The sequence below is a fragment of the Aquarana catesbeiana genome, linkage group LG09 (assembly GCF_042186555.1).
Source record: "Aquarana catesbeiana isolate 2022-GZ linkage group LG09, ASM4218655v1, whole genome shotgun sequence".
NCBI classification, from domain to species: domain Eukaryota; kingdom Metazoa; phylum Chordata; class Amphibia; order Anura; family Ranidae; genus Aquarana; species Aquarana catesbeiana.
Window position 1 is genome coordinate 15,449,468 of NC_133332.1, and position 144,179 is coordinate 15,593,646.

The 144,179-nt window shown below is 48.4% G+C and overlaps 1 protein-coding gene and 2 long non-coding RNA genes across 21 annotated transcripts in view; 2 read left to right on the forward strand and 1 right to left on the reverse strand.

The window, feature by feature from the left end:
• Positions 1-16,401: 16,401 nt before the first annotated feature.
• Positions 16,402-58,067, reverse strand: LOC141107411 (uncharacterized). Of its 3 annotated transcripts, none has more exons than XR_012235891.1 (3): positions 57,961-58,067; positions 54,637-54,736; positions 16,402-16,424 (listed from the first exon to the last, which is right to left on the reverse strand). It is a non-coding gene; the product is annotated as an uncharacterized lncRNA (long non-coding RNA). The 3 variants fall into 3 exon arrangements; XR_012235890.1 differs by lacking the exon at positions 16,402-16,424 and adding an exon at positions 17,407-17,698; XR_012235889.1 differs by lacking the exon at positions 16,402-16,424 and adding an exon at positions 32,072-36,161.
• A 329-nt stretch (positions 58,068-58,396) lies between these two features.
• Positions 58,397-72,838, forward strand: LOC141107410 (uncharacterized). Of its 17 annotated transcripts, XR_012235877.1 has the most exons (9): positions 58,414-58,522; positions 60,244-60,310; positions 62,154-62,220; positions 64,882-64,949; positions 65,919-65,985; positions 68,524-68,591; positions 70,202-70,269; positions 71,639-71,706; positions 72,589-72,838. It is a non-coding gene; the product is annotated as an uncharacterized lncRNA (long non-coding RNA). The 17 variants fall into 17 exon arrangements; XR_012235881.1 differs by lacking the exon at positions 62,154-62,220 and having other exon boundaries at positions 58,417-58,522; XR_012235879.1 differs by lacking the exon at positions 60,244-60,310 and having other exon boundaries at positions 58,466-58,522.
• A 59,653-nt stretch (positions 72,839-132,491) lies between these two features.
• Positions 132,492-144,179, forward strand: part of POF1B (POF1B actin binding protein) — a gene marked incomplete in the record, with an annotated part of 138,138 nt that continues 126,450 nt past the window's right edge. The window contains 2 exon segments of the mRNA XM_073598127.1: positions 132,492-132,589; positions 140,550-140,787. Coding sequence (XP_073454228.1) covers positions 140,590-140,787 — 198 coding nt within the window.

Sequence of the window (144,179 nt, forward strand, 5' to 3'; positions counted from 1 at the left end):
CAATATACAATGTATTATCTTAGTGACATTGAATGTATTTTATCCCAATATACAACATATCATCTCCCAATATACAACGTATCATCCCCCAATATACAACGTATCATCCCCCAATATACAACGTATCATCCCCCAATATACAGCGTATCATCTCCCAATATACAACTTATCATCTCCCTACATACAACATATAGTCTCCCAATATACAATGTATCATCTTAGTGATATTGAATGTATCATATCCCAATATACAACGTATCATCCCCCAATATACAACTTCTCATAATAGTGATATTCAATGTATTATCTCCCAATTTACAATGGATCATCTACCAATATACCACGTATCATCCCCCAATATACAACATATCATCTTAATGATATGTACCATCTCCCAATATACAGTGTGGAAAATAATTATTTGATCCCCTGCAGATTGTGTGAGTTTGCCCACTTACAAAAAAATGAAGGGTCTATCATTTTTATCATAAGCGTATTTTAAATGATGGAGACAGAATATCAACCAAAAATCCAGAAAAAAACACACAGTACAAATGTTATAAATTGAGTAGCAGTTCAGTGAGTAAAATAAGTATTTGATCCCCAAGCAAAACATGACTTAGTACTTGGTGGAGAAACCCTTGTTGGCAAGTACAGAGGTAAGGCAGAGGTTTCTTGTAGTTGGTGACCAGGTTTGCACATATCTCAGGAGGGATTTTGGTCCACTCTTCTTTACAGATCTTCTCTGAATCCTTAAGTTTTCTTGGCTGTCTCTTGGCAACTCGATGTTTCAGCTCCCTCCATACATTTTATATAGAATTAAGGTCTGGAGACTGGCTAGGCCACTCCATGACCTTAATGTGATACTTCTTGAACCACTCCTTTGTTGCCTTGATGGTATGTTTTGGGTCATTGTCATGCTGGAAGATCCATCCACGACCCATCTTCAGTGTTCTGGTTGAGGGAAGATTTTACAATACATGGCCCCATCCATTGGCCCCTCAATGCGGCAAAGTTGGCCTGTACCTTTAGCAGAGAAAAAGCCCCAAAGCATAATGTTTCCAGCTCCATCCTCGACTGTGGGGATGGTGTTCTTGGGGTCATAGTCAGCATTCCTCCTCCTCCAAACATGGCGAGTCGAGTTAATGCCAAAGAGCTCAATTTTGGTCTCATCTGACCACAGCACTTTCTCCCAATCCTTCTCTGAATCATTTAGATGTTCATTGGCAAACTTCAGACGGGCCTGTACCTGTGCCTTCTTGAGAAGGGGGACCTTCCGGGCGCTGCAGGATTTCAATCTATGACGGCGTATTGTGTTACCAATGGTTTGTTTGGTGACTGTGGTCCCAACTACTTTGAGATCATTCACAAGCTCCTCCCTTGTAGTTCTGGGCTGATCCCTCACTTTTTCTTATGGTCATCCTCACCCCATGAGGCGAAACCTTGCATGGAGCTCCAGACTGAGTGCAATTGATGGTTATTTTGTATTTTCCATTTGCGAATAATCGCTCCAACAGTTGTCTCCTCACCAAGCTTCTTGCTGATGGTCGTGTAGCCCATTCCAACCTTGTGCAGGTCTACAATCTTGTCCCTAAAGCCCTTTGACAGCACTTTGGTCTTGCCCATGATGGTGAGGTTGGAATGGAAGAAAGATTCTATGGACAGGTGTCTTTTTTACACATAACAAGTTGTCGTTAGGAGAACCTTCTTACATTGACAGGACTAATCTGTGTACCACATGAGCACCTACTGTAGCCAGTCTGTGAGAGACAGAATTATTGTTGTTTGGTAGGGGATCAAATATGATAAAAAATTATAGACCCTTAATTTCTTTGTAAGTGGGAAAGCATACAAAATCTGCAAGGGATCAAACCATTAATTTCCCCACTGTACAATGTATTATCTCCCAATATACTACGTGTCATTTCCAAATATAGAATGTATCATCAGATCGAGCCTACCTCATTTCCTGGCTGGAGGGCATCCAACATCGTCTAGTCCACATGTGTCAAACACAAGGCCCATGGGCCAAATCCGGCCCGCCAGGCTACTTCATGTGGCCCTCATCTCTAATTCGCCCCCCTCCCCCATCTCTGCAGCCGGCAGCAGAGAGGAACACAGAACTCCTCCTACAGATCCTGCACCTCTCTGCACAGCTGCAGCACCCCCTCATCTCAGCATTCAGCAGGCTCCGGCATCTGACTCCAGCCCTCCTCTGGTCCACCTCCAAGCCCTGCACTTTCTGTTTCCCGCCTCCACCCCCCAGCTTCTTCTTGATGGCAGCCCATTCTTACATAATCAATGCTTGGAGTTTGTCAGAATTTGTGGGGTTTTTCTGTTCACCTGCCTCTTGAGGATTGACCACAAGTTCTCAATGGGATTAAGGTCTGGGGAGTTTCCTGGCCATGGACCCAAAATTTTGATGTTTTGTTCCCCAAGCCACTTAGTTATCACTTTTGCCTTATGGCAAGGTGCTCCATCATGCTGGATCATTCAACACACCAAAGTGTTCTTGGATGGTTAGGAGAAGTTGCTTTTGGAGAAAGTTTTTGTACCATTCTTTATTCATGGCTGTGTTCTTAGGCTAAATTGTGAGTGAGCCCACTTCCTTGGCAACCCCACACATGAATGGTCTCAGGATGCGTTACTGTTGGCATGACACAGGACTGATGGTAACGATCACCTTTTCTTCTACGGACAAGGTTTTTTCCGGATGCCCCAAACAATCGGATAGGGGATTCATCAGAGAAAATGACTTTCCCCCAGTCCTCAGCAGTCCAATCTCTGTACCTTTTGCAGAATATTAGTCTGTCCCTTATGTTTTTCCTGGAGAGAAGTGGCTTCTTTGCTGCCCTTCTTGACACCAGGCCATCCTCCAAAGGTCTTCTACTCACTGTGTGTGCCGATGTCCTCACACCTGCCTGCTGCCATTCCTGAGCAAGCTCTGCACTAGTGGCGCCCCCCGATCCCGCAGCTGAATCAACTATAGAAGATGGTCCTGGCACAAGCTGGACTCGGGCGCCCTGAAGCCTTCTTCACAACAATTGAATCTCTTTCCTTGAAGTTCTTGATGATCCGATAAATGGTTGATTTAGGTGCAATCTTAGCAACAATATCCTTAGCTGTGATTCCCTTTTTGTGCAAAGCAATGATGATTGCTCGTGTTTCCTTGCAGGTAACCATGGTTAACAGAGGAAGAACAATGATTTCAAGCACCACCCTCCTTTTAAAGCTTCTAGTCTGTTATTCTAACTCAATCAGTATTACAAAGTGATTTCCAGCCTTGTCCTCGTCAACACTGACACCTGTGTTAACAAGAGAATCACTGACCTGATGTCAGCTGGTCCTTTTGTGGCAGGGCTGAAAAGCAGCGGAAATAATTTTTTGGGGATTAGGTTCATTTTCATGAAAGAGAGGGACTTTGCAATGAATTGCAATTCATCTGATCACTCTTCATAACATTCTGAGGAAAATTCAAATTGCCATCAAAAAAGCTGAGGCAGCAGACTTTGTGAAAATTAATATTTGTGCCATTCCCAAAACTTTTGGCCATGGCTGTATACTGACCCCCCCCCCAGAAATTCAGCTTCCAGCTCATTCAATTGGCTCTTACTTTTTGTCCAATTACAATCCTGGAGCTGATCATGTGATCATTGTAGGCATGCCCTCCTACTTAGCTAGGTTGTTGTTGAGGTGGCCTTGTTCGGTATTTGCAGAACAGAAGCAGGTAAGTATCTGCGACAAAATGCTTAAACCTATGCTGTGTTTACAGATGACCTGGAGAGGAATTTTTCGTTTCCTCAACAGAAGCGGAGTTTCACTTTAAATGGGTCTTTCTTCCCTATCCATGTGGAGATAACGCAGCACATTGCGGAGTCAATAGAACATTTAATTCTCCATCAGCTATGGTAACAGTGCATAAATCACCAGTGTGGCATTGTGGGGGGGGGGGCTACGCAGCAGCCTCGCGGTGGGTCGCTCTCCGTGCGATTCATCATGTGAAGACTCTTCGCGGTTATTCATCTTAATTTGCATGCCATTTCTGACATTACGGAAAATCCAAGAATACTTTAATTTCTGAATTCCTGTATTCTTCAATCCTCCCCGCTGCTCGCGCCAGATGCTCCCCGCGTTTGATTTCACCTGCACAGCCCGAACGCCATCTGTCGTGGTGGCACATCGACGAATGCAGCGAGAGAAAATATTCTGAAGGGAAGATGAAAAGTTTTGGGCGCTGAAACGATTTCGGATTTCTCAGCTGCTGGAAGGAAAACATCTTTCAGTAATTGTAGATGAGTGACTGTGGAGAGGAGGAATACTTCTAGTAATCATCTGAAACGTCGTCCAATCGCAGTTCAAACAGCCGAGGCTCGCACACACTTCGGCGCTGAAGGACACAAAGTCGAATGTAACCGCAGTCTTAAAATTTAAGTCCTGATTTTTATGCCACCCTATCACAGCACTCCCTCCATCCCGCCCCACCCCCCCTTCACTTCGTGTATACAGACTGGTACCCATATCTTTATTAAGCCAGGTTCTTGTATGCAAAGCTCTTCCTGGATCCCCCCCTAGAAAATTAGCTTAATGGTAGGGAAGCCAGCAGGTGGAACTGTAGGGCATGTCTACCTGTCTATTCTTAGCTGCTCTGCTGGCCAAAGCGCATTGTTCGTGGGTCCTCCTTCTGTGACAGGTCTCACCCAGAAAATCGACTTAATCGTAGGGAATTCAGCAGGTGGAGCTGTAGGGCAGGTCTACCTGTCTATTCTTAGCTGCTCCGCTGAACAAAGTCTATGGTTCCCGGAGCTTTCCTCTTTGATGGCTTTCACCTAGAAAATAGGCTTAATGGTGGAGAAGCCAGCGGGTGGAGCTATAGGGCATGTTTACCTGTCTATTCTTAGCTGCTCTACTGGACAAAGCCTATTGTTCCTGGATCCTCCCTCCGTGACAAGTTTCATCCAGAAAATGAGCTTAATGGTAGAGTAGAGAGAAGCCAAAAAGTGGAACTGTTGGTCATGTCTACCTGTCTATTGTTAGCTGCTCTGCTGAACAAAGTCTATTGTTCCTGGATCCTACCTCTGTGATGGGTTTCACCTGGAAAATGGGCTTAATGGTAGAGAAGCCAGCAGGTGGAGCTGTAGGGCATGCCTGCCTCTCTATTCTTAGCCGCTCTGCTGAACAATGTCTATTGTTCCTGGAACCTTCCTCTATAATGGGTTTTACCCAGAAAATGAGCTTAATCATAGAGAAGCCAGCAGGTGGACCTGTCTGTTCTGGACTGCTATTCTGGACAAAGCCAAAGTGTTCCTGGATCCTCACTCTGTGATAAGTTCCACCCAGAAAATGAGCTTAATGGTAGAGAAGCCAGACGCTGGATCTGTAGTGCATGTCTACCTGTCTATTCTTAGCTGCTCTGCAGGCCAAAGCCTATTGTTCCTGGATCCTCCCTCTATGATGGGTTTTACCTAGAAAATGGGCTTAATGGTAGAGAAGCCAGCAGGTGGAGCTATAGGGCATGTCTACCTGACTATTCGTAGCTGCTCTGCTGAACAAAGCCTATTGTTCCTAGAACCTTCCTCTTTGATGGGTTTCACCAAGAAAATGGGCTTAATCATTGAGAAGCCAGCAGGTGGAGCTGTAGGACATGTTTACTGGTCTATTGTTAGCTGTTCCCCTGAATAAAGCCTATTGTTCCTGGATCCTAGGTTTCACCCAGAAAATGAGATTATCATAGAGAAGTCAACAGGTAAACCCAAAAAGAAAAATCACATTACAGCCTTCCCAATACATTTTTCTAATAATGCATTTTTTGATGAAAATGCCTGTTGATCCTGCCAAAAATTTCAAAATAATATATCAAATATCAAAATAATATGCAAACCACGCCCACTTCTTCAGGGCTAGAGTAAGCTGTGACACTCAGATACTGGCAATCAGGGGTCTTCACACAGATCCAAAGTCAACATGCAACTATGTAATAGACGGATATGTATATGTAAACAAGGATGAAGTCATGCTGTACCATCATGGTAGTTTATATATATCTCATGTATCAAAGAGCTTATTCCATTTTTTTGCTTGAGCCTGCAGTGCGGTGTGCAAAAACAAATCACAAAAAGTGAACCAAGAACATGCACAAAAAAAGTGCACAGAGAGTGTGGTATGTGGTCCTCTCCCAAAGAGGAAGCACCCCTCCCTGACCCCCCCTGGGGCACAAGACCTCTTTTACGGGGGAAAGGCACACTCGTGTCCACCTAGCCAATAGGCCCAGAGAACCCTGCTCCTCACAGTCAGCTGAAGCCAACCAATGAGTACTGGGAGAGGGGCTCTCCCGAAGAGAAATCCCTTCCAAGACAGGGAAGGAAGGAACATAAGAAACCCCCCTAGACTTCAGGGTAGGCCCTGGTAACAGAAATCGCTCTGGTCTTGGCCAAAAGGCCTAGCCTATGAGGGGACGTGTACAACATCAAATCAGTTGGTATTGTAGCCTAGTGTTCATTCTCACAATAGGGTCCCGAACCCATAGTAATACTAGGTGCACCCCTAAGGCACCGCTCCCAGGGGCCACCTAACAACATACCTCCCCAACCCCTGGCCAGCCAAGGCAGCACCATTCAAACTAGGAGGCACTGCGCCCCTCAGAACCCTCCACACTAGGGCAGTACTACCGACCCCCACCTTATCCTGTTGGCCTTTTATTTGGATTCCTTCCCACGAGGAATGGTGATAAATATCTGCAGTCCTAACGCTATAACTTTTGAGAGCCTCCAAAATAGGAGCACATACACTATATTACCAAAAGTATTGGGACGCCTGCCTTTACACGCACATGAACTTTAATGGCATCCCAGTCTTAGTCCATAGGGTTCAATATGGAGTTGGCCCACCCTTTGCAGCTAAAACAGCTTCAGCTCTTCTGGAAAGGCTGTTCACAAGGTTTGGGAGTGTGTCTATGGGAATGTTTGACCATTTTTCCAGAAGCGCATTTGTGAGGTCAGGCACTGATGTTGGAGGAGAAGGCCTGGCTCACAGTCTCCACTCTAATTCATCCCAAAGTTGTTCTATTGGGTTGAGGTCAGGACTCTGTGCAGGCCATTTAAGTTCCTCCACCCCAAACTCGCTCATCCATGTCTTTATGGACCTTGGTTTGTGCACTGGTGCGCAGTCATGTTGGAACAGGAAGGGGCCATCCCCAAACTGTTCCCACAAAGTTGGGAACCTGAAATTGTCCAAAATGTCTTGGTATGCTGACGCCTTAAGAGTTCCCTTCACTGGAACTAAGGAACCAAGCCCAACCCCTGAAAAACAACCCCCACACCATAACCCCCCCTCCACCCACATCATAATCCCCCCCTCCCCCCACACCATAACCCCCCCTCCACCAAATGATTTGGACCAGTGCACAAAGCACTGGTCCATAAAGACATGGATGAGCGAGTTTGGGGTGGAGGAATATAGTGTATATAATATTGGATAGATTGAGGCAGGTATGTCTGGAGGTAGCCCACCCCCTCCTCAAAGGCACAGGGGTGCACTAAACACCCAGCAAATAGCACAATGGCAGCAAATGTATACAGTGTGCCTCCTCACCAAATACCTGATGGTAAAAACGAGCAGCAACTTCCCCCACCTATAACTGGTCTTAACAGCATGGAGCACATGGAAGGGCGATGCATGTCAAACAACAACAAAGAAAAACTCCCAGCTCAACTTACTAACCAGCCTGCAACAAACCAAATTGTCCTGAGACTCTAGAGAGTAGGGTTCCTTCTCCCCAGGAGGGTTCCAGAGCAGGAAGGGCTGCTGCCCTCAGGCTACCCATGAACTGGACAGTTGCTCTTGAGGCCTCAGTGGTGCCAGGGATGGGAGCCTGGATGGACTTTTCTTGGAGCTGATTGAAGAACCTCACCACAGGGGTTCTGGTCTGGAGAGGTGCCATCTTACTCATTGGGCCGTGTCCGGAGGAAGCTGGAAAGTGACAGCTGTCCTGAGGACCTGTGAGTAAAGACCCTAAACTGATCTCTGTGACTGTGTAGGGTTCTGGAAGCTGTACTGGGTACCAGATGCATCAATGTAAAGTAACCAGATGTCTAATAGTCTTGCCCCATGGTCTTCAGCTGTGAGGCCCTAGATCGTTCCACTCGGACTATTGCTCTAGGAGAAAATTATCCTGTAATAAGTGCTGAGCATTTTGGAGTATCCCATGCCCCAGCCTCCCTTCCCTGTTAAAGTTCCTTAAGCAATAAACTTAAAAAAAAAAACATCCCTTAGACCAGGCGTCACTAAATGGCGGACCGTGGTCCAGACACGGATCAAGAGACAGTCCTATCAGGACAGCGGCTGCACCTCTGGCCAGCTTGGGTGGTCTCCTCTTGTGTGTGTACTCACCTGCCTGCCACTGCTACTGTTAAACTCACAGCAGGGCAGGAGGTACGGCAGGTGCCCAACTCTTCTTGCTAACAAGCGAGTAATTGGTTGCTAGGACCGCCTCACATCCTAGCAACACATCCTCCCCTTGTTAATTTGAAAAGTTGGGCAGCTCCTGACCGCAATGCAAACCCGTCGTGCCTCCCACCCTCTGCCCTGCTGTGTTAAGGTAGGACTGTGCATAGATGGAACTGCAATGGGGACTGTGGTTAAATGGGGGGCTGTGATAGCAAAAGGTGACTGCGTTTGGGGGGGGGGGGGGGGGGGGGAGCTGTGATTGCAAAAGAGGCTGTGATGTATGGGGGTGTCTATGATGTAATAGGAGGGGGCTGTGATGTGAGGAGGGTGGAAATGTGATGTGAGGAGTGGGGGGCTGTAATTGTAAAGGGGGGGGAGTGATGTAAAGACAGGGGGAGCTGTGATGTGAGGGGGTGCTGTGATTGCAAGGGGAGTTTCATTCAAGGTGGGGCTGTGATGTGAGGAGGGGGTGCTGTGATTGCAAGGGGGACTGTGGGTAAATGGGGGGCTGTGATAGCAAAAGAGGCTGTGATGTAAGGGGGTCTATGATGTAATAGGAGGGGGCTGTGATGTGAGGAGGGTGGAAATGTGATGTGAGGAGGGGGGCTGTAATTGCAAAGGGGGTTGTTATGTAAAGGGGGGGGGGGGGTGATGTAAAGACAGGGGGAGCTGTGATGTGAGGGGGACTGTGATTGCAAGGGGGTTTCATTTAAGGTGGGGCTGTGATGTGGGGGGGGGGGGTGCTGTGATTGCAAGGGGGACTGTGTTGCAAAGGTGACAGTGATGTGAAAGGGGGTTGTGATGTAAGGGGGGGGCGTGGCTGTGATGTGAAGGATCGGAGTGATAGAAATAAAAATTTTACTGACCAGACCGCCATGAATTTTATTTCAATACCCCAACCCTAGACTGTATTTTTGAAGCCGGTGTGAATGGACTGGTGATTGCAGCGACGGGCCTCCTCTGTACTTGTTGGGGAAGAACCAATTAAAACCAGCGGCCCCTACGGGGCGGGAGCCCTACACACCATATCTAAGAATTTTCTCTAAGAATCTGCGTACTTCCCCGATCTATCAGACTTTTTCCTTTATTGAGTTTGGTAATGAGAAGCCGATCGTTTTAATGGTTGACAAACTTTGACATTCAGAGGAAAACATTCTGTTATTTCCAGGCAGAGCTGTAGGCAAAACAAGGACTTAATGTATGCGGCGACCACCGTCCGCTGAAGCGTTCCCAAATAACTTCATAATGAGAATATGCTAAATAGTAACGGAGAGACACGTTCTTCTTATGGGGGGGGGGGGGCGCCTTTTACTGCCATATAGTTGGAGAAAATGACCATTATACCACTGAGAAGGGTTTTTTTTTATTGTATTAATATGAGACTTTTTTCAAAAAAGCTTAAAGTATCCCAATAATTTCTGAAGATAAATGAAAAAAAAACACTTTATTTCTTTTAAAAAAAAATATTCCTATTCTAGTATCCGAAATGGTACATTCAGCAAATAATATAGAACGATCTTCACCCATCACCTTGCAATATCAAGCCTAAATTGAACATGAATGCATTCTAGACGTCTGGCAACCGTAGACCATGGACCGAAATGTCGGGTGACTCCAGGGCTCCAGCACAATATGGGCACAGCATGTTTGAAGAGCCAGGAACTCAGCACAAGGATGGTGGGAACCCCTTATAATGGGCACAGGAGGTGTACAGACCCGGGAACTCAGCACAGGGATGGTGGGAACCCCTCATAATGGGCACAGCTGGTGTACAGACCTGGGAACTCAGCACAGGGATGGTGAGAACCCCTCATAATGGGCACAGTGGGTGTACAGACCTGGGAACTCAGCACAGGGATGGTGGGAACCCCTCATAATGGGCACAGTGGGTGTACAGACCTGGGAACTCAGCACAGGGATGGTGGGAACCCCTCATAATGGGCACAGCAGGTGTACAGACCTGGGAACTCAGCACAGGGATGGTGGGAACCCCTTAGCAGTAAAAGGGACTGTTAGGGGTTTTACCTCTCCAGAGTGACCCATAGCGCACACACTAACATTAAATATTCCATTACACACAATAATTATGAAGTGATGGGGTTGCTTTGGCCATTTTCTATGTACAGAGATCACTTTTTGGAAAGTTTGACGGATCCGGGTGGGAACGTCGCCGTTAATCACGGCCATTCTGAGGATTTATCCGGGACGCCATAACCCGGGGGACGGAGACACTCCGATGACAGGAACTCGTTTCAGAAGCAATCTGTGTGTGGCGGCGCTCAGCCTCTCCCCGGGGGGATGGGACAATTGAGCCCGGCCTGACGCCGCTGTTTGATGGCCATCTCCGGAGTCGGCGCCGTGTTACAATCGGCCCCCGCTAAGAATAACTGCGCCTCGATGGTGGAAAATAAATAAGGCTTCTCGGCGCGCGGAGAGGAGCGACTTCAATTCTGACTCTATCATTTCTCGCTGTCCGAAAAATGAATTCGGGTGATGTATGGAAAACAGCGAGACGACGGCAGGAAAGGAGCATCGGATATTACGGCGTGTGGATGAACATGACAGCGAGGTGCGCGGCTCTCCACTATTCCCGCAGATGGATTGCTTATGTGCCATCAAATGCAAAAAAAAAAGTTCCAACAAACTTTTTCAACTTCAACTTTCTGGAGAGCCGGAGACGCTTCTGTCTGGAAGATTCTCTATTAAGAAGATTGAAAAGCTGAGGTTTAATATGATTCTATTTCACCTTCCCTGGTCCCCCCTCCCCCAACAACATGATAATGTTATATAAAAACTTTCTGTTTCCATTACATATCTTGTCTTAGTCCCAGTGATGTCATCACTGGGTCTCTGTGCTTCTCTATGCCATGCAGGCTGGGGGATGTACATAGCTTCCTGAAAACATCCCAGCACCCGGCCTCAGGACTCCAGAGTCCTGATGTAAGCAGTGGGAGGAGTTATGCAAATAACAAAATGCTTTGATGGGTGGGTGACAGTTTGGAGGAGTGGGCGTTCCTAGACAGGCTGTATTTGCATGCAGACCGCCCTTGGTAACACCCACATGTGATGCTCAGCCTCCATGATTAAAAGAACTGAAATCCAATGAATGAAAGGGGCGGGGCCAGGGACAGTCAGGCTGGAGTGGTAAGTGCTAGTTGATGCTGGACGTCCTCCAGCCAGGAAATGAGCTGGGCTCTGTCTTACTTGCTGCAGCTTCTAATGCACACTGTGAGCGGTAAGGTTTTGGCTATGGAATTGCTGAGTACAGTGCATCCAGAAAGCAGGGCCGGTGCTTAAATATTTCGTGCCCTAGGCAAGACTAACACCCAAGCCCCCCCCCCCCCCCCGCCGCCCACCCGATGGGAGGTTGTGCAGGATGTCATTGATCTGCCTTGGGCCGTGCAGATGACTACAACAGGATCAGAGAGCGGACTCACCGGAGCAGCAGCTATGTCCAAAGACATGGTGCCGCCCACTCCGCTGTCCTCGTGCCCGCCGCCTCTTCTGCTGTCCTCGTGCCCACCTCCTCCGCCTCCCCAGCTGTCCTCGTGCCCGCCGCCTCTTCCGCTGTCCTCGTGCCCACCTCCTCCGGTTCCCCAGCTGTCCTCCTGCCTGCCGCCCCTTCCGCTGTCCTCGTGCCCACTTCCTCCACCCCCCAGCTGTCCTCGTGCCCGCCACCCCCTCCGCTGTCCTCATGCCCGCCGCCCCTTCGACTGTCCTCGTGACACCTCCTCCACCACCCCAGCTGTCCTCCTGCCCGCCGCCCCTTCCGCTGTCCTTGTGCCCACCACCTCCGCCTCCCCAGCTGTCCTCGTGCCCGCTGCCCCTTCCGCTGTCCTTGTGCCCACCTCCTCCGCCTCCCCAGCTGTCCTCGTGCCCGTCGCCCCTTCCGCTGTCCTCGTGCCCACCGCCTCCGCCCCCCCAGCTGTCCTCGTGCCCGCCACCCACTCGCTGTCCTCATGCCCGCCTCCCAAGCTGTCCTTGTGCCTGTTGCCCCTTCCGCTGTCCTCATGCCCGCCCCCTCCACCTCCCCAGCTGTCCTCGTGCCTAGGGCCGCACAGATGACTACAACAGGATCAGAGAGCGGACTCACCTGGGCAGCAGCTACGTTCAGAGACATGGCACCTGCCTCCTCTGCCTCCCCAGCTGTCTTCATTCTCGCCACCTCCTCCACTGTTCTTGTGCCCGCCTCCTCCGCTGTCCTCCTGCCCACTTCCTCCACCTCGTGCCCTCCGCCTTCTCAGCAGCTATGTCCAGAGACATGGTGCCCACCTACTCCACTGTCCCCATGCCGCCTCCTCTGCCTCTTCAGCTGTCCTTGTGCCCACCACCCCCTCTGCTGTCCTGGTGCCCACCTCCTCCGCTGTCCTGGTGCCCACCTCCGGCGCTGTCCTCGTGCCCGCCTCCTCCGCCGCCCCAGCTGTCCTCATGCCCACCTCCTCCGCCTCCCCAGCTGTCCACGTGCCCGCCGCCTTCTCCGCTGTCCTCATGCCCACCTCCTCCGCCTCCCCAGCTTTCTTCGTGGCCACCGCCCCCTCTGCTGCCCTCGTGCCCGCCTCCTCTGTCTCCCCAGCTGTCCTTGTGCCCGCCACCCCCCTCCGCTGTCCTTCATGGCTGTTGCTTTTTCTACAGAGTCAGTCAGCGCTCCAGCCCTGTGTAGGGCCCCCTCGTGTTCCCCGGCCAGGCTAATAGGGAAGTCAGTGGTCGCGGCTGCGCCCGCTAGGCAGCAGTGTGCCCTAGGCGGCTGTCTAGCGCCAGCCCTGCCAGAATGTATTTGCAGCGCTTCACTTTTCCACATTTTGTTATGTTACAGCCTTATTTCAAAATGAATTAAATTCACTATTTTCCTTCAAATTCTACAAACAATACCCCATAATGACAACATGAAAGAAGTTTGTTTGAAATCTTTGCACATTTATTAAAAATAAAAAAGCAAAAAAAAATCCCATCTACATAAGCATTCCCAGCCTTTGCCATGACACTCAGAATTGAGTCTCAGGTGCCTCCTGTTTCCACTGATCATCCTCGAGATGTTTCTACAACTTGATTGGAGTCCACCTGTGGTAAATGCTGTTGATTGGACGTGATTTGGAAAGGCGCACACCTATATATATATATATATATATATATATATATATATATATAGGCCCCACATCCTTTTTCCTAGATTTCTTTTGGCAGTCATTACTGGCACAGTACTTTGTCTCATCCTAAAACCCAGTTCCCCGGGCTTTGTGTGTGTGGGGAGTTCTGTGTACGCGCCCCTCCAGCACGCAGCTCCACTACCTCAGCTCCCGGTAAAGACTACCACTCTGGCCTTGGCTCCATAATTACCACACCTCTCTGCACCAATTCCATGTAAGTACTCGGGGGGGGGGGCATACTCACCTCTCCCTGTTATAATTAGTTACAAAACAGATTCATTTCTATTTTACTACATCTTATAGATATTTCTGAGCATCCTGCCCCTGATGAGTGGTTTACACAAAACGCGTCGGACAATTTGCGATGCAGACACATGCTCACTTCATACCATCAGCCTAGAACAGTGATGGTGAACCTTGGCACCCCAGATGTTTTGGAACTACATTTCCCATGATGATCATGCACTCTGCAGTGTAGTGGAGCATCATGGGAAATGTAGGTCCAAAACATCTGGGGTGCCAAGGTTCACCATCACTGACCTAGAACATCTTCCTTCAATCAATTATGGTTCCACTGTTTTACACAATTTTTATTTCCACCCCAAGTGCTGCTTTTATGTGTATATACATGTATTCATTGTATGTATTAACCAATCAGTTGAGACCACTACCTGGCGTCTAGTTGACATATTTGATGTACCCTTGACGCCTATATTGCATGCGCACATACATATGTGCATATAAATATTTATAATGACATTTATCACAATGTTCTTTTCTCACGTGGTCTCTGTTATTGATATGCTTGATACGGTTTTTTTTATGATTAATAAATATGTATTTTTATTCCTTCAACCTCCACGTTGTCCACAGACCTCATTTAAAGTCCCAAAACTCCCACTTATTTTTCATGGTGGTGGCAGCATCATGCTGTGGGGATGTTTTTCAGCGGCAGGAACTGGGAGACTAGTCAGGATCGAGGGAAAGATGAATGCAGCAATGGACAGAGATATCTTTGATGAAAACCTGCTCCAGAGAGCTCTGGACCTCAGACTGGGGTGAGGTTTAATCTTCCAACAGGACAAAGACCCTAAGCACACAGCCAAGATAACAAAGGAGTGGCTACGGGACAACTCTGTGAATATCCTTGAGTGGCCCAGCCAGAGCCCAGACTTGAACCCAATTGAACATCTCTGGAGAGATCTGAAAATGGCTGTGCACCGACGCTCCCCATCCAACCTGGTGGATCTTGAGAGGTCCTGCAAAGAAGAATGGGAGAAGCTGCCCAAAAAAAAGGTGTGCCAAGCTTGTAGCATCATTCTCAAAAAGACTTGAGGCTGTAATTGGTGTCAAAGGAGCTTCACCAAAGTATTGAGCCAAGGCTGTGATACTTATGTACATGGGATGTTTTTATTTTTAATAAATTTGCAAAAATTTCAAATTTCTTTCACGTTGTCATTATTGGGTATTGTTTGTAGAAATTTGAGGAAAATAATGAATTTAATCAATTTTGGAATAAGGCTGTAACAAAATGGGGAAAAAGTGAAGCGCTGTGAATACTTTCTGGATGCGCTGTATACGAGCCGCATTGTGGTCTCTTTTCAGGTGGCACAGACAGAGAGCGCCACCTGCTGAATACAAGTGATAGATTATGATACTTTATCCAGTTGCCGACCGCCGCACGCCGATATACGTCGGCACAATGGCAGCAGTGGGCAAATGGGCATACCTGTACCGCCGCCGGAGGCGCGCGCCCGCCGCGTACAATGTGTCCGGCGGACTCAATGTCCGCCGGTCTCCCGGCGATCGTGACACGGAGAATGGGGAGGTGCCTATGTAAACAAGGCATTTCCCTGTTTTGCCTTATGTCACGACAGAGATCACAGCTCCCTGTCATTGAAAGTGATGATCGCTGTCATGTGACTTGAAGCCCATCCTCCCCCACAGTTAGAATCACTCCCTAGGACACACTTAACCCCTTCATCGCCCGCTAGTGGTTAGCCCCTTTACTACCAATGTCTCTTACACAGTAATCAGTGCATTTTTGTAGCACTGATCGCTGTATAGATTGTCAATGGTCCCAAAATAGTGTCAAAAGTGTCCGATGTGTCCGCCATGATGTCGCAGTCCTGACAAAAATCGCAGATTGCCACTATTACTAATTTAAAAAAAAAAGAATAATAAAAATGCCATAAAACTATCCCCTATTTTGTAGACGCTATAACTTTTGCGCAAACCAATGAATATATGCTTATTGCGATTTTTTTTTTTTTTTACCAAAAATATGTAGAAGAATACATATCGGCCTAAACTAAGGTAAACATTTTTTTTTTTAATACATATATTTTTGGGGGATATTTATTATAGCAAAAAGTAAAAAATATTGAGTTTTTTTCAAAATAGTCGGTCTTTTTTTTTAAATTTTATAGCGCAAAAAATAAAAACCGCAGAGGTGATCAAATACCACCAAAAGAAAGCTCTATTTGTGGGGGAAAAAAAAGGACGTCAATTCTGATTGGGTACAATACGAGAAACAAACAAGAGGGACTTTTGGACTTTCTAGGCACAACTACAACAAACTGGTTATACAAAATAACATTTTATTTACTTAGAAAAATACATACCGCAACATGTGTATATATTAAAGTGCTCGCTATACAACACCATCTATAGTATACAGTTATTCGGACGTCTGGATAAACATTCCACATAGAAATCAATCCGAAATGATGGCTCGATAGCAAATCTGTAGTCAATTCATGTCACGTAAATCTTTGATGCTCGACATGTTTCGCGTATCATTACGCTTCTTCAAGAGCGATACAGGATATGTTGTAGCTATCAGAATATATAACATAGCAAAGCATAGTGATTAATATATATATCCATCGAGAACAGGCATCTATAATGACGCCACATACATTTGTATTTAGAAATATATACTGGTTCAAGCAGAGCAATGATGGGTGCGCAAACCATAGGGGTGATGAAAGGCTGCTATGGGGGCGTACACAACATAGTCTAATGTGATACTTCAAAGGTGTGTCACAGTAAAGAAGGTACATAGGGTAAATAAAGATTTTATTCCCAATGCCTAAAGGGGTGAAGAGAAGAAAAAAGGAAAGAAAGAAAGGGAGGGGGGAAAAAAGAAAAGAAAAGGGGGAAGAGAAAGAACAAGAGAAAGAAAGAGGAGAAGGAAAAGGGGGGGAAAAAAAAAACTGAAAAGGAGAAAAGGGAAAAAGAGTGCCGAATCGCAAAAAGTGCTCTGGTCAGGAAGGGGGTAAAATCTTCCGCGTCTGAAGCGGTTAATTTTATCTCTGTGATTGGAGGAGGGATGGGATGATAGCATGAAAGTCACAATTTCCCCTCCTCCAATCACAAAGCACTTCGATTCACTGAAAAGAATGAAAATGAAAGATGTTTACTGAATGGATGAGCTGGAGTGCGAGCGACCCGCTGTGATCTGAGGACCCCAGAGGGAACTGTGATTCTCAGCGCCGGACCTTGGTAGTGGACTGCGCTGTACTTTGGGGGGGGGGGGGTTATAAATGTATGTGTGAATTTTATTTTTCTAGTATTTTTGGCTGGAGTTCACCTTTAACAGATGAAAAGAAGGAAAACAGAAGACATTGGTTGTTAGGAAATATATTTACATATAAAATTAATTTGTTACAATTATTTGCTTGTACACGGCTGCAATACTTCCTTTTTTTTCTGGGACTAGAGCTGGTCATACACTGATCGAATGTCGGCACATTTGGATGAACCAGACAATAGTCGAGCAGCAGATGGTGTCAGAAACCATTAAATCAGACAAAAGTACAGTTAATCGCACTTGTTTAATAATAAAAGTAAAAAGAACAAACGTAGTCAAAACATAGCCAAAGTTCAGTAACCGGAACGGATAGTCAGCCAAGCCAGAAGTCAGGGATCAATGTAGTGCAACAGCAAGCAGGATCTGGAGCCAGAAGGGATGTCAGCAAAGCAAGTCTTGAACAGGATTGCAGGAGATAGTCTCTGTAATGTTGACCAAGGCGAAGGCAGAGATCATCTGGACTGGACGGCTTAAGTAGGCAGGACTGACAAGCAGGATATCATCAACAGCTGAGTACCTGTGGAGAGATAGGAGCTGGCAATTAACTGACAGTTGAGCGGCCAGCTCAGAGAAGGAAGGGCTGAGCCCAGACCTGGCAGATGGACCTGTTGGCATCCTACCACTCAACATTCTTCGATGTGAAAACTGAAGCAGCCAAGAGGGTAAATCTTGGCCGAACAGTGCCTGCAGCCAATCAACCGCAGACACTGATTGGCCCCGCCCACTTTGTTATGATATCTGCCAGCATTGGCTATTAAAATACAATAACTTCAGCGGTGTTCAGAGCGGATGGGATAGGACATGAATCTCAATGTATGGTTGGTATAGGTCAACTTCAACTGGAGTCTACTTTAACCACTTCAATACCGGGCACATATACACCTTCCTGCCCAGACCAATTTTCAGCTTTCAGCGCTGTCGCAGTGTGAATGACAATTGCGCGGTCATCCATCACTGTACCCAAACTAAATTTTTATCATTTTGTTCCCACAAATAGAGCTTTCTTTTGGTGGTATTTGATCACCCCTGCAGTTTTTATTTTTTGCGAAACAGATAAAAAAAGACCGAAAATTCTGAAAAAAATAAAAGTTTTGCTTTTGTTTTTGTTTAAAAATTTTGTAAATAAGTAAATTTTCTCTTTCACTGATGGGCACTGATAAGGCGGCACTGACGGGCACTGATAAGGCGGCAGCGATGAGGTGGCACCAATGAGCGGGCACTGACGATGGGCACTGATATGCGGCACTGATGGGCACTGGTAGGTGGCACTGATGGGTGGCACTGATATGCAGCACTGATGGGCATTGATAGGCGGCACTGATGGGCACTTATGGGTGGCACTGGGTGGCACTGATGGGCACTGTTAGGCAACGCTTATGGGCACTGAAAGGCTGCACAGATGGGTTCTTATGGGTGGCACTGATGGGCACTGATAGGCGGCACTGCTGGGCACTGATAGGCGGCACTGATGGGCACTGATACGTGGCACTGATGGGCACTGATATGCGGCACTGATGGGCATCCCTGGTGGCACTGGCAGTGGTAGGCATGAGAGTGGGCACTGATTGGCAGCTGCCTGGGCATTGATTGGCAGCTGCCTTTGTACAGATCAGTATTTCCCTGGGGGTCTAGGGGGCATAGCTGGTGGTCCAGTGTGTCTGGCTTCCCTGGTGGTCCTGGGCGGCTTCCCTGGTGGTCCAGTGTGGATGGCTTCCCTGGTGGTCCTGGGTAGGATCCGAGGGGGGGCTGTGCTGATAAACAATCAGCACAGACCCCCCCTGTCAGGAGAGCAGCCGATCGGCGCTCCTCTACTCGCGTCTGATGTAATGAGGGGACTTGACTATTTCAAGGGGATTTCTGATGTGATTGGGGGCTCACAAGTGGGAGCTCTCATGTTGGGGGCTCTCTTATATAGAGGGATTCTGATGTGATGGGGGGCTCATTATATATATATATGTTACACATACAGTATAATAATAATATAACATACAGTGTGTGGGGGCAACCAGATGCGGAGTACAAAGACAAGTGTGTCTTGTCTACAGTCAAGCATGGTGGTGGGAGTGTCATGGTCTGGGGCTGCATGAGTGCTGCCGGTGTTCTGACGAGAAGTGTCCTCGTATCGGATAGTGTCCGCCCCGTACTGCGCAGGCGCAGCGCTTGCGCAGTACGGAGGACAAAGCGACGCCGAAAGTGTCCGAAGTTGATCAGCTGTACACGGCACTTGGGCACTTAACAGTGAAGGCTTTGGAACAGGGCCCTCGCGGGCTCGCTTCACTCGCCACGCTTCGGGCACAGCCTCGCTGCGCTCGGCATCTTTTTATTCTAACTCTATGTCCACTTGGATAGTGGGGCATGAACCTGGACACAGGGCACAATAAGTGCGCAGGCCCCGTGTACAGCTGACGATCAGCTGTTGAACTTCGGAGACTTTCGGCGTCTCGTTTGTCCTCCATACTGCGCCTGCGCAGTACAGGGCGGACACTATCCGATGGGGGACAGTATTTGACAAGACACTGGCACTGGGGAGCTACAGTTCATTGAGGGAACCATGAATGCCAACATGTACTGTGACATACTGAAGCAGAGCATGATCCCCTCCCTTCAGAGACTGGACCGCAGGGCAGTATTCCAACATGATAACGACCCCAAACACACCTCCAAGATGACCACTGCCTTGCTAAAGAAGCTGAGGGTAAAAGTGATGGACTGGCCAAGCATGTCTCCAGACCTAAACCCTATTGATCATCTGTGGGACATCCTCAAACAGAAGGTGGAGGAGCGCAAGGTCTCTAACATCCACCAGCTCTGTGATGTCATCATGGAGGAGAGGAAGAGGACTCCAGTGACAACCTGTGAAGCTCTGGTGACCTCCATGCCCAAGAGGGTTAAGGCAGTGCTGGAAAATAATGGAGGCCACACAAAATATTGACACTTTGGGCCCAATTTGGACATTTTCACTTAGGGGTGTACTCACTTTTGTTGCCAGCGGTTTAGACATTAATGGCTGTGTGTTGAGTTATTTTGAGGGGACAGCAAATTTACACTGTTATACAAGCTGTACACTCACTACTTTACATTGTAGACAAGTGTCATTTCTTCAGTGTTGTCACATGAAAAGATGGAAGAAAATATTTACAAAAATGTGAGGGGTGTACTAACTTTTGTGAGATACTGTGTATCTCTCTCTCTCTATCTATCTGTGTGTAGGGGACTCTGATGTGATGGGGGGCTCTAATACATAGGGGGGCTCTGATGTGATGAGGGGGGCTCTCTCATATATAGGGGGACTCTGATGTGATGGGGGGACCCTGTGAAGGGGGGGTGTCACATGTATAATTATGACCTCTGTGTTGCAATGGGGGAAATGTTCATATATAATTAAATTTTCATATATAGGGAGGACTCTGGTGTGAATGTCACCAAGGTGGTTGTTTATCACCAGGTTTCCCATTGATAAGTGACATTTCAGACTGAGGGGGGAGGAAGGGGGGTCCTTCATACTTTTAAAGGGGGTCATAACTGGAAAAATGTTGCAAAGTCCTGCCATAGAAGGACCCCCTGTGATCCTGGCAGACTAGATGGTGGTCTTAGTGTGACACCTGCTGGTCAGATTTGGTATTTCTCTGTCTCCAGAGATAAAGCCAATCTCCTGTCTTCCTCTGATCACCCGCACAATGACAGCAGAGTTGTTTTTAAAGCCAGGAAAAGGGAATTTTCCCAGGAGCCCAGAAAACCTCATGGCAGGGCGGCGTCATGGTTTGCAAGCGCTCAGTCCTGGACAAATCGACAAAAGTTTGCCACCAAAGCCCCAGTTTTCACATCTGAGAAATCCTCGGAATATCGATAATCTGGACTCTTTGCTGTACGAATTCTTTTCACAGAAACGGCGATTCCATTACAGCGCGGTGAAATTAGCGCCACGCATCAGATGCACATCCTACATGACACCAGCCTGAGACTACATTATAGTCACCTAATCCATAAGCTCTCATAGGTCACGCCATTTTGAAATCTGCAGATCCCACCATTCAGCTCCTTTTCCAGGCACTTTCTATTATTGGGTGACAATGCTCTGTCACCGTCTCCTAACTGCGTTGTCACCCTGTCACATGTGCCTCCAACTGGGAGTAGAAGTGGCCGTTTCATCACAAATGACACAGACATTGGTCCCCTGCTGTCACCATCACAAAACCCGCCCCGAGAATTACCATGCAACCATCGCTGGAGTGAATGTAAATGGGAAGTAGCTGCAAAGAGGCTGTGGCAGATCAGCAGAAAAAAAGCTCCATGTCGTCTAGTTTATAGCTTACATCTTCTTCTTTAATCCTTCGCAATTTTTCATTGAATGGTCCCTAATAATGGTTTGTATTGGTAACCCCAACATTGCCCAGTTGGCCTTATTGATCCTCCAATGGACCTGCAGCTACACGCAGATAAGAAATGAAATGAGCACTTAAAGGCCGGCGCCATGTGGTGCCGGGAGATACTGCTAGATTTAGTCTATGACCCCCCCCCCCCCACTGTGCCCACTCTGAGTCTACATGGGGGACTCTGTAAATGACCGCCTGTGTCCCCTGAGGGTGCTGTGGCCCCAGAGGAGCTGAGTAATGTTCGGTCCTCAGTGTCAGCCCCTGAGGGGGGGTATGGGGTTTACTATACGGCCCCTTCCACTTTCCGCTGCTCAGACAACCATGTGAAGTGCCAAATCGACACCAACATTTATAGATCTGCAATACGGCTCAAGTAATCTGAACACTATGAATGCTCCGACCCCTAAAATAAACTACTCATCTACTACAACCCAAATATTATCAGAACATACATAAAACATATATATATATATATATATACATACATAGATAGATATATACACACACAACATTGTCAAAAGTATTGGGACGCCCACCTTTACACGCACATGAACTTTATCCACTTAAGGACCAGCCGCCACAGTTTTACTGCGGCAGGTTGGCTCCCCTGGGCGACGTCGCTGTCATGGAACGTTGGCCGCTTTACGAGCCCTAGGGGGCGCACACGCCGATGTGCGTGGCCGGCTGGTCGGGTCACGATGCCCGCCGGCCACCCGCGATCGCTCCTGACAGAGACAGAACGGAGATCTGTCAATGTAAAAACAGACAGATCTCCGTTCTGTCAGGGGAGGAGAGAGAGATCTGCTGCTCCTAAAGATCAGGAACAGCGATCTCTCTCCTCCTCCAGGCAATTCCCCCCCCCCCACACACAGTTAGAAACACATTTAACCCCTTCATCGCCCCCCCCCCTAGTGTTAACCCCTTCCCTGCCAGTGACATTTATTTAGTAATCAGTGGCTATTTTTGGCTCTGATCGCTGTATAAATGTCACTGGTCCCAAAAAAAGTGTCAAAAGTGTCCGATTTGTCCATTGCAATGTCACAGTCCTGCGAAAAATCGTTGATTGCCGCCATTACTAGTAAAAAAAAAAAAAAAAAATTATAATAAAAATGCCATAAAACTATCCCCTATTTTGCAGACGCTATAACTTTTGCGCAAACCAATCAATATACGCTTATTGCGATTTTTTTTTTTTTTTTTTTTTTTTTTTTTTACCAAAAATATGTAGAAGAATACATATCGGCCTAAACTGATGAAGACATTTGTTTTTTTTTTTTTTTTTTATTATTATTTTTTTAGATATTTATTATAACAAAAAGTAAAAAATACAGTTTTTTTTTTTTGTTTTTTTTATTTTAATTTTTTTTTTTTTTTTTTAATTGTCGGTCTTTTTTTATTTATAGAGCAAAACAAAAAAACCGCAGAGGTGATCAAATACCACCAAAAGAAAGCTCTATTTGTGGGAAAGAAAGCATGTCAATTTTGTTTGGGTACAACGTCGCACGACCGCGCAATTGTCAGTTAAAGGGACACAGTGCCGAATCGCAAAAAATGGCCTGGTCATTAAGAGAGCAAATCCTTCCAGTCCTTAACTGGTTAATGGCATCCCAGTCTTAGTCCGTAGGGTTCAATATTGAGTTGGCTCCACCCTTTGCAGCTATAACAGCTTCAACTCTTCTGGGAAGGCCGTCCACAAGGTTTAGGAGTGTGTCTATGGGAATGTTTGACCATTCTTCCAGAGGCGCATTTGTGAGGTCAGGCACTGATGTTGGACGAGAAGGCCTGGCTCTCAGCCTCCGCTCTAATTCATCCAAAAGATGTTCTATCAGGTTGCGGTCAGGACTCTGTGCAGGACAGTCAAGTTCCTCTACCCCAAACTCGCTCATCCATGTCTTTATGGAGGTCACGGCTGACTCCTTCCGACGCGTTTCCTCTAAGGAGGCGTCACATATGAGAACGCAGAGGCTCACAGCAGGATTTCCCCCCCTAATTTTTGTCTGAATTCGGACCTGAAACGGACCAAAAGACGCACAGCGTTTCTGTGCAAATCGCACTGGAGCCGCTGCGGAGATATGTGAACCGGCTCCATAGAGAGTCAGTCATAATCTATTGCTACGCAATTTACATGCGGGGAAATCCACATCCGATTCACACTAGTGTGAACCCAGCCTTACACATAGTCAGCGTATCTTCACACATTTAATCGCTCTATTTTCCTTGTGTTCAGGGAATTTCAGGTGCAGCAGACAATTGCAAATAGACTTGCCAGCGCTTCCCTTTACCACTTATACATATGACACTTTCCGCTGCCCTACTGACACCGTCCTCTGCCCCACTGACATCGCCCACTGCTCTACTGACACCGTCCTCTGCCCCACTGACATCGCCCACTGCTCTACTGACACCGTCCTCTGCTCTACTGACACCGCCCACTGCTCTACTGACACCATCCTCTGCCCTACTGACACCGTCCTCTGCCCCACTGACATCGCCCACTGCTCTACTGACACCGTTCTCTGCTCTACTGACACCATCCTCTGCTCTACTGACACCGTCCTCTGCTCTACTGACACCGCCCACTGCTCTACTGACACCATCCTCTGCCCTACTGACACCGTCCTCTGCCCCACTGACATCGCCCACTGCTCTACTGACACCGTTCTCTGCTCTACTGACACCATCCTCTGCTCTACTGACACCGTCCTCTGCTCTACTGACACCGCCCACTGCTCTACTGACACCATCCTCTGCTCTACTGACACCATCCTCTGCCCCACTGACATCGTCCTCTGCCCTACTGACACCGTTCTCTGCTCTACTGACACCATCCTCTGCTCTACTGACACCGTCCTCTGCCCCACTGACACCATCCACTGCTCTACTGACACCGTCCTCTGCCCCACTGACACCGTCCTCTGCCCCACTGACACCGTCCTCTGCCCCACTGACACCGTCCACTGCCCTACTGACACCATCCTCTGCCCTACTGACACCGTCCTCTGCCCTACTGACACCGTCCTCTGCTCTACTGACACCGTCCACTGCTCTACTGACACCGTCCACTGCTCTACTGACACCGTCCACTGCCCTACTGACACCATCCACTGCTCTACTGACACCGTCCTCTGCCCTACTGACACCGTCCACTGCTCTACTGACATCGTCCTCTGCCCTACTGACACCGTCCTCTGCCCTACTGACACCGTCCTCTGCTCTACTGACACCGTCCACTGCTCTACTGACACCGTCCACTGCTCTACTGACACCAGTCCTCTGCCCTACTGACACCGTCCTCTGCCCTACTGACACCATCCAATGCCATAAGGACACTTTCCACTGCCCCACTGACACCGTCCTCTGCTCTACTGACACCGTCCTCTGCCCTACTGACACCGTCCTCTGCCCTACTGACACCATCCAATGCCATACGGACACTTTCCACTGCCCTACTGACACCGTCCTCTGCCCCACTGACACCGTCCTCTGCTCTACTGACACCGTCCTCTGCTCTACTGACACCGTCCTCTGCTCTACTGACACCGTCCACTGCTCTACTGACACCGTCCTCTGCCCCACTGACACCATCCAATGCCATACGGACACTTTCCACTGCCCTACTGACACCGTCCTCTGCTCTACTGACACCGTCCTCTGCCCTACTGACACCGTCCTCTGCCCCACTGACACCGTCCTCTGCTCTACTGACACCGTCCTCTGCTCTACTGACACCGTCCTCTGTCCTACTGACACCGTCCTCTGCTCTACTGACACCGTCCTCTGCCCTACTGACACCGTCCACTGTCCTACTGACACCGTCCTCTGCTCTACTGACACCGTCCTCTGCTCTACTGACACCGTCCTCTGCTCTACTGACACCGTCCTCTGCCCTACTGACACAGTCCTCTGCCCTACTGACACCGTCCTCTGCTCTACTGACACCGTCCTCTGCTCTACTGACACCGTCCTCTGTCCTACTGACACCGTCCTCTGCTCTACTGACACCGTCCTCTGTCCTACTGACACCGTCCTCTGTCCTACTGACACCGTCCTCTGCCCTACTGACACCATCCACTGTCCTACTGACACCATCCACTGCTCTACTGACACCGTCCTCTGCCCCACTGACACCGTCCTCTGCCCTACTGACACCGTCCTCTGCTCTACTGACACCGTCCACTGCTCTACTGACACCGTCCACTGTCCTACTGACACCGTCCTCTGCTCTACTGACACCGTCCTCTGCTCTACTGACACCGTCCTCTGCTCTACTGACACCGTCCTCTGCTCTACTGACACCGTCCTCTGCCCTACTGACACCGTCCTCTGCTCTACTGACACCGTCCTCTGCTCTACTGACACCGTCCTCTGTCCTACTGACACCGTCCTCTGCTCTACTGACACCGTCCTCTGTCCTACTGACACCGTCCTCTGTCCTACTGACACCGTCCTCTGCTCTACTGACACCGTCCTCTGTCCTACTGACACCGTCCTCTGTCCTACTGACACCGTCCTCTGCTCTACTGACACCGTCCTCTGCCCTACTGACACCATCCACTGCTCTACTGACACCGTCCTCTGCCCCACTGACACCGTCCTCTGCCCCACTGACACCGTCCTCTGCCCTACTGACACCGTCCTCTGCTCTACTGACACTGTCCACTGCCCTACTGACACCGTCCTCTGCTCTACTGACACCGTCCTCTGCCCTACTGACACCGTCCTCTGCTCTTCTGACACCGGCCACTGCCCCGCTGACACCGGCCACTGTCCTGCTGATATTGTCCACTGTCCTGCTGACACTGTCCACAATCCATTCTCTGCCTTACTGACACTGTTTACTGCCCTACTGACACCCTCCATTGCTCTACTGACACCGTCCACTGAAACTGTCCACACATCATTCACTCCACTACTGACACTGTCCACTGCTCTTCTGACTAAAACCATCCACTTTTAAGGTAGGGTAAGTTACATTTTTACAGTGACATTTGTTTTATTATATTTTTCTTAGTTTTCTTTACTATTTAGTTAGGCCTTGGTGGGTAATTTCTTAAAAAAAATATGTAAATAAAGGCAGCTGAACCCTGGTGATCTTTGATCTCTTTCATGTTGTTCATGTAGATCGCCATCTCTCAAAGGTTGTCTACCCCCATTTTAGGGTATTCAAACGATTTTGGAGAAACTGTCCACATTTTGACATACTGTACCTCCCCAATTCTTTTGAATTACCCTTTCAATATGTAAATAAAGATAATAACTCTTTAGCCACTTTGAGTATATTGGCGCATTGTGGAAGCGGCGGGTGGTAGTGGGGCCCCAGGTCAACTTTTGCATCGGGGCCCACAAGCTTAAAGCTACACCTCAGCGGGGAATCCCGCTGACAGCTGATGACTCATCAGCTGTTAAGGATGCAGTGTCTGTTGGAAGGGAAGGCTCAATGATGGGGTTGGGAGGAGGGAAGGCTCATTGATGGGGGTGGGAGGAGGGAAGGCTCATTGATGGGGGTGGGGAGGGAAGGCTCATTGATGGGGGTGGGGAGGGAAGGCTCATTGATGGGGGTGGGGAGGGAAGGCTCATTGATGGGGGTGGGAGGAGGGAAGGCTCATTGATGGAGGTGGGGAGGGAAGGCTCATTGATGGGGGTGGGAGGAGGGAAGGCTCATTGATGGAGGTGGGGAGGGAAGGCTCATTGATGGAGGTGGGGAGGGAAGGCTCATTGATGGAGGTGGGGAGGGAAGGCTCATTTATGGAGGTGGGGAGGGAAGGCTCATTGATGGGGTGGGGGGGGGGCTCATTGGTCGGGGTGTGGAGGGAAGGCTCATTGATGGAGGTGGGAGGAGGGAAGGCAGGCTCATTTATGGGGGTGGGGAGGGAAAGCTCATTGATGGAGGTGGGGAGGAAAGGCTCATTGATGGAGGTGGGAGGAGGGAAGGCTTATTGATTGAGGTTGTGAGGGGAGGCTCGTTGTTGGGGGTGGGGAGGGAAGGCTCACTGATGGGGATGGGGAGGGAAAGCTCATTGATGGAGGGGGGGAGGGAAGGCTTATTGATAGAGGTAGGAAGGGAAGGCTCATTGATTGAGGTTGTGAGGGGAGGCTCGTTGTTGGGGGTGGGGAGGGAAGGCTCACTGATGGGGGTGGGGAGGGAAGGCTCACTGATGGGGGTGGGGAGGGAAGGCTCACTGATGGGGGTGGGGAGGGAAGGCTCATTGATGGAGAGGGAAAGCTCACTGATGGGGTGGGGAGGGAAAGCTCATTGATGGAGGTGGGGAGGGAAGGCTTATTGATGGAGGTTGTGAGGGGAGGTTCGTTGTTGGGGGTGGGGAGGGAAGGCTCACTGATGGGGGTGGGGAGGGAAGGCTCATTGATGGGGTGGGGAGGGAAGGCTTATTGATGGAGGTTGTGAGGGGAGGTTCGTTGTTGGGGGTGGGGAGGGAAGGCTCACTGATGGGGGTGGGGGGGGGGGAGGCTCACTGATGGGGATGGGGAGGGAGACTGGCCTGTGTATTCTGATTCAAGGGAAGAGCTACTGGAGCACAAATTGGTGAAAAAGTTGCTGGTTCTAATAATAAGGTGTCAGAAAACACGGAGCATTGCAGCTTGTTGTGTATGGGGCTGTGTTGCCGCAAACCAGTCAGGGTGCCCATGCTAACCCGTGTCCACAGCCAAAGTGGCTACAATGGGCACATAAGCATCAGAACTGGATCACGGAGCAATGGATGAAGGTGGCCCGGTCTGAGGAATTCAAGAATGGTTTGAGGAACACAACAATGAGTTTGAAGTGTTGACTCAGCCTTCAAATTCTCCAGATCTCAGTCCAATTGAGCATCTGTGGGATGTGCTGGAAAAAGTCTGATCCATGGAGGCCCCACCTCACAACTTATGCTGCGTACACACGACCGGTTTTGCCGTCTGAATAAACTCTGAAGGTTTCTCCGAGGAAATTCCATTCAAGTGGTCTTGCCTACACACGGTCAAACCAAAGTCCGACCGTCCAGAACGCAGTGACGTACAACACTTATGACGGGACTAGAAAAAGGAAGTTCAATAGCCAGTAGCCAATAGCTTCCGTCTTGTACTTGCTTCAGAGCATGCGTCATTTTTGGTCCCACGTTCCCGATGGGAATTGGTTCCGTCGGAAATATTTAGAATATGATCCATTTCTGGGTCCGTCAGAATTTTCAAAAAAAAAAGTCTGATGAGGCATACACATGCTCGGAACAGACGATAAAAAGCTTCCGTCTGACTTTTTCTGTCGGACTTTCTGCTTGTGTGTACGCGGCTTTTACAGGACTTAAAGCAGAGTTCCAGTCTTTTTTTACACTTTCAATGTTTCCAATGCCCCCCACCCCACCCCACCCGCCCGTGTAAAGTGCTAAATGGCATTTTCTTTTTGTTTGCTTCTAAATACCTTTTTGAATATCTTCAGGCGGCACTTCCTGTCCCCACCGCCCAGGCGATTATGTCATTAGGCGATTCCCATTGACTCCTGGGATACCGGCGTCATCTATCCCAGGAGTCTTTGGGAAGCCTAATAAAATCTTGCGGTATTTAAATAGATGACAGCCTGCAATCAACTGAGCTGCACGGTATCATTACTGCACAGGCGCGAGATCGGGAGGTGCATGCTGGGTAGCCAGCTGCACCAAAATCCCGGAAAAAGACAGAAGTGGGCTTCAGATGCCCACATCATAGATGGCCACTGAGATCAGGTACTTTTTTTAAAGATTTAGAAATAATCAGCATCAATACTGTTCTAACAGAATTCTAATTGAAATGTACAAGTAATAACAAAATCAGGACAGCCTTTTTTTAAAAATTGTTTATGGGGACTGGAGCTCCGCTTTAAAGGATCTGATATCTACTGTATATAATGGGTGGTAGGGGTGAGAAAAAAATAAAATAAACCAAAGCTAACGGATTTTACCGGTACTGGAGAAGGACTAAATCACATTCAAGTTAAAGTATAAAATATGTTATTACAAAACATCACAAAAAAACAGCAAATGAATTAACTCTTTTCCTTTTTTCCTGTAGCACCCTGGAGTTTAGTCAGGGAGCTCCTCACAAATTTACTTGCCAGGATTAGTTATCCTGGTTGATTGTTAGAGATCTATTGATTTCCCCCAAAGTTTGGCCTTGTTGCACTTTTCTCTTCTACCACTAGGTGGCTGGGTACTTGGTGGTGCTAGATATGAGAAGTGCAATGCAAGGTCAGGTTATGGGTATATGGGGTATCTCAGCCAATGGGCAGGGGTTTTCTTGGATCCCTTGGCCTGCTGGGAGAGCCTATTTATTCGGGTGGAGTCAGGTGATCAACAGTGCCTTGCAAAAGTATTCACCCCCCTTGGCTTTTTACCTATTTTGTTACATTACAGCCTTCAGTTCAATGTTTTTTTAATCTGAATTATATGTGATGGATCAGAACACAATAGTCTAAGTTGGTGAAGTAAAATTAGAAAAATATATACATAAAACTATTTTTCAGAAATTAAAAACGGATAATTGGCATATGCGTATGTATTCACCCCCCTTGTTATGAAGCCCATAAAAAGCTCTGGTACAACCAATTACCTTCAGAAGTCACATAATTAGTGAAATGATGTCCACCTGTGTGCAATCTAAGTGTCACATGATCTGTCATTACATAGACACACCTTTCTGAAAGGCCCCAGAGGCTGCAACACCTAAGCAAGAGGCACCACTAACCAAACACTGCCATGAAGACCAAGGAACTCTCCAAACAAGTAAGGGACAATGTTGTTAAGAAGTACAAGTCAGGGTTAGGTTATAAAATAATATCCAAATCTTTGATGATCCCTAGGAGCACCATCAAATCTATCATAACCAAATGGAAAGAACATGGCACAACAGCAAACCTGCCAAGAGACGGCCGCACACCAAAACTCACGGACCGGGCAAGGAGGGCATTAATCAGAGAGGAGCACAGAGACCTAAGGTAACCCTGGAGGAGCTGCAGAGTTCCACAGCAGAGACTGGAGTATCTGTACATAGGACGACAATAAGCCGTACGCTCCATAGAGTTGGGCTTTATGGCAGAGTGGCCAGAAGAAAGACATTACTTTCAGCAAAAAACAAAATGGCACGTTTTGAGTTTGCGAAAAGGCATGTGGGAGACTCCCAAAATGTATGGAGGAAGGTGCTCTGGTCTGATGAGACTAAAATTGAACCTTTTGGCCATCAAAGTGTCTGGTGCAAACCAAACACATCACATCACCCAAAGAACACCATCCCCACAGTGAAACATGGTGGTGGCAGCATCATGCTGTGGGGATGTTTTTCAGCAGTCAGGACTGGGAAACTGGTCAGAGTTGAGGGAAAGATGGATGGTGCTAAATACAGGGATATTCTTGAGCAAAACCTGTACCACTCTGTGTGTGATTTGAGGCTAGGACGGAGGTTCACCTTCCAGCAGGACAATGACCCCAAACACACTGCTAAAGCAACACTTGAGTGGTTTAAGGGCAAACATGTAAATGTGTTGAAATGGCCTAGTCAAAGCCCAGACCTCAATCCAATAGAAAATCTTTGGTCAGACGTAAAGATTGCTGTTCACAAGCGCAAACCATCCAACTTTTTTTTTTATCCAACAAAGTTTTATTTAGTTTGCAAAGGTACATTACAAGCATTTTTTCTCGAAGTACATTACAAATGTAGTCTTCAGTGCATTATAGGATTCAGTGCAGTTTGTCCAACCAGAAAAACAACTATTTACATAGCTACATCAATAACGTCACATTCTCCCCTTTATTATTTCGCTTGTGCAAACCATCCAACTTGAAGGAGCTGGAGCAGTTTTGCAAGGAGGAATGGGCAAAAATCCCAGTGGTAAGATGTGGCAAGATCATAGAGACTTATCCAAAGTGACTTGGAGCTGTGATAGCCGCAAAAGGTGGCTCTACAAAGTATTGACTTTAGGGGGGTGAATAGTTATGCACATTGACTTTTTCTGTTATTTTGCCCTATTTGTTGTTTGCTTCACAATAAAAAAAAATACACATCTTCAAAATTGTGGGCGTGTTCTGTAAATTAAATGATGCAAATCCTCAAACAATCCATGTTAATTCCAGGTTGTGAGGCAACAAAACACGAAAAATGCCAAGGAGGGTGAATACTTTTGCAAGGCATTCTGTGTTCTGTGCCACCTGGACGGCTGTCTAGGTGGATGTGTGTTGTATTGCCCGGGCTGCTAGGCTGGAGATTGGGCCTATCCCAGGCACATCTGGCTGCTAGGCTGTCTGAGGGCCTATCCAGAAGCAAAAGAGCAGCGCACGGTTGGGATTGAGGCTTGCAGTCCAACCAAAAGTGACGGTTCTGCCGGCCGGAGAACCTGTCGTGGTCGGGGGTAGAGGGGAAGCTGTCGCCAGGAAGGGACTATCCGCCTTATTACCAGGGACCACAGTGAGTACCTGAAACAAGTACTGGAGCAGCATTCTCACCAACCGGGGACGGTAAAGAATCGGGAAACTTCAGTGGGTATCAAGTCAGGGACCCAACCAGCGGAGGTGACGCTTGCAGAGCAGTCTTGTGTGTCAAGCCAGGGGACCGAGCAGGCCAGCGGGGTGAAGCTTGAGAAGTAAATAGAGTGCCAAGCTAGGGAGCCAGCAGAGAAACAGGGGTGACGCTTGAGGAAGATACCACCATGAAGATTAGAGAAGCTCAAGGGATTCAGTGGCCGTAAATCATAGGCTCTAGTGAGAGACCGGGAGCTCAGTGGGCTAAAGAACTACAAGGAGCGATTGTAGTCAAAGTGACAGAACTGTTACGTTTGTGTTATGAACTGTTAAGACTGTTGCCATAGGAGACAGAATTCCTGCACATGCAGATGTGGTGTCTTGCTGGATACTTTTCCCTGCATGGTTCTCCTCCTATTGAAGTTTTGGAGTCTGCCAATTGAACTTGCCACCACCTAAGGGTGTCCTGACCCTAGCCCTCTCTCTCGTCTAAGAAAAGGTTTGTTAAGAAAAATAAACTTTCTTTTGCATCCAAGAAGTGTCTGGCGCCCCAAAAACTTTAACTACTCTGCACCCACCATGGCTCACAACCCACCACATACAGAAGGATGTCAGCTATCTCTGGCCCTGGAGGTTCTCGTTAGACCGAAGGAGGCCTGGGACCTTGCTACATTCCTTTTGAATTTCAATCGTCCATAGAGTGGGCAACACAGGAATATGCCTATTGTTACAGATGGTTTGGTATATTGGGGCGGTTTAACACATGAGAAACCCGGAAATTCTGAACCCAGTGCTTTGTACTGTGTTATTTACAGGCGGACATCCTCTTAGGTGAGTGCTCACCATGTGGCTGGTTTGGCTATCTATTGTGGGGGATTCTAGCCCTCTACATAACAAATGAATGGTCAAGTCTGGTGTGGCTCCTTGTGGAAGTATTGACTTATCTGTGTTTGTTTGCCTTATATTCCCATAAGCTTAAATCCATCGGTCTTGATTGTGGGACACGGCTGAAGAAAGTTCCCTGTTGGGATACTTATTGATCCGCATGGATGTTGAATAATGTTATCTTGTATTAGGTATGGATGAAGAGAATTTCTTAATTTAGCTGCTGGGGCATATATGGGATGGATAGAATTGTGATGTTTGTGTTCTGATTTTGTTTTGTTGGGTGTCACAGGTTTTCTGATATACTCACCATACAAATCTTGGGGATTACTGATCCTTATGATTATCACTCTCTTGTTCATGTAGGAAAGCAACATCTTAAACTGGTAATTATAATTATATTACATCGTACAGTGGAACCTCGGTTTGCGAGCAACGTGGTTAACGAGCGTTTCGCAAACCGAGCACTGTATTTCTAAAAATCCTAACTCGGTTTGTGAGTGTTGTCTGGCAAAACGAGCAGGATTGAGGCCGAAAGCGGTGTGCAGTACCGCTTTTGGTCGGAGGTGGGGGGGGGCGCCGGGGCCGAGCAGAGCCGAAAGTCGCCGATCGTCGGAATTGTACGGAAATGCCCGAGGACAGTTCGGCTGACCTCGGCAAAGACTCGTGAACGGAGTCTTTCCGAGGTTTTCCGAGGTCCGCTGAAGTGTGCTAGGGCCTTTTCGGCCATTTCCGAGGCTCTCCGGCGCCCCCCCCCGCCTCTGGCCGCATGCGGTATTGCATCCCATTGAAGTCAATGCGGAACAAATTATTTTCATTTCCATTGACTTCAATGGGAAAACTCGCTTTGATATGTGAGTGCTTTAGATTACGAGCATTCTCCTGGAACGGATTATGCTCGTAATCCGAGGTTCCACTGTATTTGAGTAGCCTATTAGCTCCATTATATATGATCTACAACACTTCCAGAGGACTGACCAATAGCAGTGTGATTACGTGTGTTGAGGTGCACTGCGATGTTCTGGGGGAGGGGGATGTTTGGGGTTTACAGAGGACATCTGGCCTTTGCATTTTTACATCTTTGGAATCAATTTTTTCATTTATTTAAATTTATTTTAGTTGCATTTACACATTTGCATGCCATTATACAGTACATGTCTGCAGTGGGCTCTAGTGTGAAAAAATGCTGCACTTCTAATAAACACTGCAATGGTGTAAACTCGGCTCATTGGAATACATTTATTTCCTTTGAATATGCATTTTTTCTGCGTTTTTTTTTTTTTTTGCTGCATTTGAAAAACACACCTGACTGCATCTCCTGTAAACAAACCCCAGCGGAGGACTTGCTCTTGGCTTCAGTGGGTGACATCATTTATTTTTTTACTCCCTCTTAAAAAAATGAGAGATCCCCTTGGGGTGGCCAGTCTCCAGGAAGGGCTCATGTTGGGGTGATCGCTCTGTTCCCCCATTTTTAGTGGAGAATTTTTTTTTTTTTACCAGGAAGTCAGAGAAAGCGGAATGCTCAAAATATCAGAACTCTGACACAGAGTAAGTGACAGACACCGATTTTGTTTATTTCTTTGCCAAAGACACTCAGTGGAATACATTACATCTATAAAGATTATTTATTTCCAATATTTCATAATAGAAAAAATAGAATTTTTTTTTTTTAATTCAGTTTTCTCCCTTTTATATATAAAAAGAAATTATTAAAAAAAGTGCCTATGAAATCCCACCACAAGAGAGCTCTATCTATCTGCATAAAATGATATCGGATTTATTAGGTGTTGTATGGTGGAATGATTGTCAGTCCAACTATCAGAGCCCTGTATGGTGAGGAATGGACTGGTAATGTATTACAGTATTAAGTATTACAGGCTTGTACTGGACATATACTATGACTAGAAATAAGGACCCCCCTAAATAACTGATGTGTGTTTGTAAATTTTTTTTTTTAAAAAGCGTCAGTTATTTTTTTTGCAAACAGCCAGCAGATTTGAAAGGTCACTGAGCTAAAAATGCTGAGATGCTGATGTGAATTAAGTCTACAGACATGAATAAAATGATTTTATTATAGACTGGATTCATTAAACATGAAAGAAAGCATGTTTAAATAAAACCACGGATGTCCCAAATCTATATTTATTAGAAAAAAATACCAAAAAAATTGAAGTTGTTTACCAGTTGAGAATTGATCTCATTTCCATATTGTCATGGCTACACAGCTGCTGTGTGCCTTGTCTGGCGGCAGTTGAGTTGCCATGACAACATACCTCATTTGCATATGTGATGTCATAGAGGCAGAGCTTCAGATAAAACAAGCTCCCGGCAGTTGGAGGCTCAGACAGAGTTTTTCCTTTGAAGGAGAAGGAAGCGATTGCTCTTTGTCTTAAGCATTGCTCATTATTCAATAATGAACTGCGCTAAACTAACCAGATTTCCAGCGGGATTTTCAATGGAGAACCGCCAACAAGCCGCACAGCCCCAGATTACTACCCTTAAAAGGGGTGTATATGGGGTAATTAGGCGCCTGTTTAGGAAAAATAATAAAGTTGAACCTCTGAACAACATCCAAGAGGAAGCAACACAGGAGAGAGCGGGACCCTCAGCAGAGGACCGCCAACCAGCCACAATGCTCCAATCACCTGCCCCCAAAAGGGGTGTGCATGGGGCAGTTAAATGGCTATTTAGGAAAAATAATAAAGTTGGACCTCTGAATAACATCCAAGAGGAAGCAACACAGGGGAGAGCGGGACCCTCAGCAGAGGACCGCCAACCAGCCACAAAGCTCCAATCGCCTGCCCCCAAAAGGGGGCAGCATGGGGCAGTTAGGCATGGACCTATTCGTCAATCAAAAAATGCAAATTACACTACTGGTAAGTATTATATTAGAGAAAAATAATGCAAGCACTATACAGTAATATAATGTATGTCACCTACATATTTACTACATACACTGGGGTCACTGCTATATACACCTAAAAGGGTAACTATATAGAGTAGGGAATTGGTAGAACCCCTGGCAGGTCCCTATTAGGGAGAATCATTCTCTCCCTTAGTCCTGATCACCAATGTCACCAGGATGGAAAGTGATGGAAGATCTACCAGGACAGGAATAGAGGGGAAATCTTCTGATGGGGACACGGCTTCCGGTGACAACGGTTTAGGAGAGGACTGAGATATTTCTTCCCAAGTCTTGCTGTGTATACAGAACCGATAATGAAGGGAAATCTCTCCATTAGGAGCCTTCCTGTAGCAGATAAAGAGAGACGAGTGACACAAGATCATTTCAAGAACACCAACGGCATTCACTTACATATATAAAAGGAAACACATTTAACCACTTGCCGACCGCCGCACGACTATATACGTCGGCAGAATGGCACGGGCAGGCAAAAGGACTTACATGTACGTCCTTGCCTGCCCGCGGGTGGGGGGTCCGATCGGACCCCCCCCCGGTGCCAGCGGCGGTCGGCAAATCTCCCCCGGCGATCGGAGGTGAGGGGGAGGCCATCCATTCGTGGCCCCCCCCTCGCGATCGCTCTCAGCCAATGGGATCATTTCCCTGCCTCTGTATTGTACACAGAGGCAGAGGAAATGATGTCATCTCTCCTCGGCTCGGTATTTTCCGTTCCGGGCCGAGGAGAGAAGACTGCAATGTGAGTGCACAACACACACACACACAGTAGAACATGCCAGGCACACAAAACACCCCGATCCCCCCCCCGATCGCCCCCCGATCCCCCCCCAATCACCCCCCCCCCTGTCACAAACTGACACCAGCAGGTTTTTTTTTTTTTTTTTTTTTCTGATTACTGCATTGGTGTCAGTTTGTGACATTTACAGTGTTAGGACAGTTAGTATTACCCCCTGTAGGTCTAGGGTACCCCCCTAACCCCCCCTAATAAAGTTTTAACCCCTTGATCACCCCCCGTCACCAGTGTCGCTAAGCGATCATTTTTCTGATCGCTGTATTAGTGTCGCTGGTGACGCTAGTTAGTGAGGTAAATATTTAGGTTCGCCGTCAGCGTTTTATAGCGACAGGGACCCCCATATACTACCTAATAAATGTTTTAACCCCTTGATTGCCCCCTAGTTAACCCTTTCACCACTGATCACTGTATAACCGTTACGGGTGACGCTGGTTAGTTTGTTTATTTTTTATAGTGTCAGGGCACCCGCCGAATAAAGATTTAGCCCCCTGATCGCCCGGCGGTGATATGCGTCGCCCCAGGCAGCGTCAGATTAGCGCCAGTAACGCTAACACCCACGCACGCAGCATACGCCTCCCTTAGTGGTATAGTATCTGTACGGATCAATATCTGATCTGATCAGATCTATACTAGCGTCCCCAGCAGTTTAGGGTTCCCAAAAACACAGTGTTAGCAGGATCAGCCCAGATACCTGCTAGCACCTGCGTTTTGCCCCTCCGCCCGGCTCGGCCCAGCCCACCCAAGTGCAGTATCGATCGATCACGGTCACTTACAAAACACTAAACGCATAACTGCAGCGTTCGCAGAGTCAGGCCTGATCCCTGTGATCGCTAACAGTTTTTTTGGTAGCGTTTTGGTGAAATGGCAAGCACCAGCCCCAGGCAGCGTCAGGTTAGTGCCAGTACCGCTAACACCCACGCACGCACCGTACACCTCCCTTAGTGGTATAGTATCTGAACGCATCAATATCTGATCCGATCAGATCTATACTAGCGTCCCCAACAGTTTAGGATTCCCAAAAACGCAGTGTTAGCGGGATCAGCCCAGATACCTGCTAGCACCTGCGTTTTGCCCCTCCGCCCGGCCCAGCCCAGCCCACCCAAGTGCAGTATCGATCGATCACTGTCACTTACAAAACACTAAACGCATAACTGCAGCGTTCGCAGAGTCAGGCCTGATCCCTGCGATCGCTAACAGTTTTTTTGGTAGCGTTTTGGTGAACTGGCAAGCACCAACCCCAGGCAGCGTCAGGTTAGTGCCAGTAGCGCTAACACCCACGCACGCACCGTACACCTCCCTTAGTGGTATAGTATCTGAACTGATCAATATCTGATCTGATCCGATCAGATCTATACTGGCATCCCCAGCAGTTTAGGGTTCCCAAAAACGCAGTGTTAGTGGGATCAGCCCAGATACCTGCTAGCACCTGCGTTTTGCCCCTCCGCCCGGCCCAGCCCAGCCCACCCAAGTGCAGTATCGATCGATCACTGTCACTTACAAAACACTAAACGCATAACTGCAGCGTTCGCAGAGTCAGGCCTGATCCCTGCGATCGTTAACAGTTTTTTTGGTAGCGTTTTGGTGAACTGGCAAGCGCCAGCGGCCTAGTACACCCCGGTCGTAGTCAAACCAGCACTGCAGTAACACTTGGTGACGTGGCGAGTCCCATAAGTGCAGTTCAAGCTGGTGAGGTGGCAAGCACAAGTAGTGTCCCGCTGCCACCAAGAAGACAAACACAGGCCCGTCGTGCCCATAGTGCCCTTCCTGCTGCATTCGCCAATCCTAATTGGGAACCCACCGCTTCTGCAGCGCCCGTACTTCCCCCATTCACATCCCCAACCAAATGCAGTCGGCTGCATGAGAGGCATTTTCTTTATGTCCTCCCCCTAGTACCCCTACCCAACGAACTCCCCCAAAAAAGATGTCGTGTCTGCAGTAAGCGCGGATATAGGCGTGACACCCGCTATTATTGTCCCTCCTGTCCTGACAATCCTGGTCTTTGCATTGGTGAATGTTTTGAATGCTACCATTCACTAGCTGAGTATTAGCGTAGGGTACAGCATTGCACAGACTAGGACACACTTTCACAGGGTCTCCCAAGATGCCATCGCATTTTGAGAGACCCGAACCTGGAACCGGTTACAGTTATAAAAGTTACAGTTACAAAAAAAGTGTAAAAAAAAAAAAAAAAAACACAAACAAAAATATAAAATAAAAAGTAATAGTTGTCGTTTTATTGTTCTCTCTCTATTCTCTCTCTCTCTATTCTCTCTATTGTTCTGCTCTTTTTTACTGTATTCTATTCTGCAATGTTTTATTGTTATTATGTTTTATCATGTTTGCTTTTCAGGTATGCAATTTTTTATACTTTACCATTTACTGTGCTTTATTGTTAGCCATATTTTTGTCTTCAGGTACAGCATTCACGACTTTGAGTGGTTATACCAAAATGATGCTTGCAGGTTTAGGTATCATCTTGGTATCATTCTTTTCAGCCAGCGGTCGGCTTTCATGTAAAAGCAATCCTAGCGGCTAATTAGCCTCTAGACTGCTTTTACAAGCAGTGGGAGAGAATGCCCCCCCCCCCCATCGTCTTCCGTGTTTTTCTCTGGCTCTCCTGTCTCAACAGGGAACCTGAGAATGCAGCCGGTGATTCAGCCAGCTGACCATAGAGCTGATCAGAGACCAGAGTGGCTCCAAACATCTCTATGGCCTAAGAAACCGGAAGCTACGAGCATTTTATGACTTAGATTTCGCCGGATGTAAATAGCGCCATTGGGAAATTGGGGAAGCATTTTATCACACCGATCTTGGTGTGGTCAGATGCTTTGAGGGCAGAGGAGAAATCTAGGGTCTAATAGACCCCAATTTTTTCAAAAAAGAGTACCTGTCACTACCTATTGCTATCATAGGGGATATTTACATTCCCTGAGATAACAGTAAAAATGATTAAAAAAAAAAAAAAATGAAAGGAACAGTTTTAAAATAAGATAAAAAAGCAAAAAAATAATAAAGAAAAAAAAAAAAAAAAAAAAAAGCACCCCTGTCCCCCCTGCTCTCGCGCTAAGGCGAACGCAAGCGTCGGTCTGGCGTCAAATGTAAACAGCAATTGCACCATGCATGTGAGGTATCACCGCGACGGTTAGATCGAGGGCAGTAATTTTAGCAGTAGACCTCCTCTGTAAATCTAAAGTGGTAACCTGTAAAGGCTTTTAAAGGCTTTTAAAAATGTATTTATTTTGTTGCCACTGCACGTTTGTGCGCAATTGTAAAGCATGTCATGTTTGGTATCCATGTACTCGGCCTAAGATCATCTTTTTTATTTCATCAAACATTTGGGCAATATAGTGTGTTTTAGTGCATTAAAATGTAAAAAAGTGTGTTTTTTCCCCAAAAAATGCGTTTGAAAAATCGCTGCGCAAATACTGTGTGAAAAAAAAAAATTAAACACCCACCATTTTAATCTGTAGGGCATTTGCTTTAAAAAAATATATAATGTGTGGGGGTTCAAAGTAATTTTCTTGCAAAAAAAAATAATTTTTTCATGTAATCAAAAAGTGTCAGAAAGGGCATTGTCTTCAAGTGGTTAGAAGAGTGGGTGATGTGTGACATAAGCTTCTAAATGTTGTGCATAAAATGCCAGGACAGTTCAAACCCCCCCCCCAAATGACCCCATTTTGGAAAGTAGACACCCCAAGCTATTTGCTGAGAGGCATGTCGAGTCCATGGAATATTTTATATTGTGACACAAGTTGCGGGAAAGAGACAAATTTTTTTTTTTTTTTTTTTTTTTGCACAAAGTTGTCACTAAATTATATATTGCTCAAACATGCCATGGGAATATGTGAAATTACACCCCAAAATACATTCTGCTGCTTCTCCTGAGTACGGAGATACCACATGTGTGAGACTTTTTGGGAGCCTAGCCGCGTATGGGACCCCGAAAACCAAGCACCGCCTTCAGGCTTTCTAAGGGCGTAAATTTTTGATTTCACTCTTCACTGCCTATCACAGTTTCGGAGGCCATGGAATGCCCAGGTGGCACAAACCCCCCCCAAATGACCCCATTTTGGAAAGTAGACACCCAAAGCTATTTGCTGAGCGGTATAGTGAGTATTTTGCAGACCTCACTTTTTGTCACAAAGTTTTGAAAATTAAAAAAAGAAAAAAAAAATTTTTTTTTTTGTCTTTCTTCATTTTCAAAAACAAATGAGAGCTGCAAAATACTCACCATGCCTCTCAGCAAATAGCTTGGGGTGTCTACTTTCCAAAATGGGGTCATTTGGGGGGGTTTGTGCCACCTGGGCATTCCATGACCTCCGAAACTGTGATAGGCAGTGAAGAGTGAAATCAAAAATGTACACCCTTAGAAATCCTGAAGGCGGTGATTGGTTTTCGGGGTCCCGTACGCGGCTAGGCTCCTAAAAAGTCCCACACATGTGGTATCCCCATACTCAGGAGAAGCAGCAGAATGTATTTTGGGGTGCAATTCCACATATGCCCATGACCTGTGTGAGCAATATATCATTTAGTGACAACTTTGTGCAAAAAAAAAAAAATAAATAAATAAATTGTCACTTTCCCGCAACTTGTGTCAAAATATAAAATATTCCATGGACTCAACATGCCTCTCAGCAAATAGCTTGGGGTGTCTACTTTCCAAAATGGGGTCATTTGGGGGGGTTTGTGCCATCTGGGCATTTTATGGCCTTCAAAACTGTGATAGGTAGTGAGGAGTAAAATCAAAAATGTACGCCCTTAGAAATCCTGAAGGCGGTGATTGGTTTTCGGGGCCCCGTATGCGGCTAGGCTCCCAAAAAGTCCCACACATGTGGTATCCCCATACTCAGGAGAAGCAGCTAAATGTATTTTGGGGTGCAATTCCACATATGCCCATGGCCTGTGTGAGCAATATATCATTTAGTGACAACTTTTTGTAATTTTTTTTTTTTTTTTGTCATTATTCAATCACTTGGGACAAAAAAAATGAATATTCAATGGGCTCAACATGCCTCTCAGCAATTTCCTTGGGGTGTCTACTTTCCAAAATGGGGTCATTTGTGGGGGTTTTGTACTGCCCTGCCATTTTAGCACCTCAAGAAACGACATAGGCAGTCATAAATTAAAGGCTGTGTAAATTCCAGAAAATGTACCCTAGATTGTAGGCGCTATAACTTTTGCGCAAACCAATAAATATACACTTATTGACATTTTTTTTACCAAAGACATGTGGCCAAATACATTTTGGCCTAAATGTATGACTAAAATTGAGTTTATTGGATTTTTTTTAGAACAAAAAGTAGAAAATATCATTTTTTTTCAAAATTTTCGGTCTTTTTCCGTGTATAGCGCAAAAAATAAAAACGGCAGAGGTGATCAAATACCATCAAAAGAAAGCTCTATTTGTGGGAAGAAAAGGACGCAAATTTCGTTTGGTTACAGCATTGCATGACCGCGCAATTAGCAGTTAAAGCGACGCAGTGCCAATTTGTAAAAAGTGCTCTGGTCAGGAAGGGGGTAAATCCTTCCGGGGCTGAAGTGGTTAAAGTAATTGTACACCCTCCATATACCCAGTGAAGTGACTGGCCTTGGGTGATAGAGATTAAACAAATCCGTCTACATAAGTTGTACCTATTTATCTACAGCCATCTGTCCTCTACAGACTTGTAAACCTCAGAATTTACACAAAATCTATCGGCATTTCTCAGAATCACAAAGCAGGGGGTGGGGTCCTGAATTCACATAATGAATGGCTCAGGAAGAAGAACACTGAGTCCTGATTGGAGATAAGGGACCCAGGACCCCCCCTTCCACACACTACAAGGAGAACAAGCACAGCTATTGTTGTCAATCACAGGCTGTGTGCTGGAGCTCTCCTCTCTAGCCATCATATTTCTCTTGGTATCAGGAAAAGCTGTCAGAATTGAGTCCTGTAGATGAAAGAGGAACCAGACAGCAGAGAGAAATCACACAAACTGCTTTGGATAGAAACAAGTACACAGTATAGAAGGATGTACTTTGTTCATATTTCATGTCTGAGGTTTACAACCATTTTATATGTCCATAGATTCTGTATAACATCAATAAATGATATGTAAATAGCAGGAATAGAAATAATTGTTTAATCGTTTTTTTTTCTCCCCAGAAGCAAAAAATGACCCAACCACCGATGAAATAGAGCTGACTCTAGTGGTTTTATCCTTCAGTGAGAGCGAGGAAACCCCAGTGGCTTCAATCACCACACAGACTGGGCCAACTCCACAGGATGAAACCACAAAGGACAAGGAAACTGAAGTGATCCCATCCACCGAGGATGAGGACTCAGAAGTGATCCCATCCACCGAGGATGAGGACTCAGAAGAGATCCTAACCACCGAGGATGAGGACTCAGAAGAGATCCTAACCACCGAGGATGAGGACTCAGAAGAGATCCTAACCACCGAGGATGAGGACTCAGAAGTGATCCCATCCACCGAGGATGAGGACGCAGAAGTGATCCCATCCAGCAAGAACAGGATAATACATGTCCTGCCGATCACCGAGGATCAGCAATTACAGGCCATGCCGATCACCAAGGATCAGCAATTACAGGCCATGCCGATCACCGAGGATCAGCAATTACAGGTAATGCCGATCACCGAGGATCAGCAATTACAGGCCATGCCGATCACCAAGGATCAGCAATTACAGGCCATGCCGATCACCAAGGATCAGCAATTACAGGCCATGCCGATCACCAACGACCAGCAGTTACAGGCCATGCCGATCACCAAGGATCAGCAATTACAGGCCATGCCAATCACCAAGGATCAGCAATTACAGGCCATGCCGATCACCAAGGATCAGCAATTACAGGCCATGCCGATCACCGAGGATCAGCAATTACAGGCCATGCCGATCACCAAGGACCAACAAATACAGGTGACTCTATTCACCAAAGAGAGATGGATATATAGGTCTTCATCAGATGAAGCCTCTTTCAACAGGGACATTGAGAGTAAGAAATCTTTAGGTACTCCAATGCCCAGCAACACAGTCCATGGGACAATTTCATCGGTCCCATCCGGCGCAGAGGAGGAGACATTTTCACAGGTCTCATCCGGCGCAGAGGAGGAGACATTTTCACCGGTCCCATCCGGCGCAGAGGAGGAGACATTTTCACCGGTCCCATCCGGCGCAGAGGAGGAGACATTGTCACCGGTCCCATCCGGCGCAGAGGATAGGACATGTAGGGTTGCGTTGGAAGATTTTACCATCCATAAAAAACTTGGACAAGGGGCCTTTGGGAAGGTGATGTTGGCCTCCCATCCCTCCAATCAACAGAAGGTGGCGATGAAGATGATTGAACTGGGAAAATGTAATCGTGTCCATGAAAATGAAGAGTATAACATACTGGACAAATGCGATGACCAGCCATATATCACTCGTCTGTATTTAACATTCCAAACAGAGGTAAGTCTTTTTATCTCCCAGTTTTTTTTTATCCTATTCCTGTACTTTACCCCCAGCCTTCCTATATTCCTCCACAAAGTGAAATCTTACTTGTCTCTAATGTAACCTTTATCTCTTATTTTCAAACAGACTCATCTAGTCTTTGCCATGGAATTCCTGAGTGGCGGGACTCTACGGGAACTGATGGAGGCTTCAGCTCCATTTCCAGACAACATGATAAGGTAAGTCCAATGACCGGGTTGTGATGGCGTTGGGGGTGGCTGACCAATGAGAACAGGCAGTGACACAACCAGGCCACTCCCACTGAGCCCCGTCCATCTAAACCCCTATGTACTATAGGGGGAAGTCTCTTCATTTTTACCTTTTATTGGTCTGTGATGATTCTAAATGCTAATTCATATTTTTCTTTCTCCTTCAGATGTCTCACTGCCGAGATTATTTGCGGCATGCAATACCTCCATGATCGTGCGGTTGTCCATAGGTAAGTATTAAATTAGCTGACTAACAATCCCCCCTTGGCTTCTGGTTTTATTGAATCAGGAAGACTTCCCAGTTGCGCTGTCTCCTTCCATCGGCTGTAGAAGTCTCCCTGCTCATGCCATATTCTGCCTAATGGAGGATTTATATAAAATCCAGCAAGAGGAGTAAGACCTCCTCATGATGTATATAGCAGGTGGGCGGAGCTGGGAATTCTGGGACAGAGGTCTTCCTGTAGGCAGATATAGGAGAAGCCAATGTCCACCCTTTCTTTATTATAATGTGGGATATGCAGGGCTAACGGTTCACTTCTTTTCTTCACAGAGATCTCAAACCCGAGAACATTCTCCTGGACAGCGACGGTCACATCAGGATCGGTGATTTTGGTATCGCAGTGGCCGGAGTCATTGAGAACGTTAAGGTCGTAGGATATGCGGGTACACCCGGTTACATGGCCCCAGAGGTAAGATTCTTGATTTTAGACTGAATTGTAATATTTACTACGGAATATAGAGAAGAGATTAAGGGGCTCCGCTTTCATTAAGGCCACATTCACACATGGACATTTTGAAACTTGACTTCCAAATACCCAGGTGTGAATGACAAATCGCACAATGTACATTTCAGACGCCATTTTTTTGAATCCCACCTAAAAAATGCGGTGAGGTTCTGCCGCGATTGTCACGTGATCAACTGCGCTGCAATTGTGGTAAACGCATTGCGTGAAGCATGCTGCCTAAAAGAAGTTCCTGAACTTTTATTTGGGCGACAACCTTCACTTGATGTGCAGCTCAAAATGCCAATGTATGAATGCAGACTAAATGGATAGGGTTAGACCCTCTCTCAGGTTTTTATTGGTGTCCTCATTAGGGAAGTCACACTCTTTATGTGTACTGGTGACCATTGTTAGCGAGAAAGAAAATACAGCAGGATGCAAAATGTTACAGCTGTCCCCAGAACAGGAATAGAGGAAAGTCTTCCAATGGTGACACCTGTTTGGGGATAAGATCCTAAGAGTAGAGTTTCTCTCACTTTGGGAGAATTCCTTTGACTTCCTCTTGAATCCCGGGGACAGGAAGTGAAGGGAAATTCCCCCAATGGCACACAGACAGCAAAAAATAAACTGGCAGGGGTCTCAACCCTTCCGTACTCTATCCAAAATGTAGAAAACAAAAGTTTTGACTATATATAAATGTTAAGCCCCACCTCCAACATTCACAAGCTCCGCCTTAGTTTGATGTATTTTGAGCACAATTTTAGGACTCCTGGGAGGCTTCATACATCACATATGTCAGCATGGAGTCCCGTCTAGCCTTTGCCTGGCCTAGGAATGTTCTCATCCTTTTTTCTCTCCTTGTGTTTCTACAGATCATAAAAGGGGAACCATACGACGCCACAGCGGACTATTACTCCTTAGGAGAGATGGTGAATGAGATGTCTATTAGCGCGCATCAGATCAGACAGATCAAGAAACTCCAGGAGACTGCGCCAGGACGTCCCGAGAACCGAGTTCGTCCAAATGACAGGAATGTTCACCTCGAGGATCTCATAACTATGGTGAGTATACACAGCTTTACCTTCTCTTTACAGACAAAACCCTTTCCAGGTTATACAGACCTTGTTAGGAGTTCAGAACACACAACTCTACATTCTTCCCACCACACATTCATGTGGGTCATAGCAATACTTTTATCACACTGACTGCTTAGTGGAAGGATCTGCCTTCACTTATATTCACCCTGAGCATGTACTATACCAGGTACCATGCTACAACCCCATCCAATCATAACATAGTGGCGGGTTTACAAGCAAAATCAAGGAAGCTGAAATATGTCACTGTCAGAATCAAAGATTACAATGGGGAGTTCTATTGGTCACATATTGTTGTTGTTCTCACTGTGTTTCTTATCATATTTCTTTCTTTTTTACAGCTCTTATGGGAAGACCAGGAAACACGGGCATACATGGTACGTGACATCAGACGCCACCCATTTTTCAAGACAACTGACTGGGACGAGGTGGAGAAAGGAACGTCACCCGCAGCATTTACACCACAGCCGGTAAGTATATGAATAATGGAGGGTCCATGTATATTGGGGGAGGGGAGATTATTCAGCAGCATCTAAGATGTGTTTTTTGTACAGAATTCTCACATTTGTGATTTTGCAATCACCGCACAATCACATGGTCTGGGGACTTGTCTGAAGGAATTCTGTTTATTATTGGTGATAATTATTATGCATGTGTCAGGCACACAGCTTAATCCCACCAGAAACACACTTCCTGTCCTGGGGCGACAGCACAGAGTCACTGTATCTATATATACACACGTCAAGAATGTGTTAATGCAGTGCAGTGCTACTTCTGATCACTAGAGGGAGCTAGGGTTGAAGGATCCCTCTTGGGGTATTTGCTGCACCTCGGAGGGGTTGGGCTCACCAAGCTTTGTCACCATTTACTGTATCAATCTGGAACACTAACGAATGTTATTTTCTCCTTCCAGATTCTCGAACAAACAGAAGATTTAAATATGAATATGGAGGAATTTCTGGCCAATGAAGAACGAGAGATTGAGAATAAACGCAAAGACGTTTCCTGCATCAAAAAAGAAGTCCCTGAAAAATGGAGGAGCCTGGATTTTTTTCTCTGCACCGTGGACTCGGAAAGCTCCACCGAAAGCTCCAACGAAGACAGCGAATTTTGAAGAAGTCAGACTTGTAAGATCCACACACCCAGACAATACAGGGAGGAGTCTAAATGGCATGGCTTGAACCACTTAAAGTGGAACTATACTCCCCTCCCCTCACACCCCCGCCGCCCTCAAAATCTTCACCTCTCCGTCTTCTAGGTTCCAGATCTTCAGCCATCTTGATCGACTGACCATGAGTTTAGACTGAGCGCACCCTCTACGCCTGCAGCCGTCCGACAACATAGCTAGACAGGTACTCTCCTGAGACAAGCAGCGGCAAGAGGAATGCAGAAGGAATGGGGGGGCATTCCCTCTGCATTCCTCTTGTCACCATTTATCTCAGGAAAGTGCCTAGAGCTGAGAAAAGTGGACATCTCCTTCCTAGGCATGTTGTTTGGGGGAAGTGTGGGGGCACCAAGCCTGACTACATAGCTAGGAAGGAGACAGGAACTCTCCGGAGACAAGTGGTGGCAAGAGGAATGTCTCAGGAAAGTTCTGAGGCTGCGCTCAGTCTGACCTCATGACTAGTCAATCAAGTTGGCTGAAGATCTGGAACCTAGAAGACGGTGAAGATTTTGAGGGTGGCGGGGGTGTGAGGGGAGGCGAGTATAGGTCCATTTTAAGTGGTTCAAGGCATGCCATTTAAACTCCTCCCCCATAGCCCGCTCCTCCTCCACATTTCCTGCCAATTGTATGTGCAGCAGTGACACTGGCAGTGATTGGGATAGGTTGCTCCCTAGAGGGGTGGAGTCTGAGATTAAGACCTCTTTCTAAATGGCCTTCTGGATTGTGGGGCCTTCAGTTGGGGTCCCATCTCTACATTCTGAGCAATGTACAGGTGAATGGACATTCTAGACTGATGATTCAGGGATTATCCGATCGCCTTATGGGGTCAGGAAGGAATTTTACCCCTTTGGAGATAATATGACCAAAGGGGGTTTTCGCCTTCCTCTGAATCATCATAAGGTTTAGGGTTAGCTAGATAGATATAGGGGGGGTGGGGGGTGGGGGGGGGGGTGAGTGAGAGATGGAAAGATATTAGATGGATAAAAAATAAAATATATATAGATATTAGATACATAGACAGATAAAGTATAGATAGATATAGGGGGGGGGGTGAGTGATAGACAGACAGATAATAGATAGAGAGCAAAGCTCCAGTGGCCTAATGGTTAAGGCACTGGCCTCGGCCAGGGATTGTGGGTTCGAGTCCCACCTGGGGCGATATCTTTCTTATCTCTTATACCAGGATGAAGGGAGGATAAAAAATAAAACCATCAAGTAGGAGGAGATCTACCTCTCTGTGCTTTGTGTTTCAGTCCCAGAAGTTAATTTTCCTGACACCTTAACAATATATGTGTGCAATCACTATCTGACGCTGGGGCAGACTCCATGGATCACTTGGTCTTTTTCTGCCCTCACCTTGCTATGTTTCTTCCCCAGTGAACTCCACAAGAAAGGCCCCTCCTCCTCCCTACCTTAAAATGACATTTTTAATGCAGAAGAGACCTACTTTCTACTCTGTATTCAAGTTTCTTACCTGCCTGACCATAACCCCCAACATTGGTATTAGTGGGGACAGTAATTGCCCCAGCATGAGTGATCAATTGCAGCAATAATAACCCCCAACATTGTTGTCAGTGGCTGCAATCAGAGGAAGTTTGACTTACCTGTAATTTCCATATCTTAGAGCATTGTTTCTAAACCTTTTGCATGTCCTCTGCATTCCTCTTGTCACCATTTGTCTCAGGAAAGTGCCTAGAGCTGAGAAAAGTGGACATCCCCTTCCTAGGTATGTTGTTTGGGGGAAGTGTGGGGGCACCAAGCCTGACTACATAGCTAGGAAGGAGACAGGAACTCTCTGTAGACAAGCAGCGGCAAGAGGAATGCAGAAGGAGAGGGGGCATGTCTCCTGCATTCCTCTTATCATCGTTTGTCTCAGGAAAGTACAAAGGATGCGCTTAGTCTGGCTTCGTGACTAGTCAATCAAGATTGCTGAAGATCTGGAACCTAGAAGACGGTGAAATGAAGATTTCGAGGGTGGCAGGGGAGGCGAGTATAGTTCTACTTTAAGTGGTTCAAGGCATGCCATTTAGACTCCTCCCCCAGAGCCCGCTCCTCCTCCACATTTCCTGCCAATTGTATGTGCAGCAGTGACTCTGGCAGTGATTGGGGTAGGTTGCTCCCTGGAGGGGTGGAGTTTGAGATCAGACCTCTTTCTAAATGACCTTCTGGATTGTGGGCCCTTGATGTTGGGGTCCCGTCTCTACATTCTGAGCAATGTACAGGGAGATGAACTGGACACTCTAGACTGATGATTCAGGGATTATCCGATCGCCTTATGGGGTCAGGAAGGAATTTTTCCCCCTTTGGAGATAATATGACCGGGGGGGGGGGGGTAGCCTTCCTCTGAATTATCAGAAGGTTTAGGGTTCAGTAGAGAACACTGACTGACCTCTGGTGTCCATCAAAGCCCTAGAATAATTTCATTCTATGGATTTATCTCCGATAAAAATTGGTTGGATACTAATTTTGTACATTTCATAAAATAATAAACCCCGCCCCCCAAAACAAACAAAAAAAGCAAAACACAAGCAAAGCCCTGGTGGCCTAACGGATAAGGCACTGGCATCCTAAGTCAGGGATTGTGGGTTCGAGTCCCACCTGGGGTGCTTGTTTCTTTTCTGAACAAAGAATACAGACAGAGAACTGACACGCCGCCTGAGAACTTCATTAAATAATTAGAAACCATAAAGACAATTAACACCTTGGTCAGGAGTGTATTGTGTATATTATGTAGCGTGCAGAGGTCAGGAGTATATAATGTATAGAGTGCAGAGGTAAGGAGTATATAATGTATAGAGTGCAGAGGTAAGGAGTATATAATGTATAGAGTGCAGAGGTCAGGAATATATAATGTATAGAGTGCAGTGGTAAGGAGTATAGGATATGCAGAGTGCAGAGACCAGCAGTATACAATGTATAGAGTGCAGAGGTCAGCAGTATATAATGTATAGAGTGCAGAGGTCAGCAGTATATAATGTATAGAGTGCAGAGGTAAGGAGTATATAATGTATAGAGTGCAGAGGTCAGCAGTATATAATGTATAGAGTGCAGAGGTCAGCAGTATATAATGTATAGAGTGCAGAGGTCAGCAGTATATAATGTATAGAGTGCAGAGGTCAGGAGTATATAATGTATAGAGTGCAAAGGTCAGCAGTATACAATATATAGAGTGCAGAAGTAAGGAGTATATAATGTGCAGAGTGCAGGGATCAGGAGTACAGTTGTGCTCAAAAGTTTGCCCTCCCCTGGCAGAAATATTGAAATTTTGGCATTGATAATAAATTTTATATCATTATCCACTATTTTATATTTTATTTATGGATATTCATCATATAAAGCCATTTATTATCACATCCTTATTTGGCTCCTTTGTAACCACTTCAATATCGGGGCACCTTCACCTCATTCCTGCTCAGTGCTGTCGCACTTTGAATGACAATTGCGCGGTCATGCAACATGTAACGATATTACATTTTTCACAGAAATAGAGCTTTCTTTTGGTGGTATTTAAACACCACTGTTCTTTTTTTTTACTTTTTGCTAAATAAACAAATAATAAAAGACCAAAATTTTAGAAAAAAATGTGTTTTTCCTTGTTTCTCTTATAACATTTTGCAACCTTTCCTCATCAATTTAGGATAAAATGTATTCTTCTACATTTCTTTGGTGAAAATAACACAAATCAGTGTATATTATTTAGTCTGTAGGAAAGTCCACAAACTATGATATATATACTGTATATCTGAAAATCGATCATTCCTGAGGCCCGAAAACGCCAGGACCGTACAAATAACTCCTTTTTGGAAAGTAGACAGTCCAAGGTATTTAGTAGGATGCTTTGCGAGTTTATTGAAGCTGTAATTTTTTTGTCACAATTATTTGGAAAATAATGATGAATGAATGATGTTTTTTTCACAATTTTTTTTTTTACATACTGTGATCAGTGCAGTACAGCCTCATCATATAACTGGTGTGGCGGTGATCGGGGACACTGACTGGTGACAGTATGGAAATAAAAAAGTAATATATATTTTTTCCTTTGTTTTTTATTGCATTTTTTTTCTTTTGATTATGATTTTTTAACACACTGTGACCAGAGCAATACAGTGTTACCATAGTAACATAGTAACATAGTAACACTCTACTACTCTGAGGAAGTGATCAGTGATTATTATTTTTTGCGCATAAAAATTGCTTCTACCAATGAATTTCATTGGTATAAACAACCATTTTTACTGTATGAAAATTATTCATTCAGTGAGTATTGTGAGTAGCTGTGATTGACCACAGGTAATCACGTTGCACAGATGTGCTGTGATCAACCCTGTCTGTACCATGTGATCACTGTGACCAATCACAGCAAGCAACACAATTGTACAAAATGGATGGCATGAAAGGAAGCCATCCATTGTTTACAACTGTCATATGATCTGCTGTGATTGGTCACAGCGATCACATGGTACTGGCAGCGGGCCGGTACAGTGATCTGTCATTGGCAGTGTCCGGTATACACCATCGCTGACAGATCGCACCCGCAGCGTGGCAGCAAGCAAAACGCTTGCTGTGGGGACACTCAGGCGTGCTCGCTCCCACGCCGGCTCTATGTGTCCCCTCCCTTCTCACTGCCATGACTGACAGCAATGGCTTCCTCTGCTTTCTCTGAGCCAATGAGGAAGAAGAGAGCCAGGAGAGCCACTGCTCTCGTGCACATCGCTGGATGAAGATGTGGTTCAGGTAAGCATTGTCTCCATCAGGGTCCCCCTCCTACATCAATGTACCCATCAGGGTCCCCTCCTACATCAATGTACCCATCAGGGTCCCCTCTTACATCAATTTACCAATCAGAGTGCCTCCTTACATCAACTGTTCCTATCAGAGGGCCTCATAGATCAGTGGATGCACTCTTAAAGCCCTGGGGGGGCACAGCCCACGACAGCACCCCCCTAGACCCAGTCCTGAATCTCATGTTTATGCACAGTTTCCACCCATTCATGCCCGGGGTACTTTAATAAAGGAGTTTAAAGGCAGAAGGTTTTTTACCCTAATGCATTCTATGCATTAAGATAAAAAAACCTTCTGTGTGTAGCAGCCTCCCCAGCACCTCCCGATTACCTACCTGAGCTTCTTTTATCCCCAGAAAAGTCCACGACCCCCTCAGCCATCCAGTACATTCCTCCTGATTGGCTGAGACAGAGCAGCGGCGCTATTGGCTCCCGCGGCTGTCAAAGTCAGTCAGCCAATTAGGGGAGAGAGGGGGCGGGGTTCTGTGTCTAAATGGATACACGAAGCTCTGACTCGGCTTGGGTGACAACCTGTAGTAAGCTGCTGGCTGAGGGGCACTCAAAGGTGGGAGGGGCCAGGAGCAGCAAAGAGGGACCCGAGAAGAGGAGAATCGGGGCTGCTCTGTGCAAAACCAACTGCACAGAGGAGGCAAGTATAACATGTTTATTATTTTAAAATTTTTTTAAAAAGCGAGGCTTTACAATCAGTTTAACCTATTCCTATCTTGTTTTGTTTCCCCATTTTTTTTCTCTCTTCTTATGTTTAAAATTCAATTTTTGTTGGGTGGGGCTCCGGGGGGGGGGGGGTCCCAGTAGGAGGCCCAAGGTAAATTGGGCATAAGAGAACAGCCTGTTAAACTAAAGGACTTTAAATCTAAAAACTTACTGTTATTATTTGTTACAATGTTATTTGGTAGATCTGTATCATAAATAGAACAAAAAATTACAACCAACTCTATGGATTCAACGACCCCCCTATCCCCAAAGTTATGTCAAAGATTATATTCATAGGACCATGAATGATACTCCACAAACATCAAATATTAATGATAACACAGGAGGGGTGCCAAACTCAATTTCATTTTCACGCCACATCAGTAGTATGGTTGCCCTAAAAGGGGCATCTGGGGTGCGATACAGATTGAGTTCAGGGCTAACCATGAAGTGTCTCACCTGTGTCCATCATTGCAGCCTCACCCGTGTCCATCATTGCAGCCTCACCCGTGTCCATCATTGCAGCCTCACCCGTGTCCATCATTGCAGCCTCACCCGTGTCCATCATTGCAGCCTCACCCGTGTCCATCATTGCAGCCTCACCCGTGTCCATCATTGCAGCCTCACCCATGTCCATCATTGCAGCCTCACCCGTGTCCATCATTGCAGCCTCACCCGTGTCCATCATTGCAGCCTCACCCATGTCCATCATTGCAGCCTCACCTGTGTCCATCATTGCAGCCTCACCTGTGTCCATCATTGCAGCCTCACCTGTGTCCATCATTGCAGCCTCACCCGTGTCCATCATTGCAGCCTCACCCGTGTCCATCATTGCAGCCTCACCCGTGTCCATCATTGCAGCCTCACCTGTGCAGAGGGGGCGGCCGGACCATCATAGCGGAAGACGTGTGGAGGAAGAGGAGAGCCGGCTTGATCACAGAGCGGGGTTTGTCCGATGTAACAGCTTACATTAGAATTGCAGTCCGCGCGCCGTCACACACAGCCCCGCCCTCCTGACCCCTCACCTCTGACAGACAGAACGCCGGTCCAATGCCAGGGCGCGTTCTGTCTGTCACAGGTGAGGGGTCAGGAGGGCGGGGCTCTGTGTGATGGCGCGGACTGCAATTCTAATGTAAGCTGTTACATCAGGCAAACCCCGCTCTGTGATCAAGCCGGCTCTCCTCTTCCTCCACACGTCTTCCGCTATGATGATCCGGCCGCCCCCTCTCTTCCTCCACGCTCTCTTCCTCTGAGAGAACGGATCCCATTCATCCCAGCCTGTCGGCGGTGCTCGCACCCCTGCTCCTAGGCAGCCCAGCTCCTCGACAGCCCTCATTTTTTACTCGCAAAATGCGAGTAGGCGAGTAGAAAATTTGAGGGCTGGGTTTAGTACGGCTTTAGGCTGGGTTCATTACATCATATGTAATTCACACAGGAATCGCACCGCATTCCTGTGCCAATCACAAGTGATTATGTGCAGTGTGATTGGAGCCCATCATTTCATATGGCTCAAATCGCACTGCATCAGTACAAAAAAGGCGCTGGTACCTTTTTTTTTTTTTGCTGCACTGGAATCGGGTCGCATGGGAGTTCGTACCCAAGCGATACGATTTTAGCAAACGCACCGCTTTCTGCGACCTGCTTTTGGGGCATCGTTAAGTTTTAATTGCCACCCGCAGCAGATGCCATGAACAGAGTGCGATTGCTATGCGGAAAATGCAATGATTCCTCTGCGTTTCCCACATCACATCAGTGTAAACCCAGCATTAGGGTGGACTTTTCCCCCCATACAGCGCCACATACTGATATGATACATTGTTTTCTTTTACTTACAATTACTGGAATTTTGAGTGTTGTCACCCCGGGATCATGGATGTATCCTGGGAACTTCCTGTCACATGTTCCAGAAGTAAAAATGGCCGCTGTGATATGACTGAAGAGGAAAAGAAAAACAAACAATTACTAATCACTTCTACACAGGCCTTTTGTTATCTTACACTATATTACCAAAAGTATTGGGACGCCTGCCTTTACACACACATGAACTTTAATGACATCCCAGTCTTAGTCCGTAGGGTTCAATATTGAGTTGGCCCACCCTTTGCAGCTGCACAGAATTATGACCTCAACCCGATAGAACACCTTTGAGATGAATTAGAGCGGAGACTGCGAGCCGGGCCTTCTCGTCCAACATCAGTGCCTGACCTCACAAATGGGCTTCTGGAAGAATGGTCAAACATTCCCATAGACACACTCCTAAACCTTGTGGACGGCCTTCCCAGAAGAGTTGAAGCTGTTATAGTTGCAAAGGGTGGGCCAACTCAATATTGAACCCTCCGGACTAAGACTGGGATACCATTAAAGTTCATGTGTGTGTGAGAAGGCAGGCGTCCCAATACTTTTGGTAATATAGTGTATTTGTAATGAGGGAAGAGTTCCTCTTTAACCTCCTCCCGACGGGCGGACGTCCTGGACTTTCACTGGTTATATCGGGATGATGGGTGCAGCTAACAGGCATTATCCCGCTGTCTTTATTTTTCAGCCAGCGACTCTCTGTGTTGTAAAAGCCATCCTAGTAGCTAATTAGCCGCTGGATTGCTTTTAATGGGAAGCGGGGGGGGGGGGGGGGGGGAGTCCTCTCCTGCCGGAAACTATCCTGTGAAATCGGGGAGCCTGGAATCCTATCCAGCAGTGCCATTGGATTACCATAGAGCTGGCATTGGACCAAATGGTCCCCAGCCATCTCTATGCTCCTGGGAGGCCAGAAGGGACGCCGTGATGTCACTTCCGGTTCTGGCAGATGTAAACACTGACATTTATTTTTTTCTGGAAAGCAGAGATCAATGTATTTTCTTTTCTTTGATCTGATACTTTCCAGGGTAGAGGAGAGATGTGGGGGTCTTATAGACCCCAGATGTCTCTATAAAGAGGACCTGTCATGCCTTATTTCTATCACAATGGATATTTACATTTCTTGTGAAAGAAAATAAAGTGGTCAAAAAATAAAAAAAAAAATAAATAAAGGGACAATGTAAAAAAAAAAAAAAAAAAAAGTAAGGTGCCCCCATCCCCCCCGTGCTCACGCGCAGAAGCGAACGCATACGTAGGCCGGTGTTCGCACCACACATGTGAGGTATCGCTGCGACTGTAATAGTGAGAGCAATAATTCTAGTGATAGACCTCCTCTGTAACTCCAAACTGATAACCTGTAATAATTTTCTAGGTGTCGCCTATAGAGATTTCTAAGTAGCGTCTTTGTCGTCATTAGACGAACGTGCGCAATTTTAAAGTGCGACATGTTAGGTATCTTTTTACTCGGCATAACATCATCTTCTATATTTTACAAAAAAACTGGTATAAATAGTGTTTTTTTCATTAAATATTGATGCAACATAACATAAAAAAATTGCAACGCCCACCATTTTATTCCCTAGGGCCTCTGCTTTAAAAAAAAAATACACATAATGTTTCTAAGTAATTTTCTAGCAAAACAATGATGATTTGTGTCAATCAGTTGTGGCCCCGGAGCACCCAGCTGATGCTCAGTGATGTCCAAGCTACATATAAGATCTGAGCCCTGAAGGAGGAAAACGTTTAGCCCCCAAAACGCATTGGCCGTCCATCTTGTCTTGTTATGGGTGAACAATAACGTGAAAAGATTTGGGGCTCTTGGACCTTTGGTCCGGCGCCTCGATTAGACTTCTTATACGTGGATCTTAAACACTGGGTGACCTATTTATGGGGTGCTCGGTTCTTGCTGAGAGCGGTCCTCACCGGAGCCATGGTGTCCTGGATGGATCACGTCCATCAATCATCAGCTACTGATTGGTGGAATCTGGTGAACAGTAATCATAGGACAGGACTGAGGCGGCACTCACACCAAGACGATGGATGGCGATGTGTTATGTTGGCAACGCAGCACTAGAGACGGAAAATCAGACATGAGCAATTTCCAGTGACGCAGAACACGGCGGGTGTGATCCCTCATTGGGCTGCCACTGACAGCGACTGTCACTGCGAGACATAAATGTGTTCCTGCGATGTGTGAGAACCTCCCATAGAAGGGGCACCATGGGAAAGAACAACCGACACACCATGGATCCACCCAGTCAGCTTCACAACTGATAGAGACCCTCATAATAATAGAACCCGATAGAGACCCTCATAATAATAGAACCTAATAGAGACCCCCATAATAATAGAACCTGATAGAGACCCTCATAATAATAGAACCTGATAGAGACCCCCATAATAATAGAACCTAATAGAGACCCCCATAATAATAGAACCTGATAGAGACCCTCATAATAATAGAACCTGATAGAGACCCCCATAATAATAGAACCTGATAGAGACCCTCATAATAATAGAACCCGATAGAGACCCTCATAATAATAGAACCTGATAGAGACCCCCATAATAATAGAACCCGATAGAGACCCCCATAATAATAGAACATATAGAGACCCCCATAATAATAGAACCCGATAGAGACCCTCATAATAATAGAACCTGATAGAGACCCTCATAATAATAAAACCTGATAGAGACCCCCATAATAATAGAACCCGATAGAGACCCTCATAATAATAGAACCTGATAGAGACCCCCATAATAATAGAACCCGATAGAGACCCCTATAATAATAGAACCTGATAGAGACCCTCATAATAATAGAACCTGATAGAGACCCCCATAATAATAGAACCTGATAGAGACCCTCATAATAATAGAACCTGAGAAGAGACCCTCATAATAATAGAACCCGATAGAGACCCTCATAATAATAGAACCTGATAGAGACCCCCATAATAATAGAACCTGATAGAGACCCTCATAATAATAGAACCTGATAGAGACCCCCATAATAATGGACTCTGGTGGAGACCTCGGCCGTTCTATAGTATTGGTCTTGTTCTGTATGGATGGAGATGTCTTCTCCTCAGGAGGTGTCCCCAGGACAGGAAGTGAGGTGAAATCTCCTCAGAGGGGTACAGAATATAAACACAGGAATGTCCGGGGATGAGGACCACCATGACAAGTCCATACAGACCCCCCCCCCCTCCCTCCCCCCAGAATGAAGCCTGAGAGCCCCCCAAGGGCCCCTCACCGAGCACAGAGACTACAACACCCAGCATCCCGGAACGAGCCGTGCACCTGTACTCCGTCTCCATAGTGACCGAAATAATCCGTCGCGGAAAGAAGTTTGGTCGCGGCCATCTTGGTACACCCCGCACTCGGCCCCAATAAGCCTATAGTCAAAAGGAGGCAAGCGGACACATTTGTACACCCACCGATGTCTTACATTTCACAATTTTTATTACATATAATCTGATCTTATATAGTGATATACAGGACTTAGAAATCCGTGACATTGTTTTGAAGATATTTTTTATCAGCAGTGCCAAACCTGATCTGACAGAACACCGCTGCTTTTAACAATTAAAATCAAAACAATGTCACAGATATCTAAATTCTGTATATCACTATATAAAATCAGATTATTTGTAAAAAATAATGTGAAATATAAGACTTCGGTGGGTGTATAAAGATGTCCGCTCGCCGTCTTCTGACTGAAAGCTAACTGCATACGAGTGTGGGGTGTACGAAGATGGCCGAGACCGAACGTCACTTCCGGGTCCAGGGAGAGAGGTACTAATCTGCCCAGCGGTGATGTACCGGGAGGGGGAGGAGCTCCGGGGAAAGGAGCTCCGGGGAGGTATGAGAACATAACCGGGACCTTTATACACACCAACGTCAGCACCGGAGGACCCCTCCCCCATCACTGACACCGGATAATACCCCTCCCCCATCACCTCCAGATACACCCCACCCTTTTACTTCCTGTCCCGGTGACACCCCCGCCCTCTCGCCTCCGGTCCCGGTGACACCCCCGCCCTCTCGCCTCCTTGTCCCGGTGACACCCCCGCCCTCTCGCCTCCTGTCCCGGTGACACCCCCGCCCTCTCGCCTCCTGTCCCGGTGACACCCCCGCCCTCTCGCCTCCTGACCCGGTGACACCCCCGCCCTCTCGCCTCCTGTCCCGGTGACACCCCCGCCCTCTCGCCTCCTGTCCCGGTGACACCCCCGCCCTCTCGCCTCCTGTCCCGGTGACACCCCCGCCCTCTCGCCTCCTGTCCCGGTGACACCCCCGCCCTCTCGCTTCCTGTCCCGGTGACACCCCCGCCCTCTCGCTTCCTGTCCCGGTGACACCCCCGCCCTCTCGCTTCCTGTCCCGGTGACACCCCCGCCCTCTCGCCTCCGGTCCCGGTGACACCCCCGCCCTCTCGCCTCCGGTCCCGGTGACACCCCCGCCCTCTCGCCTCCGGTCCCGGTGACACCCCCGCCCTCTCGCCTCCGGTCCCGGTGACACCCCCGCCCTCTCGCCTCCGGTCCCGGTGACACCCCCGCCCTCTCGCCTCCGGTCCCGGTGACACCCCCGCCCTCTCGCCTCCGGTCCCGGTGACACCCCCGCCTTCTCGCCTCCGGTCCCGGTGACACCCCCGCCCTCTCGCCTCCGGTCCCGGTGACACCCCCGCCCTCTCGCCTCCTGTCCCGGTGACACCCCCGCCCTCTCGCCTCCTGTCCCGGTGACACCCCCGCCCTCTCGCCTCCTGTCCCGGTGACACCCCGCCCTCTCGCCTCCTGTCCCGGTGACACCCCCGCCCTCTCGCTTCCTGTCCCGGTGACACCCCCGCCCTCTCGCTTCCTGTCCCGGTGACACCCCCGCCCTCTCGCTTCCTGTCCCGGTGACACCCCCGCCCTCTCGCTTCCTGTCCCGGTGACACCCCCGCCCTCTCGCTTCCTGTCCCGGTGACACCCCCGCCCTCTCGCTTCCTGTCCCGGTGACACCCCCGCCCTCTCGCTTCCTGTCCCGGTGACACCCCCGCCCTCTCGCTTCCTGTCCCGGTGACACCCCCGCCCTCTCGCCTCCGGTCCCGGTGACACCCCCGCCCTCTCGCCTCCGGTCCCGGTGACACCCCCGCCCTCTCGCCTCTGGTCCCGGTGACACCCCCGCCCTCTCGCCTCCGGTCCCGGTGACACCCCCGCCCTCTCGCCTCCTGTCCCGGTGACACCCCCGCCCTCTCGCCTCCTGTCCCGTTGACACCCCCCGCCCTCTCGCCTCCTGTCCCGGTGACACCCCCGCCCTCTGGCTTCCTGTCCTGGTGACACCCCCGCCCTCTGGCTTCCTGTCCTGGTGACACCCCCGCCCTCTGGCCTCCTGTCCTGGTGACACCCCCGCCCTCTGGCCTCCTGTCCTGGTGACACCCCCGCCCTCTGGCTTCCGGTCCCGGTGACACCCCCGCCCTCTCACTTCTTGCCCTAGAAATTGGGACAGGTCCACCTTAAAGCTCCTCCTCCACACAGACTGACCTGCTCTTTTCCTTCTATGTGATTGGCTGTATATATTTGTAATTGGTGTCCTGTTTTGCCCCTGCAGTATGTGGAGAAGAACAAGAAGGGGGGCAATGATTGTTCAGGTTGGATTAGAATAAAGAAACCACCAGGTGAGATGTGGGTGGGGCTGCTGGCAGGAGGTCCGCCTCCTACAGTGTTTGACGGTGCGAGGATAAAACGGGCTCTTCTCTCCCGCCGTGTTGTAGATGGTTCATGCAATGGCTACATCACTTCCTGTCCCGGTGACAACCCCGCCCTCTCGCTTCCTGTCCCGGTGACACCCCCGCCCTCTCGCTGCCTGTCCCGGTGACACCCCCGCCCTCTCGCTGCCTGTCCCGGTGACACCCCCGCCCTCTCGCTTCCTGTCCCGGTGACACCCCCGCCCTCTCGCTTCCTGTCCCGGTGACACCCCCGCCCTCTCGCCTCCTGTCCGGTGACACCCCCGCCCTCTCGCCTCCTGTCCCGGTGACACCCCCGCCCTCTCGCCTCCTGTCCCGGTGACACCCTCGCCCTCTCGCCTCCTGTCCCGGTGACACCCCCGCCCTCTCGCCTCCTGTCTTGGTGACACCCCCGCCCTCTCGCCTCCTGTCTAGGTGACACCCCCCGCCCTCTCGCCGACCTGTCTCGGTGACACCCCCGCCCTCTCGCCTCCTGTCTCGGTGACACCCCCGCCCTCTCGCCTCCTGTCTCGGTGACACCCCCGCCCTCTCGCCTCCTGTCTCGGTGACACCCCCGCCCTCTCGCCTCCTGTCTCGGTGACACCCCCGCCCTCTCGCCTCCTGTCCCGGTGACACCCCCGCCCTCTCGCCTCCTGTCTCGGTGACACCCCCGCCCTCTCGCCTCCTGTCCCGGTGACACCCCCGCCCTCTCGCCTCCTGTCCCGGTGACACCCCCGCCCTCTCGCCTCCTGTCCCGGTGACACCCCCGCCCTCTCGCCTCCTGTCCCGGTGACACCCCCGCCCTCTCGCCTCCTGTCCCGGTGACACCCCCGCCCTCTCGCCTCCTGTCCCGGTGACACCCCCCGCCCTCTCGCCTCCTGTCCCCGGTGACACCCCCGCCCTCTCGCCTCCTGTCCCGGTGACACCCCCGCCCTCTCGCCTCCTGTCCCGGTGACACCCCCGCCCTCTCGCCTCCTGTCCCGGTGACACCCCCGCCCTCTCGCCTCCTGTCCCGGTGACACCCCCGCCCTCTCGCCTCCTGTCCCGGTGACACCCCCGCCCTCTCGCCTCCTGTCCCGGTGACACCCCCGCCCTCTCGCCTCCTGTCCCGGTGACACCCCCGCCCTCTCGCCTCCTGTCCCGGTGACACCCCCGCCCTCTCGCCTCCTGTCCCGGTGACACCCCCGCCCTCTCGCCTCCTGTCCCGGTGACACCCCCGCCCTCTCGCCTCCTGTCCCGGTGACACCCCCGCCCTCTCGCCTCCTGTCCCGGTGACACCCCCGCCCTCTCGCCTCCTGTCCCGGTGACACTCTCGCCTCCTGTCCCGGTGACACCCCCGCCCTCTCGCCTCCTGTCCCGGTGACACCCCCGCCCTCTCGCCTCCTGTCCCGTTGACTACCCCCGCCCTCTCGCCTCCTGTCCCGGTGACACCCCCGCCCTCTCGCCTCCTGTCCCGTTGACACCCCCGCCCTCATCGCCTCCTGTCCCGGTGACACCCCCGCCCTCTCGCCTCCTGTCCTGGTGACACCCCCGCCCTCTGGCTTCCTGTCCCGGTGACACCCCCGCCCTCTCGCCTCCTGTCCTGGTGACACCCCCGCCCTCTGGCTTCCTGTCCTGGTGACACCCCCGCCTCTGGCTTCCGGTCCCGGTGACACCCCCGCCCTCTCACTTCTTGCCCTAGAAATTGGGACAGGTCCACCTTAAAGCTCCTCCTCCACACAGACTGACCTGCTCTTTTCCTTCTATGTGATTGGCTGTATATATTTGTAATTGGTGTCCTGTTTTGCCCCTGCAGTATGTGGAGAAGAACAAGAAGGGGGCAATGATTGGTTCAGGTTGGATTAGAATAAAGAAACCACCAGGTGAGATGTGGGTGGGCTGCTGGCAGGAGGTCCGCCTCCTACAGTGTTTGACGGTGCGAGGATAAAACGGGCTCTTCTCTCCCGCCGTGTTGTAGATGGTTCATGCAATGGCTACATCACTCCTGGTGACACCCCCGCCCTCTCGCTTCCTGTCCTGGTGACACTCCCCGCCCTCTCGCTTCCTGTCCTGGTGACACCCCCGCCCTCTCGCTTCCTGTCCTGGTGACACCCCCGCCCTCTCGCTTCCTGTCCTGGTGACACCCCCGCCCTCTCGCCTCCTGTCCCGGTGACACCCCGCCGTCTCACCTCCTGTCCTGGTGACACCCTCGCCCTCTCGCTTCCGGTCCCGGTGACACCCTCGCCCTCTCGCTTCCTGTCCTGGTGACACCCCCGCCCTCTCGCTTCCTGTCCTGGTGACACCCCCGCCCTCTGGCTTCCTGTCCCGGTGACACCCCCGCCCTCTGGCTTCCTGTCCCGGTGACACCCCCGCCCTCTGGCTTCCTGTCCCGGTGACACCCCCGCCCTCTCGCCTCCTGTCCTGGTGACACCCTCGCCCTCTCGCCTCCTGTCCCGGTGACACCCTCGCCCTCTCCCCTCCTGTCCCGGTGACACCCTCGCCCTCTCCCCTCCTGTCCCGGTGACACCCTCGCCCTCTCCCCTCCTGTCCCGGTGACACCCTCGCCCTCTCCCCTCCTGTCCCGGTGACACCCTCGCCCTCTCCCCTCCTGTCCCGGTGACACCCTCGCCCTCTCGCCTCCTGTCCCGGTGACACCCTCGCCCTCTCGCCTCCTGTCCCGGTGACACCCTCGCCCTCTCGCCTCCTGTCCCGGTGACACCCTCGCCCTCTCGCCTCCTGTCCCGGTGACACCCTCGCCCTCTCCCTCCTGTCCCGGTGACACCCTCGCCTCCTGTCCCGGTGACACCCTCGCCTCCTGTCCCGGTGACACCCTCGCCTCCTGTCCCGGTGACACCCTCGCCTCCTGTCCCGGTGACACCCTCGCCTCCTGTCCCGGTGACACCCTCGCCCTCTCGCCTCCTGTCCCGGTGACACCCTTGCCCTCTTGCCTCCTGTCCCGGTGACACCCTTGCCCTCTTGCCTCCTGTCCCGGTGGCACCCTTGCCCTCTCGCCTCCTGTCCGGTGGCACCCTCGCCCTCTCGCTTCCTGTCCTGGTGACACCCCCGCCCTCTCGCTTCCTGTCCCGGTGACACCCCCGCCCTCTCGCTTCCTGTCCCGGTGACACCCTCGCCCTCTCGCTTCCTGCCCCGGTGACACCCTCGCCCTCTCGCCTCCTGTCCCGGTGACGCCCTCTCGCCTCCTGTCCCGGTGACGCCCTCTCGCCTCCTGTCCCGGTGACGCCCTCTCGCCTCCTGTCCCGGTGACGCCCTCTCCCCTCCTGTCCCGGTGACACCCTTGCCCTCTCCCCTCCTGTCCCGGTAAAACCCTCGCCTCCTGTCCCGGTGACACCCTCACCCTCTCGCCTCCTGTCCCGGTGACACCCTCGCCCTCTCGCCTCCTGTCCCGGTGACACCCCCGCCCTCTCGCCTCCTGTCCCGGTGACACCCTCGCCCTCTCGCCTCCTGTCCCGGTGACACCCCCGCCCTCTCGCCTCCTGTCCCGGTGACACCCCCGCCCTCTCGCCTCCTGTCCCGGTGACACCCCCGCCCTCTCGCTTCCGGTCCCGGTGACACCCCCGCCCTCTCGCTTCCGGTCCCGGTGACACCCCCGCCCTCTCGCTTCCGGTCCCGGTGACACCCCCGCCCTCTCGCTTCCGGTCCCGGTGACACCCCCGCCCTCTCGCCTCCTGTCCGGGTCACACCCCCGCCCTCTCGCCTCCTGTCCGGGTCACACCCCCGCCCTCTCGCCTCCTGTCCGGGTCACACCCCCGCCCTCTCGCCTCCTGTCCGGGTCACACCCCCGCCCTCTCGCCTCCTGTCCGGGTCACACCCCCGCCCTCTCGCCTCCTGTCCGGGTCACACCCCCGCCCTCTCGCCTCCTGTCCGGGTCACACCCCCGCCCTCTCGCCTCCTGTCCGGGTCACACCCCCGCCCTCTCGCCTCCTGTCCGGGTGACACCCCCGCCCTCTCGCCTCCTGTCCGGGTGACACCCCCCGCCCTCTCGCCTCCTGTCCGGGTGACACCCCCGCCCTCTCGCCTCCGGTTCCGGTGACACCCCCGCCCTCTCGCCTCCGGTTCCGGTGACACCCCCGCCCTCTCGCCTCCGGTTCCGGTGACACCCCCGCCCTCTCGCCTCCGGTCCCGGTGACACCCCCGCCCTCTCGCCTCCGGTCCCGGTGACACCCCCGCCCTCTCGCCTCCGGTTCCGGTGACACCCCCGCCCTCTCGCCTCCGGTCCCGGTGACACCCCCGCCCTCTCGCTTCCGGTCCCGGTGACACCCCGCCCTCTCGCTTCCGGTCCCGGTGACACCCCCGCCCTCTCGCTTCCGGTCCCGGTGACACCCCCGCCCTCTCGCTTCCGGTCCCGGTGACACCCCCGCCCTCTGCTTCCTGTCCCGGTGACACCCCCGCCCTCTCACTTCTTGCCCTAGAAATTGGGACAGGTCCACCTTAAAGCTCCTCCTCCACACAGACTGACCTGCTGTTTTCCTTCTATGTGATTGGCTGTATATATTTGTAATTGGTGTCCTGTTTTGCCCCCGCAGTATGTGGAGAAGAACAAGAAGGCGGGCCATGATTGGCTCAGGTTGGATTCTAATAAAGAAACCACCAGGTGAGATGTGGGTGGGGCTGCTGGCAGGAGATCCGCCTCCTACACTGTTTGATGGTGTAAGGATAAAACGGGCTCTCCTCTCCTGCTGTTTTGTAGATGGTTCGGGCAATGGCTACATCACTTCCTATCCTGCTGACACCCCCGCCCTCTCGCTTCCTGTCCTGGTGACACCCCCGCCCTCTCGCCTTCCTGTCCTGGTGACACCCCCGCCTCTCGCTTCCTGTCCTGGTGACACCCTCGCCCTCTCGCCTCCTGTCCCGGTGACGCCCCCGCCCTCTCCCCTCCTGTCCCGGTGACACCCTCGCCCTCTCCCCTCCTGTCCCGGTGACACCCCCGCCCTCTCGCCTCCTGTCCCGGTGACACCCCCGCCCTCTCGCCTCCTGTCCCGGTGACACCCTGGCCCTCTCGCCTCCTGTCCCGGTGACACCCTCGCCCTCTCGCCTCCTGTCCCGGTGACAGCCCCGCCCTCTCGCCTCCTGTCCCGGTGACACCCTCGCCCTCTCCCCTCCTGTCCCGGTGACACCCCCGCCCTCTCGCCTCCTGTCCCGGTGACACCCTGGCCCTCTCGCCTCCTGTCCCGGTGACACCCTGGCCCTCTCGCCTCCTGTCCCGGTGACACCCTGGCCCTCTCGCCTCCTGTCCCGGTGACGCCCTCTCGCCTCCTGTCCCGGTGACGCCCTCGCCCTCTCGCCTCCTGTCCCGGTGACGCCCTCGCCCTCTCGCCTCCTGTCCCGGTGACGCCCTCGCCCTCTCGCCTCCTGTCCCGGTGACGCCCTCATCGCCTCCTGTCCCGGTGACACCCCCGCCCTCTCGCCTCCTGTCCCGGTGACACCCCGCCCTCTCACTTCTTGCCCTAGAAATGGGACAGGTCCACCTTAAAGCTCCTCCTCCACACAGACTGACCTGCTGTTTTCCTTCTATGTGATTGGCTGTATATATTTGTAATTGGTGTCCTGTTTGCCCCCGCAGTATGTGGAGAAGAACAAGAAGGGGGGCCATGATTGGTTCAGGTGGAATCGAGTAAAGAAACCACCAGGTGAGATGTGGGTGGGCTGCTGGCAGGAGCTCCGCCTTCTATGCTGTTTGACAGTGTAATGATATAACGGGCTCTTCTCTCCCGCTGTGTTGTAGATGGTTTGGATAATGCTGCTACATCACTTCCTGTCCTGGTGACATCCCCCCTCCCTCTAGCTTCCTGTCCTGGTGACACCCGCTTCCTGTCCTGGTGACACCCGCTTCCTGTCCTGGTGACACCCGCTTCCTGTCCTGGTGACACCCGCTTCCTGTCCTGGTGACACCCCCACTCTCGCCCGCTTCCTGTCCCGGTGACACCCCCACTCTCTCGCTCGCTTCCTGTCCCGGTGACGCCCCAAACCCTCTCTCGCTTCCTGTCCTGGTGACGCCCCAAACCCTCTCTCGCTTCCTGTCCTGGTGACGCCCCCACCCTCTCTCGCTTCCTGTCCTGGTGACGCCCCCACCCTCTCTCGCTTCCTGTCCTGGTGACGCCCCCACCCTCGCTCTCTTCCTGTCCTGGTGACACCCCCGCTCTCTTCCTGTCCTGGTAAAACCCCCCCCACCCTCTCACTTCTTGCCCTAGAAATTGGGACAGGTCCACCTTAAAGGTCCTCCTCCACACAGACTGACCTGCTCTTTTCCTTCTATGTGATTGGCTGTATATATTTGTAATTGGTGTCCTGTTTTGCCCCGCAGTATGTGGGAGAAGAACAAGAAGGGGGGCCATGATTGGTTCAGGTTGGAATCGAATAAAGAAACCACCAGGTGAGATGTGGGTGGGGCTGCTGGCAGGAGCTCCGCCTCCTACAGTGTTTGACGGTGTGAGGATAAAACGGGCTCTTCTCTCCCGCTGTGTTGTAGATGGTTCATGCAATGGCTACATCACTTCCTGTCCTGGTGACAACCCCGCCCTCTCGCCTCCTGTCCTGGTGACACCCTCGCCCTCTCGCCTCCTGTCCTGGTGACACCCTCGCCCTCTCGCCTCCTGTCCTGGTGACACCCTCGCCCTCTCGCCTCCTGTCCTGGTGACACCCTCGCCCTCTCGCCTCCTGTCCTGGTGACACCCTCGCCCTCTCGCCTCCTGTCCTGGTGACACCCCCCACCCTCTCATCTTCCTGTCCTGGTGACACCCCCCACCCTCTCATCTTCCTGTCCTGGTGACACCCCCCACCCTCTCATCTTCCTGTCCCGGTGACACCCCCGCCCTCTCGCTTCCTGTCCCGGTGACACCCCCCACCCTCTCTCTTCCTGTCCTGGTGACACCCCCCACCCTCTCTCTTCCTGTCCTGGTGACACCCCCCACCCTCTCATCTTCCTGTCCTGGTGACACCCCCCACCCTCTCATCTTCCTGTCCTGGTGACACCCCCCACCCTCTCATCTTCCTGTCCCGGTGACACCCCCGCCCTCTCGCTTCCTGTCCTGGTGACACCCCCGCCCTCTCGCTTCCTATCCTTGTGACACCCCCGCCCTCTCGCTTCCTGTCCTGGTGACACCCCCGCCCTCTCGCTTCCTGTCCCTGTGACACCCCCGCCCTCTCGCTTCCTGTCCCTGTGACACCCCCGCCCTCTCGCTTCCTGTCCTGGTGACACCCCCGCCCTCTCGCTTCCTGTCCCTGTGACACCCCCGCCCTCTCACTTCCTGTCCTGGTGACACCCCCGCCCTCTCGCTTCCTGTCCTGGTGACACCCCCGCCCTCTCGCTTCCTGTCCTGGTGACACCCCCGCCCTCTCGCTTCCTGTCCCTGTGACACCCCCGCCCTCTCGCCTCCTGTCCCGGTGACACCCCCGCCCTCTCGCTTCCTGTCCCGGTGACACCCTCAACCTCTCGCTTCCTGTCCTTGTGACACCCCCGCCCTCTCGCTTCCTGTCCTGGTGACACCCCCGCCCTCTCGCTTCCTGTCCCGGTGACACCCCCGCCCTCTCGCTTCCTGTCCCGGTGACACCCCCGCCCTCTCGCTTCCTGTCCCGGTGACACCCCCGCCCTCTCGCTTCCTGTCCCGGTGACACCCCCGCCCTCTCGCTTCCTATCCTTGTGACACCCCCGCCCTCTCGCTTCCTGTCCTGGTGACACCCCCGCCCTCTCGCTTCCTGTCCCTGTGACACCCCCGCCCTCTCGCTTCCTGTCCTGGTGACACCCCCGCCCTCTCGCTTCCTGTCCTGGTGACACCCCCGCCCTCTCGCTTCCTGTCCTGGTGACACCCCCGCCCTCTCGCTTCCTGTCCTGGTTACACCCCCGCCCTCTCGCTTCCTGTCCTGGTGACACCCCCGCCCTCTCGCTTCCTGTCCCTGTGACACCCCCGCCCTCTCGCCTCCTGTCCCGGTGACACCCCCGCCCTCTCGCTTCCTGTCCCGGTGACACCCTCAACCTCTCGCTTCCTGTCCTGGTGACACCCCCGCTCTCTTCCTGTCCTGGTAAAACCCCCCCACCCTCTCACTTCTTGCCCTAGAAATTGGGACAGGTCCACCTTAAAGGTCCTCCTCCACACAGACTGACCTGCTCTTTTCCTTCTATGTGATTGGCTGTATATATTTGTAATTGGTGTCCTGTTTTGCCCCCGCAGTATGTGGAGAAGAACAAGAAGGGGGGCCATGATTGGTTCAGGTTGGAATCGAATAAAGAAACCACCAGGTGAGATGTGGGTGGGGCTGCTGGCAGGAGCTCCGCCTCCTACAGTGTTTGACGGTGTGAGGATAAAACGGGCTCTCCTCTCCCGCTGTGTTGTAGATGGTTCATGCAATGGCTACATCACTTCCTGTCCTGGTGACACCCCGCACCCTCTCACTTCCTGTCCTGGTGACACCCCCCACCCTCTCTCTTCCTGTCCTGGTGACACCCCCCACCCTCTCACTTCCTGTCCTGGTGACACCCCCCACCCTCTCACTTCCTGTCCTGGTGACACCCCCCACCCTCTCACTTCCTGTCCTGGTGACACCCCCCACCCTCTCTCTTCCTGTCCTGGTGACACCCCCCACCCTCTCTCTTCCTGTCCTGGTGACACCCCCCACCCTCTCTCTTCCTGTCCTGGTGACACCCCGCACCCTCTCACTTCCTGTCCTGGTGACACCCCCCACCCTCTCTCTTCCTGTCCTGGTGACACCCCCCACCCTCTCACTTCCTGTCCTGGTGACACCCCCCACCCTCTCACTTCCTGTCCTGGTGACACCCCCCACCCTCTCTCTTCCTGTCCTGGTGACACCCCCCACCCTCTCTCTTCCTGTCCTGGTGACACCCCCCACCCTCTCTCTTCCTGTCCTGGTGACACCCCCCCACCCTCTCATCTTCCTGTCCTGGTGACACCCCCCACCCTCTCTCTTCCTGTCATGGTGACACCCCCCCACCCTCTCATCTTCCTGTCCTGGTGACACCCCTCACCCTCTCACTTCCTGTCCTGGTGACACCCCCCACCCTCTCTCTTCCTGTCCTGGTGACACCCCCCACCCTCTCTCTTCCTGTCCTGGTGACACCCCCCACCCTCTCTCTTCCTGTCCTGGTGACACCCCCCACCCTCTCTCTTCCTGTCCTGGTGACACCCCCCACCCTCTCTCTTCCTGTCCTGGTGACACCCCCCACCCTCTCTCTTCCTGTCCTGGTGACACCCCCCACCCTCTCTCTTCCTGTCCTGGTGACACCCCCCACCCTCTCTCTTCCTGTCCTGGTGACACCCCCCACCCTCTCTCTTCCTGTCCTGGTGACACCCCCCACCCTCTCTCTTCCTGTCCTGGTGACACCCCCCACCCTCTCTCTTCCTGTCCTGGTGACACCCCCCACCCTCTCTCTTCCTGTCCTGGTGACACCCCCCACCCTCTCATCTTCCTGTCCTGGTGACACCCCCCACCCTCTCTCTTTATGTCCTGGTGACACCCCCCACCCTCTCTCTTCCTGTCCTGGTGACACCCCCCACCCTCTCTCTTTATGTCCTGGTGACACCCCCCACCCTCTCATCTTCCTGTCCCGGTGACACCCCCCCACCCTCTCATCTTCCTGTCCCGGTGACACCCCCCACCCTCTCTCTTCCTGTCCTGGTGACACCCCTCACCCTCTCATCTTCCTGTCCTGGTGACACCCCTCACCCTCTCATCTTCCTGTCCTGGTGATACCCCTCACCCTCTCACTTCTTGCCCTAGAAATTGGGACAGGTCCACTTTAAAGCTCCTCCTCCACACAGACTGACCTGCTCTTTTCCTTCTATGTGATTGGCTGTATATATTTGTAATTAGTGTCCTGTTTTGCCCCCGCAGTATGTGGAGAAGAACAAGAAGGCGGACAATGATTGGTTCAGGTTGGAATCGAATAAAGAAACCACCAGGTGAGATGTGGGTGGGGCTGCTGGCAGGAGCTCCGCCTCCTACAGTGTTTGACGGTGTGAGGATAAAACGGGCTCTCCTCTCCCGCTGTGTTGTAGATGGTTCATGCAATGGCTACATCACTTCCTATCCTGGTGACACCCCCACCCTCTCGCTTCCTGTCCTGGTGACACCCCCGCCCTCTCGCCTCCTGTCCTTGTGACACCCTCGCCCTCTCGCCTCCTGTCCTGGTGAGACCCTCGCCCTCTCGCCTCCTGTCCCGGTGACACCCTCGCCCTCTCGCCTCCTGTCCTGGTGAGACCCTCGCCCTCTCTCTTCCTGTCCTGGTGACACCCCCGCCCTCTCTCTTCCTGTCCTGGTGACACCCCCGCCCTCTCTCTTCCTGTCCTGGTGACACCCCCCACCCTCTCTCTTCCTGTCCTGGTGAGACCCTCGCCCTCTCTCTTCCTGTCCTGGTGACACCCCCCACCCTCTCTCTTCCTGTCCTGGTGACACCCCCCCACCCTCTCATCTTCCTGTCCTGGTGACACCCCCCACCCTCTCTCTTCCTGTTCTGGTGACACCCCCCATCCTCTCACTTCCTGTCCTGGTGACACCCCCCACCCTCTCATCTTCCTGTCCTGTTGACACCACCCACCCTCTCTCTTCCTGTCCTGGTGACACCACCCACCCTCTCTCTTCCTGTCCTGGTGACACCCCCCACCCTCTCTCTTCCTGTCCTGGTGACACCCCCCACCCTCTCTCTTCCTGTCCTGGTGACACCCCCCACCCTCTCTCTTCCTGTCCTGGTGACACCCCCCACCCTCTCTCTTCCTGTCCTGGTGACACCCCCCACCCTCTCTCTTCCTGTCTGGTGACACCCCCCACCCTCTCATCTTCCTGTCCCGGTGACACCCCCCACCCTCTCATCTTCCTGTCCCGGTGACACCCCCCACCCTCTCATCTTCCTGTCCCGGTGACACCCCCCACCCTCTCATCTTCCTGTCCCGGTTACACCCCCCACCCTCTCATCTTCCTGTCCTGGTGACACCCCTCACCCTCTCACTTCCTGTCCTGGTGACACCCCCCACCCTCTCACTTCCTGTCCTGGTGACACCCCCCACCCTCTCACTTCCTGTCCTGGTGACACCCCCCACCCTCGCACTTCCTGTCCTGGTGACACCCCCCACCCTCTCATCTTCCTGTCCCGGTGACACCCCCCACCCTCTCATCTTCCTGTCCTGGTGACACCCCTCACCCTCTCACTTCTTGCCCTAGAAATTGGGACAGGTCCACTTTAAAGCTCCTCCTCCACACAGACTGACCTGCTCTTTTCGTTCTATGTGATTGACTGTATATATTTGTAATTCGTGAACTGTTTTGCCCCCGCAGGATGTGGAGAACAACAAGAAGGCGGACAATGTTTGGTTCAGGTTGGAATCGAATAAAGAAACCACCAGGTGAGATGTGGGTGGGGCTGCTGGCACGAGCTCCGCCTCCTACAGTGTTTGACGGTGTGAGGATAAAACGGGCTCTCCTCTCCTGCTGTGTTGTAGATGGTTCATGCAATGGCTACATCACTTCCTGTCCTGGTGAGACCCTCGCCCTCTCTCTTCCTGTCCTGGTGACACCCCCCCACCCTCTCTCTTCCTGTCCTGGTGACACCCCCCACCCTCTCTCTTCCTGTCCTGGTGACACCCCCCACCCTCTCACTTCCTGTCCTGGTGACACCCCTCACCCTCTCACTTCCTGTCCTGGTGACACCCCCCACCCTCTCTCTTCCTGTCCTGGTGACACCCCCCACCCTCTCTCTTCCTGTCCTGGTGACACCCCCCACCCTCTCTCTTCCTGTCCTGGTTACACCCCCCACCCTCTCTCTTCCTGTCCTGGTGACACCCCCCACCCTCTCTCATTCTGTCCTGGTGACACCCCCACCCTCTCATCTTCCTGTCCTGGTGACACCCCCCACCCTCTCATCTTCCTGTCCCGGTGACACCCCCCACCCTCTCATCTTCCTGTCCCGGTGACACCCCCCACCCTCTCATCTTCCTGTCCCGGTGACACCCCCCATCCTCTCATCTTCCTGTCCTGGTGACACCCCCCCACCCTCTCATCTTCCTGTCCCGGTGACACCCCCCACCCTGTCATCTTCCTGTCCCGGTGACACCCCTCACCCTCTCATCTTCCTGTCCTGGTGACACCCCTCACCCTCTCACTTCTTGCCCTAGAAATTGGGACAGGTCCACTTTAAAGCTCCTCCTCCACACAGACTGACCTGCTCTTTTCGTTCTATGTGATTGACTGTATATATTTGTAATTTGTGTCCTGTTTTGCCCCCGCAGGATGTGGAGAACAACAAGAAGGCGGACAATGATTGGTTCAGGTTGGAATCGAATAAAGAAAACACCAGGTCAGATGTTGGTAAAGCTGCTGACAGGAGCCCTGCCTCCTACGCTGTTTGACGGTGTGAGCATATAACAGGGTCTCCTCTCCCGCTGTGTTGTAGATGGTTTGGGCAATTCTGCTACATCACTTCCTGTCCTGGTGACACCCCCACTGCTATTCTGTGTAATAAACTTTCTGTTCTACTCACCTGGTCTGTCTGCTGTGCTGTCATTACATCGGAGGAGTCTTGGGCAGATTGTGGTTCATGTATCTCACTCGTGCAGGAGCAGGGCAGAGCCATTTCTAGATGCTTGGCTGTGGGTGAGAAGTTTGGGGTTTGGAGGTGACACCGCAAATCTCGTCAGATTACATAGACTGGCAAAAGACAGCTTTAGCCAAACCTTTATGGACAGAGCAGAGAAAGGGTTGAATTGACAGGAAGTGAGAGGAAATGTTTCCTATGGGGACACAGATAGGAGCAAAAACACATTTATAGTGATTCTTCAATCGGTGTGTTACCTGGAGTTTCCTGAGGGGTGGTGGGAGGAGACTGTTGTCCATAGAAACCAGATTTACAGCTTCATTAGAGAAGTGCAGCCCATGGTCTGATCCCTGACCATAGATGAGAGATCCTATGTGATCCCTGACCATAGATGAGAGATCCTATGTGATCCCTGACCATAGATGAGATCCTATGTGACCCCTGACCATAGATGAGAGATCCTATGTGATCCCTGACCATAGATGAGAGATCCTATGTAATCCCTGACCATAGATGAGAGATCCTATGTGATCCCTGACCATAGATGAGAGATCCTATGTGATCCCTGACCATAGATGAGATCCTTTGTGATCCCTGACCATAGATGAGATCCTATGTGATCCCTGACCATAGATGAGATCCTATGTGATCCCTGACCATAGATGAGAGATCCTATGTGATCCCTGACCATAGATGAGAGATCCTATGTGATCCCTGACCATAGATGAGAGATCCTATGTGATCCCTGACCATAGATGAGAGATCCTATGTGATCCCTGACCATAGATGAGATCCTATGTGATCCCTGAACATAGATGAGAGATCCTATGTGACCCCTGACCATAGATGAGAGATCCTATGTGATCCCTGAACATAGATGAGAGATCCTATGTGATCCCTGACCATAGATGAGATCCTATGTGATCCCTGACCATAGATGAGATCCTATGTGATCCCTGACCATAGATGAGATCCTATGTGATCCCTGACCATAGATGAGATCCTATGTGATCCCTGACCATAGATGAGATCCTATGTGATCCCTGACCATAGATGAGATCCTATGTGATCCCTGACCATAGATGAGATCCTATGTGATCCCTGACCATAGATGAGAGATCCTATGTGACCCCTGACCATAGATGAGAGATCCTATGTGACCCCTGACCATAGATGAGAGATCCTATGTGATCCCCGACCATAGATGAGAGATCCTATGTGATCCCTGACCATAGATGAGAGATCCTATGTGATCCCCGACCATAGATGTACTTTATTGATCAGTGATCCCCTGTTGAGATGTACTTTATTGATCAGTGATCCCCTGTTGAGATGTACTTTATTGATCAGTGATCCCCTGTTGAGATGTACTTTATTGATCAGTGATCCCCTGGTGAGGTGTACTTTATTGATCAGTGATCCCCTGTTGAGATGTACTTTATTGATCAGTGATCCCCTGTTGAGATGTACTTTATTGATCAGTGATCCCCTGTTGAGATGTACTTTATTGATCAGTGATCCCCTGTTGAGATGTACTTTATTGATCAGTGATCCCCTGGTGAGGTGTACTTTATTGATCAGTGATCCCCTGTTGAGATGTACTTTATTGATCAGTGATCCCCTGTTAAGATGTACTTTATTGATCAGTGATCCCCTGGTGAGATGTACTTTATTGATCAGTGATCCCCTGGTGAGGTGTACTTTATTGATCACTCATATTATTTTCAGTCACATGCTCCATTGTGATTATAAACAGAGCGGCGCTCGGCGGGCAGCCCCGGACTGTACCATCGCAGTGATGCTGGGGGAGGGGGAGACAGGTGGAATCGGTGCTCCGTATCGCTCCGCTACGATACTTAATCCTCCTGCGCTTCTCCCGGTGTTCTGCCTACCGCAGATCGCTTTGCTGATCGTTGGATAATGCCTCCGGCATGCGCAGTGCTGACGCCACGCCAGCTGATCGTGACTGACGTGGTCCAGGATTCTTATGGGTCGAGGACATCACATGGTTGCCATGACAACACATTTCAGAGGCGTGGCCTGCTTTCTCATGCCAGTTGAGCGCCCACTAGGGCGGCTTTGCGCTCTCTTCTTTTGTGTTCTTGCTCAGATGTGTTCCTGCCACCCTGAGGATCTTCAGAGAGCAGCAGCACCCATTGACTTGTCTATTTATTACTAATAGCCAGCTGGAGGGCTATACCAAACTGCTGAGCAGCACACCTGCTAGTTATTTCTTATTTGGGGTGTCTGGGCTGAGAAGGGGATAGTCGTATGGGGGAAGGGTGATTAATAAGGTGTCTATCTGAAATAAAGATATCAATTCAGAGTGAAGTTGGTCTTTGCATTGAACTGTTTAACTTCCCATAGGGGAGCAAACATGTCCCAGACTGAGCCAATAATCACAAGGCTATGAAGGGTCAGGCGGGTGGTGGAAGACTCCACCAATCAAAGGACGGTAGGTGGTGGAAGACTCCACCAATCAAAGGACGGTAGGTGGTGGAAGACTCCACCAATCAGAGGATGACAAGTAGAAGACTGTAAGTCTAAATTCCAATTCCAGTGTGGGTGGGTTCAGAACCAGGCTGTATGTCCCTTCATTGCCCAATCTCAGTGTGGGTGGGTTCAGGAACAGGCTGTATGTCCCTTCATTGCCCAATCCCAGTGTGGGTGGGTTCAGAACCAGGCTGTATGTCACTTCATTGCCCAATCCCAGTGTGGGTGGGTTCAGGACCAGGCTGTATGTCCCTTCATTGCCCAATCCCAGTGTGGGTGGGTTCAGGACCAGGCTGTATGTCCCTTCATTGCCCAATCCCAGTGTGGTTAGGTTCAGGACCAGGCTGTATGTCCCTTCATTGCCCAATCCCAGTGTGGGTGGGTTCAGTAATTAATTGCCCAATTACCAAGTCCTCTTATTGCTGATCCACAGGGTGGGCAGTTTCTTGACCAGGCTGTATGTCTAAACTGTATTGTATTCTGCAGGAGGATCAAGACATGACTGTGCTGAACACAATCACACACCTTTTGGCACATAAGATGGGTCACATTCGTGTATTTCAGTCGTGTATTTAGCTCCTGCCCTGGAGTTCAAATATGAATCCCTCCAGATGATGCAACAACCAAAACCACCTACCGGTCTGCCAATTGCCTTCCTGCACCTCCTTATAGAACCATAGTTGCCAACATTGCAAAAAAAAAAAATTCGGGACACTTTTCTTCCATGTAGGCGGAGCTTTGCTATAATTAGGGGCGGGGCATTAATTTGTAGGCGTGACATAGCGTAAGAGAAAAATGTGACGCGTGAAAAATGGGTGTGGTGTATGTGGGATAGTGGGTGTGGCTTAAATGGGCGTGGCTCAAAGGGGTGTGGTTGGTGGTCTGAGATGAATGAGGGAGAGAGAGAGAATGAATAGTTGCCAACATTGTAAAAACATTTATAGGGACACTTTTTTTGTCTGTGGGCGGAGTCTTATTATAATTGAATGAAAATTGCGCGGTCATGCTACACTGTAACCATGGCAAATTGTTATCATTTTCTTCACACAAATAGAGTTTTCTTTTGGTGGTATTTAATCACACCTGGGTTTTTGAATAAAATTTGAAAAAAAAAAAAGTTTTTCTTAGTTTCTGTCAGTAAATTTTGTAAATAGGTAACTTTTCTCCTTCGCTGATGGACGCTGATGAGGCAGCACTGATAGGCTGCACTGATGAGGTGGCACTTATGGGCACTGTTTAGGTGGCACTGATGAGGAGGCACGAATATACCGCACTTATGGGCACTGATATGTGGCACTGATGAGAACTGATAGGCAGCACTGGTGGGCACTGGGCTCCAATAGGGGGCACTGGTGGGCACAGGCAGCACTGATGGGCATAGATAGATGGCATTGATGGGTGGCATTGATGGGCAGCAGTGATGAGCATTGATGGACAGCAGTGATGGGCATCACTGATAGCCAGCACTGACTGGCATCACTAATGGCCACTGATTTCTGGCACTTGTGGGCACTGATTGCTGGCACTGATGGGCATTGATGGGTGGCATTGATAGGCAGCAGTGATGAGCATTGATGGGCAGCAGTGATGGGCATCACTGATAGCCAGCACTGACTGGCATCACTAATGACCACTGATTTCTGGCACTTGTGGGCACAAATTGCTGGCAATTGTGGGCACTGGTTGGCACTGATTGCTGGCAGTGGTGGTCAATCATTGCTGGCACTGGTGGGCAATTATAATCAGGGCACTGATGATCAGTGCTCTGATTACATACCTAGCTGTCCCCTGTGAAAAGATGCCGCTGATCGTCTCTCCTCGCCTCACACTGTCAGTGTGGAATAGGTGTACCTAATGAGTGTATATATACTGTATATACAGTATATACAAATATATATATCTCATAAAATGTATAAGTTTTATTAGCCACATTTTGGAGGCCACCTACCTCCCCCAATCGTATAAACACCCTGTCATAGAGGTACTTTAACAGGATAGTGCCATACTGTATATGTCAAATACTGTATATTATAAATATCCATAAGTAATTGCATTCAGTATAGACTGGGGTCCAAATAAGTGTTTAACATTTCAATTTAATACTCTTCTCCTTTAAGATGGAAACCAATCTTTAGCACTCTGTGGTTCAATCTAAATTTAAAACAGAACTCCGGGATAAGCAAACTTTCTCTAAATCTGTCGGTCATGTGTCTTCTTCTTGAATCACGGTGAGCTTTGTGTATTTCCTCCAGATCTGTGCAGTAATCCACTGTGAGACTTCCTGTAATAAAGACCTTCCACTGCTGCTCTCTCTCCTTGTGCAGGGGGACTGGTCTTGTCTCCGCCCCCTCCTGTAGTTTCCTGCTGAAAGCCTGTAGAGGGTGGAGCCTTCTAGGCCCCTCCCACAGCTCTGCTTTCTCTCCTTGTGCAGGAAGACTGGTCTTGTCTCCGCCCCCTCCTGTAGTTTCCTGCTGAAAGCCTGTAGAGGGTGGAGCCTTCTAGGCCCCTCCCACAGCTCTGCTTTCTCTCCTTGTGCAGGAAGACTGGTCTTGTCTCCGCCCCCTCCTGTAGTTTCCTGCTGAAAGCCTGTAGAGGGTGGAGCCTTCTAGGCCCCTCCCACAGCTCTGCTTTCTCTCCTTGTGCAGGAAGACTGGTCTTGTCTCCGCCCCCTCCTGTAGTTTCCTGCTGAAAGCCTGTAGAGGGTGGAGCCTTCTAGGCCCCTCCCACAGCTCTGCTTTCTCTCCTTGTGCAGGAAGACTGGTCTTGTCTCCGCCCCCTCCTGTAGTTTCCTGCTGAAAGCCTGTAGAGGGTGGAGCCTTCTAGGCCCCTCCCACAGCTCTGCTTTCTCTCCTTGTGCAGGAAGACTGGTCTTGTCTCCGCCCCCTCCTGTAGTTTCCTGCTGAAAGCCTGTAGAGGGTGGAGCCTTCTAGGCCCCTCCCACAGCTCTGCTTTCTCTCCTTGTGCAGGAAGACTGGTCTTGTCTCCGCCCCCTCCTGTAGTTTCCTGCTGAAAGCCTGTAGAGGGTGGAGCCTTCTAGGCCCCTCCCACAGCTCTGCTTTCTCTCCTTGTGCAGGAAGACTGGTCTTGTCTCCGCCTCCCTCCTGTAGTTTCCTGCAGGAAGCCTGTAGTGGGTGGAGCTCTCAGCACAGCCCCCTGTGTTGGGTGGTCCAGAGAGGTTAAACAGTCATTTCTACATGTAGCCAATTGCTTTTGGTTTGCAGTCATTTTTGGGCACAAAGTCACGCTGAAACATCCCCGTTCTGTGGGATTCATGAACAGGATGTGATGTGTGCACTGAAAAATTCTTCCTGAGGTGCGCCGATTGGTCTCTCTGTGTTTTATACTTTGTTAGGTTTTGGAAATCCATCAGTTACTTCGCCTGACTATTGTTAAGCCGCAGTTTAGTAAATGACCACAAGATGGCGCCCACTATCATCATTCTGAGCAGCTGTGGGGATTGGCAGTCAGCTAATCACAGACTAGAAACTTTGAGAACATAGATTTAATTTTTTTTTTTTTTTTTTGGACAGTTTTAGAAAATCAGCTACAGATCCAGATCCAGATGAAAATATCCCCTTACTTTTTAAAAGCGATCACCGGAACTTGCATGCAGCAAAACGCAGCTCGCGTTTTAATGAATGCAAGTTCCGGTGATCGCTATTAAATAGTTATTGCTGCAAAACTGCCATAAAACTTCCCTCTGAGCTTATCCTGCAAGATGTTTGTTGCCTTGGCTGTTTGTTGTGGGTCATTGTCATGCTGGAAGACCCATCCAAGACCCATTTTCAATGCCCTGGCTGAGGGAAGGAGGTTCTCACCCAAGATTTGAAGGTACCTGGCCCCCGTCCATCGTCCCTTTGATGTGGTGAAGTTGTCCTGTCCCCTTAGCAGAAAAATACCCCCAAAGCATAATGTTTCCACCTCCATGTATGACGGTGGGGATGGTGATCTTGGGGTCACAGGCAGCATTCCTCCTCCTCCAAACACGGCGAGTTGAGTTGATCCCAAAGAGCTTGATTTTGGTCTCCTCTGACCACAACACTCACCCAGTTCTCCTCTGAATCATTCAGATGTTCATTAGAAGACTTTAGACGGACCTGTACATGTGATTTCTTGATCAGGAGGACCTTGCGGACACTGCAGGATTTCAGTCCTTCACAGCGTAGTGTGTTACCAATTGTTTTCTTGGTGACTATGGTCCCAGCTGCCTTGAGACCATTGACAAGATTCTCCCGTGTAGTTCTGGGCTGATTCCTCACCGTTCTCATGATCATTGAACCTCCACGAGGTGAGATCTTACATGGAGCCCCAGACCGAGGGAGATTGACGTTACTTTGCGTTTCTTCCATCTGCGAATAAATCGCACCAACTGTTATCACCCTCTCACCAAGCTGCTTGGCGATGGTCTTGTAGCCCGTTCCAGTCTTGTGTAGGTCTACAATCTTGTCCCTGACATCCTTGGACAGCTCTTTGGTCTTGGCCATGGTGGAAAGATCGGAATCTGATTGATTGAATTCTTCTGTGGACAGATGTCTTTTATACAGGTAACAAGCTGAGATTAGGAGCACTCCCTTTACGGCCGGGTTTACACTGGTACGACACGAAAGTCGTACCACTTTGGATCCAACTTTGCCCTGCCACTTGAAGTCCAACATGCGTCCGACTTCAATGAACAGGGATCGGACTTTGATCCCCGACAATACCAGGCACTGTGTCTGGTATGAATCTTGAAGGGAACGCCACGCCAAATAAAAAAAAAAAACGGCATGGGTTCCCCCTCCAAGAGCATACCAGGCCCATCGGTCTGGTATGGATTTAGGGGGGGAACCCAAACGCCGTTTTTTTCGGCGTGGGGGTTCCCCTGAAAATCCATACTAGACCGAAGGGCCAGGTATGCTTTTGGAGGGGGAACCCATGCCGTTTTTTTTTTTTTTTAATTTGGCGTGGAGTTTCCCCCTTTCAAGATCCTCAGAGCACAAGTCGCATGCCAAAGTCGGGTCAGTTACTGTAAGACGGCGATCCGGCTTTGATCCGTCTTCAGTGATATTCAATGGGCTGAAGTAGGATCAAAGTAGTGCAGGGAGCGTTCCCAAAGTCGGACCAGTTAAGGACGGCTCCCATAGGGAAACATTGATTTTCACACGTCGTGTGACACGAGCTCCCAATGTCGGAGCGTTTGTCCGTTTGTACCAGTGCGAACCCGGCCCAAGAGAGTGCTCCTAATCTCAGCTTGTTACCTGTATAGAAGACACCTGATTGATAGGGGGATCAAATACTTATTTCACTCATTAAAATGCAAATCAATTGATAACTTTTTTGAAATGCGTTTTCCTGGATATTTTCATTGTTATTCTGTCTCTCGCTGTTATAATAAACCGACCATTAAAATCATAGACCGATCGTTTCTTTGTCAGTGGGGCAAACGTACAAAATCAGCAGGGGGTCTAGTACTTTTTTCCCCCTCACTGTAGATTTTTTTGCTGGTGTGGTAATGACAGGTCCTCTTGCAGTGACTGCGGGCGGGTGTACGGCGCTCACACACCATGTGTATCATTTGTGCCGACAGCCTGATAAACCTGAATGTTAGCCACAGACTGCCAGATTCCCACCTCGCCTTCCGGGACCGTCATGTCTGAGGGGTGTGTGCGTGTTTATTCACCAGCCTGGCGGCGGCGCGCCCTCACCGCCACCTTCATATCAGGACGCTGCAGAGAGGGGGGCAAGTCTAAGGGGACCTGTCTGTAACTTCACAAGTCTGTATGAATAATCCCCAACATTGACTTTGCCTAGGCTGAGATTATATCGTCATTCTGCTGCAGGCAGGAGGAGGCATTTCCTCAGTCTCCCCTCCCCCAGTGATCATAGAACCTCCCCAGCATCATCTGACCCCCCCCCCCCCACAACAAAATACCCCTCAAGCAAGAATAGTAGACCCCAGATGGCAACAATAGACCAATTGACCCCCTGGCAACAGACAAGCCCCCCCAGCAACAATAGACTCCTCTCCCACAACAATAGATCCCCCCCAGCAACAATAGATTTCCCCTTAGCAAAAACAGACCCCCTGCAACAAAATACCCCTCAAGAAACAATAGCTCTACTCCAGCAACAATAGGCCCCGGCAAGCAACAATAGATCTAACAGACGCCAGCATGAATAGACACTCTAGCAGCCAGCAACAATAGATCTCGCCAGCAAAAATAAACCCCTCCCCCAGCAACAATAGAACCTCCCCAGCAACTTTAGACCCCCCCCCCCACAACAAAATACACACCTAGAAAAAATAGATCCCAGACAGTAACAATAGACTCTCCGGCAGCCATCAACAACTGACCCCTCCCTCAGCAGTAGATCCCTCCCAACAACAATTGATCCCCTGACAACATAAAAACTCCCAAGCAACAATAGATGGGCCACCAGCAACAATAGATCTCCCCAGCAAAAATAAGCCCCCCACCAGCAACAAATTAACCTCCCCAGCCACACCAGACCCGCCCCCCCCTCAAAAAAATACCCCCCCCCCAGCAAAGATAGACAACAATAAATCTCCCCATCAACAATAAACCCCCCCCCCCCATTTGCAACAATAGGTCTCCCCAGTAAGAAGGGATCCCCAGGCAGCCAGCAACAATAGACCCCCTCCCCTCAGCAACAATAATAGACCCCAGACAGCAACAACAGACTATCCAGCAGCCAGCAACAATTGCCCCCTTCCTCAACAGTAGATTCCTCCCACAGCAACAATTGACCCCATGACAACATAAAAAACCCCTAGCAAGAATAGATGACCCATCAGCAACAATAGATCCCCCAGTGACCAGATATCTCCCAGCAGACAGCAACAATAGACCACCCCAGCAGCAATAGACCCCCCGCAACAATGATTCTCCCCATCAACAATAGACCCCCCCCCCTGCAACAATAGATCTCCCCAGTGACAAGAGATCCCCAGGCAGCCAACAATAGATCCCCCCGCAACAATAAATCTCTCCAGCAACAATAGACCCCCCCTGCAACAATAGATCTCCCCAGTGACAAGAGATCCCCAGGCAGCCAACAATAATCCCCCCGCAACAATAAATCTCTCCAGCAACAATAGACCCCCCCTGCAACAATAGATCTCCCCAGTGGAAAGAGACCCCCAGCAGCCAGCAACAATATTCCCCCCCCCCCCAGCAAAGATAGACCCCAGAGAGCAACAACAGACTCTCTCCAGCAGCCAGCAACAATTGCCCCCTTCCTCAACAGTAGATTCCTCCCAGCAACAATGACCCCCTGACAACATAAAAACCCCCTAGCAAAAATAGATGACCCATCAGCAACAATAGATCCCCCAGTGACCAGATATCTTCCTGCAGCCAGCAACAATAGACCACCCCAGCAGCAAGAGACCCCCCCGCAACAATGAATCTCCCCATCAACAATAGACCATCCCCCCCCCCCTTTGCAACAATAGATCTCTCCAATGACAAGAGATCCCAGGCAGCCACAACAATAGATCCCCCCGCAGCATTAAATCTCTCCAGCAACAATAGATCCCCCCAGTGGAAAGAGACCCCCAGCAGCCAGCAACAATACCCCCCCCCCCAGCAAAGATAGACCCCAGAGAACAACAACAGACTCTCCAGCAGCCAGCAACAATTGCCCTCTTCCTCAACAGTAGATTCCTCCAGCAACAATGACCCCCTGACAACATAAAAACCCCCTAGCAAAAATAGATGACCCATCAGCAACAATAGATCCCCCAGTGACCAGATATCTTCCCGCAGCCAGCAACAATAGACCACCCCAGCAGCAAGAGACCCCCCCCGCAACAATGAATCTCCCCATCAACAATAGACCCCCCCCCCTTTGCAACAATAGATCTCTCCAATGACAAGAGATCCCCAGGCAGCCACAACAATAGATCCCCCCGCAACAATAAATCTCTCCAGCAACAATAGATCTCCCCAGTGGAAAGAGATTCCCAGCAGCCAGCCACAATAGATCTCCTCAGCAACAATAGGTCCCCCCCCTCCCAACAATAAATCTCTACAGCAACAATAGACACCCTGCAACAATAGATCCCCCCACAGTGACAAGAGATCCCCAGCAATAGATCTCCTCAGCAACAATAGGTTCCGCCCCCCAGCGACAAGATATCCCACAGCAACCAGCATCAATAAATCCCATCCCCCCAATTGACGTCCATTCAGTGCTGGAGATCCGGGAACTGCTGAATAAAACGCCCTGGCCCTGTGTTACAGCAATTCACTGCACTGGAAAGGAGGTGTCACTGGACCCTCCAAGCCCCTAATAATATTCCTCATCATATTCATGTTCCCTCCACATTACAGGATCACATGTTACTTTGTTTCTTATGTCAGTATGTCGGATTTGTGTCCCGTTGTAGTCACATGTCAGTCTCTGCCGTATCATCTGGTTGTATGAAGGAGTGTTGCATCCCATCCTCATCCCATCCTCATCCTCCATAGTGGGAGGCCGGAGGAGAGGCCTCCAATGTATTTATCCTTCGCTGTGATCCGACAGCCGTTATAATGATTATTCTCCTGTCATTGTGCTGGAGAGCCGCCAGTCACCTGTCACAGGACACGCCTCCTCTCGCCATGGCGGCTCTCAGACCCCCAGCGATGAGTCACCTAATCCATGTGCCGGTGTTCTGCCGAGAAAGTTCCGCTCGGCTTATAAGTTCCCCCCTCTACTGCGCCTGCGCAGTAGGTATCGGCGGAAATAGCCGAAGCAGAACAGCTGAAAATCAGCTGTACACGGCGCCTGTAAGAGGGCCCCTCGCGGGCTCGCTTCGCTCGCCACGCTTCGGGCACGGCCTCGCTTCGCTCGGCACTTTTAGATTCCCCCTCTAGGTCCACTTGGATGGTAGGGAAGGAACCTGGACCCAGAGCGAAGGCGTCGTGTACAGCTGATTGAAGCGTTTGAGCTTCGGCTATCTCCGGCGGCTGACAGTAGTATGTACTGCGCAGGCACTGCGCCTGCGCAGTACAGGGGGGAACTTATCCGCCGAGGGAACATTCTCGGCAAGACACCGGCCCCCTAATGCAGGACGCCGGACGCATGGATTTGAATGGGGTGTGTTTTGTTTTTTAAGCACATGATTAGAGACAGAGGCTCTAATTGGCTTAAAAAAAGGGTGGGCCCCGGGAGCAGAGCATTGCGCCCTGAGCCCACCCAGTTGTGTGACATTAGCAAATTAATATTCGCTAATCTCTTCCTGCTTTTCCTCTCGTCCAATCAGGAAGCGGGTCCTGAGACCTGATTGGCCAGGGAGTCCTAGGACTTAGGAGAAGCAATGCCTGTTCGGCCGGGAGGAGAAGCAACGACCGTGGCTTTATCCTCAGCAAGCTGGAGCGAGGAACAGCATCGGTTTCCTAAGGTAAGGCCACTGATTGCCATGGTCCGTCTACCGCGTGGGGGGGGGGGTAGGTTTGTTTGCCGCCCTCCCCAAAATAAAAAAACAGCCGCCACTGAGCTTGACTAGTTGCAAAATAATAGCTAAGGTGTGTGTAGGACCTCTGCAGAGAGACCGCTGCTTCCCCATAGATAGCAAGGGTCCTTCTCTGCAGCATGCTGGCACAGGACAGACTTTTCTACTCAACTGTGGCTGCTTTCTAAAAATAAAAAATACTTTGCACATCTTTAGTTTTGATGCACCTGGAATGTAGTTAACTGATATAAATGCAAAGGTCTATGAGGCTTTCATCCCGGGGGTGTGTTTTCCTCCGTTTTCCTCCATTTTTCTCCCTCCCATAAGGGTCTCTGCCATTTTCTGACCTCTCATTTTATTTGCCGACTGTACACGATTTTAACACTACTGAGACAGCGGATACCTCAAGATCCTGTACGGTCATAACATAACAATGCTGTGCAACCTCCCCCTAAATCACCATTGTGTGTGGGTGGGGCCGCAGTGAGCAGGAGAGGAGCTAGGGTTGCCTCCTGCCCGGGATTCACCCGGACAGTCCGGGTCTTGAATCATGTGTCCGGGTTTCATGTGGACTGAAACCCAGACGCGTGATTCAGACCAGGCTGTGGCTCCCAAAGTAACCAAGATAGTCGCACACAAATCAGTTGCCATCCGGGAGCTGCGGGCGGCTGTCTGGGAGCAGGTTCAGCATCACTGCGGGGGGGGGGGGGGGGCAGGGTGATGAGGTCAGCAGAAGCAATTTGGCCACACCCACATTTTGCTGCGGAACGCTATGCGCACCGCATTACTACTCTCCTTGGGGCACCCAAAGTGTTTCAGGTTTGGCTTGAAGAAAAGGTGACAACCCTAGCAGGGAGGCAGCCAGGTGCACAAGATGAATGCTAGGAGGAAAATGATGCCCCCCCCCCTTTGTCCAGTCACTTTTCTGATCTTCTGTAGTTCGGCTCTCATTCTTGTGCAGTCGGCGTTGTTGGTTGTCTCGGGTTCAGCCGAGGCGGCTCTGCCCAGCCCGATCAGTCTGGCACCATTTCCAGGCATGGCGCGTCTCATCAGTAATTGTCAGGGCGTGTGTGATGCCGCTTTAATGGTTTATTTTCCATCAGCTGCAACGTTTTCCCGTCCAATCTGTCACATCTTCAAGACGAGATATCAGAGAAGCGCCGCTGAGACTTTAACCCTTCGTCATCCCAACAAGAAAAAAATCCATGAAAATTCGCTGAGCTGGCTTGCTCTGGCAATGCTGTCATGTGAAAGAAGGTTCTTCTTCGGAGGTTCCCAGAGAGTGACTCAACGCATGTGGAAATATCACCAAATGGTGAAAGAGTCCACGTTACAGCCCTCTAAGGTCTGCGTCTGTACAGCTGAAGGGCATGGCCCGCCCGGTCCATATCCAACATGTTGTCCACACTGGTTCATGGCTCCTTGCCTATGGCTGGTTGCATGCGTAGCGTGAGTGTGCATGAGCACGTGGCCCTGAACTGGGCATGCTCATATGTTATACTCTTGCCTACCACCTGCCTCAACTTCTGCATGGATACTGACTACTTTCTTGTCTGCTGCCTGCCTTGACCTCTATCTGGATATCGACTGCTCTCATGCCTGCCGCCTACCTTGACCTTTGTTTTGAAACATACCGTTCTTTTGCCTGATACCTGCCTCAACCTCTGCCTGAATACTGACTACTCTCTTGCCGGCCACCTGCCTCAACCCCTTTCTGGAATCAAACTACTCCTGCCTGCCACCTTTCTTGACCTCTGCCTGGTCACCAAACTTACCTGCCTTGACCTCTGCATGAATACAGACTATTTTCTTGTCTGCCGCATTCCTAGACCTCTGCCTGGTCACCAATTACCTCTCTTACCTACCTCAACCTCTGCCTGGATACAAACTAATCTCTTGACTGCTGCCTGCCTCGACCCCTGCCTTGACACTGAATACTCTCCTGCCAGCCCGCTGCGTCAACCTCTCCCTGGATACAAACTATTCTCTTGACTTCCACCTGCCTCAACCTCTGCCTTGACACAGAATACTCTCCTGCCTGCCCGCTGCGTCAATCTCTGCCTGGATACAAACTATTCTCTTGACTGCTGCCTGCCTCGACCTCTGCCTTGACACTGAATACTTTCCTGCCTGCACGCTGCGTCAATCTCTGCCTGGATACAAACTATTCTCTTGACTACTGCCTGCCTCGACCTCTGCCTTGAGACTGAATACTCTCCTGCCTGCCCGCTGCGTCAATCTCTGCCTGGATACAGACTACTCTCTTGCATGCTGCCCATCTTAGCCTCTGCCTGTATACAAGCTATTCTTTTACCTGCTGCCTGCCTTGACCTCTGTCTGGATACAGACTACTCTCTTGCATGTTGCCTATCTTAGCCTCTGCCTGGATACAAGCTATTATTTTACCTGCTGCCTGCCTTGACCTGCCTTGACCTCTGTCTGGATGCTGACTACTCTTTTACCTGCCACCTGCCTTGACCTCTGCATGAATACAGACTATTCTCTTGCCTGCCCCCTGCCTAGATCTCTGCCTGGTCACCATCAACTATTTTACCTACCTCGACCTCTGCCTGTATACAAACTATTCTCTTGCCTGCCCTCGACCTCTGCCTGGAAACTGACTACTCCTGTCTGCCCGCTGCGCCAACCTCAGTCTTGATACAGACTACTCTCTTGTATGCTGCCCGTCTTAGCCTCTGCCTGGATACAGGCTATTCTCTTGCCTGTTGCCTGCCTTGACACCTGTCTGGATACTGACTACTCTTTTACCTGCTGCCTGCCTTGACCTCTGCTTGGATACAGACTGTACAGAAGCCACCTGCTTCAAACTCCGCCTGGACACTGACTACTCCCTTGCCTGCTGCTTGCCTTGACCTGTGCCTGGTCACCAACTACACTATTACCCACCTCAACCTCTGCCTGGATGCAAACTATTCTCCTGCCTTTCACCTGCCTCCACACCGACTACTCTCTTGCCTGCACACTGCCTTGACCTCTGTCTGGATACAGACTACTCTCTTGCTTGCTGCCAGCCTCAGCCTCTGCCTGGATACAGGTTATTTTCTTGCCTGTTGCCTACCTTGACCTCTGCCTGGATACAGACTATTCTCTTGGCTGCCACCTTACTCAACCTCTGCCCGGTCACCGACTACTCTCTTACCTGCCTTAAGCTCTGCAAATACAGACTATTCTCCTGCCTGCCACCTGCCTAGAACTCTGCCTGATCACCAACAACGCTCTCTTACCTACCTCAACCTCTGCTTGGATACAAACTATTCTCTTGCCTGCTGCCTGCCTCGACCTTTGCCTGGACACCGACTACTCTGTTGCCTGCCCGCTGCCTCGACCTCTGCCTGGATACAGGCTATTCTCTTATCTACTGCCTGCCTTGACCTCTGTCTGGATACTGACTACTCTCATGCCTGCCTTGACCTCTCTTTTACATACCGAGACCAATGCCTGGACACCAACTACTCTTTTGCCTGCCACCAACCTCAACCTCCACCTGGACATTGGCTACTTACTTGGCTGTCCCCTGCCTCAAGCTCAGCTCAGGCTTTGACTTTCTGTTATCTTGCACTGTGTCTCCATAGTGTAGCCATCCCACTTCTATGACCAGTGACCACTTTATAGGGGGAATTCTGAGGGCCATGACCTGGCGTCAACTTGCAGCAAAGTAACGCAGGAGACACTGGTTCTTCCTCTGTCATGCCTTGGGTGAGCCCACATCACCTAACAGGGTTGTCCGCCATAGAGGTCCAATATTGCATTCATTATTAACTAAATTGCCATACAAAAAAGCCAACGCATTTCAGGGGCCAACACTGGCAGCCCTTCATCAGGGCTACCAGATAAATACAAATATAATCATTGTAAATATAAAGGTCAAGGGGCATGCACCCATTTTCACACATACAGTATCTAAATACAGACAACAATTAGAAAAATGTAAAAAAAAGATGATAAAAAATGGAAAATAAATGATAAATAAAATATATAGAAGAATAAACATGTATGACATTAACATATTGTGTTGAATGAATGGATACATTTTTATAGGCTATAGGGTTGTCAGAAACCATGAAATCAGGCCCAGACAGAAGTACACTTAAATCACACTTGTTTAATAATAAAAGTAAAAAGAACAAACGTAGTCAGAACATAGCCAGAGTTCAGTAACCGGAACAGATAGTCAGACAAGCCAGAAGTCAGGGATCAATGTAGTGGAACAGCATGCAGGATCTGGAGCCAGAAGGGATGTCAGCAAAGCAAGTCTTAAACAGGATCGCAGGAGATAGGCTCTGTGATGTTGACCAAGGCGAAGGCAGAGATCCTTTGGACTGGAGGGCTTAAGTAGGCAGGACTGAAGAGCAGGATATCATCAACAGCTGAGTAACTGTGGAGAGATAGGAGCTGGCAATTAGCCGACAGCTGAGCGGCCAGCTCAGAGAAGGAAGGGCTGAGCCCAGCCCTGACAGGGGTAGAACCAATAAAACAATGCATGATGCCCGCTGCCCACCTACTGCCCCCACGCGCCTCCATGATGTTTTCCTGGGCTGCACGCGCCCATCAGCCTCCGGGTAGGGGGGAGGTAGCTGAGCAAAGGTGTCCGCTCTTCTCCCCTTCTTGCTGACCCAAAAGCAACGTGTAAAGTTGTAAACCATCACTTTCCAGCTCCCCTTTTTTCACTTTCCCCGGCCAGCTTGGCAGGGAAAGAATCAAAAGCAGCTCGACCTGAGCTGCGTTGAATGCATTGGTGCACAGGTGAGACATCAGGAGTCTTCTAGGCCCCGGATTTCTCATTAAAGAGAACCTGTCTACTTTGTAAAAAAAGAAGAGAACCTGTCACCAATAAATCATCACATAGAGGACATTTTATCACCTATGTGATCAAAATGAAAAAAAAAATATTCATTCATAGTAATGTGCAAAGTAACCAATTGGCTTCTAACTTCAGCTTGTTCAATTAGGCTTTACCAAAAAAAAATTAAATGTAAGATTCTGTGTACTCTGGTTTTGGTAAATCTTTGGGGGTTTTATGTAACCTTTAGGCCAAAATTTTTTTTAAAAAAACGTGTGCAAAAAACGCAAAAAACAGCTCTATTTTACATGCGCTTTTTTACACGCGTGTTAGCACCGTTCACATAAGGCGTTTTGAAATAGGCAGAATTGCTGTGATTCTGCCCGCAATTCCAAATTGCGGCAAAACGCGTGATGAGCGTTAAAGGATAACGGCACCCAAAACGTGATTCGATTCCGCCGCGATTGTCGAGCGACAGAATCATGCAACAATTGCCGCAAAATGCGGTGCGGTTAAAAAGCACGCTAAGCTTGTCGCCCCAAAAAGGAGCAGGGGCTTCTTTTTTTGGTGACAAATGGGCATAGGGCAGTTCATTGAAGCGAATGCGCAACACGCGTTTCTGCTTATAAATCTCGCTTTAAAAAAATTACAAGTGGAAACGCACATTCTGAGGTCTGAACGGGGATGAATAGAACTTTTACTTTTAAAGCGGAACTAAAGTCCATGATACTTACCGCTCCTTCAACATTATGATGCTTCTTCTACCCGGCTCCTTCTGAATGCCCGGCTGTCGCTGTCTCCGCGGCCGGTGTGGGATGACATCCCTGAGCGGTATTTATTATTATTATTATACAGGATTTATATAGCGCCAACAGTTTACGTAGCGCTTTACAATATTTATGCCGGAATGTAAACTGAGCTGCAGTGGCGGCTGGTGTTTTTTTTTTAAAGGGGGCAGGCCCCCCCACCCCCCCTCCACAGGTCTCACAGTCGGTCAGTCATCCAGGTTGCGGGTGGGCAGAGCTCCTACGGCCAAAAGGCAACAGCAGTGGCGGCTGGTGTTCAAAATTTTTGGGGGGGCGCAAACAAACTGAAAAAAAAACATCAATTGCAGCCACTGTGCCCATCAAACGCAGCTACTGTGCTCATCAAGCGCAGCCACTGTGCCACCAAATGGAGCCACTGTGCCATCAAACGCAGCCACTTTACCCATCAATTGCTGCCAGTGTGCCCATCAATTGCTGCCAGTGTGCCCCATCATTTGCTGCCAGTGTGCCCCATCAATTGCTGCCAGTGTGCCCCATCAATTGCTGCCAGTGTGCCCCATCAATTGCTGCCAGTGTACCCCATCAATTGCTGCCAGTGTGCCCCATCAATTGCTGCCAGTGTACCCATCAATTGCTGCCAGTGTACTCATCAATTGCTGCCAGTGTGCCCATCAATTGCTGCCACTGTGCCCCATCATTTGCTGCCAGTGTGCCCTATCAATTGCTGCCATTGTACCCCACCAATTGCTGCCACTGTGCCCCATCAATTGCTGCCAGTGTGCCCCATCAATTGCTGCCAGTGTACCCCATCAATTGCTGCCAGTGTGCCCCATCAATTGCTGCCATTGTACCCCATCAATTGCTGCCACTGTGCCCTATCAATTGCTGCCAGTGTACCCCATCATTTGCTGCCAGTGTGCCCCATCAATTGCTGCCAGTGTACCCCATCATTTGCTGCCACTGCGCCCCATCAATTGCTGCCAGTGTGCCCCATCAATTGCTGCCAGTGTGCCCCATCAATTGCTGCCAGTGTGCCCCATCAATTGCTGCCAGTGTGCCCCATCAATTGCTGCCACTGTGCCCCATCAATTGCTGCCAGTGTGCCCCATCAATTGCTGCCAGTGTGCCCCATCAATTGCTGCCAGTGTGCCCCATCAATTGTTGCCACTGTGCCCCATCAATTGCTGCCACTGTGCCCCATCAATTGCTGACAGTGTGCCCCATCAATTGCTGCCAGTGTGCCCCATCAATTGCTGCCAGTGTACCCATCAATTGCTGCCAGTGTACTCATCAATTGCTGCCAGTGTACTCATCAATTGCTGCCAGTGTACCCATCAATTGCTGCCAGTGTACCCATCAATTGCTGCCAGTGTACTCATCAATTGCTGCCAGTGTGCCCATCAATTGCTGCCAGTGTACTCATCAATTGCTGCCAGTGTGCCCATCAATTGCTGCCACTGTGCCCCATCATTTGCTGCCAGTGTGCCCCATCAATTGCTGCCATTGTACCCCATCAATTGCTGCCACTGTGCCCCATCAATTGCTGCCACTGTGCCCCATCAATTGCTGCCATGGTGCCCCATCAATTGCTGCCAGTGTGCCCCATCAATTGCTGCCAGTGTACCCCATCAATTGCTGCCACTGTGCCCCATGAATTGCTGCCAGTGTGCCCCATCAATTGCTGCCAGTGTACCCCATCAATTGCTGCCAGTGTACCCCATCAATTGCTGCCAGTGTGCCCCATCATTTGCTGCCAGTGTGCCCCATCAATTGCTGCCAGTGTACCCCATCAATTGCTGCCAGTGTGCCCCATCAATTGCTGCCAGTGTACCCCATCAATTGCTGCCACTGTGCCCCATCAATTGCTGCCACTGTGCCCCATCAATTGCTGCCACTGTGCCCCATCAATTGCTGCCACTGTGCCCCATCAATTGCTGCCACTGTGCCCCATCAATTGCCGCTACTGTGCCCCATCAAATGCTGCGAGTGTGCATCGCCCGGGAGTCGGGGCTTACCTGTCTCGCAGTGGGTCATTGGCTGGGAGGCGGGTCAGTGTTAGGAAAGTGATTTTGTTTACCATTTTGGACGCCTATTAGAGCCTATGGCTCTAATCAGGCGCTTCAAAAAAAAACCCCGCCACTGTAATTCAGGTGCCTGGTGCCTGGCAGGGGCGACCATAGATAGATTTATGCAATGCATGAATCTATCTATGGTGAGAGAGAGGTGACTGGAGAGAGGGGGCGGCGCTCCTGCGCCCTTTATGGACGTACCACCACTGGGCAGCGGCTTCTATCGCAGCTCCCCCTTAATAGCACCCCAATTGCGGTGTGACTTTGCCATGGTTGTCACGCAATAAATCGCATTGCTATCGCAGCAAAATCGATACGCGACGACGCTGTCGCCCCCAAAAGAAGCTCCTGCTCCTTTTTTGAGCGACAAGCTTAGCGCCATTTTTAACCACACATTTTGCGCCAATTCTGTCGCTCGAAAAATGGCGGTAGAATCGAACCACGTTTGGGGTGCTGTTATCCTTAACGTACGTCACGCAATTTGGAATTGTATCGCAGTAATTCTGCCCATTTTAAAATACCTTTATGTGAACGGTGCCGCTCTGAAACGCACCTGCTCAGCGCGTTATCCGCCCGCGATTCGAATCGCCTAGGTGATCGCTGATTTTTCTGGTACGATGTTAAACATGGCGGAAAATAGATTTTTCTTTTTTTTTTTTTTTTTTTTGGACAACAGCCCGATGTTCAGAATGTGTGTCTGTGAAGATGTAGCCGGTGTTCCCGGGTTCCGGCTCCGCCCCCCATCATCCTGGCAGAGCAATCTGATAACAATCTCAGTTTGGTTACATTGTTATTAAGTCATAAAAGATTATTTGTTTCAATCTGATTGTATATATTTGTTAAAGTTTACAGGAGGAGGTGATAGGACAGACGCTCTCTTGTCTTTCCACCAGCGCCTTCCAGCGGGTGGGCCCCGTGCCAGACACCCCGATAATTTATGTGTTCACGGTATTAGTGCTGGTGAGGTTTGGGGCAGGCCGCGGCAGGAATAATGCTCTGTCATTCCCGGGAGCGCTGGCGCTGCAGATTGTACGGATCAATTCTACAAACAACTTCCACTCATTCCAATGCCAACAAAATGAGATGTGTGTGCGGTACAAGTATATTATATGGGGTGCGGCCTACAGGAGCGCAAATTATTTCACACACAATTATTATATTGTCATTAAAGATTTATATAGCTCTGACATATACTGTAGTGCTGTACAGGTAACACTGAGCCAGTCACATCAGTATCTGCACCAGAGGAGCTTACACTCTAATGTCCCCTCCCCCAGGTCACATCAGCCTCCGTACCAGAGGCGCTTACACTCTAATGTCCCCTCCCCCGCGTCACATCAGTCTCTGCACCAGAGGAGCTTACACTCTAATGTCCCATCCCCCACGTCACAGTCTCTGCACCAGAGGAGCTTACACTCTAATGTCCCATCCCCCACGTCACATCAGTCTCTGCACCAGAGGAGCTTACACTCTATTGTCCCCTCCTCCACGTCACATCAGTCTCTGCACCAGAGGAGCTTACACTCTATTGTCCCCTCCTCCACGTCACATCAGTCTCTGCACCAGAGGAGCTTACACTCTAATGTCCCATCCCCCACGTCACAGTCTCTGCACCAGAGGAGCATACACTCTAATGTCCCATCCCCCACGTCACATCAGTCTCTGCACCAGAGGAGCTTACACTCTAATGTCCCCTCCCCCACGTCACATCAGTCTCTGCACCAGAGGAGCTTACACTCTAATGTCCCATCCCCCACGTCACAGTCTCTGCACCAGAGGAGCATACACTCTAATGTCCCATCCCCCACGTCACAGTCTCTGCACCAGAGGAGCTTACACTCTATTGTCCCCTCCTCCACGTCACATCAGTCTCTGCACCAGAGGAGCTTACACTCTATTGTCCCCTCCCCCACGTCACATCAGTCTCTGCACCAGAGGAGCTTACACTCTAATGTCCCATCCCCCACGTCACAGTCTCTGCACCAGAGGAGCTTACACTCTAATGTCCCATCCCCCACGTCACAGTCTCTGCACCAGAGGAGCTTACACTCTAATGTCCCATCCCCCACATCACATCAGTCTCTGCACCAGAGGAGCTTACACTCTAATGTCCCATCCCCCACATCACATCAGTCTCTGCACCAGAGGAGCTTACACTCTAATGTCCCATCCCCCACATCACATCAGTCTCTGCACCAGAGGAGCTTACACTCTAATGTCCCTTCCCCCACATCACATCAGTCTCTGCACCAGAAGAGCTTACACTCTAATGTTCCCCACAGTCAGACACTGTTATTATCATACATTTACAGTATATAGCTCTGACATCTACCACGGTACTGTACAGAGAACACTGAGCCAGTCACATCAACTTCTGTACCCGAGGAGCTTACAATCTAATGCAGGGTTGCCACCTTTTCTTCAAGCCAAACTCAAACACTTTAGCGGCCTCGGACACCTTAAGGTGCCCCAAGGAGAGTAGTAATGCGATGGGCATAGTGTGCTGCAGCGAATGGTGGGTGTGGCCAGATTACTGACATCATCACCCTGTGCCCTCCAGTGATGCCGAAACCTGCCACCAGACGGCCGCAGCAGCTCTCGGACGGCAACAGATTTGTGCGTGACTATCTTAGTTACTTGGAGAGCCACTGGTCTGAATAATGTGTCTGGGTTTCAGTCCGCCTGAAACCTGGACACATGATTCGAAACCCGGACTGTCAGGGTGAATCCCGGACAGGTGGCAACCCTAATCTAATGTCCCCTCCCCCACGTCACTTCAGTCTGCACCAGAAGAGCGTACACTCTATTGTCCCCTCACAGTCACACACTATTATTATTAATATACATGTATATAGCTCTGACATATACCGCGGTGCTGTACAGAGAACACTGAGCTGGTCACATCAGTCTCTGTACCAGAGGAGCTTACACTCTAATGTCCCCTCCCCCACAATCACACATTATTATTATACATTTATATAGCTCTGACATATACTGCGGTGCTGTACAGAGAACACTGAGCCAGTCACATCAATCTCTGTACCAGAGGAGCTTACACTCTAATGTCCCCTCCCCCACAGTCACACACTATTATTATTATACACGGAAGGAGCTCACTGAAGATATCTGACATAGAACAGTCCCTTGGTATATAAATCTTATGTCTCGGGGGAGAAGTCAGGTAAAGGTCCTCGGATTGCATAAGATACAAAATAACATGACATAGAAATACATAGAATTCAGTATAAGAATGTAAAGGGTTAAAGGAATGTTGTCAGGCAAGAAACTCTTACTGTGAAAATGCTCTTTGCTTGGCTCCCCCCCCCCCCTCTGACCCCTCTGTCTGTCCTACTTCCAGTCACTGACTATGCAGACACAGAACTCTGTCCTTCCTCTGATTTTGGAGATCTGCATATTAAACTCAAACTTACTGTTTGGAGCCAGTGACAGCCAGGAAAACAGCATTTTAAGGAGGAATTCAGTTATGGCATCTGGAAGAGACTTTTAAAGCACGCAAACCAACCGACCCCAGCGGGCGGTACTCACACGGTCGGGCTCTGTGCTGGCGCCAATGCAGAGCACTGACCAAACAAACAACAGAACCCCCCCCCCGCGGGGGGTAGTCGCCCCGTTCATCCTCCCCCCTGCCTGACCAATACAGTTGCTTCTCCCCGTGACCAATCGGGTCTCAGGACCCGGTTCCTGATTGGCCGGGAGGAGAAGCAGGAAGACAATAGTGAATATTAATTTGCTTTTGTCACATAACTAGGTGGGCTCAGAGTACTCTCCGCCCCCTGAGCCCACCTTTTCTAGAAGCCAATTAGAGCCTCAGGCTCTAATCATGTGCTTCTAAACAAAAAAACAAAAAAAAAAAACCCCATTGGAATCCATGCGTCTGGCGCCCTGCATATAGATTAGGGGGTAGGCGTATGGATTGGGGGGTGGCGGCCCCTGCGCCCCTAATGGATGGGCCACCACTGGCGCTAACATGCTGATAGAGACTACCAGAGGCCGTGGATATGTCACAAGAGACTATAAGAGACCATAAACATGCTGAACAAGACTATCAGCAGCCAGGACATGCAACAGGAAACTGTTAGAGACCACTGAGAGGCCAAAATGTCCCCAACCGATGGCGGCCCGTGCATTGTTGGGCGCACAGGTGCCACCCCCTCATATACCGCCACCGCCCTCCCTATCCATGCGCCCGGCCCCCTTTCATTCATGCCGGGCGCATGAATTCCTATGGGGGGATGGGAGGGGGGAGAGGTTTGAAGCACATGATTAGAGCCAGAGCCTCTAATAGGCTTCAAAAAAGTGTGGGCTTGGGGGGCGCAGAGCGCTGCGTCCCGATCCCACACAGTTGTGCAACGATAGCAAATTAATTTTTCGCTATTTTCACACTAAATCTCCCCACCAATCAGGAAGCATGTGTGAGACCTTTTACCTGATTGGCCAAAACATCAGGCGATCCTATTGGACGCCTGACATGGAGCTAGAGAGGAATCCCGCCAGCCTGGAGCCGCTGCCCAGACCCCGCACCCGCTAGCCTGGAGCTGCTGCCTGGACCCCGCTAGCCTGGAGCCGCTGCCCGGACCCCGCACCCACTAGCCTGGAGCTGCTGCCCGGACCCCACCACGCTGGATGACACCCTCCATCTACCTGGATCTATCTATCCAGGTAAGTGACAGACCAACTGGCAGACGCAAGGGGGGGTTGTTAGTGCCGCCCGCTCCGAGCAAAAAACCCACCAGCCGCCACTGTCGCCAACATGCCACAAGAGACTATTAGAGAGTGCTGACATGCAGAAATAGACTACTAGAGGCTACAAATATGTGACAAGAGACTATTAAAGAGTAATGGCATGCAGAAATAGACTACTAGAGGCTACCAATATGTGACAAGAGACTATCGGGGAGCACTGACATCCTAAAAGACGATTAATGGAGACCATGGTTATGCCACAAGAGACTATAAGAGACCACCAACATATGTTAATAGAGACTACTGAATACAACGATATGCAACAGGAAACTATTAAAGACCACAGACAGAGAGGTCAACAAGGCCAAAAGGTCACCGACATGCCACAAGAGACTATTAGAGGGTTCTGACATGCTAAAAAAGACCGCTATTGGCTTGGACATGCCACAAGAGACTAATGCCGCGTACACACGGTCGGACTTTCTATCCTACTTGGTCCGGCACACTTTCCGACGGACTTTGTCCGCCAGGTGCGCCGGACTTTAAAACGGACGGACTTGCCCACACACGCCGGGACTTTCCGGCGGGCTAAGTCCGCCCGTCTTTCCGACGGACTTTCGCCGGAGTTCCGGCGGACTTTCAGAATGAACGGACTTGCCCACACACGGACAAGTCCGTTCATTTTGAACGTGACTCAGGTGCGACGGGACTAGAAAAGGATGTCAATCTTGCCGCTTTTATCGGCGAGATTGACACCTTACTAGCCCCGTCGCGGGGCATACCAGGCCCTTAGGTCTGGTATGGATTATAAAGGGGAACCCCGCTACGCCGAAAAAACGGCGTGGGGTCCCCCTAAAATCCATACCAGACCCCGATCCGAGCACGCAGCCTGGCCGGTCAGGAAAGGGGGTGGGGACGAGCGAGCGCCCCCCCCCCTCCTGAACCGTACCAGGCCGCATGCCCTCAACATGGGGGTGGGTGCTTTGGGGGAGGGGGGCGCCCTGCGCCCCCCCCCCCCAAAGCACCTTGTCCCCATGTTGATGAGGACAAGGGCCTCTTCCCGACAACCCTGGCCGTTGGTTGTCGGGGTCTGCGGGCGGGGGCTTATCGGAATCTGGGAGCCCCCTTTAATAAGGGGGCCCCCAGATCCCGGCCCCCCACCCTATGTAAATGAGTATGGGGTACATGGTACCCCTACCCATTTACCTAGGAAAAAAGTGTAAGTAATAAAACACACTACACAGGTTTTTAAAATATTTTATTAAACAGCTCCGGGGGGGGGGGGGGGATCTTCCTCCGGCTTCGGGGGTCTTCTTCCGGCTTCGGGGGTCCCTCCGCTTCATCTTCTCCCGGCGTCCGGTTGGTTCTTCTCCGCTCTCTTCTCCCGGTGTTCCTGTTCTTCGGCCGGCTCCTCTGCTGTCTTCAATTAGCTCTCTTGCCAGCAGAGGTCCGGACTTCTGGGCTTCTGGGCTTCTCTTCCCCAGATGTTGACACGACGCTCTCTCCTGCTGGACTGCTCTCCGAGGGCTGCGTTGTGACTTATATAGGTGGAGACCCCGCCCCCTTTTGATGTCACAGTCCCTGGGCATGCTGGGACTGTGACGTTTTAGGGGGCGTGGTCAACATCACCCAGTGACCACGCCCCCTAAAACGTCACAGTCCCAGCATGCCCAGGGACTGTGACATCAAAAGGGGGCGGGGTCTCCGCCTATATAAGTCACAACGCAGCCCTCGGAGAGCAGTCCAGCAGGAGAGAGCGTCGTGTCAACATCTGGAGAAGAGAAGAGAAGAAGCCCAGAAGCCCAGAAGTCCGGACCTCTGCTGGCAAGAGAGCTAATTGAAGACAGCAGAGGAGCCGGCCGAAGAACAGGAACACCGGGAGAAGAGAGCGGAGAAGAACCAACCGGACGCCGGGAGAAGATGAAGCGGAGGGACCCCCGAAGCCGGAAGAAGACCCCCGAAGCCGGAGGAAGATCCCCCCCCCCCCCGGAGCTGTTTAATAAAATATTTTAAAAACCTGTGTAGTGTGTTTTATTACTTACACTTTTTTCCTAGGTAAATGGGTAGGGGTACCATGTACCCCATACTCATTTACATAGGGTGGGGGGCCGGGATCTGGGGGCCCCCTTATTAAAGGGGGCTCCCAGATTCCGATAAGCCCCCGCCCGCAGACCCCGACAACCAACGGCCAGGGTTGTCGGGAAGAGGCCCTTGTCCTCATCAACATGGGGACAAGGTGCTTTGGGGGGGGGGGGCGCAGGGCGCCCCCCTCCCCCAAAGCACCCACCCCCATGTTGAGGGCATGCGGCCTGGTACGGTTCAGGAGGGGGGGGGGCGCTCGCTCGTCCCCACCCCCTTTCCTGACCGGCCAGGCTGCGTGCTCGGATCGGGGTCTGGTATGGATTTTAGGGGGGACCCCACGCCGTTTTTTTCGGCGTAGGGGCTTCCCTTTATAATCCATACCAGACCTAAGGGCCTGGTATGCCCCGCGCTCGCCGCAATAGGAAAATGTGTTTTTCCTATTGCAGCGAGCGTGAGATGCAATACCCTGCCCTCGTGTTGTATCTGGTCCGTCGGACCAGCCTACACACGAGCGGGCTTTCCGTCGGACCAGCACACACACGAGCGGACTTTCCGCCCGAAACTGAGTCCGGCGGAAAGATTTAGAACTTTCTTCAAATCTAGGTCCGGCGGGCTTTTGGGAAAAAGTCCGCCGGTGCCTACACACGGGCGGATTGTCCGGCACACTCTGGTCCGCTGGACCAAGTATGCCGGAAAGTCCGACCGTGTGTACGCGGCATAAGAGACCACTAACATGATGATGGATACTATCAGAGGCCATGACATGCAGCAGGAAACCTTTAGAGACTGCTGAAAGTAAGACTACTAGAGGCTAACAGAATGTGACAAGAGACTATTGAAGAGCACCGACATAAAGAAAGAGGCTACTATAGGGTAACAACATGGGACAAGAGACTATTAGCGAGCACAGACATGCTGATAGAGACCACTGGAGGCCATGGCATGCAACAGGAAACTTTTAGAGACTGCTGAAAGAGAGACCACCAACATGCCACAAGAAAATATGAGATTGTGATAGAATGCTGAAACTACCACAACAGTCTCTTGAGGTGTGAAGGGCCATCTCAGCCTCCTGGGATACACAGGTGGTCCATGCAGACGCGTGCATGCAGCCTGTTGAAATCAGTGACAGGCGGCTAGCTGCTCCGACCTCCACCTACCTTCACAGGTCTACATATACTTTGACAGACCTCCATGGACCTCCACATACCTTAACAGACCTTCATGAACCTTCATGGACCTCCACAGTCCTTAACAGACCTTCAGGGACCTTCATGGACCTCCACAGACCTTAACGGACCTTCATGGACCTCCACAGACCTTCACGGACCTCCATGGACCTCCACAGACCATTAGGACCCCCATGGACCTTCACAGACCTTCATGTGAATCCCAAAGTGCACATCCATGTGGTGCTGATGCACAGTTCAGGGCACAGACAGCCTGGGTTCTGATCCCTGTGTCAGAGCTACCTGAGATGTACACTCCAGGATGCATGTGGAGGTCTGTGAAGGTCTGTGGATCTCTGCAAAGGTCTATGTAGATTTGTGGAGGTCCATGAAGGTCAGTGAAAGTCTGTGAAGGTCCGTGGAGGTTCATGGAGGTTTTTGAAGCTCCATGGAGATCTTTGAAGCTCCATAGAGGGCCATGGAGGTCTTTGGAGGACCATGAAGGTCCATGGAGGTCTTTGGAGGTCCATGAAGGTCCATGGAGGTCTTTGTAGGTCCATGAAGGTCCATGGAGGTCAGTGCAGCCAGCTGCCTGTCATTGATTTCCATAGGCTGCCTGCATGGAATACCTGTACATCCTGGGTGGCTGAGACGGTCCTTCACACTGGGGTATGGTTCGGTGAGCCCGAGTGAATGAGGCCTGCTGCGGCACACTCCGGCACACCCTGGTAATGATCTCAAGTTTCTTCTCTACAAAGTGAAAAATCATTAAGTAAAACAATTTTCCTTCATGTGAGTCTGAGAATTTCACAACAAACAAGTCGGAGAGATTTGAAATTCAAATGAAGTTTTTACTCTAAAAGGAATGTGAGAGAAGAATGAAGATCTGAAGAATGTCTGATCCCCCCACCCCCCCCCCCCCCCTCAGGGCAGAGAGTGTGCAACCCGCCGGGGGCAATTATGTCACCAGGTGATATATGTGTCTATCTACAGCAGGGGGATGTACAGCGGAGATTGGAAGGAGCAGAGTCCTCCAGCAGAGCAGAGTATTTCAGGAGAGGAGAGTTATAGAAGAAGGAGCAGAGTCCTCCAGCAGAGCAGAGTATTTCAGGAGAGGAGAGTTATAGAGGAAGAAGCAGAGTCCTCCAGCAGTGCAGAGTATTTCAGGAGAGGAGAGTTATAGAGGAAGGAGCAGAGTCCTCCAGCAGTGCAGAGTATTTCAGGAGAGGAGAGTTCTAGAGGAAGGAGCAGAGTCCTCCAGCAGAGCAGAGTATTTCAGGAGAGAGTTATAGAGGAAGGAGCAGAGTCCTCCAGCAGAGCAGAGTATTTCAGGAGAGAAGAGTTATAGAGGAAGGAGCAGAGTCCTCCAGCAGTGCAGAGTATTTCAGGAGAGGAGAGTTATAGAGGAAGGAGCAGAGTCCTCCAGTAGTGCAGAGTATTTCAGGAGAGGAGAGTTATAGAGGAAGGAGCAGAGTCCTCCAGCAGTGCAGAGTATTTCAGGAGAGGAGAGTTATAGAGGAAGGAGCAGAGTCCTCCAGCAGAGCAGAGTATTTCAGGAGAGGAGAGTTATAGAAGAAGGAGCAGAGTCCTCCAGCAGAGCAGAGTATTTCAGGAGAGGAGAGTTATAGAGGAAGGAGCAGAGTCCTCCAGCAGAGCAGAGTATTTCAGGAGAGGAGAGTTATAGAGGAAGGAGCAGAGTTCTCCAGCAGAGCAGAGTATTTCAGGAGAGGAGAGTTATAGAGGAAGGAGCAGAGTCCTCCAGCAGAGCAGAGTATTTCAGGAGAGGAGAGTTATAGAAGAAGGAGCAGAGTCCTCCAGCAGTGCAGAGTATTTCAGGAGAGGAGAGTTATAGAGGAAGGAGCAGAGTCATCCAGCAGTGCAGAGTATTTTAGGAGAGGAGAGTTATAGAGGAAGGAGCAGAGTCCTCCAGCAGTGCAGAGTATTTCAGGAGAGGAGAGTTATAGAGGAAGGAGCAGAGTCCTCCAGCAGTGCAGAATATTTCAGGAGAGGAGAGTTATAGAGGAAGGAGCAGAGTCCCCCAGCAGAGCAGAGTATTTCAGGAGAGGAGAGTTATAGAGGAAGGAGCGGAGTCCTCCAGCAGAGTATTTGGGGAAATTTGTTGAATTGAGTTATAAGACAATTATTTTTCCTGGGCCGGCTGGTAGAGGACGCTGATTTATTAATTGGAGATAATTAAGTCCTATGCAATGTGTGAGATTTGGGGCAGCCCTGTGATTGGTCAGAGAATTGCTGACTGTGTTCGGAGGAACGGGTCTGACGGTGTATTGTGTAAGAAGTCTGATAATTACAGCAGGAGAAGCCGTCATTAGTGTGATTGCTGGGCTCAGCTCTGGGTGGAGCATATTGGGGATTTGTATGCAGAGCGGAGTTTGGGCTCCTGAGGGCCCCGCCAGTCTCGGTGTGTTCTGGGTGATATTCCTGCAGACTTCTCTGACAGGTTTCACTGCAATAAAAAAAAAAAAATCGAAAAATTGATCTGTATGTATAGAAGATGAAGTCATCATATTTGTAAGTAAAATGCCAAAAATGTTTGGCCTCTGTGTCGGAGAATAATGGGACAGTGTGACCATTTCTGGTATTTATCACAGCGCTCCCCCTGACATTGCCTTCATCTGCTTTTCTCTCCAGAAGGACGACGCCATCTTTGTTCGGGCATCATCCAGGGTCTCCATCTGAAATCTTGGGATTTCAATTCTTTCAATCATGGATGCTCAGCTAGGGAGAGGGGCTGCATGCAAATACATCCTGCCTTAGTGTATAAGGAGGAGCTTACAATCTGTTAGGACATAAGGGAGGAGACAGAAGAGCTTACAATCTATTAGGGTATAAGGGAGAACACAGAAGAGCTTACTATTAGGATATAAGGGAGGATAGAAAAAAGCTTACAATCTATTAGGATACAAGGGAGGAGACAGAAGAGCTTACAATCTATTAGGATACAAGGGAGGAGACAGAAGAGCTTACAATCTATTAGGATACAAGGGAGGAGACAGAAGAGCTTACAATCTATTAGGATATAAGGGAGGATAGAAAAGAGCTTACAATCTATTAGGATATAAGGAGGATACAGAGGAGCTTACAATCTATTAGGATATAAGGAGGATACAGAAGAGCTTACAATCTATTAGGATATAAGGGAGGAGACAGAAGAGCTTACAATCTATTAGGATATAAGGGAGGAGACAGAAGAGCTTACAATCTATTAGGATATAAGGAGGATACAGAAGAGCTTACAATCTATTAGGATATAAGGAGGATACAGAAGAGCTTACAATCTATTAGGATATAAGGAGGATACAGAAGAGCTTACAATCTATTAGGATATAAGGGAGGAGACAGAAGAGCTTACAATCTATTAGGATACAAGGGAGGAGACAGAAGAGCTTACAATCTATTAGGATATAAGGAGGATACAGAAGAGCTTACAATCTATTAGGATATAAGGGAGGAGACAGAAGAGCTTACAATCTATTAGGATACAAGGGAGGAGACAGAAGAGCTTACAATCTATTAGGATATAAGGAGGATACAGAAGAGCTTACAATCTATTTGGATATAAGGGAGGAGACAAAAGAGCTTACAATCTATTAGGATATAAGGGAGGAGACAGAAGAGCTTACAATCTATTTGGATATAAGGGAGGAGACAGAAGAGCTTACAATTTATTCGGATATATAGAGGATACAGAAGACAGAAGAGCTTACAATCTTTTAGTGTATAAAGGAGAATATAGAAGGTAGAAGAGCTTACAATCTATTAGGATATAAGGGAGGAGACAAAAGAGCTTACAATCTATTAGGATATAAGGGAGGAGACAGAAGAGCTTACAATCTATTTGGATATAAGGGAGGAGACAGAAGAGCTTACAATTTATTCGGATATATAGAGGATACAGAAGACAGAAGAGCTTACAATCTTTTAGTGTATAAAGGAGAATATAGAAGGTAGAAGAGCTTACAATCTATTAGGGTATAATCTATTCAATTTAAGTACATGAATAACATTATAACAGTGAGGCTCCTCCCTAGTCAGAGGGCTCAGTCATAAGTTTAAAGAGAAGGAAGGATTCCCGCAGGGTGCTCCTTCTGCTCCGGGATATTTTGATGAATTTGCTGTACTTGTAGCAATTTGAATTTTGCCTGATTTTACCTGATTCACTCGTCACACCTGTTGACTTTTGAAATTACATTGAACATGTTAAAGTTTGTATAGATCTTAGTTATGGGATTACATTCAGTTTAAACATATGCTATGCTGCGCCATCCTCTTCCAGCCAGCAGGGGGAGAGCTAAAGCCAAGCAAGCCATAGACTTCTATGCAGATCTCTAAGAATCCTGGGAGTTGTAGTTTGCGACAGCAGCCAAATAATGGGACGAATAGACTCCTTACACTACAAATCCCAATAGGCACTGTGCAGTAGAAGCAATGGAGAAATGATTTGTTTTAAACTGAAAGTTCTTTCTCTTGGCATCCAGGGAGTTATAGAGAGAGCACAGCTCTGTCTGGCTATTCATCTGCCAGCTGGAGAACATACCCGCGGAGATCCAAGCCTGAGACTGGGAGTAAGGACTCCCAGGGTGGTGCAGGTGACCGACCCTAACTGTGGGTATTTGGTGCGGATGACCCAACCGGGGGGGGAAGAGGGGTGGCTGGCTGTGCACTTTTTGCCGCCCCGCCAAGAAAATATACCACCGACCGCCACTGACCCAATCCATACTGCTCTCTGTACCTCACTTATTCCAAACCTAGGTTGCACCTGAACCACATCAACCTTGCACCTGTACTGAGACTATATTGTACACACAGTATCTCACAAAAGTAAGTACACCCCTCACATTTTTGTAAATATTTCCTTTTATCTTTTCATGTGACAACACTGAAGAAATGACACTTGTCTACAATGTAAAGTAGTGAGTGTACAGCTTGTATAACAGTGTAAATTTGCCGTCCCCTCAAAATAACTCAACACACAGCCATTAATGTCTAAACCGCTGGCAACAAAAGTGAGTACACCCCTAAGTGAAAATGTCCAAATTGGGCCCAATTTGCCATTTTCCCTCCCCCCGGTGTCATGTGACTCGTTAGTGTTACAAGGTCTCAGGTGTGAATGGGGAGCAGGTGTGTTAAATTTGGTGTTATCGCTCTCACTCTCTCATACTGGTCACTGGAAGTACAACATGGCACCTCATGGCAAAGATCTCTCTGAGGATCTGAAAAAAAAGAATTGTTGCTCTACATAAAGATGGCCTAGGCTATAAGAAGATTGCCAAGACCCTGAAACTGAGCTGCAGCACGGTGGCCAAGACCATACAGCGGTATAGACGTATGAGTACTACCAGCATTGCTGCAGAGGTTGAAGGGGTGGGGGGTCTTCAGAGTCCCCCCTTACAGTGTAAGGGAACTCTGCGAGTTCAGATGTATGAGGAAACTCTGAGGATTCAGATGAAAAGGGGAAATCTGTGGACTCTTGTGATTAACTTCATATGATTAGAAATGTTATTTAATCGCAAAATATATGTATAGTTTATACTATAAAAAAAATTGCTGTGCGCCGCTAAAGTGTTCGGGTTTGACTTGAAGAAATGGTGGCAACCCTATTCGGTAATTGGTATCAGCAAGTACTTAAATCGGTGTTCCAACTACGATCGATTTCTTTTTTTTAACCCTTTCAGAAGCTTTTAAATTAGCATTTGAACACTCACGTCTTTTGTAAAATGTGTCCCCTGATGTCCGGATTTATCTCTTAAGTAACGTTCGTTAGTCCTTTCTTGGCCGTTTTCATTTTGCTTGTGGGCATGTGAAGCCCACAAGCATCCTGTTCCCGGGATACAGTGCCCATTCTCTCCCCGATCTCGCGCATGCGCAGTGAGTCATTTTCGCAGCGCCGTTGTTCTGACGAGAAATGCCCCCTGTCGAATAACGCCCGCCCTGTACTGCGCATGCGCAGCGCTTGCGTAGTAAGGAGCCGCCGAACAGTGGAATCCAATATTCGGTGGCTCTGTACTGCGCAAGCGCTGCGCATGCGTAGTACCGGGCGGTGCATTATTCGACAGGGGGCAGGACACGGTCAACTAATCAGGTTGCCATCACAATGGGCGTCGTCGTCGGAAGTGCCCGCCCTGTTGTGATGGCAACTAAGCCCTCGGCGCTGCCCACTGACTCCTGGGAAATGATGGCACACATCTCCCAGTAGTGAGCGGAGGCACAGAGGGGAGTGACGTAAGGAGCCGTGGAGAGGAAGGAGGAAGATTTCAAGGGTACACATAGCAACAGGCATTAAGAGGTGAGTAAAAAAAAAAATCTCCAAATGTTTTTTTTTTTTATTAATTTTTTTTCATGCAGAGTAATGCCTTTTTTTTTTTTGGGTGGAACTCCACTTTAAAAATTATATTTTTACTCCTAGTCGGTGTTAAAAAAAAAAAAATGCCACAAAGTATATTTAATAAATATGACCTGTGTGCCATTACCTCCCTTTATGATGAACATCGTACCCTAGCCCAATATCGCCTTATATTACATGTGAACGTACATTGCCTTACTGCAGCCCATTTCTAAAGAAAACAAACAGTCACCTGCGGGGAGACCACTGCTTCCACACCGGGAGCAAGAGTCCTTCTTAGCAGCATGCTTGAAGTGGACAGGCTTTTCTACTCAGGCTGTAGCTGCTTTCTAAAGAAAACTAACAGACCTCTACAGAGAGACTACTGCTTCCACATACAGAGAGCGAGGGTTCTTCTCTGCAGCATGGTTATGGCTGCCTTCTAAAGAAAACAAAGATAACCTCTGCAGAGAGACTACTGCTTCCACATACAGAAAGCACAGGTCTATCTCTGCAACATGCTGACAGGGGACAGGCTTTTCTACTCAGGCTGCGACTGCTTTCTATAGAAAACGGACCTCTGCAGAGAGACCATTGCTTCCACGCACAGGGGTGCAAGGATCCTTCTCTGTAGCCTAAGCCTGATTGGAAAAACCTGCTCATGGTAAACATACTACTGAGAAGAGCTTCTCTGCAGCATGCTTACAGGGGACAGACTTTTCCATTCGGGCCGTGGCTGCTTTTCTAAAGAAAACAAACAGACCTCTGCAGAGAGACTACTGCTTCCACACACAGGGAGCAAGAGTCCTTCTTGGCAGCATGCGGAAGGCTTTTCTACTCAGGCTATGGCTGCTTTCTAAAGAAAATTTACTTTGTACATCTTTTGATGCACCTGGAATGGATTTAGCTGATTTAAACTGAAGGTTCGGTTGGACTTTGGGGCCACCATATAATACACTTCCAGCTTATGTTCTGCCGGAATTTATTGGCCTCCCCTGGATCTAGGAGGGTTCTGGAAAAGTCTGTTCTTTCTGAGGCTGAACTTGGTGGACATCCAGAAGGTCGTTATGGAGCTCTGTTTACTGCATACCTGCTTCTTCTCAGTAATTCAAGCCGATATTCCCCCCCGGAGGGGACACGGGAACTCGTTCTGCTCCATTTTTTGCTGGGTGGGAGCTGTCAACTTTCCCGTCATATTTTATTGTAATTTAAGAAGCCGATAAGCTCCGTCTTCTCACTCAGCGCTCAATGGAAGCCGGTCATAAAGGAGAGACAATACGCACTGAGCGCCTCGCTAATTCTCCACCACGCCTCGCACAATTACCTGAGAAAATAAAAATTACTCATTGCCTTTAATACTCACATCACCTTCTAACGCGCTCTGGGGAGGGTTGCCCAATATCACCACCGAGGTGTTTAATTAGGAACTTTAATAACCCGCCAAACAAAATTGTAAAGCTGGAATTAATGGAGTTATTTCACCGACTGCACTGCAGAGAGTAATGAAAATATACTCTACCGGGAACTAAGAACCTAAATGGGGGGCCTATTTATTAATGTTTTCACCAAAAATTCACACCACTTTGACTCAGGATTCACACCTCTTTTGACCCAAGACTCATACCTCTTTGACCAAAGATTCACACCACCTTGGCCCAAGAATCACACCTCTTTGACCAAAGATTCACACCTCTTTGACCCAAGTTTCACACCTCTTTGAACCATGTTTCACACAACTTTGACTCAAGATTCACATAACTTACACTCAAGACTCACTTCTCTTGTCCAAAGGTTCACACCACTTAGGCTCAAAAATCATACCTCTGTGACCCAAGATACACACCACTTTGACCCAAGATTCACACCTCTTTTTCCCCAAGATTCACACAACTGTGACCCAAGAATTACACCTCTTTGACTCAAAATTCACACCTTTTTACCCAAGGTTCACACCACTTTGACCGAAGATTCACATAACTTACACCCAAGATTCACTCTTCTTGACCCAAGATTCACACCACTTTGACCCATATTTGGCACAACTTTACCCTAAGATTCACACTGCTTTGCCTCAAAATTCACACCTCTTTTACACAAGAATCATGCCTCTTTTTCCCAAGATTCACACAACTTTGACTCAAGAATCGCAACTGTTTTCCCCAAGATTCACCAACTTTGGCCCAAGAATCACACAACTCACACCCAAGACTCACTCCTCTTTAACCTAAGATTCACACCACTTTGACCCATAATTTACACCTCTTCAAGAGTCACACAACTTCGACCCTAGATTCACACCGCATTGACCCAATATTTACACAACTTTGACTGAAGATTCACAATGCTTTGATCCAAGATTCACACCTCTTTGACCACAGATTCACACCACTTTGACTCAAGAATCATACCGCTGTGACCCAAGATACACACAATTTTTGACTCAAGTTTCACACAACTTTGACCCAAGATTCACACCACTTTGACCCAAGAATTACATCTCTTTGACTTAAAATTTACACCTATTTTACCCAAGGGTCACACAAAGTTGACCTAAGATTCACACCTCTTTTAACCAAGATTCACACCTCTTTGACCCAAGATTTACACCTCTTTGACCCAAGATTTACACCTCTTTGACCCAAGATTTACACCTCTTTGACCCAAGATTCACACCTCTTTGACCCAAGTTTCACACCTCTTTGACCCAAGTTTCACACCTCTTTGACCCATGTTTCACACAACTTTGACCCGAGATTCAAATAACGTAGTTCTGCGAGTGGTTTGCGAGTGCACGTAGGTCTGCGAGTACATATGTATTGTCTTGTTGAGTACCTGTGTATTGTCTTGAGTATTAGTGTCAGGAAGCTAGTTGTTAGGTAATTTGGACAGGGTATAATCCCCAACCCTCGTTAAATGTAATAGGTACAATGCCGGCGGGTGTGGAGAGGCGACTCTTTGTACATATTGCTATTTGTATGCGTTCCTTGATCATCCGATCGAGGGTGAATACTGCTGTGCAAAATGTAAGCACATTGTTTCCCTGGAAGCCCAGGTTCTGAATCTGGGGAAGCAACTGTCAGCACTGAGAAGTCCCTCCATACTAAAGAAGAGCCAGGAACGTACACGGCAGGTGCCGGCAGGGGCCAGCACAGAGGCGGGTGGAGACAAAGAGGTGCAGGCACTAGCAAAGAGTAGATGGGTGACAGTCAGGAAGGGTAGAGGGAGAAGTGCCAGGGAGGCCGGTCCAAGGCTGGAGCATCCAAATAAGTACGCTCCATTGAGTGACATTGGTGAAACCAGTCAGGGACCAGCACTGCTGGAGCTGAGGGACTCTCCTAGCTGCCGGGGGAAGAACTCCTCCAGTGAGAGTGGGGGGGAAGCGAAGGGAAAGGAAAGACAGATTCTGGTGGTAGGGGACTCAATTCTTAGGAGGACAGGGAGGCCAATCTGTAACAAAGACCTGAAGCACCGAACAGTATGTTGTCTACCGGGCGCTCGGGTTAGGCACATCACGGATCTGGTGGACAGATTACTGGGAGGGGCTGGGGAAGACCCGGCTGTCATGGTGCACATTGGCACCAATGACAAAGTCAGAGGCAGATGAAGTGTCCTAAAGAACGATTTTAGGGATTTAGGAGCTAAACTGAGGAAAAGGACCTCCAAGGTATTATTCTCAGGAATACTACCGGTACATCGAGCCACACCAGAAAGGCAGAGGGAGATTAGGGAAGTAAACAAGTGGCTGATGAGCTGGTGTAGTAAGGAGGGGTTTGGGTTCCTGGAGGACTGGGCCGAATTCTCAGTCGATAACCAGTACTATAGAAGGGACGAACTGCACCTAAATGAGGGGGGGGGGTGCAGATCAGCTGGGAATGAAGATGGCCAAAAAGTTAGAAGGGTTTTTAAACTAGGTGATGGGGGGAAGGTCCAGAGGTAGAGATAGTCAGTGCGGAACATATTCCAGAGGGTAGTATTGGGGGCATTGGTGGTAGGTTGACCAAAGCAAATAAACCCAAGGCAAGTCCTAGTTGCAATCTCGGAACACCCAATAAGAGTATAATATGCGACCGGTCTAAACTACGTGGCATGTTCACCAATGCCAGGAGCCTGGCGGACAAGATGGGTGAACTAGAGATACTGTTGTACGAGGAGGATTTGGATCTTGTGGGAATTTCAGAGACCTGGTTCAACAGCTCTCATGATTGGCTGGCAAACATTCAAGGGTATACCCTTTATCACAAGGATAGAGAGGTTAAAAAGGGGGGAGGGGTATGCCTATATATCAAGAATAATGTACAAGTGAATGTGAGAGATGACATCACTAAGGGAGCTACGGAGGAAGTGGAATCCTTATGGGTAGAGCTCCAAAGGGATGAAGCTAAGGGGAAAATAATACTGGGAGTATGCTATAGGCCCCCTAACCTGAGGGAAGAAGGGGGGACAGATCTTTTATCACAATTTGGATTAGCAGCAAGGATGGGAAGTGTGATCATTATGGGGGATTTTAATTATCCAGACATAGACTGGGCAGAGGGAACCGCGCATTCATCTAAGGCTTGCCAGTTCCTAAATGTCTTGCAGGACAATTTTATGGGTCAGATGGTAGACACACTAACTAGAAATAAAGCGCTACTGGATCTACTGTTTACCAACAATACAGACCTGATCACGGATGTGGAAATATGGGGCAATTTAGTAAACAGCGATCACAGGTCAATTGGCTTCAGTATAAATCACACAAATAGGAAACATAAGGGGAATACAAAGACACTGAATTTCAAAAGAGCCAACTTCCCTAAACTACGAATCTTGCTAGATGGCATAAATTGGGCTAAAATCTTAGGAAGAAAGAACACGGAGAAGAGATGGGTTTGCTTTAAGAGCATATTAAATAAGGGCATTAGCCAATGCATTCCATTGGGTAATAAATTTAAAAGCGCAAACAAAAGTCTTGGATGGCTTAACTCCAATGTAAAAATGCATATAAAAGCAAAGGAGAAGGCCTTCAAAAAATACAAGGTTGAGGGATCATCATTAGCATTCAGACTTTATAAAGAATGCAACAAGAAATGTAAGGGTGCAATAAGGACAGCTAAGATAGAACATGAAAGACACATAGGAGGAGGAGGAGAGCAAAAAAAATCCCAAGAAATGTTTTAAGTATGTAAAATGTAAAAAAGGGAGGACAGACCATATTGGCCCCATAAAGAATGAGGAAGGACATCTGGTTATAAAGGATGGGGAGATGGCGAAGGTATTGAATTTATTCTTCTCCTCAGTCTTCACGAGGGAATCGGGGGGCTTCAGTAATCAAAACTGCAGTGTTTATCCTCATGACACAACACAGGAAGCACCTCCATGGTTAACAGAGGACAGAATTAAAATTAGACTTGGGAAACTTAACATTAATAAATCACCGGGACCAGATGGCTTGCATCCGAAGGTACTTAGGGAACTCAGTCAAGTAATTGCCAGACCATTGTTCCTAATTTTTACAGACAGTCTACTGACTGGAATGGTACAAGCTGATTGGAGAAAAGCCAATGTATCACTAATATTTAAAAAGGGCCCAAAATACATCCCTGGGAATTACAGACCAGTTAGCCTAACATCAATAGTATGTAAACTCTTGGAGGGGATGATAAGGGATTATATACAAGATTTTAGTAATGAGAACGGTATCATTAGCACAAATCAGCATGGATTCATGAAGAATCGATCTTGCCAAACCAATCTACTAACCTTCTACGAGGAGGTGAGTTGCCAGTTAGATAAAGGAAGGCCCGTAGACGTGATGTGTCCGGATTTTGCAAAAGCATTTGACACAGTTCCCCATAAACGTTTACTGTACAAAATAAGGTCCGTTGGCATGGACCATAGGGTGAGTACATGGATTGAAAACTGGCTACAAGGGCGAGTTCAGAGGGTGGTGATAAATGGGGAGTACTCGGAATGGTCAGGGGTGGGTAGTGGGGTCCCCCACAGTTCTGTGCTGGGACCAATCCTATTTAATTTGTTCATAAATGACCTGGAGGATGGGACAGTTCAATCTCTGTATTTGCGGACTATACTAAGCTAAGCAGGGCAATAACTTCTCCACAGGATGTGGAAATCTTGAAAAAAGATCTCAACAAATGAATGGGGCGGGCAACTACATGGCAAATGAGATTCAATGTAGAAAAATGTAAAATAATGCATTTGAGTGGCAAAAATATAAATGCAATCTATACACTGGGGGAGAACCTCTGGGGGGATCTAGGATGGAAAAGGACCTGGGGGTCCTAGTAGATGATCGGCTCAGCAATGACATGCAATGCCAAGCTGCTGCTAACAAAGCAAACAGAATATTGGCATTAAAAAGGGATCAACTCCAGAGATAAAACGATAATTCTCCCGCTCTACAAGACTCTGGTCCGGCCGCACCTGGAGTATGCTGTCCAGTTCTGGGCACCAGTCCTCAGGAAGGATGTACTGGAAATGGAGCGAGTACAAAGAAGGGCAACAAAGCTAATAAAGGGTCTGGAGGATCTTAGTTATGAGGAAAGGTTGTGAGCACTGAACTTATTCTCTCTGGAGAAGAGACGCCAACAATGAACCATGTGCAATAAAAAGGCCGGTGTTTACAAAGGTCAATAGCTCAAGAATAAATTTACACCCATGAAAAACATGAATTGCAGTAAGGGTTTTCTTTTTATAACTGGATGTAGTAGCTTTGGTGTGGTACCATTGGGTGTCAGTGGGAGGAGCTCTGTGTCTGTGCTCTGCCCCTACTATTGGCCAGTGCACTATATCTGGTGGTATAGGCTTTGGTGTGGTACATTTGGGAGTCAGTGGGAGGAGCTCTCTGTCTGTTCCGCCCCTACTATTAGGCAGTATATTATATCTGGTGGTAGTGGCTTTGGTGTGGCACCTTTGGGTGTCAGTGGGAGGAGCTCTGTGTCTGAGGTCAGCCCCTATTATTGGGCAGTGTATTATATCTGGTGGTAGAGGCTTTGGTGTGGTACCATTGGGTGTTAGTGGAAGGAGATGAAAAATTGATTTTGGGTTCCCCTACACTTTATTCTGTGAATATATGGGTGGTATAGTATGGTCACTGTAGGTAGGGGTGTAGGATGGTCACTGTGGGAAGGGGTGTAGGATAGTCACTGTGGGTAGGGGTTAGGATGGTCACTGTGGGTAGGGGTTAGGATGGTCATTGTGGGTAGGGGTATAAGATGGTCACTGTGGGTCAGGGGTTAGGATGGTCACTGTGGGTAGGGGTGTAGGATGCCCACTATGGTTAGGGGTATAGGATAGTCACTATGGGTAGGGGTTAGGATGGTCACTGTGGGGTGTAGGACGGTCACTGTGGGTAGGGATATAGGATGGTCACTGTGGGTAGGGGTGTAGGACGGTCACTGTGGGTAGGGGTGTAGGACGGTCACTGTGGGTAGGGATATAGTATGGTCACTGTGGGTAGGGGTGTAGGACGGTCACTGTGGGTAGCGGTTAGGATGGTCACTGTGGGTAGGGGTGTAGGACGGTCACTGTGGGTAGGGGTGTAGGAAGGTCACTGTGGGTAGGGGTTAGGATAGTCACTGTGGGTAGGGGTGTAGGACGGTCACTGTGGGTAGGGGTTAGGATAGTCACTATGGTTAGGGGTGTAGGACGGTCACTGTGGGTAGGGATTAGGATGGTCACTGTGGGGTGTAGGACGGTCAATGTGGGTAGGGGTGTAGGAAGGTCACTGTGGGTAGGGGTTAGGATTGTCACTGTGGGTAGGGGTGTAGGAAGGTCACTGTGGGTAGGGGTATAGGACGGTCACTGTGGGTAGGGATTAGGATGGTCACTGTGGGGTGTAGGATGGTCACTGTGGGTAGGGGTGTAGGAAGGTCACTGTGGGTAGGGGTTAGGATTGTCACTGTGGGTAGGGGTGTAGGAAGGTCACTGTGGGTAGGGGTATAGGACGGTCACTGTGGGTAGGGGTATAGGACGGTCTCTTTGGGTAGGGGTATAGGACGGTCACTGTGGGTAGGGGTATAGGACGGTCACTGTGGGTAGGGGTATAGGATGGTCACTGTGGGTAGGGGTGTAGGGGTATAGGACGGTCACTGTGGGTAGGGGTATAGGACGGTCACTGTGGGTAGGGGTTAGGATGGTCTCTGTGGGTAGGGGTATAGGACGGTCACTGTGGGTAGGGGTATAGGACGGTCACTGTGGGTAGGGGTATAGGACGGTCACTGTGGGTAGGGGTTAGGATGGTCACTGTGGGTAGGGGTATAGGATGGTCACTGTGGGTAGGGGTGTAGGGGTATAGGACGGTCACTGTGGGTAGGGGTTAGGATGGTCACTGTGGGTAGGGGTGTAGGATGGTCACTGTGGGTAGGGGTATAGGACGGTCACTGTGGGTAGGGATTAGGATGGTCACTGTGGGGTGTAGGACGGTCACTGTGGGTAGGGGTATAGGACGGTCACTGTGGGTAGGGGTGTAGGATGGTCACTGTGGGTGATACAAGACATCTTATGGATAAACCAGAGAAGGACACAAGTGTCTCAGGTTACTCCTTCACCTTCAGCCGAGTCCTCCAGACACACTTGACCAACATTTTGTCCTCTCACCCAGAACAATGCGGAGAGGACCGGAGCCTCCAAGGTTACTAATCCCAGTGTCAGGTGACACCGTCCACCCCGTGCTGTAAATCCTGGTCGTGCGCTCCGCCACCTCTTACCCTTTCTCCGCAGGGTTGTCATCTCTGGATTTTGTAGAATGTCACTCTGCAAGTGTAAGTGAAGAATTCAGATAGGCCCCTGGGGCCACAGCTTGTCTATTGTCATTATTTCTTCTGCTCTTCACAAAACACAAAATGAGGTTCAACTTCCAAATTCAATACTTGAGACCAACATGAAGGCACAAAATGGATGTCTGCTGGTCAACGTGTCCTCTTCATGGTGAGGGATTAAAGTGGATCCAACATCTGATATACCATTCATGATAAACACGGCATGCTGGGTAATGTGTCAGTGGAACACTTCCAGGTATTTATTACCTCTCACAGAGAACACAGGAACGGCAATGCCTTCATCTGCTTTTCTCTCCAGGAGGATGCGCTATCTTCACAATACTCACAAATGTCTGACACACATCAGCCCCTACTGAAGGCTCTCCCCTTGTGACTTGCTGCAAAGTTACAATGTACAGTCTGATCACTGGGGGCGGGGAGACTGAGGAAATGCTTCCTCCTCCTTCTACAAAGTTACAATAAACAAAGTGTCAGTTAGTGTCAGAATGTCCACCACAATATCGCAGTCCCCCTATAAGTCGCTGATCGCAGCCATTACTAGTAAAAATAAATAAAGATTCCAGTATACAGTATCTGACAAAAGTGAGTACACCCCTCACATTTTTGTAAATATTTTCTTCTATCTTTTCATGTGACAACACTGAAGAAATGACACTTGGCTACAATGTAAAGTAGTGAGTGTACAGCTTGTATAACAGTGTAAATTTGCTGTCCCCTCAAAATAACTCAACACACAGCCATTAATGTCTAAACCGCTGGCAACAAATGTGAGTACACCCCTAAGTGAAAATGTCCAAATTGGGCCCAATTAGCCATTTTCCCTCCCGTATCATGTGAATCGTTAGTGTTACAAGGTCTCAGGTGTGAATGGGGAGCAGGTGTGTTAAATTTGGTGTTATCGTTCTCACTCTTTCATACTGGTCACTGGAAGTTCATGGCAAAGAACTCTCTGAGGATCTGAAAATAATAATTGTTGCTGTATTTAAAGATGGCCTAGGCTATAAGAAGATTACCAAGACCCTGAAACTGAGCTGCAGCACGGTGGCCAAGACCATACAGCGGTTTAACAGGACAGGTTCCACTCAGAACAGGCCTCGCCATGGTCAACCAAAGAAGTTGAGGGCACGTGTTCAGCATCATATCCAGAGGTTGTCTTTGGGAAATAGATGTATGAGTGCTGCCAGCATTGCTGGAGAGGCTGAAGGGGGCCCTCCCTGGTCAGCCTGTCAGTGCTCAGACCATAGGTCGCACACTGCATCAAATTGGTCTACATGGCTGTCATCCCAGAAGGAAGCCTCTTCTAAAGACGATGCACATGAAGCCTGCAAACAGTTTGCTGAAGACAAGCAGACTAAGGACATGGATTACTGAAACCATGTCCTGTGGTCTGATGAGACCAAGGTAAATGTATTTGGTTCAGATGGTGTGAAGCATGTGTGGGGGCAACCAGGTGAGGAGTACAAAGACAAGTGTGTCTTGTCTACAGTCAAGCATGGTGGTGGGAGTGTCATGGTCTGGGGCTGCATGAGTGCTTCCGGCACTGGGGAGCTACAGTTCATTGAGGGAACCATGAATGCCAACATGTACTGTGACATACTGAAGCAGAGCATGATCCCCTCCCTTCAGAGACTGGGCCTCAGGGCAGTATTCCAACATGATAACCACCCCAAACACACCTCCAAGATGACCACTGCCTTGCTAAAGAAGCTGAAGGTAAAGGTGATGGACTGGCCAAACATGTCTCCAGACCTAAACCCTATTGATCATCTGTGGGGCATCCTCAAATGGAAGGTGGAGGAGCACAAGGTCTCCAACATCCACCAGCTCCGTGATGTCGTCATGGAGGAATGGAAGAGGACTCCAGTGACAACCTGTGAAGCTCTGGTGACCTCCATGCCCAAGAGGGTTAAGGCAGTGCTGGAAAATAATGGTGGCCACACAAAATATTGACACTTTGGGCCCAATTTGGACATTTTCACTTAGGGGTGTACTCAGTTTTGTTGCCAGAGGTTTAGACTTTAATGGCTGTGTGTTGAGTTATTTTGAGGGGGCAGCAAATTTACACTGTTATACAAGCTGTCAACACCGAGGGGGGGGGTCAGGTGGTCTGATTGCTGCTGCTCACGCCGGGGGGTTTCAGGTGGTTTGTTTACCGGTTTCCCTGGTTGGAGCACCAGCCGCCACTGCTTCCCATCAACTCTGACCAGCTTCCCTGGCCCTGCTGAAGAAAAGCATCCCTACAACATGATGCTGCCACCACCATGTTTCACGGTGGGGATGGTGTGTTCAGGGTGATGTGCAGTGTTAGTTTTCCGCAACCTATAGCATTTTGCTTTTAGGCCAAAAAGTTCAATTTTGGTCTCATCTGACCAGAGCACCGTCTTCCAAATGTTTGCTGTGTCCTCCACATGGCTTCTCGCAAACTGCAAATGGGACTTCTTATGGCTTTCTTTCAACAATGGCTTTCTTCTTGCCACTCTTCCATAAAGGTCAGATTTGTGGAGAACACGACTAATAGTTGTCTTGTGGACAGATTCTCCCACCTGAGCTGTGGATCTCTGCAGCTCCTCCAGAGTTACCATGGACCTCTTGGCTCTTCTCTGATGAATGCTCTCCTTGCCCGGCCTGTCAGTTTAGGTGGACGGCCATGTCTTGGTAGGTTTGCAGTTGTGCCATACTCTTTCCATTTTCGGATGATGGATTGAACAGAGCTCTGTGAGATGTTCAAAGCTTGGGATATTTTTTTTATAACCTAACCCTGCTTTATACTTCTCCACAACTTTATCCCTGACCTGTCTGGTGTGTTCCTTGGCCTTTGTGATGGATGCTGTTTGTTCACTAAGGTTCTCTAACAAATATACTTACATACTGTGGTTACATAGTTAGTTGGGTTGAAAAAAGACAGAAGTCCATCTAGGTCAACCATAAGAAAAAAAAGAAAATTTTATATATATATATATATATATATATATATATATATATATATATATATATATATATATATATATATATATATATATATATTTATTTATTTATTTTACTTGTAATGACAGAGATCAGCAACTTATAGTAAGACATTGCGATATTGAGGCGGACAAATCGGACCTAACTGACACTTTTTGGGTACCAGTGACGCTAATACAGTGATCAGTGCTAAAAAAGTACACTGTCACTGTACTAATGACACTGGCTTGGGAAGGGGTTAACATCAGGGGGCGATCAAAGGGTTAAATGTAGACCTAAGCTTTGACTGGGGGAAGGCAAAGATCCATGTTCCTGCTAAGCAGAAACACAAGATCCACGCCTTCCCCTCTGACAGAACGACACTCTGCCTTGTTTACATAGGCAGATTGTTGTTCTGCCTCTGCACTGTCAAATCGGTGAGCGCCGGCGGACATTGAGTCCATGGTACCCACCGCTGGGCTTCTGCTGTGTATAATCAGCGGTGTGTGCCCCAGACCTGGAAGTGTCAGATCACCTACTAGGTTCGTGACTTGGCACAGAGCAGGCCGCACCGCCACAGTAAATGTACATGGGGCGGTCACTAAGCGGTTATAGTAGCGCAGTGCTGAATAGCCTAATCATGAAGGGGGGCAAACTTTCTATAGCTAAGGTGGTTAATTAATCACTGTTAGTTATTATTATTAAACAATATTTATATAGCGCCAACAGTTTAACAAAGTAAAGGGAGGCAGTACAGTTAAAATACAATACAAGAGGGTTAGGAGGGCTCTGTTTATAAGAGCCAATTGTGGCCCACGGTTCGGTTTAATACGGTTCTGGTTTAATTCGGTAATTTTGATATATATCTTTTGTGACCATGGGGGTCATCTCCACCTCAGAGGGGACAGGGAGGGGGGCGGGTCGAGTGCCGTCAGATTACATACAGGAGAATCTTCTGTTTACTCAGCAACATCTGTAATAGGAAGTCCCGTCTCCTGGGCTGCCATAGGACAACTGTTCTGTCTATCATAGGAGGCGGGACTTTGTATTGAAGAGGCCGCCGAGTAAACAGGAGATTCTCACTGTATGTAATCTGTCTGCGCTCGTCCCGCCCCCCTCCCCCTAAGGCTGCACTGATGGCAATGGTAAGGCTGCATTCATGGCAATGGTAAGGCTGCACTGATGGCAATGATAAGGCTGCATTAATGGCAATGGTAAGGCTGCATTCATGGCAATGGTAAGGCTGCATTCATGGCAATGGCGAGGCTGCATTAGTGGCAATGGCGAGGCTGCATTCGTGGCAATGGCGAGGCTGCATTCGTGGCAATGGCGAGGCTGCATTCGTGGCAATGGCGAGGCTGCCATTCATGGCAATGGTGAGGCTGCATTCATGGCAATGGTAATGCTGCATTGATTGCAATGTAAAGGCTGCTTTCATGGCAATGGTAGGGCTGCCATTCTTGGCAATGGTGAGGCTGCAGATGGGCATTGATTAGGCTGCATTGATGGGCACTGACCCTTATTTTGCTTCACAGTTCGTTCTTTAAAATTAAATTTTTTTCCTAAAACTTCCCTCTTAAAGTGAAGGTGTGTGTTATACGCCGATAAATACGGTATATCCAAATATCACGCCTGAGGTCATCCTTAGTCCTGAGAGGGCGCACAGGGATTCATTGGGGTCCATAAAAGATATATATATATCCAAATAACACGCCTGAGCTCATCTCTTCACCACACACCGCCACAAAGGCAGGAGAATTCTTGTTGGGCGGTGTATTAGCGCTCGGACGAACACACTTACACCAAATTTTAATGCATAGCTCCCAACTGTCCCGGATTTCGAGGGACTGTCCCTGATTTGGAGCAATGTCCCTCTGTCCCTCATTCCTCCTCATTTGTCCCTCTTTTTGATCTGATCCATATAGATGTATATAAAATGCACTTTTTATGTATCAAAAAGTGTTTCCCAGCGCTAAACCTTTCATCAGATTTCTAAATTGCTGCATTTGTAAATTCCAAAAGCCAATATAAAGGAATATTAGTGGTAAAAAAAAGCACTTGTGGGTTTAACCAATCTTTTTTTTTTTCTACAATTCTCCTTTAAGGGTGTGTGTCAAGGGGTGTGTTCTATGCCTGTATACGTTTGCTAATAGGTGTCCCTCATTCCCACCTCAAAAAGTTGGGAGGTGTGTTAATGGTTCAAAGAATGTCAGGAAAAATGGTCGGCCCTCACGTATGTTCACTTCATCAAATCTGGCCCTCTCTGAAAAAAGTTTGGACACCCCTGTTCTATTGGATGACTCCAAACCTCTGCTGGAAGTCTGTTCTAATCATCGACTGTTCAACTAATGGGGAAAAACTGTTCAGGATAACTTTGCAAATTTAAAGTTACAAAAAAATATATATGAAATTAAGTAAGGGAAAAAAAGGTGCATGGGATGGAAATGGTCCACAGGGGGATTTTTCTGCCCCCCCCCATGACGCCCCCCAATAATGTCAGAGGGCCACCTCCAGGAACAGATGTTCTGAGCTTCAAACCTGTCATGGCAATAAAAAAAAATATCTCTTTGTTGTCTTCTGGGTGTTAATGTCGCCTTCTCTGATTTATGGCCACTGGGGGTTTATGACACCTTCCAGCCAGGTAGAAATGACGCCTTGTACTTGTAAAACTCCAGAGCAGCAGCCGGAGGGTTAAAACGGTTATAAATAATATATGTTGTGTACAGTCATGATGGACACGATGGTAGAAAACACAAAGCGGATTTAGACTTTTACAACGGGGTGTATGCTGGAGAGAAGAAGAGGATGGGTTAGGATAAATAGGCGGTGGTATGGGGCAGCTTGCCTTTGGGGCACCAATTTATGTGCACTTAGCATTTGTCACTTCCTTCAACAGTGCTTCACTTACATAAAACCTGATATTAAAAGTGTAAGCTCCTCTGGTATAAAGATTGATTGGCTTAGTGTTCTCTGTACAGCACTGCGGTATATGTCAGAGCTATATAAATGTATAATAATAATAGTGTGTGACTGTGGGGGGGACATTAGAGTGTAAGCTCCTCTGGTACAGAGACTGATGTGACTGGCTCAGTGTTCTCTGTACAGCACTGCAGTATATGTCAGAGCTATATAAATGTGTAATAATAGTGTGTGACTGTGGGGGGGGGGGGGCATTAGAGTGTAAGCTCCTCCGGCACAGAGACTGATGTGACTGTCTGGACTGGAGAAGGGACCCTCAGTCTCCGCTCCGCACCTTATTGTCAGGTATTTGAAATGTTATTATCGCTAACATCTGCCCGCTGACCTGTGACTAACCAGAAAATTGAGATATTAATTGCCTTTCTTTCTATAGAAGCCAGAGAATGCTTTTGTCTCCACCATGGAAATGCCTTTGTGTCTCCCATAATACATATAGAGAGTCACGGTTGGGTCATTGCCCCCCCCCCCCCAGAGCTACAACACACAGAACCCAGCACAGTATAACCTAGTATGATATATTACAGCAAAACATCAATAAAAATAACATAACGTAATGTATATAATATAATATAGCTCAATAACACAGTATGATATATTATATAATAGCAAAACATCAAATTATAATAACATAACATAATATGCATAAGATATAATATAGTATAGCTTAATAACACAGTATGATATACTAGCATGATCTATTATGGGATAATATAGCATATAAAAAGTATACAATATTATAGCAAAATATATCATATAATATAGCATTATATAATGTAGTAATGTATGATAGAATATACGTAGGTCAATAGAACATACCATTGTATAATATTGCATAATATAATATATTATAATATAATTTTATAATGTAGTATTAATATAATATTTTAGAACAATATAACGTAGTATGATGTCTTGTGTTTCAGGACAATATAACATAACACAATATAATATAGTATGATATTAGTCAGAACAATATAACATAATATATATATATATATACTACTATATGATACGTCATTATATAATGCTATATTATAGTATATTCTGCTAGATTATATTATATTATCCTATATATAAATTATTTTACTTAACTACATTATACTGTATATTGTCCCATAATATATATAGATATATCTATAGATCTATAGATATATATATCTATAGATCTATAGATCTAGATCTATATATATCTATAAATAGATATAGATATATATCTATCTATATCTATATATCTATATAGATATCTCTATATAGATATATCTATATATCTATATAGAGATATCTATATAGATATATATATATATCTATATATATATATATATATATATATATATATATATATAGATAGATTGATAGATAGATAGATATACATATCTATATATATATATCTATATATAACATTATATAATGAAGTTATATGCAGAGAAATAATATTCTATATACAGATATAGATATAGATATCTATATATATTATGGGACAATATACAGTATAACATAGTATAGTAAAATATTTTATAGGACAATATAATATAATCTAGCAGAATATACTATAATATAGCATTATATAATGAAGTATCTTATAATACTGTATTAGGACATATATGATATAATATTATATTTACTATAATGCCCCGTACACACAATCGGACATTCCGACAACAAAATCCATGGATTTTTTCCGACAGATGTTGGCTCAAACTTGTCTTGCATACACACGGTCACACAAATCTTGTCGGAAAATCCGATCGTTCTGAACGCGGTGATGTACAACATGTACGTCGGGACTATAAACGGGGCAGTAGCCAATAGCTTTACTTTCTTAAGTTATTCTGAGCATGCGTGGCACTTTGCACGTCGGATTTGTGTACACACGATCGGAATTTCTGGATTTTGTTGTCGGAAAATTTTATAGCCTGCTCTCAAACTTTGTGTGTCGGAAAATCCGATGGAAAATGTGTGATGGAGCCTACACACGGTCAGAATTTCCGACAACAAGGTCCTATCACACATTTTCCGTCGGAAAATCCGACCGTGTGTACGGGGGCATAACAGTAATTGTATAATATGTATATGTTATTATATAATATAATATAGTGCAATATCACATAATATAGCATAACATAATATAACAGTATTATTAAAAAAAATGATTGCAGGATATTGTATGCAATAAAATATAATTAAACATGAGATTAATATTTGATAATATAATATATAATATAACATATTAACATATGATGTAGTATATTTTTGAGCAATGTAATATAATATAATATAATATAACATGATATTAAATAATATAATATATAGCAGACTATACCATAATATAATGAAGTGTTATATAATATTGTATTAGGACATATATGATATAATATCATGTGTACAATATAATAGTAATTGTATAATATGTATATTTTATATATATTTTTATCATATAATATATTATAATATAATGTAATATAATATGGCATAATATAGCAGTATTATATAAAATATTATAGCATAATACTGTATGTAGTATAATATAATATAACATAAGATTAATATTTTGAAAATGTTTTAGGACAATATAATATATAATATAACATACCCTGTTTCCCCAAAAATAAGACCTAGCGTGATTGTCGGTGATGGCTGCAATATAAGCCCTACCCCCCAAATAAGCCCTACCCTGTTTCCCCGAAAATAAGCCCTACCCTGAAAATAAGACCTACAAGGACTTTAACTAGGGCTTATTTGGGGGGTAGGGCTTATATTGCAGCCATCACCGACAATCACGCTAGGTCCTATTTTCGGGGAGACAGGGTAATATGATGTATTATGTTTTTGAGCAGTGTAATATAATATAATATAACATGACATTAAATAATATAATATAATATAGCGGCCAAAGAGCTCTAGATACAAATTGACCATCTTCGTGTGTCCCTGTAATCAGGGTGGCCTAGCTTTTCCAGATCTCCAGTACTTTCTAACTACCCAGCCGATCACGGCCGCATGGTGGTTGAGTCCAGACCTATCCAACCCTTCCACCCTGTTGGAAGCTGCCGTGGTAAAATCAATGGAAGCTCTTAAATTCCTTTAATTTAGAGGCCCTCAGGCCCCCTATCATTTGACTCCCCCAATGCTTACCACCATCCGAGCTTGGGGGGACTGGTCTTAGATGTGAGCACTACCCCAAGGCAGCAATTTCTCCAAATGCCCCCCTATGCCTGAACCCCACCCTCCCCCAGTTATATAAACTACCTGAACCTTTTGCATGGACCAAATATAATGTTAACTTGGTCTCTCAACTTGTCACTAATCAGATGTTGTCCTCCTTGTCCATACTCACCTCAACCTTCAATTTACCCAGCTCCTATCTGTTTCGATATTACCAGCTTTCCCACACCTTCTGTGTTCAGTTCTCACAAGCAAACCCAACAATTGAACATTCCACCCTGGATACGATACTTCGGTCTGATTGCTCAAACCCACCTCTAGATTGTTCTCCCACTTTATCTCTGTTTCTCTCCCGGTATTGGAGGGCCTTAAGGCTAGATGGCTGTGGGAATGTATCTGACCTAAACAATGATGACTGGGACAATATAGGGGACTTCCCTTTCCGATCTTTGGTCTCCTTGAGAGACCGCTTGATCCAATTCAAATTGGTGCACCGAGCCTACTTCACACCGTACAGACTCCACAAGATGAAGCCTGCATGTCCCTCCGAGTGCTGGCCGGTGTGGTGTGGCCCCCGGAGGGGGACTTCCCACACATTTTTTGGACTTGTCCAAGCATTGTTGGATTCTGGGGGGGGGGTAGTGGCCTTGCTGAACTCCATTGCTTTCAACCATCTTGCAACCCTTGATGTCTGTAGGCCTGCTGGGTCTGGTGGAGGATATTCTGCCTACAGTGGACGGAGTGGACGTTATGCTAATCTCACACTGTTTTATGCTAGAAAAGCCATTGCCTTGCATTGGAAGAAATCTACCCCTCCTAGGCTTCCATATTGGAAAAAAAAATTGATTAAGAACAGCTTACCACTGTATAAAGACACCTACATGAATAGGGGATGCCCCCCGCAAGTATGATAAAGTCTGGGCTGGGCAGTTGGCTGAGCCCTCTATGGCCTCAGACACTACCACCAACTCCTGAGTATGGTACCAACCACTACACTCCCACCAACTACATCCACTGTCATATGGATTATATGGTACTGTTGCCAACATGCTATGTTAATGTTGCATCGTCATTTTCGATCTGCCTAGGTCGGTTGTTATTGTGGCAGGGTGGATTTGATTGAAATCAAGACGATTTAAATCACAATTTAAATCATAATTTACATCACTAGTAAAAAGGCTTGATTTAAATCAACTCGATTTAACCAATTAACCACTTACCGACCGGCTCCTGTACCTATACGTCGGCACTTTGAAAAGGGATATCTCGGTAACGGCAGCAGCTGCTGCCCCAACCGCGGGTATCCATCTTTACAGGAGCCGGTCGTGTTTCCGATAATGGTGGTCTCCACGGCGGATTTGCAGCGAGATCATCGTTATCGGCAGGGGGAGAGGTGCCACCCCCCTCCCGCCGCTCTCCCGCGCCCTCCGCTGCTTACCGGAGCCGTCGGTAGCGGCGGAGGCGATCAGGACCTGTCAGTTCCTCGGTGTGGAGACGAGTGAGGCTAAGATGGCGCCCAGCGGATGTTGTCCCCGCACTAGGGTGAATCTGTCCAGGTATGAACTGGCTGTTGGCCTCCAGGAACTAAGAGCCCCAGGTGCTGGCTAATGCTAGTAAAGGCTGTGTGCAAATGGGAAAATCCGGACAGCCGCACTCCAGGAAATTATAATCCAAACTTCTTTATTTTAAAATCAGGAACATGTCATACAGTACATCAAAGGCAGAGTGTACAGACAGGCAGCTTACGCGTTTCGCACTATATCAAGTGCTTACTCATAGCTAAGATGGCGCCCACCCGTCTCCATACCATAGAATGGTGGAAGCGACGTCATAACGTCAGCTCCTCCCATATGTCTTAAAGGCATTTTTTTTTTGGCATTTTTTTATATGACTTTTTTTAGTGTAAATATGAGGCTTTTTGACCCCAGATCTCATATTTAAGAGGACCTGCCACACTTTTTTCTATTACAAGGGATGTTTATATTCCTTGTAATAGGAATAAAAATGATCCATTTTTTAAAAAAAAAAAAACAGTGAAAAAATAATTAAAATAAAGTAAAATAAATAAGAAAAAAAAAAATTTTTTAAAGCGCCCTGTCCCGATGAGCTCGCGCGCAGAAGCGACCGCATACGTGAGTAACGCCCGCATATGAAAGCGGTGGTCAAACCCCACAAGTGAGGTATCGCCGTGATCGCTAGAGCAATAATTCTAGCCCTGGACCTCCTCTGTAACGCAAAACATGCAACCTGTAGAATTTTTTAAACATCGCCTATGGAGATTTTTAAGGGTAAAAGTTTGACGCCATTCCACGAGCGGGCGCAATTTTGAAGCGTGACATGTTGGGTATCAATTTACTTGGCGTAACATTATTATTCACAATATAAAAAAAAACTGGGCTAACTTTACTGTTGTCTTATTTTTTTATTCAAAAAAGTGAATTTTTTCCAAAACAAAAGTGCGCTTAGAAGACCGCTGCACAAATACGGTGCGAAAAAAAAATTATTGTAATGACCGCCATTTTATTCTCTAGTGTGTTAGAAAAAAAACAATTTATAATGTTTGGGAGTACTAAGTTATTTTCTAGCAAAAAACCTGTTTTAAACATGTAAACACCTAAATCCAAAACGAGGCTGGTCCTTAACCGAGCCTCTGAGATTTGTTGTTTACAAAACAAGTTAAAAACAGTTTTTTTTGCTAGAAAATTACTTAGAACCCCCAAACATTATACATTTTTTTCGAACACCCTAGAGAATAAAATGGCGGTCGTTGCAATACTTTCTGTCACACCGTATTTGCGCAGCGGTCTTACATGCGCACTTTTTTATAAAAAAAATACATTTTTTGAATTAAAAAATAAGACAACAGTAAAGTTAGCCCAATTTTTTTTTTTTATATTGTGAAAGATAATGTTACATCGAGTAAATTGATACCCAACATGTCACGCTTCAAAATTGCGCCCGCTCGTGGAATGGTGACAAACTTTTACCCTTAAAAATCTCCATAGGCGACGTTTAAAAAATTATACAGGTTGCATGTTTTGCGTTACAGAGGAGGTCTAGGGCTAGAATTATTGCTCTCACTCTACCGATCGCAGCGATACCTCATATGTGTGGTTTGAACATCGTTTTCATATGCAAGCGCTACTCACGTATGCGTTCACTTCTGCACGCGAGCTCGTCAGGACGGGACGCGTTTAAAAAAAAAAATTTTTTTCTTATTTATTTTACCTTTTATTTTTTATTTTTACACTGTTTTTTTAAAAAAAATTCACTTTTATTCCTATTACAAGGAATGTAAACATCCCATGTTATAGAAAAAAGCATGACAGGTCCTCTTAAATATGAGATCTGGGGGGTCAAAAAGACCTCAGATCTCATATTTACACTAAAATGCAATAAAATTAAAAAAAAAGAGAGAATTTGTCATTTAAAAAAATTATTTAAAAAAAATGGCCCTTTAAGAGCTGTGGGCGGAAGTGACGTTTTGATGTCGCTTCTGCCCAGCAATTGCCGACGGCTCCGGTAAGTGGCGGAGGGGGGGCCCCTCTCCTGCCACCGATAAAAGTGATCTTGCGGTGAATCTGCCGCAGAAACCACTTTTATCTTGTAGCGGACTGCCCACTGAAGAAGGGGATACTGGGGTTATGGCAGCTAGCTGCTGCCCTAACCACAATATCCTCCTTCAAACAGCCGCCGTAAAACTGCAGCGGGCGGTCCGTAAATGGTTAAATCATCATTTTTTAAGAGCAACTGTCATTCCTCTCCTGGCTCCTCCTCTGACCCGCTGTTGACTCGCCGACAGTCCCATTCACTTTCATGGGACGGCTGGTGATGCGGAGGTGACACAACAAGGTGAGGGACGTGGCGGCAGCAGGTGAGTGAGTGGATAACAGGCACTGCCATGAGGAATCTGAAATGACAGGTGCTCTTTAAATGTAAGGACTTTTTCTCGCTGGTAGTTAGAATCTTTAATATTTGCAAACAAAATGAAGGTTTCCTATTTAGGAATAATTAGCTGTCAGGTTAGTAAAACAGAGATATCAGAACTGATTCAATCATACAGTTTGTAGTGTACATAGATTTGCAAAACAATGGGATAAAGAAATATTCCTGAAGGTTTATCTCATGGTTAACCACTTAAGGACCAAGCCTCTTTTTTAGATGTGTTGTTTACAAGTTAAAAACATTTTTTTTGCTAGAAAATTACTTAGAACCCCCAAACATTATACATTTTTTTTCTAACACCCTAGAAAATAAAATGGCGGTCGTTGCAATACTTTCTGTCACACCGTATTTGCGCAGCAGTCTTACAAGCGCACTTTTTTTGGAAAAAATACACTTTTTTGAATTAAAAAATAAGACAACAGTAAAGTTAAGCCAATTTTTTTTTTATATTGTGAAAGATAATGTTACGCCGAGTAAATTGATACCCAACATGTCACGCTTCAAAATTGCGCCCGCTCGTGGAATGGCCACAAACTTTTACCCTTAAAAATCTCCATAGGCGACGTTTAAAAAATTATACAGGTTGCATGTTTTGCGTTACAGAGGAGGTCTAAGACTAGAATTATTGCTCTCGCTCTAGCGATCGCGGCGATACCTCACATGTGTAGTTTGAACACCGTTTTCATATGCGGGCGCTAATCACGTATGCGTTCGATACTGCACGCGAGCTCGTCAGGACGGGGTGCGTTTAAAAAAATATTATTTTTTTTTCTTATTTATTTTACCTTTTATTTTTACACTGTTTTTAAAAAAAAAAAAAAAGTCACTTTTATTCCTATTACAAGGAATGTAAACATCCCTGGTAATAGAAAAAAGCATGACAGGTCCTCTTAAATATGAGATGTGGGGTCAAAAAGACCTCAGATCTCATATTTACACTAAAATGCAATAAAAAAAAAAAAAAAAAAAAAAAAAAGAATTTGTTATTAAAAAAATTATTTTAAAAAAATGGCCCTTTAAGAGCTATGGGCGGAAGTGACGTTTTAACGTCGCTTCCGCCCAGCAATTTGAAGTGTATGGAGACGGGTGGGGGCCATCTTCCCCTCACTCATCTCCATACCCAGCTAGTGACAGGACGTGGACCGGATTGCGGTGGGAGGGGGGGACCCTCTTCCGCCACCGATAAAAGTGATCTCGCGGCGAATCCGCCGCAGAGACCACTTTTATCTTGTACCGGACCGCCGGCCCAACACCGGGATACCGGGGTTATGGCAGCTAGCTGCTGCCATAACAACGATATCCGTCCTCAAAGTGAGGAAGTACATCGGCGTGCGGCGGTCCGGAAGTGGTTAATGTGAAATTGTGTGAATGCATTAATATAGTGCATGTTATCTCAGCTTGCAGAGCTTGGATTCATTGCATGAGTTTACCAAAAATGTAAATATTGCAGAATATATACAGCCTCGTGCTACATAACTAAGCTCCGTTTCATGCTGAATAAACTAAATTATTAAGGAATCTTAAATAGAAAACTATCTTTAGATAGATTTTTACTCCAAAAGCATTTTATTAAAATAAATTTGATAAAATAAAAAAAATGCTTTTTTTTTTAAACGTCGCCTATGGAGATTTTTAAGGGTAAAAGTTTGTCGCTATTCCACGAGCGGGCGCAATTATGAAGCGTTACATGTTGGGTATCAATTTACTCGGCGTAACATTATCTTTCACAATATAAAAAAAAAAATTGGGCTAACTTTACTGTTGTCTTATTTTTTAATGTAAAAAAAAGTGTATTTTTTCCCAAAAAAAAGTGAGCTTGTAAGACCGCTGCACCAATGCAATAACCGGCATTTTATTCTCTAGGGTGTTAGAAAAAAAAAAATATATAATATTTGGGGGTTCTAAATAATTTTCTAGCAAAAAAAAACAAAAACCTCTTTTTAACTTGTAAACACCAAATTTCAGAAAGAGGCTCGGTCCATAACTGGATAATCTTTGTCACCCTCTTATATTGACTGTCGATATCTATCTGTCATGACACCGGAGATGTGATCCGGTGAGGGTTTCAATGATGTATTTATACTTTGCTCAACATGTACTGTGTTTTTTTGTTGTTTAAAAACAATAAACAGATTTCTTAAAGTGGTGTCCCGGCCGAAATTATACTTTTTAAATAAAAATACCCCTATAATACACAAGCTTAATGTATTCTAGTAAAGTTAGTCTGTAAACTAAGGTCTGTTTTGTTAGTTTATAGCAGTAGTTTGTTATTTTATAAACATACAGCAGGCCGTGGCCATCTTAAGTGTGGGCATCTGAAGCCAGATTGTATTTCTTTATGGATCTCATCCTTGCAGATCTCACACATGCTCAGTGCAGCACAAGCAGTGTAATAGGTTTCAGGTCAGGTTTCCATAGCAACGGCAGTTTCAGAGGAAGTTGACGCCTCTTCCCAGAAGGCATTGCAAACAGGAAATGATGCGATGGGCCGCGGCCAGGGAGGAGGAAGTGAAAAATGAATACAGCAGATATACAGTAGGTGCTGAGAAAAAAAATTTAAAAATATCCAATTCGTTTACAGTGCACAGTTTAGTGAGGGATGCTGAAGAGTTGTAAAAGTGGGTGGAACTCCACTTTAAAGAAAAAAAAAAAAAGAAAAAAAAAAAAATATATATATATATATATATATATATATATATATATATATATATATAGTATAGCAGAATATACCATAATATAACATTATATAATGAAGTCATATATATATATATATATATATATATATATATATATATATATATATATATATATATATATATATATTATAGGACAATATACAGTATAACGTAGTATAGTAAAATATTTTATAGGATAATATAATATAATCTAGCAGAATCTACTATAATATAGCATTATATAATGAAGTATCATATAATAATGTATTAGGACATATATGATATAATATCATATGTACACTATATAAGTAAATGCATAATATAGTTTTTTTTAATTTTATATAATATAATATAGCACAACATAGTTTGACAGTATTATATAAAATATTATAGCAGAATATTGTATGTAATACAATATAATATAACATGAGATTAATATTTGATAATATGTTTTAGGACAATATAATATAACATATTAACATATGATGTACTATGTTTTTGAGCAATGTAATATAATATAATATAACATGACATTAAATAATATAATATAATATAGTGGCCAAAGAGCCCTATAATGATATATGATATGATAATATCATATGTACAGTATAATAGCAATTGTATAATATGTATATTTTTTTATATAATATAGCGCAATATATATACAATATAATATAGCATAACATAATATGACAGTGTTATATAAAATATTACAGCAGAATATTGTATGTAATATCATGTAATATAACATGAGATTACAAAGTATGATATATATATATATATATATATATATATATATTTTAGGACAACGCTGCGCAAATTGTTGACGCTATATAAATAAATAAATATATATATATATAAATCCTGTATAATAATAACAATATAATAGGACAGTACTGTATAACATATTATAACATAGTGTGTTATATATAACTTAGTATATTACGTTACATGATATAATGTAGCATTATATGTTTTAAGACAATACACTATAGTATGAAATAAATTATTATAGCAGAAAATATAACTTCACATGATCTAAGATAGTATTACATAACATGTTTTGGGACAATATAACATAATACAATATAACCCATTATGATCCTGTACACGCTCTCCCCTCCCTGTCTGCCACCTGAGGCCAGGTAAACACACCTGACTGTGATGTAAGCTAGGCATTCCACCTGGACCTATCAGAGCCCTCCTGTGCTGTGTGTGACTGCCCAGTCAGCCTATGACAGCCCCCCCCAGGCTGTGTGTGTCCCACCCCCCTCCTCTCTGCAGGCTGAGCAGTGGAAGTAGTATCACAGACCGAGCTGTACCAGCAAGAGGGCTCCTCTGTCTCCAGGTAACTTCATCTTTGCAGGATCCTGGGCTTACCTCTGCACAGGTAGAGATGACATGCGTTGCACAGGGTGAAGGAAGAGGAGGGAGACTCTTGGGCAGGGTGGGAGATTCCCATGGAAGCCAGCAGAAACAATCCTCCCCCTGTCTGCTCTCCCTGAGCCCAGTCCTGCCAGACTTGCTTTGTTTAGTGAGCTGCCTGGAGACATTCCTGGCCACTGAGCCTGCAATGGGAGAGCGCACACGCCTGACCGCTGCGGGTCTGTCCTGGGAAAAGTTTTCTCCCTCCAGATCCCAATTTCATGTAACTTGCCAGCATTATTCTGCCTTGCTTCTTGTATAATTTGAGGATGCTTCTGCTTTTTTTGTAAAGGCAATCATCCAGCTTTCTATACAACTGGGTATATCATTGTGCAGGATAGCCATGTGCCCAGCAGGCTCTTATACAGGAACCAGCAGTAAGTTGTCTCTGGAAAAAAAAAAAATCCTTAAACTTTTTTTAATGCATTTTGCTGCAGGTGCCAAATTTTCCGAAAACTTCAGAAAGGATGGGAGTGGTGGGGTGAGGTCGTTTGCAAAGAGACGCGATCACTTGACACTTTCTCTGTCACTGTAGGGTGCAGGGGCGGACTGATAACTCATGGGGCCCCCGGGCAATAGGAGATTATGGGGCCCCCCAGGCAATTAGAGATTATGGGGCCACACAGTATACACACACACAGTATACAATCATACAGTATACACATACATGTACACACAGTATACACAGACAGATGTAAAAAAAAAAAAAAAGACAGATTTTTACATACTGTCCCTGGTTTTACTGAGGCCGGCAACCCTGATGGGGCCCCCTAGTGGCCCAGGGCCCTCGGGCAGTGCCCGAGTGGCTCAATGGTCAGTCCGCCCCTGGTAGGGTGCATTACCTAACAGTCCAATGGGAAGCCCCAGAGGCTAGGTGGAGAAGACAAAGCATTTTTGAAAGGATCTTATTATAATTTCATTGGCTGTGTTGGGTGTATTGGGGTGGTGCTGGCATAGACTGAACCCAATGCTGGGAGTTCAGGTGGCCTTCCATAAGGGAGCTGCTTTTGGTCTTGGCTTGCCCAACTCCTGGGAAGACCATTCTAGTGGTGGCATCTTAGTGGCATCAGTATGTGTTTGGTGAGGAGCACCTTGAACAATGGGGTTGTTTTTACTAAAACTGGAGAGTGGTGCAAAATATAGTGCAGCTGTGCATGGGAGCCAATCAGCTTCTAACAGCTTGTTCAATTAAGCTTTGCCAAAAAAAAAACTGGAAGCTGATTGGTTTCTATGCAGAGCTGAACCAGATTTGGCACTCTCCAGTTTTAGTAACTCAACCCCCAATGATTCATACAACTTGATGGTTACGATCCAGTCTTTGGAAAAAAACTTGGTAGAAATCTAGCCAATGCACTTTCGAGGGTTACCAAACCTCCCTTCTTCAGCAATAACGTATACAAAGAGCTGTTTATTAATACAAATCCTTCTAAAAGTATATAAAATGATGCCTACGTAAGAATGGCATCAAAGGATGTTGAGAAGAAACATTGATCGAACATTTAATAAAGTTAATCATAAGTAGGTAAAACCAACCTATGAAGCATAGATATGTGTGTCCAGAATCAGGATCTAGTGATCCTGTTGGTTATAATATATAGCAAGGGTCCCCAGACTTTCTAATCAAAGGTCCAGTTTACTTTCCTTCAGACTTAAGGGGGGCCACTCTGTTGCCATTGGTAGTAGAAAAAGTCCTGACATTAGTGGGAATAAACAATACCTCATCTTTGGTGCCAGTGGGAGGAATAGTGCCCCATTGTTGGAGTCATTAGGAGGAATTGTGCCCCATTATTGGGGTCATTGGGCCCCATTGTTGGTGTCATTGGGAAGAATTGTGCCATATTATTGGTGTCATTGGGCCCCATTGTTGGTGTCATTGGGAGGAATTGTGCCCCATTGTTTGTGTCTTGGGAAGGAATTGGGCCCCATTGTTGGTGTCATTGGGAAGAATTGTGCCCCATCGTTGGTGTCTTTGGAAGGAATTGTGCCTCATTGTTGTAGTTATTGGGAGCAATTGTGCCCCACTATTGGTGTCATTGGGCCCCATTGGGCCTTCACAAGTTTGTTGCACAATTGTAGCAATTCCGCACTGCATGACTCCAGATCAACTTTCTTTGCAAACATTCTGCAAGTCTGCTGCAAGTTCTGGTGCAGTTATGTTGTGTAATAGTCATCCCACCACAGGGGGCACTGTGGCTGAATTTCCATGCTGTAGACTTGCAGAGCTCTTGCTGTAGACTCACCACTGCAACTTTGCTCTTGCTAGAGACTTGCCACCCAAATTTGCTACAAATTGGAAAAGTGTCCACTAGAACTTGTGCTTCAAGTGCTCTGCAAGTGAAAATGTGCAGCAAGTTAACAAAGACTAATGCCCTGTACACACGACCCGTTTTCCCATCGGAATTAACCCCAAAGGTTTCTCCGACGGAACTCCGACGGAATTCTGCTCAAGCGGTCTTGCCTACACACGGGTCACACCAAAGTCCGACCGTCCAGAACGCGGTGACCTACAACACGTACGACGGGACTAGAAAAAGGAAGTTCAATAGCCAGTAGCCAATAGCATGCGTCGTTTTTGGTCCGTCGGAACAGCATACAGACGAGCGGTTTTCCAGATAGGAATTGGTTCCATCGGAAATATTTAGAACATGTTCCGTTTCTAGGTCCGTCTGTTGGACATTCCGCTCGTGTGTACAGGGCATAACAATTTAACACTGCCACACCTTTATGACAAGTTATCCTAGCTATCTGGGGGGGGGGTCAGGTAGTTGTGTTTGTCCATGATATGCCGCCCGTAGCGTATCATTGTATTGATATGTCGCCCGTAGCGTATCATTGTATTGATATGTCGCCCGTAGCGTATCATTGTATTGATACAGTGGGGACGGAAAGTATTCAGACCCCCTTAAATTTTTCACTCTTTGTTATATTGCAGCCATTTCCTAAAATCATTTAAGTTCATTTTCTTTCCTCATTAATGTACACACAGCACCCCATATTGTACACACAGCACCCCATATTGACAGAAAAACACAGAATTGTTGACATTTTTGCAGATTTATTAAAAAAGAAAAACTGAAATATCACATGGTGCTAAGTATTCAGACCCTTTGCTGTGACACTCATATATTTAACTTAGGTGCTGTCCATTTCTTCTGATCATCCTTGAGATGGTTCTACACCTTCATTTGAGTCCAGCTGTGTTTGATTATACTGATTGGGCTTGATTAGGAAAGCCACACACCTGTCTATATAAGACCTTACAGCTCACAGTGCATGTCAGAGCAAATGAGAATCATGAGGTCAAAGGAACTGCCTGAAGAGCTCAGAGACAGAATTGTGGCAAGGCACAGATCTGGCCAAGGTTACAAAATAATTTCTGCTGCACTTAAGGTTCCTAAGAGCACAGTGGCCTCCATAACCCTTAAATGGAAGACGTTTGGGACGACCAGAACCCTTCCTAGAGCTGGCCGTCCGGCCAAACTGAGCTATCAGGGGAGAAGAGCCTTGGTGAGAGAGGTAAAGAAGAACCCAAAGATCACTGTGGCTGAGCCCCAGAGATGCAGTCAGGTGATGGGAGAAAGTTGTAGAAAGTCAACCATCACTGCAGCCCTCCACCAGTCGGGGCTTTATGGCAGAGTGGCCCGACGGAAGCCTCTCCTCAGTGCAAGACACATGAAAGCCCGCATGGAGTTTGCTAAAAAACACCTGAAGGACTCCAAGATGGTGAGAAATAAGATTCTCTGGTCTGATGAGACCAAGATAGAAGTTTCTGGCCTTAATTCTAAGCGGTATGTGTGGAGAAAACCAGGCACTGCTCATCACCTGTCCAATACAGTCCCAACAGTGAAGCATGGTGGTGGCAGCATCATGCTGTGGGGGTGTTTTTCAGCTGCAGGGACAGGACGACTGGTTGCAATCGAGGGAAAGATGAATGTGGCCAAGTATAGGGATATCCTGGACGAAAACCTTCTCCAGAGTGTTCAGGACCCAAGGCTGGGCCAAGGTTTACCTTCCAACAAGACAATGACCCTAAGCACACAGCTAAAATAACGAAGGAGTGGCTTCACAACAACTCCGTGACTGTTCTTGAATGGCCCAGCCAGAGCCCTGACTTAAACCCAATTGAGCATCTCTGGAGAGACCTAAAAATGGCCGTCCACCAACGTTTACCATCCAACCTGACAGAACTGGAGAGGATCTGCAAGGAGGAATGGCAGAGGATCCCCAAATCCAGGTGTGAAAAACTTGTTGCATCTTTCCCAAAAAGACTCATGGCTGTATTAGATCAAAAGGGGCTTCTACTAAATACTGAGCAAAGGGTCTGAATACTTAGGACCATGTGATATTTCAGTTTTTCTTTTTTAATAAATCTGCAAAAAGTCAACAATTCTGTGTTTTTCTGTCAATATGGATTTACTCCCTTTGCCGCCCTAAGGCCGGGTCCTTCAGTGCCGCGACCCCCCCCCCCCCCCCCCCCCCACACACACACACACACACCACCATTCTCGTCCTTTATCGATGACTGCTACAATAGACCGATTAAAAACATATCTCCACACACGAGAGCACTGAAAATAACTGGCTTTAATTGTACAGTCTGAAAATACTCTGTAATGCAGAAAATGCCTTTTAAAGATTATAGCAGTAAGAAACTCCCTACAATTTTTTAGTTCTAACTTTTCTTTTGGAAAACTCATCGATAAAATCTTTGTAGGACAAAGTATTTAAAAGTTCTGACTCAATGGCAAGTAAAGGCTGCGGACATACTACAGGAGGTGGACAGAGGCTGCGAACATACTACAGGAGGTGGACAGAGGCTGCGAACATACTACAGGAGTTGGACAGAGGCTACGGACATACTACAGGAGGTGGACAGAGGCTACGGACATACTACAGGAGGTGGACAGAGGATGCGGACATACTACAGGAGGTGGACAGAGGCTGCGGACATACTACAGGAGGTGGACAGAGGCTGCGGACATACTACAGGAGGTGGACAGAGGCTGCGGACATACTACAGGAGGTGGACAGAGGCTGCGAACATACTACAGGAGGTGGACAGAGGCTGCGAACATACTACAGGAGTTGGACAGAGGATGCGGACATACTACAGGAGGTGGACATAGGCTGCGGACATACTACAGGAGGTGGACAGAGGCTGCGGACATACTACAGGAGGTGGACAGAGGCTGCAGACATACTACAGGAGGTGGACAGAGGCTGCGGACATACTACAGGAGGTGGACAGAGGCTGCGGACATACTACAGAAGGTGGACAGAGGATGCGGACATACTACAGGAGGTGGACAGAGGCTGTGGACATACTACAGGAGGTGGACAGAGGCTGCGGACATACTACAGGAGGTGGACAGAGGCTGCGGACATACTACAGGAGGTGGACAGAGGCTGCGAACATACTACAGGAGGTGGACAGAGGCTGCGAACATACTACAGGAGTTGGACAGAGGATGCGGACATACTACAGGAGGTGGACATAGGCTGCGGACATACTACAGGAGGTGGACAGAGGCTGCGGACATACTACAGGAGGTGGACAGAGGCTGCAGACATACTACAGGAGGTGGACAGAGGCTGCGGACATACTACAGGAGGTGGACAGAGGCTGCGGACATACTACAGAAGGTGGACAGAGGATGCGGACATACTACAGGAGGTGGACAGAGGCTGTGGACATACTACAGGAGGTGGACAGAGGCTGTGGACATACTACAGGAGGTGGACAGAGGCTGTGGACATACTACAGGAGGTGGACAGAGGCTGCGGACATACTACAGGAGGTGGACAGAAAAAAAATGAACTTAAATGGCTGCAATATAACAAAGAGTGAAAAATGTAAGGGGGGTCTGAATACTTTCCGTCCCCACTGTATGTCGGCCCTAGCGTATCATTGTATTGATATGTCGGCCGTAGCGAATTGTATTGATAGCCGTAGCGTATAATTGTAGTAGTAATATGGCGACTATTGATATGTTGGCTGTAGTGTATCATTGTATCGATATGTTAGTCTTTTGTTATATCAATATGTCGGCCATATATAAACTTTATCCGCTCTAGGCACCGCCATAAATCGGCTCCTCTGTAGACATGGGGGTGGGGCAGACCTCCATTGGCCTCGGTGGCTGTCAGGAACATCCCCGGACTTCAATGCCTATACAAGATTTGATACAGATATTAATTCGATATATCATTGGAGATGACAGCGTGCAGGGGGACGCTCCGCCTTCGCACATCTTTGCTGAGCTGAAATTGTTACAACCGGTTTATTTTGCCCTGGGTGACAGGAGATGATGAGACTTGCACACGGTTTCATAGAGCTGAAGTTTGATATAAAAAAAAAAACAGCTTTTCCCGCCCATCAGGCCACGGCCCGTGTAACTCCATCCGTCACCTACCCATCCCCCCATGTGTGCTGTGTCAGGGTCGCCCCCTGCTGGCCACTGTCTTGGTTCTGGATCATCCTTCGATGATGGTGGACTTATCAATTGAAGGTGATTTGATTGTAGCAGTTCAGTAATTTGAACTCTAGGCCTGCAGAACTTGGGGGTCCTTAGTTCAAATCTTACTGGGGTTCCATCTTCATAAACCCCATCATGTACCCATGTGACTATGGGATGTCTCTTGTCATCTGTCAGGTTAATATATGCTGTTGTCTTTAGGCACAGTCCATACTCCCCTGCAGTGGCGGCCACCCATTAGGGGTGCACGAGCGCCGCCCCCCCCTCAATTTATGCGCCTGGCCCCTAATCTCCATGCAGGGGGCCAGACACATGGATTTCAATGGACTTTTTTTTTTTAGCAGCACATGATTAGAGCCTGAAGCTCTAATTGGCTTAAAAAAAGGGTGGGCTTGGGGCGCAGAGCACTGCGCCCTGAGCCCACCCTGTTGTGTGACAACAGCAAATTGATATTCGATAATGTCTTACCGCTTCTCCTCCCTGGCCAATCAGGAAGCGGGTCCTGAGACGCCATTGGCCGGGAGGAGAAGCAATGGCCGGGACACGGAGGAGACGGAGGGGGGAAGCCGCCACCGCAGCCATGAACTGCATGGGGTAAGTGCAGGGCTGATGGGGGGGCCTGGCAGGCCAGAGGGTGAGCGGGCGAGTTGGCGACCGGGGGGGTATGGTGTGCGGTGGCAGGTGCAAGCAAATGGGGGGAGGAGGGTTTAGTGTGGGTGGTGGGCTGGAGCGACTTGGGTGGGCGGGGGGGATATCTGTGGTCAGGTCTGTCTGCCTCACCCCCGACCGATGGAGCACCAGCCGCCACTGCTCCCCTGCCACACTATAGAGCCAGAGCGTAGCACCACTATTCAGATCTTGCAGCTCAATGGTGTTACCTCTTTGCCTTTAGGCTTCTCATTGGATTACAAATGGGGATCATCACACAGGCGAAGTCCTTCTTGAGTGCTCTAGGTACATTGCTTGGACACGGTCCCCAAAACCTGAAACATGACAGCATTATAGAGTCTGACTTGCCATGCTGGCATTACAAATGCATCATAAGAGCAATTATAGGGCATTTTTATTGCATCATTTATTATTGCAGAGCAACCTGCTGTGTAAAATCGGTAACCCGATGTTCTGAGTCGCAGTTTGTCAGCACTATCATTATGCACACCCTAGATCATTTAGAAATGTACTAATGTACTATTTACAGCCTCGCTCCACCCCAGAGTACACAGGAGGAAGCATTGGCAAAGAAATGTAGGTCTAGGCTTCTGAAAGCCCTGCTTAATCTGGAAAAGAGAAAATATTAAACACAGATAAACAGAGGGACTCTCGGATGGCAGCATAGTCTTGGGGCGGCCTGGATAGGTGTTTTTGATGGCTGGAGTTGCTCTTTAAAGAACTATCTTCACCTTTCAGGCTTTCGGAAGGCGGTTTTTGGTCGCCGTCACTTGACGAGATGTCCACCTCCGGCTACTGGATGTCCGAGAACGGCAGCCCCACCGACAGGGACAACGTCTTCATGGAGCGCGTGAGGACCTACAGTCCTATCACCAAGACGGTGCAGGTCCTGGACAGTCCCACACCGATGTCCCCGGCCTCGCCGGCCTCTGGATATCAGTCGATGGTTTGGGCCCCGGAGCCACAGATTATTGGGGTAAGAACAGCCACGGCACAGACCTGGCTTCTGTATACTTTTGTATAGTGGGCACCCTGAGCTGAGTGTGTGCAGCAGAACATAGCAGTAAGGACAATCCCACCGCATGAAGGTCCCCCCACCTGACCCCAATCCAGCAATAATTGGCAGTGTGGGGCTTTAAAGCTGAACTCCGGACAAACCGCTAAATAAATAGGTTGAATACTGTACATATATATATATATATATATATATATATATATATATATATATATATATATGAAGCGCTTTTAGTGGCCACTGATGTCCATCTAGTCCTGAAATTTACACAGCTTTGCCACCCAGCACAGTCCGGTCAGGGCAGTAAGGGAATCTGAACTTCCTCTGCTGTAGGTATACCGGAGCCGGGTCTCCTCTCCTGTGTGTGGCCACCAGGACTTCTGGGTTTCATCCGGAGTGCCAGTGCCATGGTTATTTGTGAGGCAGCTTACCTTAAATGGCAGAGCAATGCAGGGCTGGGCGTTTGAGCAACATGTCATTACACCTGGGCCAAGTATCTCACATCCATCCCCATGTCTCTAGTGTCCTCCATGCCTGCCTCCAGCCTCGTCTGTGCCTCCATCTGTGTTACCCACTGTGAGACCTGCTTCACCAAATGCATCCCTGTGTGCCCCCTGAGTCACCAAGTGCAACCAATGCCTCCAGTGCCCACTCCTGCGCCTCTGTGACACCTGTGTCTCCAATTTCACCCATGTGCACCCCAAGACTCCAAGTACAGCTCAGTGCCCCTTTGTCACTAAGTGCCTCCATTGCATCCCTGTGTGCCCCTATGTCTCCCGTTGCATCCCTGTATGCCTCTGTGGACCCCAAAACTCCAAGTGCACCCTGTGTCACCAAGTTCCTTCAGTGCACCCCTGTATGCCGATGTGTCTCCAAATGCATCCCTGTGGACCCCAAAACTCCAGGTACACCTCAGTGCCCCCTTTGTCACCAAGTGCCTCCATTGCATTCCCGTGTGCACCTATGTCTCCCATTGCATCCCTGTGTGCCTCAGTGCACCCTTTGTCACCGAGTGCCTCCATTGCATTCCTGTGTGCCTCTGTGCACCCCAAAACTCCAAGTGGGCCTCAGTGCACCCTTTGACACCAAGTGCCTCCAGTGCACCCCTGTATGCCTCTGCATCTCCAATTGTGCCCCTGTGCGCTCCAAGTGCACCCTGTGTCACCAAGTGCCTCCAGTGCACTCCTGTGTGCCCTTGTGTCTCCATTTGCATCCCTGTGTGCCCCTGTGTCTCCAAGTGCACCCCAAGACTCCAAGTACGCCTCAGTCCCTCTCTTTGTCACCAAGTGCCTCCAGTGCACCCCTGTATGCCCCTGTGTCTCCAATTGCATCCCTGTGCACCTCAAGACTCCAAGTGCACCCATGATCTCCAAGTGCCCCCAGTGCACCCCTGTGTGCCCCTGCGTCTCCAATTGCGCCCCTGTGCACTCCAAGTGCACCCTGTGTCACCAAGTGTCTCCATTTGCATCCCTGTGTGCCCCTGTGTCTCCATTTGCATCCCTGTGTCTCCAAGTGCACCCCAAGACTGCAAGTGTACCTCAGTGCACCCTGAGTCACCAAGTGCCTCCAGTGCCTATCCCCCCCCCCAAGCTTCCTGTAGTCACCTGGATTATTCTTCTCCCAGTGGTACGCACTGTGACTGCAGTGTTTTCAATTGCACCCCCGTGTCGTCAATTGAACCCCTGTTAGCCTCAGTGTCTCCAATTGTTCCCCTGTGTGCCTCTGTGACACCTGTGTCTCCAGGCTTCCTCCAGTATGCTCCTGCAATCACCAGGACTGTTCTTCTTCTTTCCCTGAATATGTACCTCTATCCATGACCATTACACTCTGGCATGCTACACTCCATCTTTTATGGCTTCTCTACCTCATAATGGGCACAGCAGGTGTTCACTGACCCGAGAACTCAGCACAGGGATGGTGGGAACCCCTCATAATGGGCACAGCAGGTGTACAAACCTGGGTACTCAGCACAGGGATGGTGGGATCCCCTCGTATTGGGCACAGCGGGTGTACAGACCCGGGAACTCAGCACAGGGATGGTGGGAACCTCTCATAATGGGCACAACAGATGTACAGACCTGGGAACTCAGCACAGGGATGGTGGGAACCCCTCATAATGGGCACAGCGGGTGTACAGACCTGGGAACTCAGCACAGGGATGGTGGGAACCCCTCATAATGGGCACAGCAGGTGTACAGACCCGGGAACTCAGCACAGGGATAGTGGGAACCACCCATAATGGGCACAGCGGGTGTACAGACCCGGGAACTCAGCACAGGGATGGTGGGAACCCCTCATAATGGGCACAGCTGGTGTACAGACCCAGGCACTCAGCACAGGGATGGTGGGAACCCCTCATAATGGGCACAGCGGGTGTACAGACCCGGGAACTCAGCACAGGGATGGTGGGAACCTCTCATAATGGGCACAGCGGGTGTACAGACCCAGGAACTCAGCACAGGGATGGTGGGAACCCCCCATAATGGGCACAGCAGGTGTACAGACCCAAGAAGCAGGGACTTTAAAAACCATTGTATATTAAATAGTTGCTTTTATTTGCTCCCCTTCAGAAGACTATAGAGATACATGAGGGAATAGGTCTTCCTGTCCCCCATTGGTTGAGTTCTGCTCAGTCGGAGGCGATCTCGCTGTGTGTGGCTCGCGCAGTCCTCGGCGTCTGGCATACCTCGGCCTCGCCCATCCTTTGATCCCTTCACAGATTCAAACCAAAGAAGCTGCCACACCTTCCCCTGTACAGACCGCGCACGGCTCCCCGGTGTGCGCAGCCAATTAACCCTTCACCGGAAGATAACTGGTAGTCAACATTTTTCAACCCTTTCACTCCACCCAACCTTTTGTATAGGAAATAAGAGACGACCGCCAAATCCCCCCCCCCCCACCTCTAAATATGTTTTCCGTGTTGTGACATATGAAAGGATTGCATCAGCCGATGAGGACTGTCGGTCCCACTTTTGTAGTTTCAAGGTGACAAACTAGCCATTGCACACAATGCACGTTCATTTGTATATCACAATAGAAATGAGATATGTCTGCGTGCAGATCCAAATAGCTTTAGACGTATACTGTATTTAACCCGTCAGGTGTGACCACGTCATCTCTCTGCACACTACTGTACAACCTTCAAACATTTCTAGCAAACTTTGCATGAAAACAGGAATTCCAAACATTTGTAAAAAAAAAAAAAAAAAAAAAAAAAACTCATTTATATATCGTTCCCTAGAATTAGGGCCGCTTTCAGGAATCTGCAACATTTGCAATGTTGGAGTGCACAGAACGCAATGCACAAATGTGCTAAAAGCCGCACAGCTTGTATAATGATATATATTCATAGC